We start from the raw sequence: 144,179 nt of genomic DNA on the forward strand, positions 1-144,179 counted from the left end.
CTTAACCCACTTGCCTCACTAAAAAAAAAAAAAAGAAATTTAAAAACCTCAAGGCAATAATGAATGTGGCAGAATTAAACAGAAAAACACAAACAAAAAAGACTCTCATCTCAACACTTGGTAGAGATGGGAGTTTTTGCATGTGTTCATTTTTGTTGACTTTTTCTCTTCCATTTTCACCCTGTTAAAATGATCATTTGTTTTCTGAGATGGCTCTCTGGGAGGAGATGGGGGAGGAATGCAGGTGAAGATTCTGGTGATAGAAAAAAAATTTCAATAATTTTTTTTTAAAAACAAAAAAAAAATAAAATAAAGGAAGCCAGGTAGAGCTGTAGTCAGAGTGGAGGTGGGAGACCTTTCTAGGCATAAGAGACAGCCAGAGAAAATGTTTGGAGCCGAGAAATGGAATGTTTTTTGTGGAACAGCCAGGAAGCCAGCGTCACTAAAATAAACAATATAGGTCAGGTCAGGAAGATATACCTTTCATCTGACACCTGCTTGCTGTTTGGACAAGTCAATTATGTTTCAAGGCAATACCCTCAAATTACAATTTATAAGAGAATTGCCCACCTGCATTGATGGAAAGATTTTACATATAAAAAAGTTTACCTAACTAATGAAATCACTTGGATGGAAAACAAACAAACCTACATCAATTGCTTGGGTTGAATGAGTATCCAGAAGGCTGTATGTTAAAAATTATATTATATTTTATATATATTTATATGTATATATGATTAATTCATTAATAACTTGTCATATGAAATTAATCCATAAACACTCACTAGATCCCATCCACCAACTCTTTGAGCCAGTATTCTATATCTCTCTTCTGTTTCTCAGGGAAACTCCTATCTATACTTGGTGTCTATATTTCTTCCCCTCTCCATCTTTTCTAAACCCTCTGCAATCAGTCTTCTGCACTCATCATTAAAATGAAACTGCTGTCTACAAACTTAGCATTGACCTCTTAATTTTGAGATCTACTGGCCACTTCTCAATTCTTAAACTTTTTGACCTTTTTGCAGCATTTGACACAGTTGACCACCCTGTCTTCCTGTATATTCTCTCTTTTCTAAGTTTTAATGTCATTTCTTTTATTTATTTATTTTTAGTTTTCAATATTCACTTCCATATGATTTTGAGTTCCAAATTTTTTCCCCATCTCTGCCCTCCCCCACCCCAAGAAGGCTCTACATATGCATTAATATTATTTGTTTTTACTTATTATTTATTATTTATTTTTATATTTTATATGCATTTTTTTATTTTCACATTAGTCATGTTGTGAAGAAGAATTAGAACCAATGAGAGAAACAAAGAGAAAGAAGAAACAAAAAAAAAAGAAAAAAGAGAGAGAGAACAAATAATATGCTTTGATCTGCATTCAGACTCCACAGTTCTTTTTCTGGATGGAGACAGCATTTTGCATCATGAGTCCTTTGGAGTTACTTGGATCCTTGCATTGCTAAGAAGAGATGAGTCTATCAAAGTTAGTTGATGTGCTATTAAAGTTAGCACATTATGGCTGTCACTGTGTACCGAGTCCTCCTGGTTCTGCTCACTTCACTCAGCATGAGTTCATGCAAGTCTTTCCAGGTTTTTCTGAAGTCCACCAACCCATTATTTCTTATAGCACCATAGTATTACATTACATTCATATACCACAAATTGTTCATCCATTCCCCAACTAATGGGCATCCCCTCAATTTCCAATTCTTTGCTATCACAAAAAGAGCTCCTATAAATATTTTTGTACATGTGGATCCTTTTCCCATTTGTATGATCTCTTTGGGATACAGATTTAACATCACATCTAGCTTCTGTTTCTCCTACTATCTCTCTGACCCCTCCTTATCAGTCTCCTTTTATCATTCATTATTTATTCTAAGCCCATTTACTGAGGTTATATCATAAGTCTCTGTCTTTGCGTCTGTCTATTCAGCTCAGGTTTTTCAGTAGGAATGTTTGAAGATCTGCCATTTCATTAACTATCCATCTTTTCCCCTGAAGGATTATTCTCAGTTTTGTTGGATAGGCTATTCTTTCTTGTAATCCTAGCTCCTTTTGCCTTCCAGAATATCATATTCCAAGCCCTCCAGTCCTTCTAAGTGGAAGTGGCTAAATCCTGTGGCAGCATAATGTTTGAAATGTTTATTCTTGACTGCTTATAATATTTTCTCCTTGACCTGGGAGCACTGGAATTTGGCTATAATATACCTGGGAGTTTTCATTTTGGGATCTCCTTCAGATGTGATCCATGGATTCTTTCAATTTCTATTTTACCCTCTGATTCTAAGACACTCAGGCACTTTTCCTTCATAATTTGATGAAATTTGACAATTAGGCTCTTTTTTCATCATGGCTTTCAAGTAGTCCAATAATTCTTAAATTCTCTCCTTAATCTATTTTGCATGTCAGTTGCTTTTCTGATGAGATAGTTAACATTTTCTTCTATTTTCTTTTCATTCCTTTGATGTTGATTGTTTCTTTATGTCTCATGGAGTCATTAGCTTCCATTTTCCCAATTCTAATTTTTAAAGAATCTCTAACTTTAATGAGGTTTTATACCTCTTTTCCCATTTGGCCAATTTTACTTTTTAAGATATTCTTTTCACAAGTAAATTTTTGTACCTCTTTTTCCATTTGGCCAATTTTACATTTTAAGGAGTTTTTCTCTTCAGCAGATATTTATGCCTCTTTTACCATTTGACCAATTCTGTTTTTGAAGGTTTTATTTTCTTCAGTATTTTTGTGCCTCTTTTACCAATCTATTGACTCTCTTTTCATAATTGTCTTGCATCGCACTCATTTCTTTTCCCAATTTTTCCTCTACCTCTCTTATTTGACTTTGAAAATCTTTTTTGAGAGTTTCCAAGAATTCATGTTGGGCTTGTGCCCAATTTACTTTTTTCCTTTGAAGCTTTATTTCTAGCTATTTTGACATAGTTTTCTTCTCAGTTTGGGTTTTAATCTTCCATGTCACCGTAATAACTTTTCTATAGTCATGTTCTTTTTTGTTTGTTTGTTTATTTTCCATCCTATTTCTTGACTTTTAACTTTATGCTGTAGAAGGACTCTGCTCCTGGAAAGGAGAAAACACTTTCTCAAGCCTCAGGTTTTTCATACTGCTATTTTCAGAATTAGTTCTGAGAATCTGTAAGTTTTTGGTGCTTCCAAGGTGGTCTTATCTAAGAAGAGGTGTGGTTACTGCTGTCCTGGCCTGTGGTCTGGTCTTTTTTCAGGAAAGGTCCTTGTTCCTCTGTAGCTGCAGGCATTAGTGTTTCTTTTGGTCATGGAACTGTGATCACTCCCCCTGTTTTCCTATAGGCACAAATGATAGTGCACTTTTCTGCCTTGGAACTGAGACCAAGGCCCTTGCCCCTTTCTGAGGGACCACAAACACTATTCTCCATTCTGGAACTGTGTTGAGAGGGCACCTGGTCCCACTACAAGTGCTAGTGAGCTAGTTCTCTGTTGGAGAAAACCTCTTCATGTTGGAACTGCAAGCCAGAACTGTGTATGGGCAATGCAAAAGGTCCTGAATGCAATGCAAGCAAGGGTGCCCTGTATTTTCTTTCTGATTAGTTTTCCAACACCATTACAATATGTGAGCTGAGAACTCCTGAAGCTTTTGCTGCTGCTGCTGCTGCAGCTGCCTCTAAAGCCTATTGCTTGGTGGGCCTTTGCTGCATTCCAGGTCCAACCACCACCCTGGTGAGAGATACTTTTCCTGCCAACTTCCTAAGTTGCCTTAGAGTGGAAATTTATTTTACACCAACTTTTTATTTACTCTTACACTCCAGATTTTAATTTGAGGTATTATTTTAAAGTTATTTTTTTGGGGGGGAATTTGGGAGAGTTCAGGTAAGTTCCTACCTCTACTTTGCCATCTTGGCTCTGCCCTGTGCTTATTAGTTGTTAATCACTGGGCTATTCTCTATTATCATCTTTAAAAAAAATATCTAGCCCTAGTCTCTGCCCCTACCTTTATTTTGACCCAGATGTTCCATAGATATTTAAAACTCAACATATCCAAAACAAAACTCATTATTTTCCCCAAGAAATCCATCTCTTTTTCCAAGTTCCCTGTTAGCAAAGCAGGTAACACTATCATTCTGCAACCCATATTTGTTATCTTTAATTTCTAGCATTCACTCACCCCAGATCAGTTGCCAAATATTATCATTTCAGTGTCTACATCATCTCTTGTAAATGTCCCTTTTTCTTCTCTCACATAGCCAGCACCCTGGTGCAGGCTCTCATCATCTCTTGCCTGAACTATTATGATAATTTCCTATTGGGTCTTTCCACCTGAGCTTCTCCATACTCCAATCCATCCTCCACAAAACTGCCAAAATGATGTAATCTATGGTGCTGTTATGTCTATATCATCCTCTTACACAATAAATAAACTCCAGTGGCTTTCTTTATGATCAAATATCAAGTCCTTGGAATTTAAATTTCTTTACAACATGGCTTCTTCCTACATTTCCACTATTTTTATGCATTTTTTCCTTCCGTGTACCTTGTAATACTGTTCCACTTGCTTCTCCACATACATGTTCCATGACCTGTATCCATGCTTTTACACTAATTGTCCCATATGCCTAGAATCCCATGCCTCCACTACCTCTTGGAATCCCTTACTTCCTTCTGTATTCAACTCAATCACTTTATTCTATATAAAATTTTACTTAATCACTCCAGCTACTAGTGCACTCTATCCAAAAACTATTTTGTATTAAGTTGTATAGATTATGTACATAATTACATACGCATATGTTGTTTTCCTCAATACAATCAATCAGTAAACATTTATAAACTACCAACTACATGTCAAACACTATACAAGGAAATATAAGTGATTAAACCTGTATCAACAGAATTATGTTTTAAAAGGAGATTGTATCTAACAAAAGATCTAGATAGGACAGAGTACTGCCATACTCAGTTAAAGTAGAACCATGACTCTTGGGGCAGGGTGGTGATTTGCATGCTAATCCACCTAATTCCTCATATTGGATTTATTAGACTCCAATTTCAAATATATAATAAAATTAATGTAATTTCTTGCAGCTCAACTATAAACCAATGGCAGGGCTTCCTGATCATGAATTGTGTGACCTGATTTAAATCAAATTCATTTAATATTTTTTATTTTGAAAAAAATATACATTTTTTAATTCAAATAGATGATGAGCAAAATGATATTATGGAGAAAAAAGAACTCCCATAAAAGTAATCTGATAATATGTTACCCTTATTTCATTTTGTTATCTTAGCCTATAGAATGGGTCTCATCTGATAGAGTATCTCTGAGGAGGGCTGTTTCATTTTTTTTGTCTTTTCATCCTCTTCATCTACCACAGTTCTTGGTATATAGAAGGTACTTAATAAATGCTTATTGATTTATTGTTTTTGACAAAATTATAAGGATCATAAGCTCTAGAGTTAAAAGGGACCCTAGAAGTATTCTGATGCTACTCCCTACTTTTATGGATAAGGAACATGAGACTTATATTTAGTACCTTTCTTAAAGTCACATAGGTTGAACTGGGGAATGAATCAAGGGTCTCTGCCTCCAAATCTAAAGTTCTTTCCACTGTACTATACTGCTTTTCCTACTGCCAATCAGACAGGAATTTTCCAAAGAGGAAGACCAGAAAAGAATCATGGAATTTGAGAATTGGAAGGATTCTTTGAAATTTTCTATTTTGAATTATAATTGATGACGATGATGATGATGATGCATTTATAAGACCTTTAATACTTTGCAAATTGCTCTATATACTTGATCCTCAGAGCAGCCACTCTATAATAGATCTAATGAGTGGTCATCCAATTGCTGCTTTAATACTTCCAGTGGTAGATAATTCACTGCCTTCCAAGTTAAGCCATTCCACTTAGAGAAAACTCTCACTTTTGATGTCTTTCTAGTTATGAAGGTGATTTTTATCTTTCTGTAAATTTTTACCTCTGTACCTTGAATTGCTCCTGTTTTTGCTCCCTTCTGACAAGCAAACAAGTCCAAACTCTCTTTCCCATGCCGATAATGCTTTAAATAATTAAAGAGAACTCTCATAACATATCTAAATTTTCCGATTGTCTTAGTTTCTTCTTCTAGAACTTAGCTCTGCTTGAATGCTATTTGATAGTCATCTCATTTCCTCCAAACCATAACCTTCATCTTCCCTATGTGCACTAAAGCCTCAAATTCAAAAGAAATGAGAATACTTTATAGAGCTAGACTTTTCATGAGGGTGATGATCATGACCCTGCCATTTCATAGGTAGGTGACACTAAAGTTTTTAACCAGCACAATAGGAGTTAATAATATTAGTTCTACCTATCTCATATTCTCATTTTTAGGAAAATATTCCAGAAACCTGATGATACTATAGAAATATGAGAAGTTATTGTATGAGTGTTATAATGACTATATGTGAGTACCTTTTATTTTTATATCATCTACCTTTCTCCAATACAGCCTTCCTCCTTCATCTTCCCAGAGAAGCAATCATCACAAAATGAATAAATTAAAACAAGACAAAAAAGTTTGACAAAACTAATTAACATATCAACCAAGTCTAATTTTGAATATAGCATTCCATATCCATAGATCTCACCTCAGCAAAGAAGGAAAAGTATATTTTCCTTTCTTTCTTGGGGTCAGGCTTAGCCATTATAATTTCATAGCACTTAGTTTCCTTCATTTTGCTGTTATTTTTCCTTACATTTATGTGTTGAAGCCATGGTATACATGTTTTCTTGCTTCTCCTTACTTTATTTTATACCAGTTCATGTTATGCTTCTCTGTATTTCTCACAATCATCATTTCTTAGAACACAACACTATTTGATATTGAAATTTATTTTTGCTCAAGAACCTTCATTTCATCAGTACGTACAGCTTCCATAGCTTATTATCACTTATTCAACTTACAGTCTTGTAGATTTAGGGATATAAGGCTGTATGAGAGGTCAAATTACTTGGCCAGAGTCAGAAAGGAAGCACGTGTATGAGAGGAAACTCAAACCCATCTTATACTGATTCTGAGGCCAGCTCTCTGTTAACAATTTCATCCTCCTCGAAATGTGAATTATTATCATTTATTTATAAATTTATCAATTATATATCAGCTTTAAGGTTGCTATCCATGTCTTACTATTAGAAGAAAAGATCCACAAGACATCAGGCTTAGGGTCAACAGGCATATCATAGACTATAAGGACCGGAAGGATTAATGAAGTCATTTAGTACAACCCCTTGATTTTACAAGTGAGACTGAGATGCAGAAATAAATGTACTTATATCCTTGTTCTGCAACTATTGTGTAAATGACCTCCCCACAATCATATAGAATGCTAGGTAATGTAATAGGTAGAGTGATGAACTTGATGTCAGAAAGAGTTGAATTTGAATCCTACCTCAAACATTTCCTTAGCTGTATGACTTTAAGAAAGTCACAACCTTTCTTAGTCTCAGTTTCTTCATTTGTAGAGTCAAATAATTTCATTCACCTCCCAGGGTTGTTGAGAGAACCACATGAAATAACATATATAAAACATAAATTCTAGTTATTATTATTATTGTCATCATTTTTATAGTGCGGAGTACCAATGAGAAACCAGGTGCCATGTTTCCCAGTTTATTTTCCTCTTCTATGCATCATTATATAGAAAAGAAGGAACATATGCAAATAAAGACATGAGTTTCAGTCAAAATATATAGAGAGGTTTTGAGAGTTTCTTCCCTGGGGCCATTCAAACAAGCCTCTCGGTTTAGGTCACCACCTCTAGAGTGGCTGCCAAGTTCTCTGCTTGAGTACAACTGCTCATCAGTGCCTCATGTGAAGAAAAGTCATTTCCCTCTCCTGCTTGTAAGGTAAATAAGAATTTAAAAAGTGATTCACTTGAAAAGGTCTACATATTTCTTCTCATTTCATGCCCTTGCTTGCTTCAAGCTTATTGCTCTGATATTTTTTTTTTTGAGACACAGAATACATGGCATATTTCAAAACACCAACTATTGGAGAAAAAATTGCTTTGGGCTTGTGGCACAAAATGTAGGCTTACATGAAAGCAAAATGGGATGAGAGCTTTTCAATCAATTTGATGAAAAATTTAAGTTAATTAAAAGAATACTCTATTTTTCCCTAGAAGGCGACACTGATCTTTATTATTAATGCACACCAGTGTTTCATAACTGTGCATAATAATGGCCTGTAACATTAGGCACAATTTCATCCAGAGCCTAATTTGTTACAAAATCTTTTCTGGTATTCTTCAAGCATGGCCTTTGCCACTGCCTCCCTCATGCTCTTGGGCTAATTCCCAATTCCTAAAGGATATCTTACTTTATGCTTTCACCTGAGAATTAATTTGCTAGATTGTTTTTAACTTTAAAGCTTTAAAAATCATCTAGAGAATTTTTAATTTACTTTCATTTCTTTTTTTTTATGCTTTATGTTCTATTAATAGAAATGGCACCAAGGCATTATATTCATACAGCCTCAATGTATGCTCTAAGAGCACATCTAACCTCTGTTAAGAAGGAGATTGAAGGATTAGATTTGCTTTGTGCAAATGATCCAGTTTATATGAAAAAATAATAGAAATAATATACAAGTCAGATAGGGGACATGGTAGATTGAGCTATGGAATCAGAATCAGAATTTGGAATCATAAAGATCTGAGTTTTAATCCTCTTTAAGGTACTGAGTAGCTATGTGATTCTGGGCAAGTCACTTTCCTCTCTCAGCCTCAGTTTCCACATCTATTAAGAGTAATATTTACCTCATGTGGAAATTGTGAAGATTAAATAAGATAACATGAAAAATACTTTATAAATCTTGAAGCACTATAAATGTTAGCTGCTAAATATAAATGTGTTATATATATATATATATATATAATATGTATGTATGTATGTTACATATATGTAGCCATCTGATTAATAATTCATAGAATATTAAATATAAAAGAACTTGCTTCAGGACAAGTTCTGTCTGAACACTATCAAAAAGATGACAATGATACGATAATATATGACTAATAGTATTTATTGAGTTCCTCTGACATATTTTGTTAGATGCCGTATGGTGGGAGACATGCAAATACAGTTCGATATATGACTACATCTTTCAAGGAACTTACATATTTCATTGGGAAATCAAGCCATATATTCATAAAAAAAAGAATAATACAAGAGTGTATGTGACAAAGGGACAATATGACTGGTATAACCTATTAAGTAGTATGAAGAAAGGCAGTATGGTTTAGTGTAAAGAACGCTGGACTGAAAATCAGGTTTGTCTTCTAATCCTATCTCTTTTACTAATGTCTTCCAAGACCATGGAGAAGTCATATCACCTCTCTATGACTTTTCCCATATGTAAAATGAGGGGGTAAGATTAGGTAAACTCAAGGGTTTTCCTACTGGTAGCATTCTGTAACATCATCACCATCACCATCACTATCATCATCATGGTAGTGCTTGTCAATTTTTTTTAAAATTTAAAGTATGAATTTCTACAAATCAGGGATAGGATTTAATTGATTGGTTTTAAGTTATGTTACATAATTTATGGTTGAGATGCTCTAATTATTGTTTTTTAAGTCAATCTATAAGAAATTTTAGTTTTTAATTTTGTTGTGCTTATGTTAAGAGTTGGAGTTTCATGGACCCATTATGCGTCCTCTAAGAGGTAGATGCTTTATTATTTCCATTTTACAGATGAGGTAACTGGGGAAGAAAGAGGTTAAATAACTTGCCATGATCACAGAGCTAGTAAGAGTCTGTGTTCCCTCCTATGAATTCCTTCTATGAAATACTCAACAAGTGTTAATCCAGCCTCTGCTTAGAAATGTCTAATGAAGAAAAACATCCTACCTCCTAAGGCAGCCTATTTAATATTTGAATAGCTCTGCATGTTTTATTACTTATTTTTTGTTTTGTTATTGATATATTTTCCTTTTTATATTTTTCATATACAATTATGTCCCTCCAATATCCAACATCCAGATTAATCACTTGTAATATTTTAAAAAGAAAACAAAAATAGTTAAGTAAAATCAACTAACACATGAAACAAATCTGTTACTAGATGCAATATTCTATACATATATTCTCCATCTTAGAAAGAATAGAGGTGCATTTTCTCAACTTTTAATTGATTTCTGTTGACCAATTTTGAATTGGGCAATGACTATTTGTTTTCTTATTTTTGTTAGTTTCCTATATAATATAGAGGTCAAACCATGATCATAAATAATTGATTAAAATGGACATAATAAATAAAAGATAAATATCTGTACTTTGCATCTGCTGCCCTGCTTGGTTTCAATTCAAGGAACAAGATGCCCCTTCAAGGGCAAGCTCATCATTTCTAAACTTAGTACTTCTTGTTGTTGTTCATTCTTTGCTTTCTAAGGTGATGGCTTGATTCACATGTGAATTGGATTCAAGTGTGGCAGAGTTACACAAAATCATCAGTTTCATTTTCTCTTCCAAAGTAAAGTCCATTGGCAGGACAAAAGTCAAGAAGACTGGCAATGGCCCAGGATACAGCAGATTACCTTGGCATTTTTGATGTCTGACCAGTCTCTAAATATTCCACAGCACTCACTTCAGCCACCTTCATAGCCATTAGAACAAATTATTCTCATCCACCCCTTCTGCCAGAGGAAGTCTTCATGTGTTTGGGGTAGACATCTCCGTAACTCACCAAGGTGTCTAAGGCCTGTCAGTTACCTTCAACCTGGGTTAGCCCATGTGCTAAGATGGTTTTATTGGGGTGTGGTTGCTATTGAGAATGAGTGTCAGGTGTACACTAAAGGTGGATGAGCAGTCCTGAAAGGGGCTCAGCACGCCTTCTCACCAGAAGTGCTAGTCCTCCCTGAACACCCCATACACTCACTGCTATGTTACTACTCAAGCCTTGATTTGACTCCACCTTCCTCAGCCTCCTCTTCCTTCTGTTAAGAAGGATGGAGGGCAGAGTACCAAACTCCTCTCAATGCCTTTCTCTACAGAGGGCAGAAAGTAGACTTTCAGATCATTTCACTTTATATCTGCTGCCTTGCCTGGTTTCAACTCCATAGGATAAGATGCCTGCTAATGTCCTTCAATGCCTGCTTTTCTACTTTCTTTCATGTGTTCTTTTCCCCTTTGAATTGCAAGCTCCTTGAGGGCAAAGACTGTCTTCCTTTTTATTAATTGTATCCCCAGCCTTTAGCAAAGCACCTGGGATAACATAGGCAGATAATAAATGTTCTTATTAGATTGGATTAAAAATCCTCCCTCCTTTCAATCCTTTTTTTCCCCAATGATTAAGAAAGTGCCTGCAACATGGGAGGAATTTAATTTTGTTCATACTAATTAGTTCAGTAATTTCCATTTTTATCCTCACTTAACTAAAATGTTTCAATGCAAATTTTTTTCAGCTCCTTACATTTAAATTATCTATTTTATTTTATTTGATAATTTCTATCAAGAATTCTTCTCAGTTGTAAAAAATAATATCTATTATCACTCTCAAATTTTTATCTTGTCATTAATTTTTAAATATTTAGATTGTGTACCAATTTTAAGGTACTTGTGATATATAGTTTAAGGTGTTGTGCTGAACCCAATTTTGACCAGAGTATTTCCCATTATTTTCTAAAAATCTATCAATTAATTATATTAACTGACGAAAGAGTAAATGCTATAGATTCAACAGAAATCACATAATAAAAATACTTTGGTAAGTGGTTTAAAAAAGAAACAAAACTCTTAAAGGAAATTAGAAATGAATTTAAATCATAATGTAGATCTATTAATGCAGAATAAAAAATAAGGAAAATTGAATAAAAATGGAGAATATCCCTCAATTAAATGAGAAAGAGAGAGACAAAGAGAGAGAGAGAGAGAGAGAGAGAGAGAGAGAGAGAGAGAGAGAGAGAGAGAGAGAGAGAGAGAGAGAGAGAGAGAGAGATTTGGAATAAAAATTATAGAGTGGAAGATTTGACAGATGAGAAGCAAAAGGCAACACTGTTAAAAGAACACCTGAATTCTATATAAACCAAAATGAATGACCTTATAAATGACTTAAAGATAGGTTACTGAGAGGTAAGTTAAGAGTCATATATCTTCCAGACTGAAACATGGCAATTTTTTTTTTAAAATGACTATAATACTACAGGGAATAATACAACCTAGCTTTCTCATAACTATATATAAACAATATAACATTAAAAACACCCTGAAACTATAGATTCTTTCTCCAGGTGGGCAGGGAGAGACTCAGGAAAACTGTAAACTCCAAAACAAAGTAATTACATATCACAATTTCCTTTAAAAAACTGATTTGAATAGCATAGTATTATTTCATATTCATGAGAGAACAGAGAAGAGAATGTAATTTAATCCTCCAAAAAGCAAAGGAGCTCAAAGTTCCATCCAAAAATAACATGTTCTCCTCAGCTGAGCTCATTCACCAATTTAAAAAATAGTCAGTAAACAAGAGAGACATTTGATGCATTCCCGAATTAAAATATATAAATAAATAAGAACTACCAGGGAGAACACCGATCAACTTCTAAATATATAAAAAATGTAAAAGAAAGGTAAATGTGAATCATTATTAAGAAAATAGTAATGAAATCAGTTTTCACATGGTTATTGGTTATTATTTTAAAGAGACTCGTCTCTGAGAAAAGAAGAGCAAAGAAATATCATCATGGAGAAAAAGGAGCTAAGTAACTAAGATTTAAGCAATACTTAAAGCATCATGGAAAGGGAAAATGGAAGGGCTGAATTAATGCTCTATGTACTAGCAACACTCCTAGTAAGCTAAAAGTTAATCGTATATTTCATGAAAGAGAATAACAAAGTAGGAACTTGTGTAACTGGGAATCGGTTAAGCAGAGTTGATGCAAAGCTTCCCAAGTTTGCTGTTGAAGAGTGAAGGAACAATCATCCTTTATCTCTCAATAGAAGCATAAGATTAGATGAAAGATAAGAGAAAAAAAAACCTTCACAGGAAGGGCCAAGGATGAAGGCATTAAGAAGGGGGTGTCTTCTCCCCCAAATGATGAAAGTAAAGGGTTCTACTAAAGAATTCTTCTATGGGAGAGGGAAGATAAGTATTTAACGAGAAATAATCCCTTAATATATTTTATCTGCACATTAGGATACCTACCACTTTCTCTGAGAAAACTTTGTGATTTTTGGAAGAACAGCTCATTTCAAAAGGGAAGATATGTATCACATAACTTATTAAAAAGAGAGGACAAGGTACTGATTGAGAGAAAGCACATGTCATGAACTGATTAAAACTCTAAGATTTGAGCATCAAGGAATATTTTAATGAAACCATAGAATTTGAATGTCAATCACCAAGCATTTATCATGCACCTGTTACATGCCAGGCACTGTGTCAAATGAGAATATACAAAGTCAAAAGCAAAATATTTCCTCTCCTCCAGGAGTTTGTATCATAATTAGGGAAACAACAGTAATTACAGAACAATTTTATATTTGTCTTTTTATCCCTAGAACTTAGCACAATGCACGGCATATAGTAACAAATTAATAAATGGTTACTGGCTCATTGTTGATTTGAGCCAGACAAGAATTCTATGGAAAGAATAGGTATGGATGTGTTGCAATCAGCATCACTGGAGGGAGCATCCAAATCAATGTTCCAACATATCCATCACAATATTTGTCTTTCTGTAAGTCATTTCCCCTTATCCTCAAGTTCCATGCCAATGAAGCGTTTCTTGTGACCATGAGCAACATCTTAACAAAGCTAACTGAAATTGTCGCTGTGTCTGACATTGTATACTCCATTATATCTTTGTCACCCTCTAGCTTTCTTGTTACGTCTCTGGGACTGAGTCAATACAATTCTGCAGTGTTCAACTGCCTTTTAGTTTCATTATCATTGATGCTATTGTGACCATCGTGCATATTGTTCTCCTTTTTTTTCAGCCTGATTCTTATTCTGTATCCCTTAATACAACTCATTCCACATTTCTTCGAATTCCTATTTTTATATTTTCTTAAGTTATAGTCATACTCTACCATATTCATAAACAATAGGGTCTAGTCATGCCCCAGTCAAATGGCACCTATAGTATTTCTTGGGGTTTTTTTTGTTTGTTTGCTATCACAATTCATGTTATAAAGTGTTATTCATATCATCATTATAACACTTATCATGTAGTCATATTCTAGTTACAAATTCTTGGAGTGTCAGTTTACTCATATATAAAATAGAAAACTGTAAGAATCAAATTAATTAATATAAAAATCTCTATAAATATTAGCTATTATTATTTTTAAAGCATTGTTAGAAAACAGTCTAAGACTCAGCTGTTTTTTTCAATACAACTTATTCTTAAATATGAACTGAACCACTGTCCAGCCACCACTTACTTATCCAACCAGATGTGAATAGGTGGCCTCAAGTATTCCTATATAAATAATACTTATTAGGGGATTAAATGACCACTTGTCAGTCACAGCTAAAGAACACTGGACCCTAAAGGTTGTCTGTTTGAAAGATCTGAAGGAAGGTCTTGGAGTCACTTTTGCAAAGATTCACCCATTTCTGAAGGTTCTCTTTCTGCCTACCTCCAGAGATTTGTGGGTTCTCCCCCTCTACAAATACACAGACCATAAGCAATGCAAAGTATTAAATTGTGTAGGATATAATAAATAAAGGATTCATTTTATCCCTTTCCGATAAATAGAAAACAGATGTGTCTGTGCTTGATGAAAAAAGAAGAGGGGAAGGTAAGCCATTGTGCAAGTTGAAATATGTGACATGGTGCTTCTGAAGCTGCCCACAAAGCTGAAGTATAAAGAAGGAAGAGCAAATTTTGCAGCCATGAATGAGAAAGTACAATATGTTAAAACAGAGGTCATCATTTTGTTATAAACTTAACATCACACCTGTGAATGGCCATTTGTCAACTCTTAAAATGGGGGGTGCTGGTGGTGGTGGAAATGATCATTTGTATCTGACAAGCATCTGAGCCTGATATGGTGGTTAATAATGAAAATGTATTTGATAAAAGAGCAGCAGAGACCTCCTTCAAAGTTTTGAATTTTAAATTATTTCAATGACATAGAGATATTCTTATATGATAGATAGAATTAATATGGATGTAGTTTGGGAAAGAGGAGTGAAGTTCCAGAAGGGGAATTCCAGCTCGAACAATGTGCCAAAGGAAAGAATATACACAGATACATATGCTTTGTATATACACAAGACATACATGTGTGCATATAGGTATACCATGAACACATGTATATGAGATTCCTATATGCACACATGTGTATATATGTATATAAACATGTGTATGTGTATATAGATATAGATAGATGTTAGTGGGTGGTATATGGGTAGAAAACAGGATAAGTAGACAAGATTGGCCAAAACAGAGTACAATGGTTAAAACCCTAGAAAGGGGGTTAAAAGTCAGCTCTACCATATATTAATTATGTGACTTCATGAAAGTTATATAATTTTATGAGATCTTCTACCAAAGGCTGGGGCCCCATCCTCCCCACCCTGCCCCTTTTTTTGATACTGGAGGAACTTTTTCTTATTTGGTGGATCTATACTACTGTCCAAGGTCATTCCAACACTGAAAAACTTCTAAATTTATGTTTCATTGATGTCCCCCATCAAAACAATGGACATAATAATACCTCACTTATAGGCTAAAATAATTGATTAGTAGTATAAAAATAGAAAAAAAACATGGAAAGATTTACATATTTTGATGCAGAGGAAACTAGGTTGAGCTAAGAAAAAATATCAAGTATATATCAACAATATAAATAAGAAAGATAATCATCACTAAACCATCAAAAGTTAATGTTTCAATATTACAAAGAACAACCATGCTTGCAAAGAAGAGAGATATAAAAGATACTCCTACCCTACTCTTTTGCAAAAATAGAAGATCCTGGGTAGGATACATTATATGTATTTCCATACTTTAAAATGTGTTGATTGATTTTGCCAACATTATCCTCTTCTTACTCTTTTTCTTTTCTCTTTAAAAATATAATATTTATTATATGTGATTGTTCTTTGGAAGGGGTGAGGAGGAGGAATACTGAAAGTTTCTTGATATCAAAAAGAAAAGAAAGTATTACTACTTTTTAAAAAAATTAATATTTTTAGCTGATAAGGAAGGCAACACACCAATGATCTTTGTGTGGCATTGACACAGTAGAGGTATCTGTCAGTTTTCTCTTATCTTGAGGAGCCTATTGTAGTCATAATATCAACCACTTTCCTTTTCCTATGCCTTCTGCTAACCTTAGTCACCTTCATCTTGTTTAGCAGAAGCCCTTTAGTATGAAAAAATTTCTCCAAGAGACCTGAGCAGCAATTGGGTGAAGAGCAGCTATGTGTGATATGTCTGGGCTGTGTTCCTAATCTAGCTGTCATTATTTTAAATGTGGAGTCTGTATGAGTGTGATTACTTATTGACCTAGATCAAGAATGGGAGAATCCTTGTCACTACCACCTTCAGCCTCCTCCTATTACCTTAAAAATTATAAACAGAAAAGTTCAAGAGGGTCAACCATCTCCAGGGGCTAATGTATCTGTCTATAGTATTGTTGTTGTTGTTGTTGTTGTGATGATGATGATGATGATGATAGCTAGTATTTCTACCATATGCCAGGCACCGTGTTAAGAGCTTTACAATTGTCATAGAGTCATGGGTTTCAAGTTGTAAGGGCCCTTAAAAGTTATTTAATCTAATCTCCCTCTCAATTTTTTACAGTTGAGGAAACTGAAGGAAGAAAAGCCCAAGGTTACAGTTAGTGTATGTCTGAGGAGAGATTTGAATGTAGGTTTTTGTGACTCCAGACCTAGCACTTTGTTCATTGCATGACCTAGCTGTCTCTGCACTCTTGGTCAATATCAGGAAGGAAATATCTTGTTAATTCTGCTTACTTCTCTGAGACTCTTTGTCCCAAATAAGTAATTAAAAAGAGTTGATGATCTGTTCAGAGAGGGATTTCGTCACAGAAGACTAAGTAGACTATTACCTAGGTTCTAACTAAATAACTTTATCACTTAGAAAAAAAAAAGTTTTCACAATGGGAAATTTGATTTTTTTACTAAATTAACTTTGTATGACCTTTTCATAGACTCTTAAGTTTCAAATAAACATTTAAAGAACAAAAGGCCCATCTTTCCTTGGGCATAACCTTTAACCCATTATTGTAACCAGCCTTCAAATGCCTCCCAAAATTGTACTGGCAGATGGGATAATACCATAACTTCTAACTCCTACTCTTCTTCTCTGTTCCCATCTTTCTTCTGCTACCCATATTTATCTACAAGTCATGTCAAGGTAATGAATCCTCCTGCTAAAGGCACATAAACCCTATATGCATATGTGATTAGTGTGTGTACATGTATGTATTATTATACATTTATTTGGTTACACTGCGAGTGGCACAAGGCCCAAGTTTTGGTAGCTGATGGATACTAACAGAAAATACAAACTTTCATCTTCCTGCTAGGAACACAGCCAGAGAGCCATACAAGCTGGGAAGCATGAACATCTTAGAAAGGTTGTGAGAAAAGAAACACAGGCATATAACTTAATTTAAAGGTCATATGTAGGTAATGGGAACTTTTTTTTCCAATTCACATATGCTGCCAGAAGGCTACTTTGTGTTCAGAATTTAAGATCACAGTCATAGAATCATGGGTTTCAAGTTGTAAGGGCCCATAAAAATCATCTCATCTAATCTTCCTCTCAACAGAGAAATCCCCTTTCTGAGCTTTGAACATTCCTAGTGGCAATGAGCCCACTACTTCTTGTATTCTCTCTTGAGATGAATGAACTTCAGATTGAAGAGGGTGTTAAAAAATAATAACTGGGCACTCATTTTCACTACATTACAAATTCTGCTAATTTGGAAGGAGTAAAAGGAATCTTACAAAAGAGAGAGAAAAGAGAAAGATATTGACTTCAGAAAGGCAGAAATGAATTAAGAAAACATGGTATCATGAAAAACAAAAATGAGGAAAGAGTTTAGCAGAGAGTATAACAGGGGTGGTCAGTAGTATCAAACACTACCCAAGAGTTAAAGGAGGAGCAGCTAGGTGGCGCAGTGCATAGAGCACCAGCTCTGAAGTCAGGAGGACCTGAGTTCAAATCTGGCCTCAGACTAAACACTTGACACTTACTAGCTATGTGACCCTGGTCAAGTCATTTAACCCCAATTGCCTAAAAAAAAAAAAGAGTTAAAGGAGTCCAAGGATTAAGAATTAACATTGGACCTGGGAAGTTTATTTTATCACAGGTACTTTATGTCTTAAGCAAAGGATCAAATGCCATGTAGTTCCACCATCAGCATTTGCAATGCGTCCTAGATGTCACTCAAGATACATTTCTAATCTATGTTTTATAGAAGTCTAAATATAATCCAGGGGGAGGGATGATAAGAGGTAGGAATATATGTGTGTGAGAGACAGGCAGACAGAGACAAAGATATTTTAACTCCAGTATGACTCCACATAGTTCACATTTTAGATGAAGACATCAGTCTACAAAACACAAAATATACAGTTGGACCACCCCTCAAACCGACTTTTTATACACACACATGATACCATATGTGGGTATACATATATGTATACATACATAAATGTCAAAGTCATGCTATGATTACCTAAATTAGTGAAGTTTCCTTCTAAGGACTGGCAAGAATACACAGAAGAACCATACAGAAAGATCTTAAAAGCACTGATAACCACAATGGCATGATTACCGATCTAGAGCCAAACATCCTAGAGAATGAAGTCAAGTGGGACTTAGGAAGCATTGCTAGCAATAAGGCTAGTGGAAGTAATGGGATCCTAGCTGAGTTATTTAAAATGCAAGCAGATGATGTTGTTAAAGTGTTGCACTCAATATGCTAGCAAATTGGGAAAACTGAATAGTCTCCACTGGATTGGAAAAGATCAGTTTGCCTACCAATCTTAAAGAAGGACAATGCCAAAGAATGTTCAAATTACCAAATAATTCTGCTCATTTCACATGCCAACAAGGTTATACTTAAGATTCTGAAAACTAGGCTTCAGCGATATGTGAATCAAGAATTATCAGAAGTAGGGACAGCTAGGTGGCGCAGTGAATAGAGCTCTGGCCTTGGAGTCAGGAGGACTTGAGTTCAAATCCAACCTCGGATACTTAACACTTACTAGTTGTGTGACCCTGGGCAAGTCACTTTACCCTGATCACCTCACCAAAAAGCAAAAGTAAATAAATAAAATAAAATTACCAGAAGTACAAGCTGGTCTTTGAAGAGGCAGAAGAACCAGAGACCAAATTGTCAGCATTCGTTGGAAAATGGAGACAGCAAAAGAGTTCTGAAAAAAAAAAAAATCTACTGCTTCATTGACTACTCTAAAGCCTTTGTGTAGATCACAGCAAAATGTGTCAAGGCCTCAAAGTGATGCCAGATCATCTTATTTCTCCACTGAGAAACCTGTATGAGAGTCAAGAAACAACAGTGGGACCTAAACATGGAATAACTGATTGGTTTGATTGGAAAAATATGACAAGGCTGTATATTTTCACCTTTTTTGTTTAAGTTATATGCAGAATACACCACTCAAAATGCCAGACTGGATGAATCAAAAGATGGAATTCAGGTGTCTGAGAAAAATATCAACAGTCTCAGATATATAGATGATACCACTCTGATGGCATAAAGTGAAGAAGAATTAAGAAGCCTCTTGATGAGGGTAAAAGAGGAGAGCATAAAAGCTTGCTTGAAGCTTAACATAAAAACAATCTAAGATGTTGTCAATTGGTCCCATCTCTTGCTGGCAAACAGAGAGAGAAGAAATGAAAGCAGTGTCAGATTTTCTATTGGGCTCAAATATATTGAGTAGAGAGCAACTGCAGCCACAAAATTAAAAGATGGTTGCTCCTTGGAAGAAAGGTTATGGAAAATCTGGACAGCATATGAAAAAGCCAAGACATCACTTTGCTGACGAAAGTCTATATAGTCAAAGCTATGGTTTTATCTAGTAGCAATATATGGCTGTGAGAGTTGGACTATGAGGAAAGCTGAGCACCACAGAATTGATGCTTTCAAAATGTAGTGCTGGAGAAGACTTTTGAGAGTCCGTTGGACAGAAAGGAGATCAAATCAGTCAATGCTTAAGGAAATTAACTCAGACTATTCACTGGAAGGTCGAATACTGAAGCTTAAGCTTAAGTACTTTGGCTACCTAATGAGAAGACAAGACTCATTTGAAAAGACCCTAACGTTGTGAAAGATTAAAGGCAAGAGGAAAAGGAGTTGGCAGAGGATGAGATGAATAAATAGTGTCATGGAAGCAATGAACATGAGCTTGGACAGACTTTGGGAGATAGTGAAGGACAGAAGGGCCTGGCATGCTATGGTCCATGGGGTAATGAAGAGTCAGACATGACTGAATAATTGAACAACAACAAAAAGTGACTACAACTCTAGAATGAAGCCTGTTACAACAGGGAATAGTAAAAATTTACTGTCAATCTACAAGAATGTCTTTAGGTGGTCACTGTATCCTGAAATGCTTCTGATGCAGAATGCTGATGTGTCTCTGAAAGGCTGTTAAAATATTCCAAAGAAATATTGAAATTTTTAGCTTTTTACTTTCTTATCATCTATACTCTACCAAAGATATCTCCAGGCTGTGTAGATACCCATTGTGTCTTGAAAAAAACTATGGAAGATCAGCCAAAATAGAGAACATTGTGGAATCCTCACAGTAGTAAGCCAAAACCATCTCCCAAACTGAAGAAAATTAGCCAGCAGAAGCAAGGAACCTCCCTTATTTCTGATGTTAAACACATAATAATATGAAAACCACTTCCTCAGTATTGGAAGAAAAAAATTAAATGGAATTAGCTTCTCAATATTAAACCATTAGTGGTTATAATTTATTTCAGAAAGTTGAAAGTATTAGAGGTGGGCAGGCACTTCTCCTGATAATTTGTTATGTTCTGGTCCCAGTTAATGACCTTTTACATATGGACTTAAGTATACTCAGTAGGTACAATATATCTAAAATGTCACAGTGGATTGAGCCTAATTGATATCATTAGAGCCCTAGTCCTTTTGCGCTTGGCCTCTGAGATGGTGTTACTAAGAAAACTGCTTTTGATTTATTTTGCTTTTTGTCTTTTCATTTTGCCTTTCTTTTCTTTTCCCCAGGTTTTGCTCAAAGGCCAAACTTTTGAAGGTTTGAAGGTTAGGAACTCATGATCCAACTCCAGGGCTGGAATATCCCAGCTTGCAAATCTGTTTCTAAAGGCAACACTTCTGAAGAAACTCATTTGGCATATCTATTGGTCAGTGAGTGAGGCTCAAATAAGGGACTCCTTCTGAATAGAACACAGTAAAACATTTCAGTCAGTTTTCAGATGTTTCCTATTTCTGTTTCAATACAGACGAAAAAAAAAAAGTATCTTCTTGCCCCAGCTGCAACCAAATACTTGAGGCTCCTAAGCGAACTTATATAACTTTTCTCTGATTAGCTTCAATTCCTGTGTCCCCTTGGCTTTGTTCTAAGTTTTTCTTCTCTGGTCTAACGAGCATAACACACAGTAACAAAACTCACAATAAAATTAGTATAGGTGATCAATAGAATTCAAGAGAAATCTTAAAGTTTGGCTTTGCGACCTAGCTAAAACAATCTAACAAATATATAGACTACAGTAAGTAAGCTTATGTGTTTTAGATTGTTTTCAAATTTCTCCATCTGTCAAGAGAAAAAAATCTAAAATCCATCAGCCTGAGATTGTGAATTTCTGATGATTCTGGCAGTAACTAGAGTCTGAATGTGCCATCTAATAGTATGGATTTGATAGTCTTTTGTATATTCCTTCTTATCAAATTAATTCACTGAAAACAACTAAACACAACATTCCTGGATTTTTTTCAAATATTCTTATATGTGTGAGTGAGGAAAGGAAAAGAAAGAACTCTCATAGCGTTGAATTATCAAATCATCTGTTTTGGCGAAGTGTGTGTGTGTGTGTGTGTGCGCGTGTGTGCGCTTGTGTGCATGCATGTGTATGTGTGTGTGTGTGTGTGTGTGTGTGTGTGTGTGTGTGTGTGTGAGAGAGAGAGAGAGAGAGAGAGAGAACGCTATAAGGTGCTGAAAATCTGACCTGTAATGAACTCTGGCATCATGTTATTCTGTTTATTGACAAAAAGAATGAAAATAATAATAGCTAATATTTTGTAGCACCTCAAGGTTTGCAAAGTGCTTTAAATATATTATTTTCTCCTCAAAATAATCTTTTGTGTTAAGTATAATTATCATCCCCATTTTACAGATGAGAGGCCCAGAGTGATGTCGTGACATGTCCAAGGTCACATAGCTAATAAATATAGAAGGCAAAGTTTGAACCCATTTTCTTGAATCCAAGCTCCAAATCATATTCAAAACATCATCTACATGCTTAGTTTCAGTGAGTCTCCATGAGTCAACTCAATGCATAGTAAAACCTATCTTCATTCATGCATTTATTCACTCACTCAGTCATTCAGTCATTCACTGGTACCTTTCTTTGTAGTATTACATGTTTATAATGGTGGAGCAGAAACATGAAAAAATATTTTGTTTGTGTTTTGCTTCGAGTTTTTGTGTTTATTTATGTATGGAGAAGGGCAAGGGGGTGGAGGGCAGAATGCTTAATTGCTGGGTCATGTATGATATTTTAATGATTGAATAATAAAGAAAACTTTCTTTTTAATTTAGATCCTGGAAAGACAATTAAATGCAATTCAGTTACATATCAATCAGTTGACTACTATTTATTGAATATCTACCATATCCCTGGAATTATCTGGTGGTATTTTGGATAAATTTGGCATTTTCAGAAAAAAAAATCCTTTCATATGAAACAACTCACAACTAATTTATTTCTTAATATCCTTACCATTGCTGAAACAGGGCTCTACTTTTACTAGGCAACAGCAATAGATGAAAATTAATGGGTTTCAGCATATGGGTTGAGGTTAAAAAATAATGTGGCGTTCCACAAGACACGTATTTAAATCAACCATTATTTTGTAGTAGTCACATTTCATACAAAGCTAAAATTCTCAAAATTATAGCAGTTCTTTTCTCACCTTTCAGACTACTCTACACATTACTACAAAGGAAAAATTACTCTTTTTAAGATCCCATTATTACCAGCAACTGACTCATCCTTTGCAACTTTTATCTCATGCAAAGAGATATAGAATTCTAATGATTTTATAACCTCTGTGGGAGATAATAAAATTCACAGGAAAATAAGATATAGGAATTTCTGCAGAATTAGAATTTTTAAGATAGAAATGATGGTAGAAATGACTAGAATCAAATTTTTCATTTTACAGATGAGGTAACTGAGAGAGAGATCACTTGACAGTGCTAGGAAACTTGAGCGTCGGTCTTGGTTTTAACTCTGACTTACTATGTGATTCTGAGTAAATCTCTTAACCTACATAGTTTTCAATTTCCATGATTTTAAAATAAGGGGATTGGTCTCCAAGGTTCCTTTTAATCCAATTTAATTCGAAAAACATTTGTTATGCTGCCACTATGTGCAAAGTACTGTGCTGGGATGAGGATACGAAGAAAAAAAAAAGTCCCTCCTTTGAGGAGTTACTACTTTCTTGCATTAATACAACATGTAAACATAAGTACATCCATAGTTATTTGAATAGAGGGAGAGAACACTAACAACATGTGGAATCATGAAGAAATTCCTAAGGAGAGAATGTATGAGGAGAAGCATGGACAAAGCCAGAGGTGCTAATAAGTCTCAAGAAGGAGGGAATGTATTTCTGTTGGGAATGGCATGGAGGGAGGATAGGCAACTTAATGATTCAAAGAAACCATGATCAAAGTTCTTTCCATTGAACCACACTATAGTTCCATCAAAACTGAAAACACAGAAATTTAGTTATATATATATACATATATTTATGTACATATGCATACACATATATACATATATACATGCATGCACACAAACAAGTATTATGTATGTGTGTGGTATGTAGTCATATATATATATGTATATATATATATATATATATATATATATATATATATATGCACATCACACACGTGGGTATACATTTATATATGGCTATATATACATATGCATATATTATATGCACACACATAGACCCCAATTTAAGAAATCCTTCTTTAGAAGATCATAAATTTAGAGCTAGAAGGGATCTCAGAGGTTTCCAACTACCTCCTTTTAAAGGTAAGAAAATTGAGGCCAAAGTGACTTGCCCAAGGTCTCAGGATTTGTAAATGTAAAAATTTAAATGTAAAAGCAGGGATTTGGTCCTCTGACTCCAGGGTGAATACCTTTTCCACTGTAATAGACTGTCTCTTTGGCATGCCACAACCAAGAAGCACAACTCAGAAGTAAAGGAATGAACTGGGTTGTAAACTAACAATTTTTTAAAGGAAAGAAAAAACAAAACATTCCTTGTTTGACCTTTTGTTTTCTTTTAAGCTTCTCTTTCATTTCCGTCCAAGCTTGGCTCACAGCACCAGCCGTCCCATCTCAGAAGACAGTATCGGTGCCTTTAGGAGACTGGGAATTTTGTAGAGCAGTACTAAAGGAGAAGTCCCAAAGAAGTATGGTTCCTTTTGCTTGAAGGATGGTGGGGGGAACAAATCACAGACTCAGTAAAAGATCTCAAGGAGAGGAGATTTCCCACTTTCAAATACCATGATGCCATTTCCTTCATTCTTCAGAATGCTTATACCTGATTACTAGATTACCTATGCCTTCCCTTCTTTTTCCAGCTCCATCAAAATATTAGATCTCTTTCTTACTCAGGAAAATAACACTGGGCCATTAGCAGCCATAATCAGTTAGTGCATTTTTATGCTCAGGGAGCATTCTTGTATAGACTCCTCCCTTGGGCTCAGATCACATCACTATAAATTTCCTCCAGAGCCCCTTGTTTCTTTGTTACTTTGCTTCATCCTTTTGGCCTTTCCCTCTCATATTCTTTCTCATTCCACAGACTCCTTCCTCTCTTTCTTTCCCATTCCTCTTATGGCATATGCACCTTGACCCAAACCCTGCACATATGTGAGATACAAAAAGTTCACCAACCATGATCAACAGTAAATAAATCCCCTCACCCGTATTAAGTTACAACAGTTTTATTTCCACCACCACCTCCTTCCATTTCTCCCTTTCCCCTCAAGGTGAAAAGAATATGAACTTGACATTTGTCCAGTGAAAGCAGATGAATGGGTTAGGTCAATATTGGATGTAACCCTAGCACTGCTTCTTGGAGAGGACCTGGAGGAAAGAACTAAAAGTGCTTCAAGGTTTCAGAGTTGGGAATGTAGGGGACACATTAGTCATCAGCTTAAAGAATCAATGTTTAGGACTAATCAAATGAAAACCAGGTTTTCACGTCACTCCCTACTCAGAACCTATACATACTTTTCTTTCCCTCCCCCTCCTCTTTTACTTCCTCTTTTCCTTGCTCCTCTCCTCCAAAAGAAGGCAATATTTCTTCTTCGTCTTCTTTTACAGCTTGTCCTGTCAAGGTTTTCTTCAGAATGATGTCAGGGCCCTTTCCCTTCTGTGTTTGGAACCATTTTAATCAAGATAAAGTCTCCGTGGGATACTTGTCAAGGTCACCTAAAGCCACTGTTGTACTACCAGTACAACAAAAAGACCCAGCCTTCATGAAGAAGTTTTGAGTTGAAAAGAATGTCTCTATTCACTATATTTTTCAAACTTAAAAGGGGAGAATGTTAAAAGACCTGCTCTCACACTCAGAAGCATCAAACTTTACATATTTTGTTTCACCATAACCCGAGAAGACCAAACTATTCCTGGAGAAATCCTTTCATTCAATTTCAAGAGAAACATCCTGGAATTGATTAAGGACCTGACCCAATCATAAAGCAGGTGCCTAACATTTTCAGGAGATTTTTTTTCCACTTGAGGTTATCTTCTATAGATAGGTACTATGGTTTAGTATTTATAAATTACAGATTAAAACTGATTTCAAAAGTAATAATTAAAATAAACCTCATGGCAGTAAATACTCTATAACCTTCTGGTTAAACTTTCAGATGGATTATACACACACACATAATACATACATACATATTTGTATACCTCTGTGTGTGTGTGTGTATATGTATATATGTATGTACACATATACATAATTCATGCCTAACTACTCTGAGGCAGTGTGGTAGAGTGGATGTATTGGGCTTGAAAGTGGAATCAAATATGTATAGATAGGTTAGATAGACAGATAGATGGATAGATATGTGATAGCGTGAATTTGTATGTATATGTATACACACACAAATATATATATACACATACACACATATAAATATATATGTATATGGGGCAGCTAGGTGGCATAGCAGGTAGCATGCCAGTTCTGGAGTCAGGGACTCATCTCCCTGAGTTAAAATCTGGCCTGGAGTCAGGGACTCATCTCCCTGAGTTAAAATCTGGCCTCAGATACTTACTAGTTGTGTGACTCTGGGCAAGTCACTTAACCCTGTTTGCCCAGTTTCTCATCTACAAAATGAGCCAGAGAAGGAAATGGCAAAACACTCTAGTATCTTTGCAAAGAAAACCCCCATGGGGTCACAAAGAGTAAGACACAACTGGTATGAATGAACTTCAACAACAACAAAATATATGCATATATTAACAAGAAATTATTTTCTCTCCTTTCTACTTCTTCCACCCCTACATAGTCAAGCAAAACAAGGATCAACATTGGTAATGTCCAAAAATGTCTTACTCTGCATCTTGAATCTATTGCTTTTCTGGAAAGGAGTAGCAGTGTTCAACATCTATTATCTAAAATTGTGCTATCCTTTCATTATATAGATGAGGAAACTGATAGCTCCAGAGGTTAAGTGAGTTGACCAAGGTCACAAAAGCACAGTGTGTTGCAAATAAGATTTGAACCACAGATAAGATTTGACTCCAAAGTCAATGTTGTTTCTACTATACAGGAATTCAAACAAGGAGTCTGATAAACATGCACTGCTTTTAAAAATACAGACACTCTCCAGTGTGGAAATACATGTTACATACTGGTGGCAGGGAAGTCATATCCTTGAGAGGATGGTTGTTTATAAAGTTACCTCCTAAGGGCAGCCTATCTCTCAATGAATCATAATTTTTGTTGGAACTCTTTTTTTCAGCCCTTCAGTACCTGGCTTGAGAAAGGTTATGCTAAAGGTGCTATTGGGAGTGGTGAGGATTCATAGGGGGCAATGATATAAAGCAATATCTTCTTCTCTAATTTATTTTGATATTTGTATCATAGCCACTATTTCTCAAAACATGAAAAGAATGATCAAATATAAAATTAGGTCTCTTTTTGGCTGGAGTCATAGATCTGGACCTGTGATTTCATTAGAGTAAGGAGCACCCAGTGAGTAAATGCTCTCTGACAATAAAGGTCAACAGCTGCTTTTCCACTTAAAAGTCCTAAAGTATTGACTGGAGCATCCAAAGGGGTAGGTTAGAATTGGAATAACCATACTGAAAATGGAAATGCCAAAAGAAATCAGGCACAGAAAGATGATACTATTGTAGATGCCAAAGGAATTCTGTGAATTTTTGATGACTAAGAACCTCTGGTGACTATACATCTTGAAATGTTATTTTTACCATATAGTATATTTGTATTATTATATCACAAAATATAGAATTTTGTTTCCAATATTTAAGCTCTAATTGAATGTTCCCATTCCACTTAAAATTACAATGAAAAATTCACTACATTAAAATGAATTCCCATTGATATGGTTGAGGGCTACACGGTTGTATAGAATATAAACTTTGAAAGCAAGGTCTGCTTAATTTCTGTCTTTTTACCCCCCACTATCATATTCAGTGCCTGGCATATAGTAAGCTCTTAATAAATAATTATTGATTAAAACAAAATATTTCAAAATTGTTCAAAGAAATTGTGAACATGTGGGTTAAAATCTTACTTTAGACATTTACTTTGTGAACCTGGGCAAGTCACTTACTCTCTTTGAGACTCCATTTTCTCATCTGTAAAATGGGAATAATAACATCTGTATACCTTATTTTACAAGACTATTGTGAGAGCCAAATGAGATCATGTATGTGAAGTACTTTACATCCTATAATCAGTTTTCATAGCTTTGGGGAGGAGCCATGGCTTAGAGTATGGAATGCTGGATGTGGAATCAGGAAGAACTGGGTTCAGTTTCTACCACAAACACTTAAAAGCTGTGTAGCTAAGAGAAATTATCTTAATGTCTCTGAGCTTTAGTTTCCTCGTTTATAAAATTGATATAATGATAGCACCTCCTAAATAGCTCATCCCAAAAATATCTGTAAGGGTGTGATACAATAATATAGGAAAATCACTGTAAACCTTTAAAAAAAACCTTAAATAGTCAGACATGGTAGCCCTCTCATCTAATGCCTGATATTGGGAGGCTGAGGCTCAGATGGACAGTTCTGAGTTTTAGTTGGGCTCAGCCAATCACATGATCATACTAAGTGTTGTACCATTATGATGAACTTCAAGGAGGGTTGGAGGAAGGAAGCTGCCTTAAGGAAGGTTAAGCATTTATATAGCTCCTACTACATACCAAACACTGTGCTTAGGTTTTGTTTTTTTTTTTAAACAAGTATTTTCTCATTTAATCCTCACAACAATCCTGCAAGACAGGTACTATTATTTTGCACATTGTATAACTGAGGAAACTAAGGCAAACAGAGGTTAAATGACTTACTTAGGATCACAAAACTAGTAAGTGTCTTCCTGATTCCAGGTCCAGTGCTTTATCCAGTGAGTCAGTAACAGCCTCTGAGGAGAATAGAAATTGCCCAGATTGGAAACCCATCAGGTTAAATCTCCCACACAAATCAGTATTGGGATCAGGCTCTTGAGTGGTAGCTGCACTTCCAGCCTGGGTGACATAAGAAGATACGATCTCAAAAAGGACAAAGAAAAGCGTTATGTAGACATGAATTATGATGATTAATTCCCCTGTTTTCAAATGCAAAAACTCCTTGATCTGGTATCTAGAAATCTTGTAGAAGAAGATTAATTTGCATTTCTGCTTCCTTCTCCAAGCATATAGGAGCACCTTTTCCCCCCATCATTTTATCTCCTCCACCTCAAATAAAGTTTGATTAGAATATAGAATGAATGCCCTTTCAAAAAATGCAATGGCCAAAAAAAAAAAATAAGAAAGAAAAGAAAAGCAAAAAAAAGAAAGAAAAAGAAAAGTAAAAGAAAAAGGAAAGGAAAGAAAAAAAAGCAACAGTCTTTCAAGGAACCTGATTCCTTCTTGCCAACTCAGCTGTAAATCCCAGTTACCTTTCTCCTGCTTTGCTAAAATTCCATTTATTCAAATGTATTTATAAAGCAAACAGCAAAACCACCCACCGTCAGATGCTCCCGCATATGCATGCATAGACACTCTCAACAGCCCATGCAGCACTGACAGGATGCACAGCTGTTATATTTTATGCTATCTGAAGCTCAATAATTAGCGCCTGTTAAAGAAAAATAAAAATAATAAAAGGTGCCGCACTATCTTGCAACAAATTGCTGGATTCAGAATGTCCAATTTATCAGGACCTGCTGCAAAAAGGAAGATTCCTGTTGTAATTTCATACAATGTTGCTGTCACTACTGTACTTGTCAGCGCTTTGATATCAACAAAAGGCTTTTAGTGTTTCTAACAGGGAGTGACTTTTTACCTATTGTCTCTAAAGATAGATACAATAGAGTCTTTGACTTTCACCTTAATTTAATAATTTACTTTTTAGGGTTTTTTCTATTTAATTATTGTTTAAAATGCCAATACTTAAATCTTCCCCTTAGCACTAAGCCACCAGCCTCTCTTTCCATGTAGATGTTCACTCCAAGACCCCTAAAGCACTTTAGAGGCATCAATTCTCTAATGAGATCTCAGTGAAACAGATATTGCTTGCCTGTTTTTCAGATGAAGGAAATATGGCACAAAGCAGTTGATGTCTCCAAATAGATGACAATTTAAACCCAAGCTTCATTCTCTAGTTTCTGCTCCATACCAGCAACCCTGGTCCACCCTGTGGTTTTGTAAAGCTAAAAAATGTATTTGAAATAATAAACTATTAGCAGCCTCTAAGCCAGATTCTGTAGTTTTAACTTTGGGGAATTTGAACTGACAGCAATGGGAATTCTTCATACCCAAGAGTCAATTATGGTTATGAATCAGGCCCTGGGTAGGTGCACTGAGTGAAAATTCAAAAATACTTTGACACTTGAGATATGAATGGGCCAGAAAAGGTCAAGGTTCTGCTGAACCAGTGTAGCCAACCTCCCAGAGTCCAACCAATACTATATCCCTTTAGAAGCATCATTTTAAACTCTCTCAGTTTTCCTCATAATTTCAAAATAAGGACCACAATGCTTCTGTCACTAAGTACATGGTTGATTAGCTAGCTAATGGACCATATTCCCATTTTATTTAATCCAAATAAAATATATGATAGCTTTAGTTTTACTAGTCCAACTCTTGAGAATGCTAAATGGTGACTTTTTTTTCCTTCCAAATAAATCCATTTTTATGTTCCTCTTCTGTTTTCCCATAATGCACAGAGACTACATTTAGCCTGCAGCCCCTGACAAAATAGAAGACCTTCCAAATGAGTAGTGGAAATTCCATTTTCCCCCCAATGATTCTTATGTTGATAATCACTAGAACATCTTATACTCAATTCAAGGATGACTTACTTTCATGAAGAAATAAATGGTATTTCCGTCTTCACCTGGCAACAACCTGCCATCTCAATTTTACCTAGATTCTCTCTGGAAGTCAGCCCCCTGCAGCCAGCAGTCTTCATTATCTCTAGTTACACAAATTTCCTATGCTTCTCAAAAATTAACATTGGACATTGTCATGTATACTGTAGTTTTGAGTAGGTGAATGGCTTCATCATGCACTTATGCCTTTTTAGAACTCAACACAGGGCTGAGGAACCTGTAGCCCTGAGGCCACATGTAGCCCTCTAGATCCTCAAGTGCAGCCCTTTGACTGAATCCAAACTTCACAGAACAAATCCCCTTCATAAAAGATTTATTCTATAAAGGGCCACACCCTAGGGCCTAGAAGGCCACATGTGGCCTTGAGGCCACAGTTGTCCCTCCCTGACTAACATATATGGCCAGTCATGTCATCCCATAGTAATAGGGTTTATGTGTGGTTGATGAGGTTATTTTTGCAGATAAGGAAGTCTTTCATTGGACTTCCAAGAATTCCTAATTCTGTCTCTACACACATAGTAATATGGCTATTTCAATGACCTGAAAAAAAAAAAGATGGATGTCAAGTAAACATTTTGATTGTTTTGTTTTGTTTTCTTCTTACCTGTCTGACTTGATTGTTTGGGTCATTTCCCTCTTCAGCTACATAGGGGAATCAGATGCCATTGAAAATTTCCATTACTTTAACTTTGCATGAGATAAAATAGCATAGTAAGTAGAGTACTGGACTTCAAATCAAGAAGGCCTAGGTTCAAATACCACCTCAGAAAAATCTGGGGACTTCTGCTTCTGGGAGCCAAGATGGCAGAGTGAAAAGGTAGTCATTCTCACTCTCCGCTATCAACCTCTGAAAACCCAGAAAATATCACCCCAGAAAAAAAAAACCCTGGAACACTGCTGAACTAGAAAAAGAGCAGCAGTGCAGCAGCCCAGCAAATGGGTCTCCTAGTGCCTCAGCAAAAATAAGGGAGGCAGATAAGTACCCTGCAGCATTCATCTGAAAGGAGGTGAAGAAAACAACCTAAAGACTTCCTAAAGCCTTGCTGATTCCAACCCAACACCAGGTGAGCTGTCAGAGCCCTGCAGCCTCCAATTGTGAAGAAATCCTGAAGCCCAGCAGGCAAACACCAACACCTGGACCTCCAGTGCCTCAGTGAGGGCGGGGAACCGGTGGAAACCAGCTCAGAAAACCACCAGGTGCCTCAGCACTCACCAAAGGAATCTCCCAGTGCATTAGCAGAAAAGGGAGACAACACTGCAGGGGCCCCAGGCAGATAAACACCCTGCAGCACCCATCTAAAAGGAGCTGAAGAAAGCTAAAGGAAAGGAAAAGCAGGCAACCTAGAATTGCCTGAAAGTTCCAGCCTTGCTGATTCTAGCCCAACACGAGGTAAGTTGCCAGAAACCTATAGCCTCCAATTGCCAGCATAAGAGGTCCCAGCACACAAAGCCAGTGACCAAGACCTAGGCTCCCAACACAAGAAGCTTGGGTCAGTACCCTCTGTTCCCCAGCAGGAGAGCTCAATCTCTTTAAAGGCCAGGGAATAAAGAAACACCATGAGTAAAAAGAAACGTACCATAGATTCATATTATGAGAAGAGTGAAGATCAAGACAGAAATTCTGAAGAGGACAACATTGTCAACAAACCCACATCTGCAACAACAAAAGGGAATATGAACTGGTCTGAAGCCCAAAAAGCCTTCTTAGAAGAGCTCAAGAAGGATTTTAATAGTCAAATGAGAGAGGTAGAAGAGTCCTTCAAAAATACAATTGGCCATTGGAAAAAAATACACCGAAGAAAACAAGTGCCTAAAAAACACAATTGGCCAATTGAAGGACAAAAACTAACAGAAGAGTACACTGCAGAAAACAATTCCATAAAAAACACAATTGGCCAGTAGAAGAAGGAAGTACAAAAACTAACAGAAGAAAACAATCTGTTAAAAACTAGAATTGGACAAATGGAAACTAATGTCTCTATGAGAGAGCAAGAATCAGTCAAACAGAAACAAAAAAATGAAAAAATAGATGAAAATGTAAAATGCCTCAGCAGTAAAACAACCCACCTGGAAAACCGACTCAGGAGAGACAATTTAAAAATTATCGGACTACATGAAAATCATGAGGAAAAAAAGAGCCTGGACAGTATCTTTCAGGAAATCATAAAGGAAAACTGCCCTGAAGTCTTAGAACAAGAAGGGAAAATAACCATAGAAAGAATCCACCAATCATCACCTGAAAGAGATCCCAAATTGACAACGCCAAGGAATATAATAGCAAAATTCCAAAATTACCAGATGAAAGAGAAGGTGCTGCAAGCAGCCAGAAAGAAACAATTTAAATATCATGGAACCACAGTCAGGATTACACAGGACTTTGCAGCATCTACATTAAAAGACCAGGGCATGGAACATGATATTCCATAAGGCAAAGGAGCTTGGAATGCAGCCAAGGATCAATTACCCAGCAAAAATGAGCATCATTTTTCAAGGGAGGAGTGGATATTCAAAAAATAGGAGACTTCCAAACTTTCCTGATAAAAAGACCAGAGCTCAACAAAAAATTTGATCTTCAAGTACAGGACTCAAGAAGGACTTAAAAAGGTAAATGGGACAGAAGATACAATATGTTGTTAATAAGAGGGGGGCTGTTTAAACCCCTGCAAGGGAATATGACACTTGCAACCCTTGAGAACTGTATTGTTATTACACATGTTAAAGGAGTATACATAAAGAGGGTGGATATTAGTTGACTTTGATGTAATAAAAAAAAAATCTAATCAAGTGGGTTAAATGGATCCAAATAAGTGGATCAATCTGATCTTAGAAAATGTACTGAGAAAGGAGGAGGCAGACAAGGGTAAATTACATTACAGGAAAAGACACAAAATCCTATTACAGCAGAGGGAAAGAAGGGAGGGGGGAGCATTGTTTGAACCTTACTCTCATCAGATTTGGCTCAAGAAGGGCATAACATAATCAGTTAGGTATAGAAATCTAACTTGCCCTATAGGCAGTAGGAGGGAAAAGGGGAAAGAAAAGGGAGGGGGAAAGAAGGGAGGGAAGAAGCAGTAAGAGTAAAGGGGAAGAAAAGGGAAAGGGATAATAAAAGGGGGAGGGACTGAAGGAGGCAGTGGTCAAAAGCAAAACACTAGTGAAGGGGGAAAGGAAAAAGGAGAAAGAAAAGCACAAATGGGGGAAAAGGATGGAGAAAAAGACACAGATAGTAATCATAACTGTGAATGTGAATGGGATGAACTCTCCCATAAAACAGAAACGGATTGCAGAATGGATTAAAAACCATAATCCTACAATATGTTGTTTACAGGAAACACATTTGAAAAAGAGTGACACATACAGGGTAAAGGTAAAAGGCTGGAGCAGAATATATTATGCTCAGCTGAAGTAAAAAAAGCAGGGGTAGCAATCCTGATCTCAGACAAAGCAAAAGCAAAAATAGATCTAATCAAAAGAGATAAGGAAGGAAACTACATCCTGCTAAAAGGCACCATAGACAATGAAGTAATATCATTACTAAACATATATGCACCAAATGGTATAGCATCCAAATTCTTACAGGAGAAGTTCAGGGAGTTACAGGAAGAAATAGACAGCAAAACTATACTAGGGGACCTGAACCTCCCCTCTCTGCACTAGATAATCTAACCACAAAATAAACAAGAAAGAAGTTAGGGAGGTGAATAGAACATTAGAAAAGTTAGGTATGATAGACCTCTGGAGAAAACTGAATGGGGATAGAAAGGAATATACTTTTTTCTCAGCAGTACATGGCACATACAAAAAATTGACCATGTACTAGGGCATAAAAACCTCACAATCCAATGCAGAAGGCAGAAATATTAAATGCATCCTTTTCAGATCATGATGCAATAAAAATTATATGTAATAAAGGGCCATGGAAAGATAGACTAAAAAATAATTGGAAACTAAATAATCTAATCCTAAAAAATGATTGGGTCAAACAACAAATCATAGAAACAATCAATAATTTCATTCAAGAGAATGACAATAATGAGACAACATACCAAAACTTATGGGATGCAGCAAAGCAGTTCTTAGGGGAAGTTTTATATCTCTAAATGCTTACATAAATAAAATAGAAAAAGAGGAGATTAATGAATTGGGCATACAACTAAAAAAACTAGAAAAAGAACAAATTAAAAATCCTCAACTAAACACCAAATTAGAAATATTGAAAACCAAAGGAAAAATTAATAAAATTGAAATTAAGAAAACTATTGAACTAATAAATAAAACTAAGAGCTGGTTTTATGAAAAAACAATAAAATAGATAAACCTTTGGTTAATTTAATTAAAAAAAAAAGAAGAAAACCAAATTACTAGTATCAAGAATGAAAAGGGAAGCTACCACCAAGGAAGAGGAAATTAAAACAATAATTAGGAATTATTTTGCCCAACTATATGCCAACAAATTTGACAATCTTAGTGAAATGGATACATATTTACAAAAATATAAATTGCCCAGATTAACTGAAGAGGAAGTAAAATACTTAAATAACCCCATCTCAGAAAAAGAAATTGAACAAGCCATTGATGAACTCCCTAGGAAAAAATCTCCAGGGCCAGATGGATTTACATGCGAATTCTATCAAACATTTAAAGAACAATTAATTCCAATACTATATAGACTATTTGGGAAAATAGGTGAAGAAGGAGTCTTACCAAATTCTTTTTATGATACAAATATGGTGTTGATACCTAAACCAGGAAGAGTCAAAATAGAGAAAGAAAATTATAGACCAATTTCTCTAATGAATATAGATGCAAAAATTTTAAACAAAATACTAGCAAATAGATTGCAGCAACTTATCACAAGAATAATACACTATGACCAGGTAGGATTTATACCAGGAATGCAGGGTTGGTTCAATATTAGGAAAACTATCAGCATATTGAGCATATCAACACCAAAACCAACAGAAACCACATGATCATCTCAATAGATGCAGAAAAAGCTTTTGATAAAATACAACACCCATTCCTATTAAAAACACTAGAAAGCATAGGTATAAATGGAGTCTTCCTTAAAATAATAAATAGCATTATCTAAAACCTTCAGCAAGCATTATATGTAATGGGGACAGGCTAGAAGCATTTCCAATAAGATCGGGGGTGAAACAAGGATGTCCATTATCACCACTGTTATTCAATATTGTACTGGAAACCTTAGCTTTAGCAATAAGAGAAGAAAAGAAATTGAAGGCATTAGAATAGGCAAAGAAGAAACAAAGCTATCACTCTTTGCAGATGACATGATGATATACTTAGAGAATCCTAGAGAATCAAGTAAAAAACTACTTGAAATAATAAACAACTTTAGCAAAGTTGCAGGCTATAAAATAAACCCACATAAATCATCAGCATTTCTATATATTACCAACAAAGCCCAACAGCAAGAGATAGAAAGAGAAATCCCATTTAAACTTACTGTAGACATTATAAAATATTTAGGAGTCTACCTCCCAAAACAAACCCAGGAACTCTATGAACACAATTACAAAACACTTTTCACACAAATAAAATCAGATCTAAATAATTGGAAAAACATCAGTTGCTCATGGGTAGGCCGAGCTAATATAATAAAAATGACAATCCTACCTAAGCTAATTTACTTATTCAGTGCCATACCAATCAAACTACCAAAAAATTATTTTATAGAGTTAGAAAAAATAATAACAAGATTCATTTGGAAAAACAAAAGGTCCAGAATATCAAAGGAACTAATGAAAAGAAATGCAGGGGAAGGTGACCTAGAAATTTCAGATCTTAAATTGTATTATAAAGCAGCAATCATCAAAACTGCTCAATACCGGCTAAGTGGAATAGGTTAAATATGCAAGACACAGTAGTAAGTGACTATAGTAATCTACTATTTTATAAACCCAAAGACCCCAGCTTCTGGGACAAGAACCCACTCTTTGAAAAAAACTGCTGGGAAAACTGGAAAAGAGTATGGCAGAAACTAGGCATAGACCCAAATCTCACACCATATACCAAAATAAAGTCAAAATGGGTTCATGACTTAGATATAAAGGCTGATACCATAAGTAAACTGGGAGAACAAGGAATAGTTTACCTATCAGATCTATGGAGAACAGAAGAATTCATGACCAAACAGGAGATAGAGAACATTATGAAAAGCAAAATGGATAATTTTGATTACATTAAATTGAAAAGATTTTGCACAAACAAAGCCAATGCAACTAAGATTAGAAGGAAGGTAGAAAATTGGGAAAGAATTTTTACAACCAGTCTCTCTGATAAAGGCCTCATTTCTAAAATTATAGAGAATTAAGACAAATTTATAAGAACACAAGCCATTCCCCAATTGATAAATGGTCAAAGGATATGAACAGACAGTTCTCAGATGAAGAAATTAAAGCCATCTATAGTCATATGAAAAAATGCTCTAAATCGTTATTGATTAGAGAAATGCAAATCAAAACAACTCTGAGGTACCACATCACACCTATCAGATTGGCCAACATGACAAAACAGGAAAATGATAAATGTTGGAGAAGATGTGGGAAAATTGGAACACTAATACATTGTTGGTGGAGTTGTGAAATGATCCAACTATTCTGGAGAACAATTTGGAACTATGCCCAAAGGGCTACAAAAATGTGCATACCCTTTGATCCAGCAATAGCACTTCCAGGGCTATATCCCAAAGAGATCAAACAAACGGGAAAAGGACCCATATGTACAAAAATATTCATAGCACCTCTTTTTGTAGGCAAAGAATTGGAAATTGAGAGGATGCCCATCAATTGGGGAATGGCTGAGCAAGGTGTGATATATGAATGTAACGGAATACTACTGTGCTATAAGAAATGATGAACAGGCTGACTTCAGAAAAACCTGGAAAGACTTATATGGTCTGATGCTGAGTGAAGTGAGCAGAACCAAGAGTACTTTGCACACATAACAGCCACGTTGTGCAATGACTAATATTGTTAAACTGAACCTTCTCAATATTACAAGGATCTAAGACATCTCCAGAGGCCTTGGGGTGGAAAATGCTGTCCACATCCAAAGAAAGAACTATGGAAGTTGAATCACTATCACTTATTTTTACCTTCTGTTGAGTTTTGTTTCATCTTTCTGATGGTTCCTCCTATTGGTTTTAATTTTTACTTACAACTTCACTAATGTGAAAAAATGTTTAATAGGAATGTAAATGTAAAACCTATAGCAGATTGTGTACCGTCTTGGGGAGGGTGGAGGGGAGGAAGGGGGAGAAAATCTTTCAACTCTAAGGCATGTGGAAGTGATTGTTGATAAATAAAAACAAATTAATAAAATTTTTTAAAAAAGAAAAATCTGGGACAGTTCTTTATGAGATGCTTGAAAATAAGCACTTTTTGGGACATCTAGGTGGCTCAGTGGATAGAGCACTGGCCCTTGAGTCAGGAGGACCTGAGTTCAAATCCATCCTCATACCAAACACTTGACACTTACTAGCTGTGTGACCCTGAGAAAGTCACTTAATACCAATTGCCTAGAAAAAAAAATTGGGACTCTTTTTGAGGGGGAGAAGGACTCTTTCTTTGAATTCTCAACCCAGCACAGCGCCTGGCATATAGGAGACGCATAACAATGCTTATTGACCTGACTGAGCTTGTTGAAGTGACTGAGCTGGGGGACTTAAACAGTTGGAGAGCTTAATAGAAGTATGATGGTGGAGTAGTGGGAACCCCATAGACCTGCCATTAAACCTGGAGTCTAGACCGAGCTCTGCTATTAAGGAGTCACATAACCTTGGGTAAATCACTTTTCCATTGTGTTCTGATTTCCTATACTATTACCCTACACTTAAAATGAAAGAATTAATTGAACTGATTAAAATGAAGGAGATGATTTATCTGCTCCTTCTATCATTAGGATTCTATGGTTCAGTTGAGCACATAGTATTTACTTTACTTCTTTATCATGTGTAATAAATGAATGAATGAATAAATAGATACATTAACTATTTGTAAAACACTATGCTAAGTGCTGGATATCCAATACAAAAATAACATGATCTATTCTAATAAGGTGAGAATAAATCTAGAAGAGGCTTTAACTGCAAGGCAAGTAGTGAGGCCCAGTGATTCTTAGGTTGTAATAGTGAAGCATATATTATTGCATCTTCTTTAATATTGCTTCCATTGATAAAATAATTTCTATGTCTGATGTTGAACCATTTGGTAGCATAAAGGACTTTGATGAAAAAAAACCTCTTTTCAGGGCGGGAAGTCTTTAATAACTGTGGCTGCTGAGGAGGTAAGGGTTGTGGTACCTACAGATGCCTTTGCCATGACATGTCTTCACAAGGGTTAGTTTTCTCTATAATGTCTGCAGGGGCAGGCTTAGAAGCATTGCCAGTGGTTAAAGAATCCCTTGCTCTTGGATGCAGGATCCTAGGTTGTCTTATCTGGGGTCTGGGAACTTTCAAATATGTATTTTCTTCCTCAGAATTTCTTCCTTTCTTCCTCAAGGAATATCTTTCTTGTTTGTATTTATTTATTGCATTTATATTGTATTTATCCTCACTGTTTAGTATAGGACCTGGTACACAATAAGTTTGTAATATTTTTTTTTCATTCATGTAAGGTCACATGCTACCTATTATCTACTATTTGGAGTCCTTGTACTTCAATTCAGATGGCTGTCTGTGAGACACTTCCTTATCTCTCTGAAGCATTTACCATCATTGTTTTCCTTCTTCATTATGGGATATTCTCTCTTTTCTGGGTATTTGTGATATTATCCTATTTTGATTATTTTCTTTTTGATGCATTTGTTCCTTCTCAGTTATAGGACTAAGAGTTGGTAGGATTCTTGAAGATCATCTAGTCTTTTTATAAAAGTTACTATACAGGGAGTGGAGCCAAGATGGCAGAGTAAAAGCAGTGACATGCTTGAGCTCTCCCCCAAACCCCTCCAAATACCTGTAAAAATGGCTGTAAGCAAATTCTAAAGCTGCAGAACCAACAAAAAGATAGAGTGAAACAAATTTTCAGCCCAAGACAAGCTGGATGATTGATCAGAAAGGTATATCATGCTGGGCTGGGAGGTGAGCGCAGGGCCTGGGCATGCAGGCTGCAGCGAACCTGGAGTAGGCTTCAGAGGACTGAATCTCAGGCAGCTGTGGTGGTTTCCAGACTCCTTAATCCACAAATGCCAAAGACAACTTAGAAGGTCAGTGGGAGAAGTTTGTTTCTGTGGCACTGAGAGAGGAACACAGGGTCTCAGATCCAGTTCCGTGTAAGTGTGGCCGGGAGGTGGGTGGGGCTCCTCAGCTTCAGGTGCACAGACTGAGGGGGAATCCAGTGGCTGATCAGAAAGGGATTGCGGGGATCTCTTTGCCAGTGCTGAGGCAGGAATCTCTTGCTTTACCTGGGCTTGGATCTGGGTTACAGTTCTGGATGGCGGTACTGTGGTGAGAAGAAGCGCTAACGTGGTGGAGCTTGTAGTAGTTGTGAAGAGAAAACCCACAATTACAGGACAGAAAGGAGCACTTGTGGTCACTAATACACCGGAGCACAGGCTAGGAAAAGAGTAAACACCTTGCCCCTTATCATACCACTTTGCAAGAACTGAAAATTTACAGGTCCCTACAAGTATCTCTGAAAATAGCTGTGCAAACCCCCAAAACTTGGGACAGTACATTCTCCACATTGGAAGCAGACTCTTACCTTAACAAAGAGTTTAAAACTCAAGTAATTGGCCGGGATTATGAGCAAGCAGCACAAAAAGAGTCAGACTATATTATCTTACTTTGGTGATGAAGAAGATCAAAACATATAACCAGAAGAAGACAAGAAAGTTGAAGCTCCTACATCCAAAGCCTCCAAGAAAAATATGAATCAGTCCCAGGCCTTGGAAGAGCTCAAAAGGGATTTTGAGAAGCAAGTAAGAGAAGCAGAGGAAAAACTGGGAAGAGAAATGAGAGTGATGCAAGAAAATCACGAAAAACAAGTCAACAGCTTGCTAAAGGAGACCCAAAAAAATCCTGAAGAAAATAACACCTTAAAAAAATAGCCTAACCTAAATAGCAAAAGAGATTCAAAAAGCCCATGAGGAGAAGAATGCCCTAAAAAGAAAAATTGGCCAAATGGAAAAGGAAGCCCAAAAGATTACTGAAGAAAATACTTCCTTAAAAATTAGAATAGAGCAATTGAAAGCTAGTGACTTTATGAGAAATCAAGACACTGTAAAACAAATCCAAAAGAATGAAAAATTAGAAAATAATGTGAAATATCTCATTGGGAAAACAACTGACCTGGAAAATAGATCCAGGAGAGAGAATTTAAAAATTATTGGACTATCTGAAAGCCATGATCAAAAAAAGAGCCTAGACATCATCTTTCAAGAAATTATCAAAGAAAATTGCCCTAATATATTAGAATCAGAGGGCAAAATAGAAATTGAAAGAATCCACAGATCTCCTCCTGAAAGAGATCCCCAAAGGAAAACTTCTAGGAATATTGTAGCCCAAATTTCAGAGTTCCCAGGTCAAGGAGCAAATATTACAAGCTGCCAGAAAGAAACAATTCAAGTACTGTGGAAACACAATCAGGATAACACAAGATTTAGCAGCTTCTATATTAAAGGACAGCAGGGCATGGAATATAATATTCCAGAGGGAAAAGGAGATAGGATTACAACCAAGAATCACCTACCCAGCAAAACTGAGTATAATCCTTCATAGGAAAAATACTCATTCAGTGAAATAGAGGACTTTCAAGCATTCTGGATGAAAAGACCAGAACTGAATTAGAAAATTTGATTTTCAAACACAAGACTTAAGTGGAACACAGAAGAGGTAAACAGGAAAGAGAAAGCATAAGAGACTTCTTAAGGTTGAACTGTTTACATTACTGCATGGAAAGATGATATTTATAATTCGTGAGAACTTTGTCTGTATTAGGGTAGTTGGAGAAAAATATTATATATATGTATAGATAGCTAGATAGCTAGATAGATAGCTAGATAGCTAGCTAGATAGATAGATAGATAGATAGATAGATAGATAGATAGATAGATAGATAGATAGATAGATAGACAGAGGGCATAGGGTGAGTTGAAGATTAAGGGGTTATATCTGCAGAATAAAATTAAGGGATGAGAGAGGATTATACTCAGAGAAGAAGAAAGGGAGAGGTAGAATGGGGTAAATTATCTCACAAAAAAAAAGAAAAGGCTCTTACAGTAGAGGGGAAATGGGAGAAGGTGAGAGGGAATGAGTGAATCTTATTCTCATATGATTTGGCTTATGGAGGGAATAACATACACATTCAATTGGATGTGGAAATGTGTCTTACCCTACAGGAAAATAGGGGGAGAAGGGGACAAGAGAGCAGGGGGAATGATAGAGAGGAGGGAAGACTGGAAAAAGGGGTAATAAGAAGCAAATACTTCTGAGGAGGGACAGGGTCGAAAGAATAGAATAAATGGGAGGGCAGTATAGGATTAAGGAAAATAGAGTTAGTTTTTCACAACATGTCTACTATGGAAGTGTTTTGCATAACTGCACATAACTTATATTGAGTTGCTTGCCTTTTCAATGAGGGTGGGTGGGGTGGGAGGAAGGGAGAAAATCTGAAACCTAAAATTTTAAAAAACATATGTTCAAAAAAATGTTTTCACATGTAACTGGGAAATAAGAAATACAGGAAATGGGGTACAGAAGTCTATCCCTCCCTATGGGAAAATAGAAGGGAAAGGGGATAAGAGAAGGTGGGGAGAGATAGAAGAGAGGGCAGACTAGGGGAAGGGATATTCAGAATGCATGCCATCTTGGGGTGGGGGGAGGGGTGAGATGGGGTGAAATTTTAGAACTCAAAATCTTGTGGAAGTAAATGTTAAAAACTAAACATAAATAAATTTATACTAAAAAAAGAAAGATAATCAGAATGCAAATGCTCAGGTGGGGTGAAGGAAGAATAGCTCTTGTGGATAGACTGGAACGATGCTGGTGCCCTTGATAATTATAGGTAAGTTCAGAAGAAAGGAAGATTTTTTAAGAGAAAGGCATAATCCTTGAGAGCAGGGATTGTCTTGGTTTATGTATTTGAGCCCTCCAGCACTTATCAGACATCTTGAAAAATAGTAAGTGTTCAGTAAATGCTTTTTCATTTATCTATCAAAAAAATAAATAAATAAAATAAAAAAGTTACTATACAAATACCAAGATCAACTGCCTTTATTTTAACATAATTGATTTCTATGATTAATATAGGCCTTTCTCTGAGGGTGAGGGTATGGAGAAGGGAGAGATTTGCTCCTAGTAATTAATTACAACAGTGCAGGAAGGAAAGAAGGAGGGAAGGAAAGGAGAAAGGAAGGAAGAAAGGAATCATTGAATGATTACTATGTACCAGGCATTGTGCTAAGCACAGGGGGATACAGTACAATAAAAAGAAAAATAGTTCTTGCTCTCAGGTAGTTTATAACATACAACAAGATGCTGAAAAACAGGGGGTTGGAAGAGCACAAAGATGCCTGTTTTGATATCCACAAACCAGGGACTAGGCTGGGAGGCAAATGAAAGCCGGCTTATAACCTTCCACAAAATGAAGGTTTAAGAATGAATTCACAAATGGAAGAATGTGAGCCTTGTAAAGGTATATTCCAAGTTGAGTCAGCCACAGAAATGGATAGATGTTCCAGAGGTAGGAGGTGCCAGATGTGAGAGAAGTTCCAGGAGAGAAAAAAAATTTGTCATTAATAATTTTAATAGAATTAAATTACATTATTTCTTATTGTAAAGAAGTCAATATATTTCTTAGCAAATATGTCGACCTAGTCATTTTGGCATTTAAAAAAAATTGGCATATTCTGAACATTTAAATATTCTTCCTAGGAGTATGAAATGACCTATTTTCAAAGTCACATTAAAATAAATACATGAGGAGTGCTCTCTTTGGGGAATAATAATAATACAATAAAAAATCTCTATATTTGTATAGAAGCTAATCTTCCCACAGAGGTATACCTATTAAACACAGCTCAGTGTAATAAAGAAAATAGAGTGATATTTGTTTGGGCCATACAAAAATTATTTCCATTTAAGAAAAGCAAGGAAGTTAGGATGGTGCTATTTCTTACTATGGTCTGGAAGAATGGTCCAAAAACACTTTCCAAGGAATCTTTTTTCAGTTTAAAACAAACTATTAAAGGGAAAGGCAGAGCAAAACATAAAAAGAGAACCACTCATTTAAGTGATGTGTATGTGAACTCTAAAGTGAATAACTTTATAGTCATAAAGTGGCTATTTAAATTCCATCACTTCTCAACAATCCTAATATAGTTTAGACCACAGAAATTGATTGTTCTGTCCCTCAGGCCCTACCCCCCACACGGTATACTTTCACCATGGTCTATCCAGAACCTTTACTTGGGATTATGCCAGGGCATAATCCAGGTATTTTAAACTAATGGAGTTCCAGAAATACTAAGGGGACGAATAAAAGTGCAGGTATCTTGGAAAAGTCAATGGCTTTATAGTTGACTTCTGGGCATCTTCAAATGGGGCAGCACTATTAAGTGCTCTACATTTGTTACATCCTTAAATTCAAGTCAATCAATCAGTCAAAAAACTTTATTAAATGTTTACTATGTGCCAAGCACTGGGGATAAAAATAAAGGGTGGAAGAAAGTCTCTGCTCTCAAGCAGCAGAAACAACTCATAAATATGTAAGATACATGGAACTAACATAGAAGGGAGGTAACCTTATCTTACAGACTTTGACATCTGGAGAGAACAGGGCTGGAAAAGTATGTCTACATTAGGGGAATTTGAGCTGAGCCTTGAAGGAAGCCAGGGATGCAAAGAAACAGAGTTGAGGAGGGAGGGTCTTCTATGTTTGTGGAACAATGAGCATACAGGCACCAAGACAGCGTCATCTGTGAAAAACAGCAAATACTTCAGTTTGGCTAAATGCTAGAATGTGTGCACAGTAAAGTAAAAGAATTCTGGGAAGGCAGCTAGGGGCCAGACTGTTAAGACTTTTTGATGCCAAACAAAGGTATTTATATTGGATCATGGAGGTAATAAGGAACCACTGTAGTTTACTGAGTAGGAAGGTGACATGATCTGACCTGTGTTTTAGGAAAATTACTTTGGAAGCTGTATGGAAGATAAAATTCAGTGCAGAATCTTGAAGCAGGGAGAGCAATAAGGAACCTATTGTCCAAGAAGGAGATGGTGAGGGCCTAAACTAATGATATAGCTGTTTGCTTGAAGAGAAGAGGATGTGTATAAGAGCTGTTATGAATGTAGAAATGAGAAGATTTTGCAATAGATTGGATAGGTGGGGTGAGTGAGAGTGAAAGGTGGAGGATAACACCAAGGTTTCAAACTAGGTTCATAGGAGGATGGTAATACTTTCAAAATAATGAGGCAGTTCAAAAAAATAAGTTACGCTTTGGTCATGTTGAGTTTGACATCAAGTTTGCAATGTCAAATGGATTTTATTTTAATGGAGTCAGGAGAATAAGCAGGGATATACATATCTATATGTGTGTGTGTGTGTGTGTATATGTGTGTGTATATATGTATATATGTATACACATACATATATATATACACACACACATACAAATATGTGTATGTATGTATATATGTATGTGTGCATATATGTATATGTGTATATAGATAGATAGATTGAGCTTCATAGAGATGCTAATTGAATCAGTTGGAGTTAATAAGTTCACCAAGAGATATAGTATAGATATAAAAGAAAATAGCACCCAGGGCAGAGCCTGAGTAGACATCCTCAAGTAAAGGAGACTGGGGTAAAGTCAGATAAGTAAAAGAAGAACCATGAGAGCAATGTCATTAAAAACCCAGAAAGAAAAAAAATATGTATACACTCAGATAGAGAAGATGATCAGAAATCTCAAATACCTGAAAGATTAAGGAGATGAAAAGACCAGTAGATCTAGCAACTAAGCTATCTTTGATAACTTTGGAGAAGTCAGTATGAGTTGACTAATGAGATTGGGAGCAAAATTACAGAGGGTTTAGAAAAGAGTGGGAAGAAAGGAAATAGAGACAGTGAATATAGATGGTTTAATGAAAACATCATTTTAAAAGAATATGTTACATATAAGGGTTTAGGGAAGCAAAGATAAATATAACACAGACCTTGCTCTCAGCAAGAATACAATCTAGAGGTGAAGGAAAAATCTGTGTGCAAATGACAGATTCAGATGGATAGTTATTAAATGAAAAAGAGAGATCCAAGAGGAATATGATAAATTTGAGAAAAGAGAGGAGCAGTAAGAGAATGCTTCAAGGAAGGGGTGGCACTTGAGTGAGGCCTTGAAGAAAGAAAGTGAACTCAACTGAAAGAGAAAGGTAGGAATCCATTCTTGATATAAGCAAATCATAGGAAAAAGTGTGGAAATGAGCAAGGGCAAAAAAAAAGTAAAAAATGAAAAGTCATCCTATCTGATATCAGGGACCAAAAAAACACATGAAGGGGAATAATGGAATGTAAGGGTAGAAAAGTAGTTTGGAGGACCCTGAATGTCAAGATCAGGATTTTATGTAATATCCATTAGGTGATGGAGAGCTCCTTAATGTTTTGAAGCAGAGCATCATGTAATAAGAAAAGTACATTAGGAAGATTATTGAGGCAACACTGTAAAGAATGTAATATAATGCAGTAAGGCTTTAATGAAAGAAGGAAGACCAATTACAAAACCATTATATTTGTCTAGGAGAGAAAAAAATGAGCAATAAAAATAAGATGGTTACAGAAGAAATGAAAAATGAGGTGATAAATATAAGAAATTTTGCCCAAGTTAAGTCTATGGGAAGTGGAAACTAATTGAATGTGGAGATAGGGAGAGGAAAAATTCAAAGATGATCCCAAAGTTCTGTACTTGTCTGACTGGGATAATAGTTGTACCATCAACCCAAATAAAAGATTTAGAGAGAAACTCAAGTTTTTGTGGAAATGATGTGTTCCATTTTGTGCAAGTGAGCTTGAAGTGCTAATGAAGCACCCAAAAGCATGCTGAAAAGATATTTAGCAGGGAGCAGGATACATGGGAAAGAAGCTCTGAGTAGGAATTGGGGATGAGAATATAGTTTGGGGAATTTTCTACATAAAAGTAATATTTCAGGTAACACATTGAATTGGATAATCAATGAAAATGTGCATGGGAGAGAGGAGATGAAATGAAGGAGGAAGAGTTGAGGAGAATAGAGATAACTAGAAGAAAGGAGAGGGTGAAAGGAGGGGAAGGAGGAGAGAGATAGGAAGGAAAGATGACAGGACAGAAGAGGAGAGGAGAGAAGTGGATAGGGGAACAAAGAACTTTAGGGAACACATTTAAGAGAAGTAATTAAGAGTTAGTTTAAAAAGACATAGAAATGGAGGTCAGAGAGGCAGAAGAATGGGCCCGAAAGGTTGTTTTTTCTCACAGAAGCCAGTGGAAAAGTGACTATAACTAATAAGATGATATACAATTTAAAATATTGCAGAGAAGTCAAAGATATTGAAAAAAAAGACATTATGTTTAGGGATAAAGAGGTCATTATCACCATCACAGTAACAGAGACAAAAGCCATCTTGGAAGGTCCTGGGGAGTGAGTTCTTGTTAAGAAAGTAGAAATGGCAAATACAGCCTAGTGTTTCTAGAATTTTGCCCTGAAGGTGAGGAGAAAGGTCAGATGAAAGCCTGAATGGATAGCAGGGTCAAGTAAAGTGTTATCCACATAGAGACCTTGCCATGTTTGCAGGTGATAAGAAACAACTAGCAATGGGAGAAAAATTAAATACAAATGAGAGAAATAGTAGATGGGATGGAACACATGAGTTAGCTTTGGTAAACAGATGGGCAACTTCTTTCTCTACCTCTAACTCTAACTCTAACTCTAACTGACAATCTAAGATTGAAAATAAGAAGAGGAGGGTGGGTGAGGATATTGAAAGGCCCAAAGGAGTAGAGAAGGTAAGTTAATCATTTACATCAGATGGACTGAATTTTCTTTTTTTTAAAATTATTTTTATTAATTTATTTTGATTTACTAACAATCACTTCCATAAGCTTTTGAATTTTAAAATTTTCTCCCTTCCCTACCTACCTTCCTCCCCAAGATGGCACACAATCTGACATAGGCAATACAGATACATTCCTATTGAACATTTTTTTCACATTAGTGATGTTATAAGGAAGAATTAGAACCAATAGTAGGAACCACCAGAAAGAGGAAACAAAACGTAACAGAAGAAAAAAATCGCAAACAATACGCTTTGATCTCCACTCAAACTCCACAGTTCTTTCTTTGGATGTGGATAGCATTTTCCATCATAAGACCTTTGGAGATGTTTTAGATCCTTGCATTGCTGAGAAGGGATAAGTCTGTCAATGTTAATCATCAAGCAACATGGCTGTTACTGTGTAAAATGTTCTCCTGGTTCTGCTCACTTCACTCAGCATTTGGACTAAATTTTCTTAGGAAGTGAGAGTAAGAAGGAAGGGGATGGAGATGAACATAAGTGGAAGAAGTAGAGTTGGGGGCTTGAGAGGACAAAAGAAGGTTTGGAGTAGACATAACTAGACATAACAAAACACTGTAACAAATATAAAATTCTCTGGGGAAAGTTGGAATAAGGAATCTAAAATACATCTTCAATGATCATTAAAATCTGAATTTCTAGGACTAGATGTCACAATGAGAAATTTAAAAATCCATATGAAAATAATTGAAGTGCACAATAAAGTTCCTTCAATATCTTTCAGGAAAATTCAGATTTAATAGAGGGAATTGATATTTAATTTTCTATTTGAAAATAAAAGAGAAAATTTGGCCCAGTGAGTAAAATATAGACAGGAAAAACTGTGTTCAAATTAGCCTTTGACAATTGCTAGCTGTGTGATTTCAGTGAATCATTGAAATTTTATGTATCTTAGGCATCTCTTTAGGACTTATCAACTCAGTCATGGACCAGCAAATGGAGGAAATACCCTGTATTATAAAGATCACAAATCCTTTGAATATTCTCACATTAAAAATGAAAGTGATTAAAAAAGAAATACTGATGGAGGAGCAAGATGGTAAGAAAACTGGTCCCATTTCATCACATACTACAATGTTTGGAGAGTTGTTGTTCAGTTGGTTTCAAGTCATGTCCAATACTTTGTGAATCCTATTTCGGGTCTTCTTGGCAAAGGTAGTGGAGTAGTTTGCTGTTTCCTTCTCCAGCTCATTTTACAAAGGAAGAACTAAGAGGTAAGTGACTTGTCCGGAAGGACAATGTCTCAGGCCAGATTCAAACTCAGGAAGATGAGTCTTCCTGACTCTAGGTCTAGCTCACTATCCACTGTGCCACCTAGCTGCCCCATTTGGAGAGTACTATGAGATTACTTTCATGCTGAAAGTTTTTAGATTTAATTCTTGTACTCAATATCACATTTAGCTACCATGACTATGTTCAAGTTCATAAAGTAATGGAATGTTATGGCTGAAAAGTCCCTAAATGTTTTCTAGTTGTAATCCTTCATTTTATTTTATATTATCTAATTTTATTGATACCTTTTATTTCAAAATACATCCATGTCTAAGTATATGCTTCTTATTCCCCTATGTAAAGAACATCCCGTATAACAAAGATTAAAAAGAAATAAAAAAGTAAGTCAGCAAATCTAGCCAACTTATTGAACATATTTGACAGTATTTTAAAATATAATCCCACAGTTTCTCATCCTTTCATTGAATGGAAAAAGTAACATTTTCTCAATTCTTCTGAGGCACCCTGGTGCATAGTAGTTGTTTAAAAAAAGCTTATTGACTAGTTCGAGGCCATCGTAACTTGCCCAAGATCACACAGTTAATTATTGGCAGAAATGACCCAAAATCCAGGCTGACTGACTCCCATTCCATACTAATACATTGCCCCTTCCTCCACACTAATTGGTCAATGATTATTTTGAAAGAGCAGATACAAACCTACTTCCAAAAAAATATTTGTGAATAAAGAAAAAAAAAATCATCTTGGCCAGTTATATTCATGGCTCCCCCTTTTGCTGATTAAATAGCTTAAGAACAAGTTGAAAACAGGCTGTCAGAATTCAGCAAGACACCAGAACCACAAAGTCACTCTATTGACTTGCTGACATTATTGCAAAGGGAACTTTCAATGACCCCCCTAGCCTGATGTCATCAATAGTAAAGACCCATGTAGCATGAAAGAGATAACATTGTGTAAGCATTTCTTTAAGTGAAAATGTCATTTACGCTCGATAAGCTTTGAGCTATCACAGGGGAAAATGGGGGGAAATTGGAGGAAAAAATGGGGGGAAAATGTGGTTTCTGCCTATTTTGTCCCATAGGCAGAAGTGCCAGGACAAATCATCAGGTCTTGGGACAAATTTTCTGGTTACAATAGATGAAGCATCTCATAGACTGTTTTGACGGATTGTTATCATGAATAGTCCTGAGTGTGATGAATATGCCTGTCCCATCGATGACAGAGTGGAAAAGGAGCTGCTAAAATTCAGTGGATGTGAATCCATTAGAATCTGTTAGGGGTGCACATTAGTAAAGATTTCATACAAAACAGTGAGATAGGTTTCAGTGGAAAAAGTACTAGGAGCAGACATGTCAATAGTCTAGCTGAGATCTTACAGATCAAAGTTCTTTTGTGGAATAGAACTAAACAGGGGTGGTTTCTAATTCAAATTAGCATGACTAACAGTTAACAGATCTTATCTTCTTATCCCCTTGACACCAAGGATACACATATGTGTGATTACATGTGAGGGTGCCTTGACTACACTAGTTTCTGAATATGTGTACATATAGGTATGTGTATATATAGGTATGTGTATATGTATAGATAGATAGATAGAAATAGATATTGATATAGAGATATATGCAGGTTATATACATATACACAGCTGTGGGGGGGAGGGGAAGTTTCTTGTAAAAAGCAATCACAAATAGTAAATATAAAAGGGTGAAAATTTTTATTTTAAATTTTGTGAGCTGCCAGGTTTTAAAAAAAGAGAGAGGGTCATTCTCTGGTCTATTAACAGATGTGTCTAACATTTGGATACTAGAGCCAGGTTTTTATATGACACAAAATGAAAATATATTCTTTTATGACAGTAAATCTCTCATCACCATTAAAATCTAATAAAACTGCTAGATGAGAAAGAGAGAGCACTTGAAAAGTTGTGTGAATCTATCATATATCTTAAGAGTTAGTATCTGAGAACTGTGTTCTTGGTTAAGCCAACATTAGAAGACTTTGTAGGGGGTGAAGTGTTCTTCTCGACCATCTTTAAAGCAGCAGAAATAGCAATGCTTATTTTTTTAAGTCAAAGAAAAGTCTCCTTATCTCTAGTCTATCAGGAGATAGTGACAATAGAATCTTTGTTCCTTTGCTACTAGACAGTACAGTTTGCTATTTATCAGACACTATCCCTGGCAGGTAGGCTAAAAGAAGGTCAAGCAATCCTTTTCAATGCTCTCTCCAAAAATTTCAATACTCTTTCAAAGGGATTTGCCTCCAGGTTCTTGGAAAGATTGGTAGCCAAGACTTTTTTTTTTAATAGAGGAAAAAGACATGGATTTGCAGTCAGGAGATTCATACTCGAAATCTGGTTTCAACACTAGAACATATGTCACTACAATGCAAATCATTACCTCTCTGAGTCTCAATTTCCTTATCTGTAGAATAAAGTCAATATCAATGATAACAGCAGGAGTCGTTGTTGTAGTTGTAGTAGTAGTAGAAGAAGTAGTAGTAGTAGCAGCAGCAGCTGCAGTAGTAACAATAATGATAGCTACCATTGACATAGTTCCTTAAAGTCTGCAAAGTACTTTACACATTTTTCCTGAAGAGAAATGTTATATACATTAATATTATTATAAAGACCTACCTGCTTTTGCTTTCCACTTATCATTATTATTATCAATTCATTTGCATATAAATCTGCTTCTGCTAATCCTTATTATTACATCCATTATATGTATATATATAAAGCCTGCTTAAATAGTGATTTATATATACGTATATAATGCTCATATAATATATGTGTATGTGTATCTTATGTATATATGTGGATTAATAACAATGATGATAAGAAGTAAAAGTAGAAGTAGAAGGAAGAGGGTCATTATGATCATATTAACTGAGCTGATTTAGTTTGCTAAGTTCTTTATGTAGCCTCTGTGAAACATGGCATCAGCACTCCTGAATCTACTCTGGTTCTAAGTTAATCAAATGGATGGATTCTTCTACCCATAGCCTTATTATGTGGTTTTCTTTGCATTATACTTTCCACTGGCTATGATTGCAGTGAATGTAAATCGGTTCCTCAATGGATTATAAAATGATTATTATCCATCACCATTAACATATAATAATTACTCACCTTAATATGTTTCACAGTTTATAATTTTTTTTTTTGGTTAGGCATTGGGGTTAAGTGACTCTCTGAGGGTCACACAGCTAGTAAGTATTATGTGTCTGAGGCCAGATTTGAACTCAGGTCCTCCTGAATCCAGGGCCAGTAGTCTATCTACTGCATCACCTAGCTACTGCTAAATTATTTTCTTTACAATAACCCTATGAGGTAGAGAGTACAAGTAGTATTTTTTTCTTTCTTTTTTTTTTCAGAGTAGAAATTTGATACTCAGAAAAGTAAGCTGGCCCCATTTGTTGTATGAGGGATAACTGGGACACCAGCTCAGGTCTTTTAACGCTTAACCCTAGTGTTCCTTTCACCTACATCAAGCTGACTCTCAAAGCACTCTGTGTCTCTCTGTGTATCTCTCTCTCCATCTGTCTTTCTCTGTCTTTTGCTTTCTCATGCAGCTCACCAACCTCCTTGCACAGTCTTTAATGTTATTCCTAGAAAGCTAATTTCAATATAAGAAGATTCCCCAAAGACAATTATCATATATGAGGTATTAATTTCTCCCCAGCTGGATAATATTTGAACATATAACTCCTACTTCTCATTCTTCTGTTCCCATTGCATGAAGTTCATTTGCACAATAGTATTTGTACAAGTCTGAATAATCTATTCAATGCATGCATTTGTATAGTTGTCTCTGCTTTTTGTCGGTACAAAGTGCTTAAGGGTAGCTCTGTAGTTTAGGGCTTAGAGAAGGAAGGAAGGAAAGAAGAAAACAGAAGAAGGAAGGAAGGAAGGAAGGAAGGAAGGAAGGAAGGAAGGAAGGAAGGAAGGAAGGAAGGAAGGAAGGAAAGAAGAAAGGAAGGAAGGAAGGAAGGAAGGAAGGAAGGAAGAAAGGAAGGAAGGAAGGAAGGAAGGAAGGAAGGAAGGAAGGAAGGAAGGAAGGAAGGAAGGAAGGAAGGAAGGAAGGAAGAAAAAGGGAGGGACAGAGGAAGAAAGAAATAAACAAAGAAAGAAGAAGGAAAGAAAGAAAAAAGAAGGAAGGAAGGAAGGAAACAAGGAAGGAAGGAAAGGAGTAAGGGAGACTGATTATGTGGATAATGATATTAAAGAGAGTTGTTATCTAATGGCCTCAATTTTTTTTTCAGTAAAGGGGAAAGCAAGGTTATCAGCTGAGAAGAAAGTGAATGTTGGCTTCAGCAAATTGCAGGAGAAAGTCGGTGTTCATTTTGGGGAGTGCTCAGAGTACTAGCAAAATATGAATAATATTTTTAAAAAGATTGATAAGTAATGGACAGACAAGGTTCTAAATTAGATGAAATCTATAGTGTGTAAAAGGAGCACAGTTTCATTTCTATCCCCAACATTTCTAAATCCTGGAAGCAGGAATTGGGGGAAAAAAAACCTATTTTAAGGGTGAGCTAAGAATTAAAATTTAAGTTTCAAGTTTAATCAGGAAGGAAGTTTAAGGTGCTGATCCATTGAAAAGTTCACTTTTTACTTGATTATAGTGACAACATAGATATATTCTGTACACCTGTCAGTGACTATATGCACCTGGTAGAACAGAAAATAACACAGTTATGATTCACAATGTGACATAAGTGAGAGAACCAGCATTTTTGATATTACAATAAGTTCCATTTAAATTGCAGCATATTAAACCAATGGATCACAAAATCTTATCAGCAAGGCATCTTAGCAATTTTTTAATTTAGTGGTTTGTGAAATCTTTGGGGGCTCATGACGATAGTCCAAAGTACCTTATAATGGCACATTAAACAGTTAATAATTCTAACAAATATGATGAGTAATATTATAAATTACTCTAGGAATGCACAACACATTTTTAGTTTGTGTTGAAAGGGATTCACAAAAGAAAATTAAAAAACAAAGTTGGAAACCACTGTTCTCCTTCAATCTTCTCATTTTACAAATAAGGAAATGAGGCCTAGATGGGTAAATTTGCACACCAAGTTAATGACAGAGCACAGACTAGAACCAAGAACTTATGACTGCTAGTTCTAGTATTTGATTGAATTTTGTATATTAAAGTGATATTATTTGTCTTAGACAGTAAGCTGGAAAGGTCTCTCTTTTCCTTTCAGCAAACAATACAAATACATGTGATAGTTGATAGGTTGTAAAGATCCTACAGCTCTCTGGAGGTTGAACACTTTATAACACATTACAAACAAGGAATTATGAAGAAGTTGTGGAAAGTATTTCATCAAAAATATGCATGACCAAAACAGAATCTGGACTAGCCAATTGAAAAAAGGAAGGGATGCCTGATGAACAGGTTTGTGAAATCCACTGGATCAAAAGAAGGTGAGGAAGGTCCTCTGTATATTGGGTTTATCCCAGATGATCAACTTACAGGAGGATATGGACAGTTCACACAATACAGGCACCCATGGATGGCTTCCAATCTACAAATCAATAATATAAAAGATACAGTTGGGTGTTTTTATATTAGTGGGCTTAGATACAAGTCCTTAATATTTTTGTTAGGTAAAATAAACTCTATCCTTCTCTTAAACTGAATGTTTTGCATGGAAGTCAAGGATCCATTTAGGGACATAAGAGACAAATTCTGATGGTTCCAAGAGAACCTATGCATGGTAACACGAACCAAAAATATATATGAGGACTGCCCTGACCCAAAAATCAGTCCAAAAGTACTTATAAAGCACTTTTTTATGTGCCAAGCTCAGGGCTAAGTTCTAAGGATTCAAAGAAAGGCAAAAACATGGTGAGTGACCTCAAGGATTTCACATTCTGATAGAGGAGAGAAATTAAACTAGAGAAATACAAGATAAATAGAACAGATGGAAGATAATGTTTCCTGATTCCATGGTTGTTAGTGTTCTCTCCATCAAATTAATTACCTTATACTTATTTGTCTGTTTATAAGTGATATCCACTTAGTATAGGGTTTATAAATAAGGTTCCTGAATTTTTCAACAGTTTGATCATTGTGTTTTTATACAATTAGTTATGTTTGTCAGCCTATATATTTTATGAATTTAAAAGCTATTCTGAGATGGGGCCCATAGGTGTTACCAGGCGGCCCAAGGGGTCCATGACAACAAAAAGGTTAAGAGCCTCTGTTCAGATAGAACATAAGCTCCTTGAGAACAAGGACTGTTTTGTTTGTATTCAGTACCTCACAGGCCTTGAATATAGTAGGTCCTTAAATTTTTATTGATTAAATTATATTAATAAATGTTTTTGGAAGAGTATGAAAATTCTCTGGCAAAAGAAGTAAAAAAAATGTTAAGTGTGTTTTCCTACAATTTTCCCACATACATTGGCAATGTAAGAATAACATGCTGGCAAATCCAGAATTAGAATGCAAAAGTCTCTTGAAAGCAGACATTATTGATCTGTAACTCTTATGGTATTTGAAAATAGCTATAATTAGTTAATAGTCTTTTTATCAAAGTTAAAGCAAATTTTAAATGCCACATCATGATTCCTCTTTTTCATGAATTCAAGCAAAGTAGGTTTCTCAATTGAAACACTAATTGTAATATTTCCAAAGACAAGCTGGGGAAGGAATGTTTATAATAAACAATGCATTGCATCTTTTCTAGGCCTGTGGCATGTAATTTGTGAAATTCCTCAAAGCTTTGTTCTGTTCAAAGAATGGAGATCTCTAACCTCTGTGAAGATCAGATCATCTCTCACTTTGAAATAATTTTGTTTGTTGTTTCATTCCTGTTGTTATTCAGTAACAAGAATTTACAGGGGAGGGGAAATCATTGGTTTTAATTAACACTGAGACCAATAAAACCTAACAAAATGGATATGAATAATCCCTGAAGGAGCAGCAAGGGTAAGGTGCATGCCAAAAGCAAGAGAAATACAGAGAGAGAGAGAGAGAGAGAGAGAGAGAGAGAGAGAGAGAGAGAGAGAGAGAGAGAGAGAAGAAACAAAGGGAAAAAAGAGTGTTTTGAAAGATTTTTTTAAAAATTGTTCCTTATGTTTAGGGGGTAAAAACAAACTGAAAACATCTGTCGCATTTGTGAGTTTCAGACAGCCTCATTCAAGCAAGAACGTAGAAGTACTTAGTTCATAATTCAGACAATCTTATGACTATTTATGATCACACATGAGCAAACTATGACCAAAACGTTTATGATCTATCCATAACGTACATAGACACACATGTGTGTATATATATATATATATATATATATACATGCCTGTATGTGTGTGAACATGTGTAGCCATGTAGAAAAGCTGACAGAGAAAGAGCCTTGAACTTAAGGAGACCTGAGTTCAAAACCTGCCCTCTGATACAAACTGTCTGCATGATCTTACACAAATCATTTAAACCTTAATGTACCAAATGCCTTTCTAAAACTATAGATTATGGAAGAGCTACAGATATGTAGTGGTATAAGAGATTTCTTACACTCATGAAATCATAAGTACAGACAACAATAAAAGCATATCAATAAGTATGAACACATGCGAACATATATTCTAATCTGGACCTACGATTTCACAAGTATAATGGAGATGCTCATGGAACTACCATTATGGAAACTCCTCCCAGTGTTATGAATCAATCACACAGCTCTCCCTCTCATTCTTTCTCCCAAGATTCCAAGAAAAACTCATACTTAGGCATTGAGGTAGTTAAGTGGATATAAGCCTGAGCCTTCACCTGACTTAGAATCTGGCCTCAGACACTTAACTAGCAATTTGACTCTGGGCAAGTCACTTAACCACTGTCTGTCTTAGTTCCCTCAGCTGTAAAAAAAGGATAATTATAGTGCCCACTTACAGGATTGTTGTGAAGATCAAATGAAGTAATATTTGAATAGTACTTAACATAGTTATGACTGTTGCATAATAGGAGCTTAATAAATATTTGTTTTTTTCCCTGCCTTTATGATGAAGTTGAGATGCTAATTTTATTGGCCAAAAGTTTTACATTAAAATGTGTCTCCTTGACATTATTGTCCTTGTTGTGAAGAGATTGAAAATCTCACAGACAACCCCAGAGTTTTATGGTTTTTGTTTCATGCAAAAAAACAAAACAAAACAAAACAAAGCAAAACAAAACAAAACAAAAAACCCTTTGTCTATTCTTTCTGAGCCAGTTTGGGTTCTGGTCATGAGAATCTTTCCAGGACACAAACTGTTATTGGATGGGTTAAAATTCCAACTTCAATAATGAATATCATGATAATAAGGTGTGTTTTCATAGACTAAAGAATTTTACCAAAGGCATATCCAGTTAAAATGAAGAGAAAAGTACTATTACTTTTATGTCATTTAGACCCCCTATCAGTCATAGAGGCCTAGCCTATAATGGAACTTCAAATTCTGATTATGAAAATTAATTTTACTGGTCTGTATTTTTTTTTCCATATACTGTTTTATTTGTCCTACTTAACCCCTCAGTTCGATGAGGAAAGAATGTATAATTTGTAAGTGATGAATCACAGTAGGGACAACATTTGACTTTTATTACATAGGTGAACCTCAAAGGATTTCAGAATCAATATTTGTGAGCATACTTTGGCCTTTCCTTGCGAACATGACATCATGTCCAGATTTCTATAGACCAATGACAAAATAGAGAGATTGAAATCAAATCATTTAAAAAGATAATAATATGTAAAAATCTAATTCCCCACACAACGAAGTTTCTGAAATGAAATCCAAGAAAAAATTTACATTTCCCCCTGCCTTGAGAGAGGGGAAAAGAAGCACATGTGTTATAGATTTTTTACAATGTAAGCAAATGTATGGATATTTTGAACTTGAGAAAGCATTATTCAGTTAGACTAATCTGTCGAATGTTATAAATGCTGTGGCTGAAACCTAGATTTCAGTTGAATGGAAATCAAAAATGTTGCCTCTCAGCCATCAATAATTATTTAATATTAATTTTTAAGTGTCCAGGAATACTCAAAATTATTTGGTTTATCTTAATTCAAGATATATTCATTAATGATTTCATTTGTAAATTGTTTATTAATTGATTAATGAAAAGTTTCCTGTCTTTAGGAGCTTTTAATCTAAAATCAATTGGTAGGTTCACATAGAGTATAAAAAAAGGAGTAAATGGGCAGAAATTTTTTTTAATCTTACACATGAGTTTTTAGAACTCACAAGAGGGGTACATATAATTAGGCAAGAGATATGTGAATTGTCTAGGAAAAGTTTAATATTCACATTGAGTGAGACTAGGACAACCAGTGACCTTCTTTCCCAGTAACCAGTTAGAAGGTTTCATGCAAAGTTGGATGTTTGAAACTATCAAAATGATACGAAAGAGCTGGCTTGAAAGGATAGAAGAGAGGGAGGAAAACAAAAGAAGGCTTTGCAGGTAAGTATATACTCACCTTAACATTCATGATCAAGCACCCTAGGATCATGTAGTTAGAAACAGAAAAGTCCTCAGAGGCTATCTAACCCAACTCTTTCATTTTCAAAGGAAAAGAGTGAGGCACAAGATCACACAGGTAGTAACAATAAGAGGCAGGTTTTGAGCTCACATACCCTAATTCCAAAGTCAGTAAACTTTTCACTATAAAACATAGCAAAGGTACACACACACACACACACACATATATATAATATATATATATATATATATATATATATATGTGTGTGTGTGTGTGTGTGTGTGTGTGTGTATAATTAAATATACTGCAGAGATTTAGAAGCATTCGTTGAATTTCAGAAGGATGGTAATGTGGATATCTCCATTTTAAGGAGAAAAGGAGGGGAGGAAAGCCTACAAACTGGATAATTTTCCCTTCATCAAATATCTTTCACATAATGCTTACTTCCAGTGGTTTATGATGAGGTCAGGAACATATTAAAAAGAAAAAAGAAAAATATCTTCATATCCAGTCATTTTTATATAGTTACAGAAATTACTTGCATACTCTCTGGAAATTATGTTGGTTTTTAGATCAATTTCTGAGCTATTGTTTTCTTCGGAACATTTTTACAAATAGAGTTAAGATTTGACCCTGGGCAAGTCACTTAGCCATGTTTACCTCAATTTCCTTATCTGTAAAATGAGTTAGAGAAGGAAATGGCAAAACACTCCACTATCTTTGACAAGAAAACCTCAAATGGGGTCACAAAGACTCAGATATGATGGAACAATAACAAAGAGTTAAAATATTTTACTCGATCATCACAAGAAGTACAAAGTTCTACCTCTGCAACTTAGTGTATACATAAGCTGCATCTACTCAATAGATGGTTGTCCTTCCTATTGTTTCCCACTGTACTGACAGTAGTCCATTAATACTCATATGATGCTTTTGAAAGCTTAATGTTAATTATTCAACTGGTCGAAGTGCCAGCTTAATGTGTGAAGCAAGAATTTGCTATCTGTTTAGGCAGCTAAGAAAGATATCCAAGCCAGTACTGTAGACCAAGGCCCATGTGTCATCACTGTTCACTTGCTTTCCAAAGGCAGATACTGACCTGCAGCACATAAAGCTTACTCTTAATGATATGCTAGCATAGAAATGACATCCAATTTTCAACATAAACACTCTAACAGTAGCCACTGTCATTAAAGATAGCGTGCCAGGAGAGTAGCAACACAATGTAGCTCTACTAGAGTGGACAAGGGCCTTTGACCCAGAGTAGTCTGGCTGTGTTCTCATTGTCTCCCTCTCCCTCTTCCACACTGCTCTCTCTGGGGATTGAGACCAATTCACAGAGTGGTACTGGCTTTAGAGGGGGAAAAAATCAATGACCTGTTCTCTGGGTCAGAGATGAAATGTTGTGATGACAGCCAGCACAGTAGGAAACATAAAGGAAAATGAAATAAAAGGGATGTAAGGTAGAAGGATGGGGGTGGGGGCAGGGATAATTACGTTTGCAGAAAGTGTGTTCAATAAGCAGATTACTAGGGAAGAGTAGAGTCTAGCTTTTTCATAAATATGAAATTGGGGTTGTGTTGGAAAAAATTAAGACGCCAGACTCTTTCTTTGAATAACTAAGCTATAATAATTCAGGTTGTTTTCATTTTTACTGCTATCTGCCATATATCAATTACTTAATTTCATTTTAAAACAGTTGGCTATAGTTGAAGTTCTGCATTGTATTCAGGGTGATAGTGATCTATGCAACAGAGGTAGTTGATTTTTTTTTATTAAGTTAAGCATTTGCTTCTAAAAAAGAGCCAAGACAGGCTGTTCATATTTTTGAGTGAAAGTACATCTGGCTTACCCCAAGCTTTGGGAACTTGGCCACTCCCCTTTAGTCATTATAGAAAGAGACCTGCCAAGATGAGAAATTACACCAGGAGGGGTTGAATATTAGGATTAATTGTCTTGAACCAGTGCAGTGGAGCAGGTATGTAAGGCATATTGAGGTGGAGATAATGAGGGCCAATGAATAGTTTTATTGTCTTTTTTTTTCCCTACAGAAAAGTATTTAAGAAATTATTTCAAGTCTTTCAGCAGTCAAATTGAAAACATTTTCTGACATGCAAACATGAAAGATAAAAAATATGGGGTTTCTGTGCTGCTTTATTTTTTTTCTTAGGATTTGAGTTAGAGGAAAAGGGATATTTAGGCAATTTGCAATTCCTGTGGTCTTATTGTAGTCTGTCATCCTATTTGTTTTTCACCTAATGGGACTGGTCTGAACTTTGATATTAAGCTGACCTTTGACCAATCCTGTTACATATTTTGATTTGTTTAAATTTTTCTTAAAATAGATTTCAGAAATTATTTATGGCAAAATGTAATCAATGTTGTTGATACTCAGAACAAGAAAGGAGGCTAGCATTTTTTTTGTCTCTAAAAACCCTTAATGGAAGAAAATAATATTCAACTCAGAATCACTGATGAAAAACACTGATATAATATATACATAATTATTTTATAACTATTCTCTCAATATTGTTCAGACCTTATTTTTATTTCAAATATGCAAAATGTTTCAGATTTCTGCCTTTATTTTATGTGCAATGTCTGTGACTTGTCTGGCTATGTCAGATCCTTTCTCCCTTTTTAAATTACTTTTGTTGACCTATATATTTATTTACTTGTGTCCACTTTGTATCCTCACAATAATATGGAGATTTCTTTAAAGCACAGACATAGTCATTTTTTTTTTTTTCTGGACCCTCCCCACTTAGCAAAGAGCTTTGTATATAAAAACCAATTAATGCTTACTGAATTGAATTAAATGATCTCCATAAATACTAACTCTCAGGATATTTTGCCAATTTAATTGTTTATAAGATTCTCTTGTTTATACTTTCTTTTTGTTCACAGTTTTTTTTCCTTTAAATTATGCCATAATTCCATAGCACAATAAATGTGCCACCATTTTTTATTTTAACAAATTTCTATTTTAGAAAAATTGTGTGCTTTTCTAGAAAGAGTAAATAATCAATCTTTATTAGTCATGGATTCTGTATTTGTGGATTTGCCTTCTCGCCAAAGTTTATTTGTAACTCCAAAACCAATACATGTAGAACTTTCAAGGTCATTCATGGATGTATGTGTAGCAGAGGAAAATTTAAGTCACCAGAGTGGATATTTCCCAGCTGAGGTCAAACAATACACCACTCCACCTTCTTGTTTCAACTCTTATGTTCTTAATAAGTGTTCTTTTCATGATCTGTTTAGTGCCATATTTTTTCACATTTTTGTGCTTTTCATTGGTGATTTCACTATTTAAAATGGCCCTCAAGTATAGTGCTGAAGTGCTATCTAGTGTCCCTAAAAGCAAAAAGGCTGTGATGTACCTTACAGAGAAAATATATGTGTTAGATAAGCTTCATTGAGACATGAATACTGTGGGCCATGAGTTCAAAGTTAATAAATCAATAATATATGATATCCAGAAAAAAGAAAAGGAAGTTTGCGTATCTATTAGTGAAGTCACTTTGGAGAGTGTTAAATAAATGTGACCAAAGGCTTACAGGAACCTAACGCTCTATTTCTCCATAAGCAAAGGTTCAGAATTTGCTAATTTAGTATTTGTGTCGACTCTACAGAACACAATTACCCTGAATGGCAAGAATCAACTGTATCTAGCTGCAATACCTCACCTCTATAGTCATCTCATCACTTCACACCATTACTTCTGAAAAAATGTAGCCTTTTAGTTTATTCTCACTGCTTTTCTATATATGTTTTTTCCACCATAAGAATATAAACTCCTTGAGGTCAAGAATATCACCAATGCTTAGTAAGCATTTAACACCCTTTCTTTTGCTTTTCTTTCATTATTTCTTCCTTCCTTCCATATATACTTAGTACAAAATATTTTAAATTTATAGATTACAATGTCCCCCTTAAAATGGCACAATGTCAAAAGGATACAATTTTCTTTAACCTAAATCAATTCAGGGGGTTGCATGTACTGTTATAGTTGCTATTATAAGGTCATGATCCATTCCCTACGAACTGTTTAAAAGGCCCATCAACATACTTCTTACATTTTAGAAATGCTATCTATAGGGGCAGCTAGGTGGTACTGTGGATAGAGCACCAGCCCTGAAGTCAGAAGGACCTGAGTTCAAATCTGGCCTCAGACCAAACACTTGACATTTACTAGCTGTGTGACCCTGGGCAAGTCACTTAACCCCAATTGTCTAAAAAAAAATGCTATCTATTTGTAGTTGTCACTATTTTGGTGGTCTGGGATAAAAGTATCTTGGAATAATTATTTGAATGAAATTAATTTCCAGGTATGTATTTGTCATTCTGGATCACTATGAATATGAGTCTTAATTATAAAAGTTGACTGAGATAACAATCATCTTAGAATGGTTAATAAATATGTCTCTGCCTATGTTCCAGTAACCAGAAATGTTTGATTTCCCTAGTTATTCTCATTCAAATGAGGTTTTTTTTCATTGAGTCAAATCTCATAATGAATGTTCCAAAAAAACTTTAAATAAATGTTTCTTTATTCTTCATTTTTTTATTCTTTATTTTTATAAAATAACAAAACAACTAGAAAAATAACATAATTTCTCTTTGTCACAAATTCTTCTTTTCTATGTGCCTGGAGTGTTAGAGCTAGAAAAAAAAACAACTGAGAAAATATATGAGTCAGATGAGACAGGCCATTTGGAGGGCACTAAAAGGACTACCATTCTCTCTCTTCTCCATGCCTCCTCCTGCCATTCTCTAAAATTTTCAGCTAAAGAAGTACTTGAAAATCCTATGTTGATTCATTCCTTTGTGTTGGAAAATTAAATTTCCTTCTTAAACTGAAAATGTTATATGGGAATAATTATACATTTTCATTGTCACTTATTCATATCTTAGCTAATAAATCAATCAACATGTATTCGTTAAGTTCTTACTATCTAAACATTGCTAAACATGAAAGATGTCAAGAAAGGAAAAAGCAATCCCTTCCCTCAAAAAACTTATATTCTCGTGGGGAATACAACATGTATGTATGCACATGCATACACACATGCATGTATACATATATGTATATACACACATGTATGTATATACATATATGTATGTATATACACATGTGCAACATATATTTATACAAGATACATACAGAGTGGATAGAAGAAAACCTTAAAGGAGATGACTTTATCATTCAAGAAGATCAGGAAAGACCTTCACTAAGAGGAAATATTTGAACTGAATATTGAAGGAAGCCAAGGATTCTAAATGAAAGAGATGAGAGCACTTCATGTATGGTGAACAGTAAATATAAAGGCACATCCATGGGAAATGGAGTGTTGTGGGTGATAACCAGCAAGTGGTCAGTATGGGATGTATGGAGTGGGAATATAGTGTAAGAAGACTGTGAAGGTTCAAAAGAATCTGATTGTGATGAACTATAAATGCCAAATAGGTAATTTTATAATTGATGTTAGGGTTAAGAAGTGAGTTTGTGGTTTTGTAGCCATGGGATTGGTATTGGTGGAGGTGGGAGGTATTATTAGGTACTTAGGTGCTAAATACTGGGGTAGTAGGCGCAGGAGAGTGGACATGAAAGATCTTTTGAAAAAGTTTGGTTTCAGAGGAGGTAGGTGTGTGCTAACTATTAATGAATGAATCAAGGCACAGTATCAGTCATTAAAGAGAGGACCCCTCAGGGAGCAGGTGATTAAACAATTAATGGTCATCCCTGGAGGTCCCTCCTCGTGACAGGTGATATTGTTGTGTTCAGTAAACCCATGAAGCCTGCAGAGGGTGCTAGATGTTCCTAAGGGCAAGGAGATGGCATGTAAGTTTTTACTGGATACAGGAAGGTAAGAAAACTCTTTGATTGTGGGGTTATGGAAGATGTCCTGCCCTGGATCATTGTTGTGGAAACTTCAGGATATAAGAGAGCCCTAGGTAATGAAACTATACCTTCTAGGCCTTGGAGGGCAGAAGGGTGACAAAATGGGATGTAGAAAGACGCCAAAGATACACTTCATAATTGGCTCTTTCCAACAGTTTCTAAAACTGCTCCCGTAAGGCCCTCAAAGAAGAAATGATGCCTTTAGCTACGATGAACTCATTGACAAAATTCATTTAGAAATGGTTTGCTATGTGGACTAACCTGGAAACAATTCATGAGCACCACTGGGCATTCATGTCATCATCAACTAATAGATTGTCAGAAGGCAATTATAACTTTGAATATACTGTGGAGTTCTTTCAAAGCTTTTGATTCTATGGGAGAAAATGTCGGGAGAACACTACTCATTATTTGTTCATACCCTGAAGCACTGACTCATGTACCTTCAATGAAGATAACTGTTCTTTAAATAGGCAATGTGGACTCCATCAGTCCTTGACAGAGAGTAGGATTCCCTGATTAATTTATATCAATGCAGGTGTCCTTGTCAAAGAGTAAGAACAAGCTTTCATTGGCTTCCCCGAAGGTGGCTAACCTTGCCAATCAAAGTAGTATGTGATCACATTAGTCTGGGAATTGTGGAAAGTTGTCATCTACAGGAAACCTACTGCCTATAATGTCTTTTTTTCTTCTGTGTTTTGAATATTTTGTTGTTGCTTCAATTTATTTGAGCCAACATATTTATAGCTTTAAAGTTTAGTATGTGGGTAGTTAAGGTTTGGAAAACAGTGCCACCATAAAAGGACTTTGATCTTTTTTTTTTTAAGAAAAAAGGTAATATTTAATTTTAGGTTGGTTATTTCTCTTTAGTTAAAATGCTAATATATGTCCCTATTTTACTTCACCTCTGAGCATTCATGATTTCACTAGTGGGTGGATTCCTTTTACTCATATAGATTATACCATCTCTTCTGAGGTGATCATATTGCTTTGCCACATGTCATAAATTGCATCAGCTAACGACCAGCATTCAAGAGATGTGTCTCTCTGAATTTCATTAGAATGATTCTCAAAAAATAGATATGTAGTCTGTCCCTGATAAGTTACATGAACTGCCACTTTTTTTAATCTTTCAAAAGGATATACTATTACTTTTGATCATAGGATCATTATAACATACAAGGCAGGCTTCGTGGCACAATGAATAAAGAACTAGGCCTATAGTCAGGGAGACCTAAATTTCAATCTTTCCTCAGACACTTACTAGCTGGGTGAACCTGAGAAAGTCCCTCAATTCTGTTTGCCTCAGTTTCCACATCTGTAAAATGAGCTGGAGAAGGAAATGGCAAACCACTCCACTCCAGTATCTTTGCCAAGAAAACCCCAAATGAGGGAATGAGGGGTCATGAACAGTTGGATATGACCAAATAGCTCTGTGTGTATGTGTGTGTGTGTGTGTATAAAATCATGCTTTCTTTAAAGGTCCCATAAAAATTTCTGTAAATCTACACATGACCTCAAGGCCAACGCTGAATATTTGATTATTCTTATTCATTTTCTTCCTATTTAATGGAGGGGGAGGATGTTATGAATGAATGGATGAAATATGAAATAAAACTGAATAAAAGCTATGCAGTCACTACACTGGCTGATCATAACAATCACATTTATTTTTGGCTAGGCAATGGGGTTAAGTGACTTGCCAAAGGTCACACAGCTAGTAAGTGTCGAATGTCTGAGACCGTATTTGAACTCAGGTTCTATCCACTGAACCACCTAGCTGCCCCAATAATCACATTTTTATTTTACAAGGAAACTGATTGACTCTGTAGTATCATCTATGACTACAAATATGACCAAAAATCTAAGTCATTAGGTGGAATGTAGTCAGAGAATCAGCATGGCAATATGAAGAGAGTGCAGAACTCAAAATAAGAAAAAAAAAAGTTGGATTTAAATTGCACTTTTGACACTTACTAGTTGTGTATTCATGGGAAGGTCACTTTATGCAAATTAGCCTCAGCTTTCAGGTCTGTAAAATGTGATAATAATAACTGTATCACATTGCATAAAAACATTGGAGAAGTAAAAGGATAAAATGTGCGTAAAGTGTACATAAAAGTCTGTTATTATTATTTGTAGTAAACAATAATATAGGTTTTAAACCATTACTAGGAAATCATGAATATACTGGCAAAGATGTTTTAAATGGTTATTTACTATGCATAATTATCAGAGATGGTGGATGAACAGGCTTAAGTAGATCAATATTGAGCTCAAGTCATCTTAGAATTTCTGAGTTTGAGTTGGAACATTCAGATGGAGATGACTAAGAAGAAATTAATGGTGTGGGAGAAGAAATTTAAGAGAAAGTTTAGAGATAAGACATAGAGATTTGAGAGTCATCTACATAGAGATTATGATTAAAGCCACTGGGTTGAGGGAAGAGAAGGGGAGAGGGGAGGAAAAGAAAAAGGAAAGGAGTGAAAGAGAGGAAAATAAAAGGAGAAAAGAAAAGAAAGAGGAAAGACAGGAAAAAGCAATGAAAAAGAAAGGGAAAGCAAAGAAAAGAGAAAGAAAATGAGTATGTTTAGCCTAGATAAAAAAAAGAAGAGAAATATAAAAACTGTCTTAAACTATTTGAAGGTTTGCCATGTGGAAGGATTAGATAATTTTGAGATGATTAGACTGATTTAATTTTACCCCAGAATGCAGAAATAGGCCAAAGAGTAGGAGTTACAAAGAAGCTTAGTGGACAAGACATGGATGATATTACAGTGATGGTAAGGACTACTCCCACCACTACCACCACTACTACTATTAATAATAATAGATTTTACATAGACAGGTAAAGTTTATATTTAATGTGTATTTAGAATTTTAATGTGTTGTTTCATCTGAACTTAATAACTCTGTGAGGTAGGAAATACAAATATTATTACCTCCCCACATTTTGCAATAGGTAACTACACTGGATATATATAAAGAATTAAGTCACTAGGTTCCCCCTTCCACATGCATTACAAAGTCTGTGAATGTATTTTTCCCTCTAATACATTTTTAAAGTATGCTAGTTAAGTGAATCACTTCAATTTTGAAAATTTAATTAAGGAGGTTTGAGGTGTTTCAGGAATTGAAACTACTAGTATAGTGTCTTCAAACAGGGAAATTTTAAGCAACTTGGCATTAACAAGGGATGTTCCTTGTGTTTGGATTTTCAAATATTTTATAGGATGTCTTCTGTGGCATTGGCAAATACCTTAATTATAATCAGACATATTTAAGAATTTAATTATATCTCCTTGTTAAACATTTTTTCTAGTATTAACAGTATGCCAAGAGGAACAAAGTATAGTAAAAGTACATTATAACATTGGTTTCAGGGAACAGGTGTAATGCTTTCTGTTACAAGGATTTTATTATATGTAGTTTCATGTGTTTTTTCAGTGAAAATGTTTTAACCTGCGAGCTATCCAATCCATATAATGATGAGGTATTCTATAATGGTACTACACCTTACTAGTAAGCATTTTATTTCTTATCTATTTGGGGGATAAATAGATTAATCATGAACTGGGGAATTTGTGCATTTTAATACTCATTATGCTGTTTCAGCAAACTCTATGGTTCCTTAAGCTTAATGATGCATATATTTATTTCTGAAGCAATTTTGTTTCTTGAATGTTTAAGGAAAGGTAATTATATTTATCAACTCAGATTGACCTTAGGACACTAGAATAATTGATTGTAGCAGGTAAAAATTGAGTTATTGGAAAACATGACCCTATACTATATTTTCTGTATCAATAACCCCACCCCACCTCCCTCATCCTTCCCACAACTGCCAGCATTAATGCAAAGCTAAATTTGAAATGAACTTTAGGGGAGCTGAGGAGTGAATATACTGCTTCTCTAGAGTAGGGATTTCAACCAGGATTCAGTAAATAGGTTCCAGAAGTCCATGATCTTGCATAAAAATTTATAGATAGATAGATAGATAGATAGATAGATAGATAGATAGACACATACACACACATATACACACACATACACACATATATACACATGGGTATGCCTGTATATGTATGTGTATATATATACATATATATATATGTATGTATATATCCATCTATATTATATGTATATTATGCATATTTATATGTATACATATGCTTATATGTATATATATACCTTTATTTTCACTTATTTCTAACTGAAAATTTGCAATTCCTTTAATTATTTTACAAGGATGCATAGGCTTCACCAGACTGACCACCAAAAGAATCCAGGACCCACAAAAGTTTAAGATCTCTTCTAGTAGCGTTAGCTTTGAGTACTTCAAACAATAATAGTATGTATCATTGACTAATCCTTGGGGGAATAAATCATAATCTGAACCTCCAGGCCTATGTAAGCACATCCAGTAAGGTACCAATATTCCTCTCTCACATCTCCTCCCTTCTCTTTGCTCACATGGACACAAGTCCACATGAGGCTCTCATCATCTCTCATCTGGACTTTTGCAGTAGCCTCCTAATTGGTTTCCTCTCTCCAAACCAGTCTCCACATAGCTGTCAAACATATTCCTAAAGCACAGGCCTGACTATGTCACTAGCCTGCTCAAGAAGGTTCAGCAGCTTCCTTTTGCCTTTGTAATAAACACTGACTTCTCTGGTTGGCTTTTAAGTCCCTTCACAATCTACCTCTAGCCTTCTTCCAGACTATATTTCACTGTACTGTACTCACTACCATACTCCCCATGTATCAGTCAAACAGGCCTACTTCTTGTTCCCCATGTATATTATTCTAGCATCTGTCTCTGGGGCTTTGAATAGGCCTGGAATACTTCTCCTCTTCATCTCTGACTCTAAGAATCTCTAGCTCCATTGAAAGCTAAGTTCAAGAGCAATCTCTTAAGTAAGATGTTTAATCATCTCCCTTGTTGTTTGTATTCTCTATCCTACCCCTCCCAATAATTGACATATATTTATCTCTATACATAGCCTGTCTCCTCCTCACCACAAGAAGAAGGCAATTTTCTGGATAACATGGACTGTTTCAGTTTAGTCTTTGCAAAAATGCCTTACACAGAACAGGTGCCTAATAAATACTGGTAAAATTGAATTGACTTCAGTGTCTTTGTTCCAAAGGCTACTTCATATATAACTGAATGGCAGCAGAACTAAATAGCTAAATGGCTCATGAGGACTGTCTTCTATGTGACAAGGAAGAGTATTTCTACTTGGTTTCTCTTCTTCTTATAAAGTCATATAACTTGGCTGAAGTAAAATTAATAGAATAGAATGAATATTTGGGCCATTTCTGCATATGTCAACCCCTCATTCTCTGATTGATTTCATCATCTGCTGAAGAAAGAATAGTATAATAACAGATTATTATTGGCTGTGGTTATGAGGAATTATTCACTGAAATGCTCACATAGCTTTTGTGAGATGCCCAGAAAAACATTAAGCAAAACAATGTTTTCTTATCCTACTATCAATTGAAGAATGACATGGAAACTCTGCCTAGTCCACAAGTTCAACAGTTGCATTGATCACAGCATCATGTCATCCTTCTTCATTCAGCAAATCAAATCCAACTAGGTAATTGTAATGGAAAAAAGATACTCAGCTATGGTGCTAGTAGGAGTCCACAATCGTTTCTTATCATTTGTTCCCTTCTCCTTCTCAAGGCATAGACTGCAGGAATCTTAAATAGGCAGCATGTAGTGTAAATAAAATCAGAGAGGCGGTGTTTAGAGAACAGGTTCTAGAGAACAGCCTTCCAGGTCAAAAAAAAAACCCAACAACTTGGATTCAAGTCCCGCTACTGAAGCATACTGGCTGTGGGACCCTAGGCAAGTTTCCTAACCTCTTAGTGCCCCAGGCAACTAGAATGCTAAGTTAGAGAACAGTTATTGATCTGCTTTGATCAAGCATCCTCACTGGGAATTCCCTGCATCAATGAAAATTACAAGAGCAATTTTTTATTGTTTTGTTTTTAAAGGAGAAAAAACCATATAAATATATTTCAATCTGGCTATTGGACTTAATCTCTAAGGTTCTGCATAGCTCTGATAGCCTGCATATTAGGACTCCCTTCTAGCTTAAAATTCTATTTTTCAATATGCTTCTAACTGCACACATCAGAACAAAACAGCAATAATTAGCACATTTTGTGTAAAAAGGGGCTAAATTGGTCCAAAATTATTTAATGGTTTCCAATTCATTTTGTTTCTTAATGAATTCTTAAGTATTACCAAAGAGAAGTCCTTTTAGTGCTTGTTCTTGTGTCATTTTCTCATTAATTGTTTCTATGTGAGTGAATGCTCCAAAGTTAATGAAAATGGTTTATCCTCTTATATCAGTGGTGCCAAAGTCTAATAGAAATGGGGCAACTAAATTGTACATAAGGATTTTTGTCTTATTTTTAAATTTTAATGTTACCTACATTTTATTATAGTTTTATTTATTTTGTTAAATAATTCCCAGATACATTTTAATCTAGTTCAGGCCATACTCAGGAGTGTTTGCAGAGAAGCATGTTCTATACCACTCAAATGTAACTTACACCTTGAATCTACTGAGAATACCCATTTTGTAAATGTTTCAAAGGTAAATCAGCTCATTCTAGAATTATTATGTCATAAATCCTGAATTAGTGTGGTCATAATGTTTGAATACCTAGAGGGTATAACGTCCATTAACAGCCTAATGTTGCTCTGTGATCAACAACTTGGGAGAATTAGCAATTACGATGACATCTCAAACTTGTTGCTCCTGTGTTTGTCTGTCCTCATGTACAGGTTCTTAGTGCATCTGGAGGATATTTAACAAAGCACAACAATCAGCCTCTATGACCAAAGAGTAAACACAAGCTTCATTAATCACTTGGCCAGTATTAGTAAACATTATCTGATACACTGACAGTCTATAATGAAGACAGCAGCCATCCATTAAATAAACAAACTATTGAGGTAAGAACCAAAATATCAACACATGGATATTTTACTAATTTGGTTGCTTGTGGATATCCATTACATAAATTTTATGGACATTAATTATGGTATATACAGAATATTTCTGATAAATATAGATCACCTTCATCATAGTCTGAGACTAATTTCGTGTTTGCTTATTTTTTCCTCAGTCATCATCCAGACTTTCTTTTGCAGACAAATTAACAAAAGTAGAGATGGCTTACAATTATTTTGCCAAGACCACTAAGTTCTTGTGTTCTAAAACTGCCTTTAAAATAAATTGTTCTCAATTCCCAAGAAATACTACAACACAGCATTAGATCTGTTCTCAGTATGAGTTGTACATTGACAACAATAACAACAAACCTTGAACATGACCTTATCTTCCCTGTGTCAATATACATCCTAAATCATCAGTGAGATTCAGTCTATACCATAGAGGGTAAAGCATTAAATCTGAAACAGGTCCCACTTCTAATACTTATAAACTGTGGGACTCTGGCTATCCCCAGAGCCTGTGTTGGGTTTAACCAATGTTTATTGAATAGAATGGAAAGTAGATTACCTTGTTAACCTCAAGACAGATAATCAGAAACTATTTGCTAGAAATTCTCCTTTGCTTAGAGAATGAATGAATGAAAGAATGGATGAATGGATGAGTGAATGCAAAAACCAAATGTTTGCTTGCTCTAAGCATTGTGCAAAGCTCTGTAGTTAAACAAGTTGGGGGGAAAAAAGCAAGGTTAGCATAGCTCTGGAGCAGGTGGTGAGAAGCAAGGTGGGGCAGTGCTGTGGTCTAGAAAGTTAGAAGAGTGGTGAGTGGAGCCCTACAGTAATGCACTGACTCATTAATTCATTCTTTCCAGGAAAGATAATATTTACTTGATTATTAATCCCAGAGCTAGAGGTGGAAAGCTGGGAGAGGGGATTTAACAAGGGGATGATAATTAAAAGAGATAATTTAGGGTGTCAATATAAAGAATTGATTCCTTCATGTCAAAGAAGAAAAAAAAGTTATTATTTCTCTACGCGTAGGATATATGCAATACTTCAAAGGCCTAGGACAGGTGTTCTTAACTCAGTCTATAAACTTCATATCTATATCTATGTCTATATTTATATATTGTATTTCAACACGTTTTCCTTTGTAATCCTGTGCATTTTATTATATGCATGAGAAAGGATTCATAGGCTTCACTAGCATGTTCAAAGGATTCATCTCTCTCTCTCTCTTCTCTCTCCTCTCTCTCTCTCTCTCTCTTCTCTCTCTCCCTCTCTCTCTCCTTTCTCTCACTCTCCCATTCTCTCTCTCTCTCTCTCTCTCTCTCTCTCTCTCTCTCACACACACACACACACACACACACACACACACACACACACACACACACACATGCACACACACACACACACTCACATGATTAAGAATCCCTTTAAGAAGTAGATTCTATAACCTTAGGAACAACCCTATAACCATTTGAAGATATTGTAGATGGAATCAAGAAAATGGCATATATTTTTGGTGATGATATTAGCTAACCTCTGGAGTTCTTAATGCTTATGAACTATGGCAGAAAAATTACTTGTTCCCCTCTGGTGTATCTTTCTTTGACAATTTACATGGAGTAACCTCTTAGCTTTAGGAATCCTTCCAAATTTCTTCTTCAGGCACTAAGTTCTGTGAAGCATTCAAAATTAGCCCATGATGGGAGCTATTTTAGACTCTTATGATATGCCCTAGGTTTATGTTCAACATTATTTTATACCTTTAAAAAACACTGAGCATAAAAATGTTTAATTGGCCAGAAGTCTCTCCAGAGGCATAGCATTTTGTTAACTCAAAGAGACATCAGAAACATTACCCAGAGACAAATCTGACCTGACAAATACTAACATTTTGTAAAACTAGAAGCTCAGACCATAAAAGGAGATCATCTTGCATTTTCCTTTAGGATGTACATTAATTACAGTTATTTCATGAGTTTCCATTTTGTAATTCTGTGGGTCCAAAGTTTTTCCTGCCATCACCATTGAATTAACCAATATTGAAAAAATGTATACAGACAGGGCTAAAGACAGCTGAGCAGCCTGTCACTGGGTAACCTACACCAGGACAGAGAGCTTTCCTCTCCTTTTTATTTTATCTTGTAGATGCCCTGAAATCTGAAGATGTCTTTAATGCCTGCTGCATGTGAGGGATACTGTGAGAAAGGTGATCAAGAGGACTCTTCTAGTTTGGGTGCCCTTTGTCTCTAAGGAAGGTGATCCACAGCATCTGGAGATGATGGAACGCATGATTAACATTACCACAGAGAATGATTAATATCTTCTTAAAGCACCTACTTCCAGATTATCCATCATTTCATTAGAGTGAAAAAAGTTCTCTGTGAAAAGGGGCTGGCCCTCTGAACCATGAATAACTAACCCACCCCTTGACATGTTTACTAATTGAGTAGCAGAGTAGGCTTAATACTTTAATATATTTATACTGAGGGAATTAAGATTTTTTTTAAGCACTCAGGGTGAATTTGGGGACCATAGTGAAATAACAAAGCACTTTTGTTTGGCAATTAAAGGTCATTTTATGATTAATACTAAACTTAACCCTTGTTCTTGACAGAAAGCATTAATTTTTTTGTCATAAACCATTGACCAGATTTCTTATGAGGGATTTTGCAATGCAATATTGGTTAATTTGCACTGTAGATGTGACATTTAAAAGATTCCTCATTAACCAAGGCCTTTGCAAGCATCTGGCTTTAGTATGGGTCCTAAGTCCATGAATTTATTTAGTGTTTTACTTAAGTAGAGATTGTACATTCAATAAAATAAAATGGGCGGGGGGAGAGGGCAGGTCAGCTTTTCTGCATTCCCTTAATATAGTCTATAATAATAAATCAGTCTCCCTAATATTTCTCTGTTGAATATAAATAAGACACTGGAATATTGCCTTGAGTTGTATAGGATTAAGACTAAAATGAAGAACACATTTATATTGTCTACCTGGAAAATTAAGAAAAGAATCTAAAAAATTGTGATCCAGATTTCAAGCATTAGCCAAATAATTGATATCAAAGCAATAAAGAGAACTAACTTAGTATTTTCTCTGTTCTGTCAAGTTGTACAGAGGCAAATTTAAATCGAATATAAGGAAGACATCCTAACAATTAAAGTTATGCAACAGTGGAATGGGCTAATCTCAGAAGGCAATAGATTCTCCTTAACTAGAAATCTTTAGGAAAAACTCATGATTCCTCCTGGGTACATTATGGAGTAGATCCTTGTTAATACAGTGGATAAATTAAATGGCCACTGAAGTTCCTTCCACTCTCAGACTCGAAGTAATTTGTGTTTTTCCCATTCACTTTGATGATAGAAGGCTTTCCTATTTTTTTTTTAGGCAGTTGGGGTTAAGTGACTTGCCCAGGGTCACACAGCTAGTAAGTGTCAAGTGTTTGATCTGAGGCCAGGTTTGAACTCAGGTACTCCTGACTTCAGGGCCGGTGCTGTATCCACTGCACAACCTAGCTGCCCCAAGGCTTTTCTACTTTTACCAAAGTCAATCTACTCAACAGCAAAAGGACAAGTCATCTCAGTGAAAAAAATGAAATAGTAAACTTAATGAATGGTAGCGTCATGATCAAGGATCATGTGTTCTGTTCAAGCTTTTACCTTGCAAACAGCAGTGCCAGTAGCTGATGGCTATGACCGTGGTTGAAGCAACAGAGGAAAAAGTGCTGTTTCACGGCACTAGTCATTGAACTTCTATGTGATTCAATTGTTCCATATGATAAGTCTGACTGAGTGATCTATAAGATGCATTCGAGAATTCTGTGACTCTGGATGAAGAGTTGAGAAAAGCATAGAGTTATTTTACTATTTTAATGCACATTTTAAAAAAATGAGACCCTTTTTTGCTTGGGATGATTGAATTATCTAATTTTTTATTTAGTAAACTGATCAGAGTTTACAGAAAGTTAGATAGGTCTTTAGTTCCTTTTGCCCATATAGAAGTGACTGGCACAACAGGTCTACTGCTGTCGTTGTTGCAGCCGCTGCTGCTGCTGCTGTTTAGAGGGATTACTTACGCCTAAATTTCACATAAATATTTAATTGAATAAGTGCTGGACTCAAGCTCATAGGACCCTTGTTCCAATTCCACCTTTGCTATTTACTGCTTGTATCACCTTGGACAAGTTATGTTTCCTCTCTATTCCTTATTTCATCGACTATCAATGGGACAGTTAAACGAAATAAACTCTAAAGTACCCTCCAAAAAGAAATTTCTGAGAAGCGTGTATGTATGTTTATTTGTAATCGATCCCACAAACTCAGAACCTACTAAATAGACTATGCTCCATTTTTAGGAGTGCTAGTAAACGGAAAATAAAAGAAAAAACTCTTTTCATGGATTTAATTCGAAAATGAAGCATATTCAGGTTCAGTACCTTCCAGTTTCAGTACCTACCGAAATCAATTTTATGCAGCCAAGTACAAGTGACCCACTAAAACAAAGAATGGAAATCACAACTTCTTAAAACAACTTGGCTTCTTTCAAGAATCCTCTTAAAAGCCTCCTTTTGTAAGAGGCCTTCCCCAGCCCCCCCAGCTTCTAGAATCTTCCTTATGGCTACTTTTCCTCTCCTGTGTATGTATCTTGCATGTACCTATTACTTTCATGTTATTTCCCCAATTAGAATGAGATAAGGAATGTTGTATTTTTTTTTTTGTCTTTCTTGGCACCTCCAGTACTTACTACAGCTCCTGGCACAAATGAAATAATTAATAAATGCTTGCTGTCGAATAACTTTGTTATCCAATATGACACATGCGTAGCCAGAGAGAGAGAAAGTGAAGTTAAGTACTAATTTATTTTCCTCCTGTAAGAATCATGGACTTAGGATTCATGTGATTCATTCATGTGAAAGGTAATCATGGGTACTTCAAGAAACCTAAAGACTGAAGAAAGATTCAGTCATATTCCCTGTACTATATATGACAGGAAAGTGAATAAATGTGGTAGAGATAAACATTGGTATTAATTGTATTGTTAATAAAAAAAATTCAGGGACTGTGTGTCTTATTACTGTCATAGCCCCCACACAGTCTAACAGAATATTTTACACATAGTATGTTCTCAATAAAGAGATTTTGAATTAATGATGCTCATTATAGCCCATTTAACAGAAAATACAAGACAACACATTGCTTGGTACATAGGAAGCCCTTAAGTGCTTTTGATGCCCTTTCTAAACCTTGCATCTGTAGTCACTATGGGTGTTTTGCCAATAGCAGCAATGCTAATAGTTTTCCGACAGACAATAGGTCTCCACACATAAATCTCTTAATTCTAATGTTTCTGTAAGACCAGAAGACAAAAGATTTTTATCCTTTTGATTTGCAGAATTAAGATGAAAAAAGAAGGCTGAATTAGGTAATTTTTTTTGTTTGCTCACATTTGTCAAACACCTAGCTGTCTTAATGTTTCACATGTCAGTGTTATGTAGAAGGCATTCAGATTAGTTTTCTTTTGATATTTCTTACCAAAATTATCACTCTACCCATTTTCAAGTGCAGTCCACTAGGCTAGTGTGGTTAGTTTTCCACCAGCCACAGTAAGATTGTGTCAATTAATTGATGGTTTTGATGTGCTTTAGATTAATTTCTTCTACTCACTCATTTGTAGTTTTCTAATGCAACTTCCCATTTTTCAACATTTTAATGGAAATTATTCAAAGAGATGCATCAGTGCAGGTGATTCATCTACTTTCTTATTCTGTGATTCTCATTCATGTTCCTCTAACTTCTTCTCTGGTTGGATGATCAGTCCAAATAGTAGAGGCCTTCATTGGTATAAGTGCAGCATTCAGAGTATCTACTTATTTATTATCTATCAATTTTGACTCATGATCATTCATCTCCATTTTCAATTATTCTCACCTTAGGTTCCCTAATACCTCCTCTTACAGATTCACAAGTAGAAATGATTGCATTTGGTGCAAATTCAGTGCAGAAAAAAAAATAGCAATCTGAAAAAGAGAGTCTGAAAACGGATGCAATTGAACTAAAAATGGAGATGATCCATCCCTTGAAAAGGGACACTATGATGAAGATAGTGAAGAAGATGGTTATACTAATAATCACAATCATAACAAGAAAATCACATTTTTATAATGCTTCTCAGTTTGTAAAGCACTTTAAGTACATTATTTCATCTAATCCTCACAATAACCCTGTAAACTTGGTGCTGTTTTTATCCCCACTTTAGAAATAACAAAATTGAAACTAAAAGAAAACAAGTGTTTTTCCCAGGTTTACATACCTAATATCTGAGGCAAGTTTCCAAATCAGGTCTCCTTAATCCAAATCCAGTACTCCTTCCACTGATTTCCTCAGCTGATAATGAGACCTTAAGGATGGTAGTCTTAGGACAGTCCTACAATATGGTAACAGAGGAGCTAAGGTGAGAAGGGGGACTAGTGATCAGCATGGGGAGGAAATACACAACCTCCCTTCACCAAGGAAGCTTATCTGCCTAGATGTCAATATCCTGTGCTCCAACCCTGTTTAGCACATGCCCTATTTTATATTTCATTCAATAATACAAATATTGAATATGTGCTTCAAGGATATAATGAGCAGCACTTATTTTTTTTGACAAATAGATTAAATTTTACTTAAGCACTACTATGTCCCAGGCAGTATGCTAAGTACTAGGGAATAAAATTGATGCAAAGAGAAAAGTGGTCCCTGCCCTCAAGGCGCTTACAGGAAGTTCTAGCTTTCCCTAAATTCACATTGGGCAAATTTGACTTTCTGAAAGATATGTGCATTTAAAAAAAACCTATGTTAACTTTAGTGTACGGTATTGCGATTTCTCTCTGCTCCTGCCCCTCATTCAGCTCACAGCCTCCCATAACTCCTCTCCCTCCCCCAAAAAATACAAGCAAAAGCAGAAAAAATGGACTCATGCAGAGATCGCCACCTTCACCCACTGGATGTGGGCTTGACTTGAGACCTCCAGTGCCAGAGAGGGGATCTTTGCCCTGCTCCACCAACCAGTATATTTTGTGTCTATGTCCTTCCTGCCTCTGTTGCCAGACCACAAGCTTTGCTTGTCCTCTCCTGTCTGTGTCCATGTCTGGCCTCCCTGTGTCTCCCTCCACTTCCTGTTCTCCTAAGTGGCTGGTCCTGGCCCTGTGTATTCCTCCTGCTGCTGCTCTCATTTCTGTGGTCTAGGCCCCCATGTGTCCTTGAACTATGTGCAGACCCTCTCCCTTCACTGGCCAGCAATTTCCTTCCCTCCTTTCCCTACATCTGTGGGCAAATTTGCATTATGTAAAATTGCTCCATGTAGAGGTGTGGAGAATGATCTATTTAAGTAAAGCAAGAACTAACTGTACATTTTTTTACATTTAATATATTTTATTTATTTTGTTTAATGTTCCCCAATATCATTAACATCTTTTAAAGTTTTGAGTTCCAAATTCTCTCCTTTCTCCCTCCTGTTCCCTACCCCTTGCAATATATGTGAAGCCATGCAAAACATGTCTATATTAGCCATTTTGGAAAGGAAAACACACACAGGAAAAAATAAAACCAAGTAAAATAGAGAGAGTGAAAAAGATATGTCTCAATCTACATTCAGAATTCATCACTTTCTCTATCTGGAGGAGGATAGCATTTTTTCATCATGAATCCTTTGCAATATTTTAGATCCTTGTCTTCATCAGAGTAGCCAAGTCTTTCACAGTTGATCATCCTTACAATAATGCTGTTACTGTGTACCATGTTCTCCTGGTTCTGCTCACTTTGCTTTGCATCCATTCATGTAAGTCATCTCAATTTTTTTTTCTGAAAGCATCCTGCTCATCATTTTTTTTTTTTGTGAGGCAATTGGAGTTAAGTGACTTGCTCAGAGTTACGCAGCTAGTAAGTGTTGTGTGTCTGAGGCTGGATTTGAACTCAGGTCCTCCTGACTCCAGGGCCACAGGGCTGGTGCTCTAACCACTGTGAAACCTAGCAGTTCCTCATCATTTCTTATAGCACAATAATATCCCATTACAATCATATACCACAACTTGTTCAACCACTCCCCAATTAATGAGCATATCCTCAATGTCCAATTCTTAAGAGCATTTATTTCTGGTATTAATAGCAGAAATGGAAACAAAATGGGTGTCCATCAATTAGAAAATGGCCAAATAAATTGTGATATATGAATATGATGAGATATTATTGTTATTGTACTGCAAGCAACAGCTATCTAGATGACTTCAGAGAACCTTGAGTAATGTACAGGTGAAAATAAGCTGAATCAAGACAAAACACATGAATACTACAGTGATATAGCACTAAAAGAGACCAAACCTCAGATTGATAGAATGGTAAATCAACCCCAGAAGAATGATGATGATGAAATATACTACCCTCCATCTTGGTAGAAAGGTTGTGGACTTACTCTGTGTAGTTAGGCACTTGCTATAGATTTGTTTTGCCTAACTACCCTTCTTCATTACTAGGAATACATTTAGGGTGGAATGATGAGATATAAAAAGCAACCATAAAACAATAATTAAAACTAAAGACCTAGGTAATGATGGGGGAAGTGATAAGGGAAATTATTGTATTGGATATGGTTTTTACCAAGAGGAAAGAACAGTGGCTGAAGGAGAAATGATGGGAAATCTAGGGACAAATAACTACTTCATCATTGATGATAGATAATGAAAAGGCCACTAAAGTATGAAAGGCACCCTAGATTTTGAATGAGCAGGTTTCACAGAGTTCAGAAAAAGGACAGGATATTTTTTTTTAGGTTGGGTCAGTCTGAGAGTTATGTTAAAGGCCTAAGAATAAAATTCTGAAGAGACTAAGAAAAATAATTCTGATGAAAATGAAAAAAAAAGTCATAATCTAAAAAGTTCAATGCCAATCCAAGGGGACTTGAGGGCTGACCTAGAACTTTCAAAGACATTATAGAAGATGGAAGGAGGTGAAAATAATTAAGAAAAAACATAAATGTATGTAAGGGTAGTGTGAAGAGCGTTGAAACTCATAATCAGTTAAAATTGGAAAGGAATTTCAAGGACAACAAAAATGAATTTAGGGCTACACTGCAGGGGCCATTAGGAGATAGTATAAAAGAAGCATTGGGTCCATAGAGCTTGACTGGACTAGACAATGGTAATGAATAATTGAGTGAAGGAAGACCTAGTCAGCTTCTAGTTTGTCTCCCAAGGAGAATAATCTTTAGATTGAAATGAGTAGAACAAAAAAGAGCTATTCTGGGCAGCTAGGTGGCACAGTAGATAGAGTACTGGCCCTGAAGTCAGGAGGACCTGAGTTCAAATCTGGCCTCAGACCAAACACTTAACACCTAGCGGCTGTGTGACCCTGGGAAAGTCACTTAACCCCAAGTGCCTGAAAATTTAAAAAAAATTCAAGAAAAGGGATATTCAATACCCCAAATAAGTGGGAAGATAAACGAGAGCACATAGCTGCCATTATGAATTGAAACTCACCAGGCCCAAGTGTGTATGATTGCTAATCCTCTGTCCCTGAGAGAAAGTGGGTAACAGGGGAAGTGCTATAGGACTGGAAAAGAGCAAATGTTCCAATTTTCCAAAACGGAGAAAAAGTAGCATATGCTAATTGCAGGTAAATGAATTTTACTCTGATTCCTGACAGAATTCTAGAATGTCTTATTTAAGGGATGTTGAGTAAGTATTTAGAAAAAGAAGCAGTAATTGCAAAGCATCAGCATGGCTTCATTAAGAAAAGATCTTGCCAGACTAACCTCATTTCCTTTTCTAACATGGTCACTGTATTGGTATATCAGGGAAATGTTGCAGATGTGGTTTACCTAGATTTTTACCAAAAAATATTCAACAAAGTTCCTCATGCTATAAAAACAGATCTGGGGTTTTAGAGAAATGAAAATTCAGTAAGCTTCAGCAGTGTGATACCACATTCAAAAAAAACCTTGTGATCTTGGCCCACAAATTGGGACACATAACTCCTAGAATAAATGCAGAATGAATGAGACTGTCTTTTGCCTCTTTTATATCTCAATCACTTAGCAAAGTACCTGGCACATACTAGGTGCTTAATAAATATTGATTGATTGATTGATTACATTTAAAGCATGTGTTTAGTTCTAAGTACCACACTTTAGAAAGGACTCTAATTAGCTGAAGAGGGCCATCAGCATGGTGAAAGGCCTAAAGATCATTCCAACTAAGAACCAGTTTAAGGAACTTGGGAATATCCAGGTTGTAAAGAGGAAGTACAGATGGGGGAATACAAAAAGAATTAATATTTATTTATTTATTTATTTTTGTTCATCTTCAAAAGGCAAAGGTAGGAGTAATTCTAGGAACCTATGGAGAGACAGATTTTAGCCGGATGCAAGGTAAACCTTCTTCATGAAGACAGCTCACCACAAATGGAATAGACTTCTGTTGAGTAGGTAGTTGTGGGTTTCCTCTCGTTAGAGATTTTCACATGAAGCCTAAGTGATCACTTATAGAATACATAGTTGAGGAAAGTCTGGCTCAGGTATAATTTGAACCAGATGACCTCTGAAGTTTCTTTCAACTCTGAGATTCTGTGAAGTGTCTATAAGATTTGATGTTGAATTCATCTGTTTTGACAAAACTTGGATTTTTTTAAAGTCAAGCAAACTCTGTAGAAACCTATTTTTCATAGCATAAAATTAAACAACAAAATCCATGAATCCAGAAGTTTTGCATTATATGGGTATCCTTTCTGTAATCTTTCCCCCAGACCTTCTGGTCCTATTGATTTGAGATGGCTCTTTACTGGCATTTATGGATATTGAAGTGTCTTCACTCCTGGAGGGTGACTGGCTTGGTGAACACAATGTGACAGTAGCACTTGCTCTAGGGCAGAATGCTCCCCTACCTTCTGCCAGTTAAAACTGAGCTATTATAACATACTGGTTTTCAAAGCCTAGTATCTAAAAATTCAATTTTGCTTTTTTTAAACTATGGGCATTCAGTGTATGCGATGGTGTTATAATGATGTGGGGTAGAAGGTATTTGGACAGAAATTTTGTGTAGATCAATACCCCCATATTTTGTTCAAGTTAAAAGACTAAGGCATGGTAATGCATGTCCCTGAGGCAGGATTCTAATCCGTGACTTTCTGGCACTGTCTGTACCTCCATCCCTTATCCTCATATCGCCTCTCCACCTCAATGCAACAAGAGTTCAAACAAACAAACATAGATTGATGGGTATGCCAATAGTCCTCCCTCTCCCAACAAGGAAATGAGCTCAGGCAGTAGCCAAATAAAAAGAATATTAGCTAACCTTTATATAGTGCTTTAAGGTTTGCAAAGGCCTTCCGTATACAGATTATCTCATTTGATCTTCATGAGAAGCCTGTGATGTAGGCGCTGTTCTTATTCCCCCTTTACTGATGAGGAAACAGAGAAGTGAAGTGACTTGCCATGGGTTACACAGCTAGGCAAGATTCAAACTCAGCTCTTTTTGACTCCACATCCAAAGTCTATTTGCTACACCACCTTTCTTTTTCCTAACCACCATGAAAGAAAGGATAGGAATCACAACTTTCTAAAGCAACTTCTTTCCTCAATTTAGTTTACGTCTTATAAGAGACAGTGAATTCAAGCAACCCCCCTCCCCTTTTTTTCCCCTTCTTCTGAAGATCATGCACTCCAGGCTCCATTGCACATGCATGAAAGTACTATAAACATTACTCAAACAGCAGCTTAAAGAGACCTTTTGCCAGCTTCATCCTACTTCTCCCCTTGTCAGGGCTCAGCACTCCCACTCAGTTGACTACTTGTCCTACTCTTTGCCCTCTCTGCTCTGCTGCAATCGTCCTGGATTTTCCCTCTATGCAACTGCTGTCCAGACCAGCTGCACCCACTACATCTTCACCAGTGGACCGAGGAGGGTATTAATCATATTTTTGAGGAGGACACTCTGCTATTTATCTCTCTGACACCTCCAGCATTCAGGAGCCCAGCACCATGCACAGCCCATTGACTAGTAAGATTACACATTACCGTGCTCCATTGCCTCTCCCTGCCCTCTTCATTGAGTGGCTGTTCAACAGTGGAGTTGTGTTTGTTCAATCAGACATAATTTATACCTTTTTTGTTCTTTCTGGAGAGTGCTTGTTAATTTTTAGTTGAAGTGCAACATTTTAGGGTTTAATTCCAGGTTAAATGCATCGGAAACCAAAGATGCTAAAATATGCTCACCCCTACAAAAACAGCTGGAATACAGAGGTTTTGAATAGCAGCTAGATTTTACTAAACACTCATTTAAAGCTCATTTTAAAGCTTCCTTTCATTATAAATTGAGTACAGTTGTACATTTGTATTCATACTTTATCTCCTCATTGTAAAGTTAGTTGAGAAAAAACAGTCCATTCCCAGTTCTGCCTCAACATAGTCCATTTCTTCTTTCAACTATAATATCTCATCCCAATTGATTCTAGCTTATTGACACATATAATGTATAGCTTTATTTGCATCTTATCCTCTCACTTCTTAAACCGTTTATCTTTTTTTTTTTGTTTTTAATTCAGAGAGGAAGCATGAAGGGAGGGGAGCTGTTTAAGTAGTTGCATGAATGGAAATATGCAAATAGCATTAATAAGTCAACTAATTACTGATTAGCTAATTGGAAAATTCAATAATAAACTGTTTGGATGTTAGAGGGACAAATGCCATTGCCTTTGCAAGGCAAAGTGGCTTGCTTCTTTGTTTGGGGCTGCATTGTTCTACTGAAACACATTTCCATTTCTAACATTAATAATTGGCACCAAATCGGCCTGTCTGTATTGAAGGGACAAGCTAAAGAATATAAAGCAATATTCAGACCAGAATGTTGTGGTGTTTCAAAGGTGGATTTTATTTATTGCTCAGTCTATGGTGGCTTAGTACTTTTTTCAAGATTCTATGGATTCCCATGTCCACATTAGCACAAATATGTTTGCTTCCTGCTAATATTATTCCTGTGTTTTACATACTAGATATACAAGAACAGAAATTCTATGCCGTGGAGAGCAGTGTTACCTGTTCAGCCCTGATAAGTTAGTGATTGCAGACTATAAGAGTAAATGCATTTTTAGTAATTCATTTAACTAAAAAGGCCATTTCCCACAACTGTGAATGAGTCTTCACACAAAAGTCACCAGGCAGTAAGGAGAATGTGGCAGACAGAGCTCTCTGAATACCTAAGGGGGGAGAAGAAAAAAAGCAGGCCATGTTGTATATTCTCCATTTCCTGTTTACTTGGGCTACCCCTCTTTATAGTCTTCTCCTTCCTGCAGAGGGCTTGTTACCAAGCAATTTCATACCTGGTTGTATCATTTGGTCTTCCCAAAATTTTTTGAGGTAAGGGAGGTAAGGATTATTATCTTGATTTTGCAAATAGGGCATGATAATAAGAGATAGAAGATTTTCTTAAGACTTTTAGAATAATTCTAGTCCATGTGACTACCTTAATTTCCTTTACGATGTCATTACAATCTTGTCAATTAAATCACACTTAGAAATCTTCCAGCATCTATCACTGGACTCTCCTTTACTGACAATGATCAAATCTAGAAGGCAAAATGGAGTGAAGTATGTGAAAACATTTTGTGAGTTATTGAAGAAATAAACTCAAGGTATTATTATTGTTATTAGAGCAAGGTGTGGTAGTTAGGGTATTGGAGTTAGGGTAAAAAGTCCTCTTTTCCAGGTCTTCCTCAGAAGCTTAACAGATGTGTGGCATTGGACAAGCCACTTAACATCTTGAAGGCTCAGCCAACTCTCTAAGACCATCAATTATAGAGGGATTGAAATATATGTAGTTAGAAAAAGACCTCACAGTTGACTGTCTTGCCCAAGAGGACTTTTCCACTCTGTTGTCCATGAGGTGTTAAGAAAGCAACAAAACTTGACAAAAGAAAGGTTAATCTGAGTAAGAATTCTCTGAGGTAAATTTAGAGACAAGTTGACTCTCCAAGATGTCTGGCATAAAAAGAGAATTAAAAACTTATACTGGGAAGACTCCCTAGATCTCTCACTTACTAATCTACTAATCTCATGACAAGTTACCTCACTTGTATGAGTCTCAGTTTTACTCATGTATAAAACAAGGTGAATAATATTTGTCTGAGCTTTCTCACAGATTTGTTATTTGGTCCAAATGGGAAAATGTGTGTGAAAACAATTTGTAAACCCTAAAATGCTGTAAGTCTAAGCACTACAGATAAGTGAAAATGAAGACTAAGGGGTATATCCCCAATGCACAGCTTTGGTATGGGGTAGTAGTGCCCTAAGAAGGGGAAATGGAAGCCAAAAAGGGAAATGGCAAGAATTCTGTCAGAAAATTGGATGGTTCTGTGAAGACCAACATTACTAGGCATTGTATAACACTTCCCTTTTTAAAGAAATCCTTTTACAACCACCCTAATGCTTGCCATTTGAAAAAAGTGACTCAAAATATATTTCTGCCTAGAAAATATATCTAATTAAGAAGATGGCTTTTTAAACATGAATGGTCTTTTAAATGTATTTCACTATATCTCAGACATTGGTGAATTGAGAAAGGAAGAAGAAATAGTTACAGTCAATCCTCATCTTTTGCAGAAGTAACATTCCTTTTTTTCCCCCATTTTTAAACTTTTAGACAAATGCTAAAACTTAAATATATAACAAGAAAAGAAAAAGAAACATTATAAACGTAAATGTAAAATAAGAAAAAAATAAAAAAACTCATGTGTACAGTAGAATATAGGAGAGGATTCAAACTATATGGTGATACCTTTTCTTTTCTAGAAAGCCTATATATGAAATACTGTTCATTATATTGAAAGCTGTCCATCTTTTCTTTGCTTCCTTGTAAGTTTTCTTTTGTTCTCTGCTGCACACTTTTTACTTTGTTCTTTTTTTTCCCCTCCCTTCCTCCTTCCCACTACCCAAAGGCTACAGTTAAGTAATGGATATATTTGTATATAGATATTGATACACACACACACACACACACACACACACACACACACACATACACATATCTATACATGCATCTATAAATACACACTTACACACATATACATATACATAAATATATATTATATTTACATGTATATTATATATACACATACTTTCCTTAAGAGGTTCCACTCCTAATCTTTGTTTTTATGTTTGTGCATATCCCTTTATTTTCCCTATCTCTCCTAACTTCTCTACTTTACTTCTACCTGCTACCTTACTCTCCTATTACTTAACCTACCCCCATTTCAGCAATCCCTCCCTTATCCTCCCATGCCCCTAAATCTATACCCCTTCTACATTCCCCTTTTAACTTATTCCCACACCCTCCCCTCTAAAGATCCCTCCTTTATCCTCTCCCCTCAGGAGTAATATTCCTAAAAAAATGGCATGAAAGTAAAAAATGTGAATGTTGATATATTGAACTTATGGGAATAGGGGGTTAGGTTCCCTCAACTACCAAAAACTATAATCTTTTCTTTAGAAATTACTAAAAATACACTTTTCTGTATACAATCTTTATAATAAAACATTAATTCTGATAATATACACTTTTCCTAATGTAGTAACCATGAAATAATCCATAAAACGCAGTATACAAAATAAAATTGGTAACATGCAAAACATGTTTTCACTAGGAATTCCTTAAAATTCGGTTGCTTTTTGTGCTAACATCTTAATGATACAATTGGTTTCAAATAATATTTATTTTTCATAAAATGTGAAATCTATAGTATTATTGATACTGTAGAGCAAATAAAATTTAAAACAGAAACATTTTTAAACCTGAATCTTACCTTTCATTGTGTCAGATGGCAGTGTGAGGGCATTGTACGATATACTGCACTGCTATAAACCTCTCTACCTTGTCCACCTTTTGAAAACCAAAGAAGAAATTATTGGGACTTCAGTCACTGCTGAGAGAAGACATTGAGATTGGTGAGGTCTTGACGTCACCTTTAACACTCTGTCCTTCACAGCTGCTGGATGGCATTGGAGATCATGAAAGTTGTACCAGCTTGAAATAATCCATCAGTGATGTCTACTTCATGGGCAGTTTGAGCTCCTTAAGTGTCTCAGAGTATGCGAGCACAGTACAGGGGAATTGATATTTAACCTTGAGGCTACAAGAGATGATGAGATCCACAAACAATGAAAATATGCAAGGAATGAACTGGGAGCTATCGAATAAAAATAATGCAACATGGAGCTCTTTACAATGTAAGGTAAAAGAAATCAGTGAAATGCCTAGCAGGATACCGGCCAATTCACAGACTCCACATTGAGCCTCACATTTTTTTAGGTGCAGGGTTGCCAATGCAAAAGCGAAAATGACATTACTAACAAAATCACATTATATGAATGCTTGAAGTTGAGGAAAGCTAAACACATGAAGATTTAGGATTGTATATTTCACATGAAATAAAAGGAAAAAAGCAAATATCTACTTAAAGATCTCTTTTATCTCTCTTGGAGGAGGTGAGGGAAACAATATTTATTATTAAAATTTTGCCTGAGTAAACCAGAAATAACTATTGCTGTTAGGGGTTTGCAGAGTTTGGCTCACTGTTAATAATGATAGTGTTATACACAAACACATACATCCATATGAGCCATATATAATAAAGAAATTTTCTCTCATTCATTATATATCTATTAAATTTGTGGTATTCCATATGTGATAAGCCTTTAGTCTATTGAGGAAAAATGGCATAAATGCCTACAATACTAAGTCACACATGCATAGCATTTTTCTCACAATAACCCTGTGAAGTAGCTAGCTAATTTATTATTATTCCCATTTAATCAGTGAGGAAATTGAGACACATAGAGATAAGCAATTTAGGATCATAGAAATTAATAACCATAAGAGACATTAAAGGTTAACTAATGAGATCTCTTGATTTTGTTGATGAGAAAACTGAGACCAAAAAAAATTAATAACTTACCCATGGTCACATGGGAAGTAAAATAAATTTACAACTCAAACCAAGGATTCCTGATTCCCAATCTAGTATTCTTTCCCACTACACTATACTGCCTCTTTTGTTCATGGTAATAAAGTTTTAGAAAGTTCTGAAGTCAAAATTTGAATCCAATCTTCCAACTCCAAATCCAGGGTACTTTACCCTATACTAAGTTGCCCAAGACTTGTGATTTCACAATATTCTTCTCCCTCAGATTACTTTCATTTGTGGGGTTATTACCATACTGTCTATTTGGATTTATAACTTAAGAATTCAATTTCTATCCAGGACTTGACTGGGAAATAAAAGCATTTTACTTCTTTCTCTTTATTCGACTTGGCACATGTACTACTTTGAGCAAGTAACATACCTTTTTGTATTTAATTTCCTTATCTGTAAAGTGAAGAGGCTAAGATGGATGATCTCTAAGGTGTCTTATGTCTGAATCTCTGAGACCAGTTCAACCCCGTTTCTGACCCTATATACCTCTAAGAATTTTCCCATGTCCTTTAATCTGTAAAACAGCAGTGGTAATATGTGTCATTCCATTTATATCCATCATTTATCTCTGCATTGCCCTTTGGGTCACCCACAATTTTGCTTGGAGATTGTCAAATGGGGAAACACAAATAATACAGAATTAGCATAAAATATAATAGTTCTGTAGTCACTGTGTCAAGTATGAAGTCACTGCAAGATTGCACAAAAAAAATAATGCTTGGGGTACTATTTGATTTCTTTCACTTTGAGAGAAGAAGGTCACAAAGTTCAGGACCAAAAAAATGTATAAATCTACCCTTGTCTTTGTACTTTCTGGTACTGTCCAAAAGCAGCTGCTAAACCATTGAAGAGCACAGCCATAACTGTCATAAATTCTATGTTCTTAGATTTCTTTTCAGGAATTATGCTGTGGCCAAGTTCCACTCTGAAGACCCACTGAAAACAAAATGAATTGTCATACAATTGAGACCCCAGAATGCGGAGAGGAACCATTTGTTTCAAAAATGGCATTTTGTACAATGTACCTGATGGGGAAGAAGGTAGAACATTTGAATCTAGTCTACAAAATAGAAAGCTGGAGTGTCTCGATCTCATCCACCATGAATGCAATCATCTCTCTAATTATCTTGACAAAACTGATTGTGCATTTAAACTCAATGTAAGGAACATCAGCTGACTATAAAAAACAAATCATCTAAACAGGTCTTCACAAATGAGACATCCATGGCTACTACAGCAGAAAAAGAGACAAGAGAGAAAATTTATTTATTACAGAAAGAATGTATCAGAAGGGAAACCATTTAGACATCATTTTCAACCCCAAACGATGACCTCTGGTTTGTGAGAGCCAATAGGAAATTGATAATTGATAACCTAGCTTAATAGCTAGAGCCTATTATGTCATAACATTCTAATTAGATTTAATTCAACTAGTATTTACTAAGTGCCTGCAATGGGCCACAACAGAAATGTGAATAATTCTGTTCTCAATGAGTTTGATTCCTAAGAAGGAGGAAGAATGTGTACACAAATTAAAAAAAATACAAAACATATAGAAATTTAACACAAAGTAATTTCTAGGATGTAGGTATCAAGGCAGGTATCACATTTGTTGTTGTTCAGTCATTCTGACTCTTTATGACCCCATTTTGAGGTTTTCTTCGCAAAGATACTGGAGTGGTTTGCCATTTCCTTCTCCAGATCATTTTGCAGATGAAGAACCAAGGCAATACAAATAAGTAACTTGCCCAGGGTCACATACCTAATAAATATCTGAGGCCAAATTTGTACCCATAAAGAGAAGTCTTCGTGACTTCCTGCCCAGTAGTCTATCTACTGTACCAACTAGTTGCCCCAGGAATTATAAAGGAGGTAGAAATTGAACTAAACCTTGAGCTGGGGTTAGGTGTATTGGGAAGCAAAGGTAAGAAAGGAGGGGAAGGAGTATGTGGAACAACCAGTGCAAAGTCATGGAAGTATGGATATAAGATCATAGAATTTATAGTTGGGAGAGTTCTTAAGAAACAAAATCTAATCACCCTCATTTTACAAATGAGAAAATGAAGACCTGAATAGATTAGATGACTTGATAAAATGTAATCTGAATTTCACTTTTATAACCTCTGATTCCTTAATCTAGTGCTTTTTCTGCTATGCTGCATTTGGAACAAATGAATGGTTTGTGTTTTTTTATAAGATGCATACTATGTCACATGAAAATGACATGGATATACCTTTAGGTCTATATCTACATATAGACAGATAGACATACAATCTCATATAGTCTTTAAAGTTTGCAGAGAATATACGCCATCCTATTTGATCTTCACAACAGCCATCTGAAGTAGTTGCTGTTATTGTCAGAATCGCAGAAACTGAAGAAAATGGAGGGTAAGTAACTGCCTAGTGTCACACTGATAGTAATTATCTGAAGCCACATTTGAACTCAAGTCTTCCTGACTCCAGGCACCTTAGCCATTGTGCCAAATGCCTCATATGAAGAAAAAAAGGCAATAGGTTCTGCACTGCTCAATCTTTTCCAAATAGTGCAGGTAGACCGTCAAGTTAAGTTTTAGTTACTTCTTCCTAATATGATTCAAGTCCTTCTCAGACACACAGAATAACTGTGAAAAAATCAGTTAACCTCTGTGTGCCTCAGTTTCCTCATCAGTAGCTAACTCCCAGTGTTGACATTAGGATAAAATGAGATAAAAATTCCTAAGGTGTTTCAAGATTCTTCAAGTGCTTTATAAATGCTATAAATGCTAACAGTTGTTTATAAGTTGAATTAAGTCTTAGGACATATACATGTGATGATATCAGTAGGAAAAGTTCTTTTATTATAGCATATTTTTAATCTTGCAATGCATCAGAAATATATTGACAGTAAGCACTGAAAATGTAGAATTCCAAAAGACAAAACTTACTCAACCCCCTACCATAATACCTTTGCTAGTATTAGATCCAAAAAAAGGCTTAAAATTTCCTTTACTGACCTCAAGAGACTACTCTATGTCTGCCTCTGTGGTAATAAATTCTATCAGGGTTTCCTTGCTTAGAAAATACTGTTTCTGAGTTTGGTGCAGTTGGACTCACTCAGAACTAATCCAAAAATAAAAAACTATACCAGCAATGCCAATATTTGAGATGTATGATTGACATTTACTCTAATTGTCAAAATAAGCTAGGCTTTTCTATCTTAAGTTATCCTATAAAAGAATTGACATGAATTCTAGGAATACCCTTTAAATTTGGCTCATGATTTCAGGGCCAAAATGTTTTTTCCAATAACCATTATTTGAAAAATATTTGATTCCAAATACAAAACTCACAAGCAGTATTTCAGTAACACAAATTCTAGCAGAAAATAGTGATTGCCATATTTCTCTATAGGTTTTCTATATGCACTCCCACCCCCATGAATAATCCAAATGTGACATACATTTAAAATAATGTTATTTTAAGATTTGATAGCACTATTCAAACAGTGAGAAACCTTGAATCTCTTTAGCTGCAGGTAATACAGACATTTTCCTTCATGGTGTTGGCAGGTACTGTATATATTAGCACATTTTGACATCTTTCTTGTGCAGCTTTATGAGTCAATCAAGTTGCATGAAACACTAATCAAAAATTATTCTTATCTGTTAATGGTGGGGGTGGAGATAAAATGTAAGTACTAACATATATTCCGTTTTCTGGAAAATCTCATTTTCAAATGTGGATGCACAATATCCATTACCTTTAAGAGACAAATTAGTTTTGGGTAAATTTTGGTCTTAATGCCAGTTATTGTTAAATTTATTTTATTAACAGCAGCAATGACAACTGTAACAACAATAACAAGATCCATGATGTTTGTGATTCCCTTCAATGTGTGCCAAACAAAATAAGAAAGGCTTTTGGCTCCACTGTCATTATATTTAGGGGCTATAATACATAGCAGGCAACAAATGATGGCTAAAAATTGCTTATATTTATAATCAGAAATCCAATTGTGTCTAAAATTAGATTATTCAAACAAAAACAAAGATTTTATTGGCTACTTGACCACCTACCATAGAATTGTGAACATAGAAATGGTGGCTACTATAGTGTTGGGAACACAGACATTTGATTTACCGCAGAATTTTACACAAAGTAGGCACTACAGAATTCTGTTACCTGGTTGATTATCCTAGTGGTAATCCTACCTACCTAAAGCAAAAGTTTCTCTTTTTTGTTAGAATGTTTAGGAAGAGAGTTTCTCATGATCACCTTTAAAATGACAATAGAGTTTGGTCAAGGTGGGTAACCTGCAAACAAAATGATATGGCAGATGAGAAGAAAATGACAGCAATGTTTGAAGGACACATGAAATTCATGCTAGATTAAAGCAATTTTACTTCAAGATAGTTATTTAAGGGTCATAGGTCTCTCAGAAGGACATAGCTCAAAGAACCTAAATACCATAATGTATGAGATAATAAAACTGTTAAGATACTCTTTATCAATTGCAGGATAAAATTTAAATCATCTTCATTTAAAATCCTTCATAATTTAGCCCCTGCATGCCTACTTTTTAAAAAAATTACATTAAATATTTCCCAATTACATGTAGAGCAATTTTAACAATCATTCTCAATTGTGAATTCCAAATTATTTTTCTCTTCTGCCCTCCCTTCTTCAGAAGTCAAGAAATTTTATATTAATTATACATGTGAAGTCATGCAAAACACATTTCCACATTAGCCATGCTGCAAAAAAGAACAGACAAAATGAAACAAACCCCAAAATGTAAAAAAAGTATACTTCAATCTGCATTTAGAATTCATGAATTCTCCCTGAAGGTGAATAGATTTTTCATCAAGTGTCCTTTGGAATTTTCCTCAAAGGAAAAAAGAAATTTGAATAGGGCACAAGTTCACAAAAATTCTTGGAAGAGCTCAAAAAGGATTCAAAAAATGCAATAATAGTGGTACAGATGAAATCAGATGAAGAAGTGAGAGCAAGGGGGGAAATATGAAAACATAAGAGATTGACAAGAGGCAAAAAACTGAAAAAACTAACATCTTAAAAACAGAACTAGAAAAATGGAAAAAGAGGTGCAAAATCTAACTGAAGATAATTCCTTAGATATAAATATAACAAATAAAAATAAAATACTTCCTTAAAAATTAGAATTGGGAAAGTGGAAGCTAAGTACTGTATGAGACATCAAGTAATAATAAAACAAAATTTAAAAAATGAAAAAAGTAGAAAAAAATGTGAAATATCTCATTGAAAAGACAAATAACCTGGGAAATAGATTAAGGGGACATAATTTAAGAAACATTGAACTACCAGAAAGCCATGATCAAAAAAAGAGCTAGGCATCATATTTACAGAAATTTTCAAGGAAAATTGCCCTAGAACCATAGGATAGAATAGAAATTGAAAGAATTTATCCATCACCTTCCAAAAGAGAACCCCAAATGAAAACTCTCAGAAATATTATAGTCAAATTCCAGAGCCCCCAGGTGAAAGAGAAAATGCTTTAAGTAGCCAGAAAGAAGTAATTCAAATATTGTGGTCCCACAGTCTGGATCACAAAATTTTAGCAGTTTACACAATAAAGGATCAGAAGGCTTGCAAGATGATATTCAAGAAGGTAAAGGAGCTAGGATTACAACCAAGAATAACTTACCCAGCAAAATTGAGTATAATCCTTTATTGGAAAAAAAATTGGATATTTAATGAAAAAGACAGCTTTCAAACATTCCTGAAGAAAAGATCAAAGTTGAAGAGAAACTTTGAGTTTCAGATATTAGATTCAAGAGAAGCATGAACAGGTAAACACAAAATTGAAACGATAAGGGATTCAATAAGATTAAATTATTTACACTCCTACATGGAAAGATGCTACTTGTAACTCCTAAGAACTGTATCACTATTACGGCGGTTAGAGGGAGCATACATAGACAGAAGGGCATGGGTGTGAGTTTACTATGGTGGGATTATTTCAAAAAATGAAATTAAGGGGTGAGAAAGAGGGATGCACAATCCAATTTAAAAATAATAAATGTAATAAGTTACATATGAACTCCCTAGGTGGAGAGAAATGCTTAAGTCACATGGATTCACAGGGGAATTCTATCATACTTTCTTTTTTTTATTAATTTATTTTGATTTATCAACAATCACTTCCATATGCTTTTGAGTTTTAAACTTTTCTCCCCCTTCCTCCTCACCACCCTCCCCAAGATGGTGCACAATCTGATATAGGCTATACATATACATTCCTATTAAACATATTTTTCACATTAGTGATGTTGTAAGTAAGAATTAGAAGCAATAAGAGGAACCACCAGAAAGAAGAAACAAAACTCAACAGAAGGAAAAACTATAGGAAATAGTATGCTTTGATCTGCATTCAAACTCCATAGTTCTTTCTTTGGAAGTGGATAGCATTTTCCATCATGAAGCCTTTGGAGATATCTTAGATCCTTGTATTGCTGGAAAAGGTTAAGTTTATCAATATTAGTCATCACACAACATGGCTGTTATTGTGTACAACATTCTCTTGGTTCTGTTCACTTCACTTAGCATCAGACCATACAAATCTTCCAGGTTTTGCTGAAATCAGCCTGTTTATCATTTCTTATAGAAAAATAGTATTCCATTACATTCATATATCACAACTTGTTCAGCCATTCCTCAGTTGATGGGCATGCTCTCATTTTCCAATTCTTTGCCACCACAAAAAGAGCTGCTATAAATATTTTTGTACATGTGAGTCCTTTTCTCATTTGCATGACCTCTTTGGGATATAGCCCTAGAAGTGCTATTGCTGGGCCAAAAAACATTTTTATAGCCCTTTGGGCATAGTTTCAAATTGTTCTCCAAAATGGTTGGATCATTTCACAACTGCACCAACAATGCATTAGTATTCCAACTTTCCCACTTCCTCTCCAACATTTATCCTTTTCTTGTTTTGTCATGTTGGCCAGTCTGATAGGTGTGATGTGGTACCTCACAGTTGTTTTGATTTGTATTTATCTGATCAATAGTGATTTAGAGCATTTTTTCATATAACTATAGATGGCTTTAATTTCTTCATCTGAGAACTTCCTGTTCATAACCTTTTACTATTTATCAATTGATGGGAATGTCTTGTATTCTTATAAATTTGACTTGATTCTCTATATATCTTAGAAATTAGACCCTTATCAGAGAGACTGGTTGTAAAAATTCTTTCCTAATTTTCTACCTTCTTTCTAAATCTTAGTTGCATTGGCTTTGTTTCTGCAAAAACTTTTCAATTTGATGTAATCAAAGTTATCCATTTTGTTTTTGTAATGTTCTCTATCTCCTGCTTGGTCATGAATTCTTCTGTTCTCCATAAATCTGATAGGTAAACTCTTGCAATCCCAGTTTGCTTATGGTGTCAGCCTTTATGTCTAAATCATGATCCCATTTTGACTTTATTTTAGTATATGGTGTGAGATTCTGATCAATGCCTAGTTTCTACCATACTCTTTTCCAGTTTTCCCAATAGTTTTTGTCAAAGAGTGGGTTCTTATCCCAGAAGCTGGGGTTTGGGGGTTTATCAAGTAGCAGATTACTATAGTCATTGACTACTGTGTCTTGCATGCTTAACCTGTTCCACTGATCCACTCTATTTCCACCCCTATATTTCTTAGCCAGTACTGCAGTTTTGATGATTGCTGCTTTATAATACAATTTAAGATCTGGAATGGCTTGGCCACCTTCCCCTGCATTTCTTTTCATTAGTTCCCTTGATATTCTGGAGCTTTTGTTCTTCTAAATGAATATTGTTATTATTTTTTCTAACTCTATAAAATAATTTTTGGTAGTTTGATTGGTATGGCACTGAATAAGTAAATTAGCTTAGGTAGAATTGTCATTTTTCTTATATTAGCTTGGCCTACCCATGAGCAACTGATGTTTTCTCCAATTACTTAGATCTGACTTTGTGTGAATAGTGTTTTGTAATTGTGTTCATGTAATTCCTGTGTTTATTTCGGGAGGTAGACTCCTAAGTAATGTCTACAGTAAGTTTAAATGGAATTTCTCTTTCTATCTCTTGCTGTTGGGCTCTGTTAGTAACACATAGAAATGCTGATGATTTATGAATTTATGAATTTTCTAAGTATATCATCTGCAAAGAGCAATAGCTTTGTTTCTTCTTTGCCTACTCTAATACCTTCAACTTCTTTTTCTTCTCTTATTGCTGAAGCTAATGTTTCCAGTATGATATTGAACAACAGTCATGATAATGGACATCCTTGTTTCACCCTCAATCTTATTGGAAATGCTTCTAGCTTGTCCGCATTACATATGATCTTGCTCAAGGTTTTAGGTAGATGCTATTTATTATTTTAAGGAAGACTCCATTTATTTTTATGCTCTCTAGTGTTTTTAATAGGAATGAGTATTGTATTTTGTCAAAAGCTCTTACTGCATCTGTTGAGATGATCATGCAGTTTCTGTTAGTTTTGGTGTTGATATGAACAATTATGCTGATATTTTTCCTAATATTGAACCAGCCCTGTATTCCTGGTATAAATCCTACCTGGTCATAGTGTACTGTTTTTGTGATAACTTGCTGTAATCTATTTTCTAATATTTTATTTAAAATTTTTGCATCTATATTCATTAGAGAAATTGGTCTATAATTTTCTTTCTCTGTCCTGGTTTAGGTATCAGCACTGTATTTGTATCATAAAAAGAATTTGGTAAGACTCCTTCTTCACCTATTTTCCCAAATAGTCTATATAGTATTGGGATTAATTGTTCTTTAAATGGCCCTAGAGATTTTTTCCTAGGGAGTTCATCAATGGCTTGTTTAATTTCTTTTTCTGAGATGGTATCTTTTAAGTATTTTACTTCATCTTCTCTTAATATGGGCAAGTTATATTTTTGTAAATATGCATCCATTTTGTAAGACTGTCAAATTTGTTGGCATATAATTGGGCAAAATAGTTCCTATTTATTGTTTTAATTTCCTCTTCCTTGGTGGTAGCTTCTCCCTTTTCATTCTTGATACTAGCAATTTGATTTTCTTCTTTCTTTTTTTTAATTAAATTAACCAAAAATTTATCTATTTATTGCTTTTTTTTCCATAAAACCAGCTCTTTGATTTATTTATTTATTATTTCAATAGTTTTCTTAATTTCAATTTTATTAATTTTTCCTTTGGTTTTCAATATTTCTAATTTGGTGTTTAATTGAGGATTTTCAACTTGTTCTTTTTCTAGTTTTTTTAGTTGTACACCCAGGTCATTGATCTCCTCTTTTTCTATTTTATTTATGTAAGCATTTAGAGATATAAAACTTCCCCTAAAAACTGCTTTCACTGCATCCCATAAGTTTTGGTATGTTGTCTCATTATTGTCATTTTCTGGAATGAAATTATTGATTGTTTCCAGGATTTGTTGCTTGACCCAATCATTTTTTAGGATTAGATTATTTAGTTTCCAATTATTTTTTAGTCTATCTTTCCATGGCCATTTATTACATATAATTTTTATTGCATCATGATCTGAAAAAGATTAATTTAATATTTCTGTCTTTCTGCATTGGATTGTGAGGTTTTTATGTCCTAGTACATGGTCAATTTTTGTGTAGGTTCCATGTACCACTGAGAACAAAGTATATTCCTTTCTTTCCCCATTCAGTTTTCTCCAGAGGTCTATCATACTTAACTTTTCTAATTTTTTTTCACCTCCTTAGCTTCTTTTTTGTTTATTTTGTAGTTAGATTTATCTAGTTCTGAAAGGGGGAGGTTGAGGTCCCCCTGTAGTAAAGTTTTGCTGTCTATTTCTTCCTGTAACCCTCTGAACTTCTCCTCTAAGAATTTAAACGCTATACCATTTGATGCATATATGTTTAGCAATTATATTACTTCATTGTCTATGGTGCCTTTTAGCAGGATGTAGTTTCTTTCCTTATCTCTTTTGATAAGATCTATTTTTGCTTTTGCTTAGTCTGAGATCAGGATTGCTACCCTGCTTTTTTTAAATTCAGCTGAAGCACAGTATATTCTACTCCAGCCTTTTACCTTTACCTTGTGGGTGTCACTCTTTTTCAAATGTGTTTCCTGTAAACAACATATTGTAGGATTATGTTTTTTTAATCCATTCTGCTATCCACTTCTGTTTTATGGGAGAGCTCATTACATTCACATTCACAGTCATTTTTACTATGTCTTTCTCTCCATTCTTCCCTCCCCACCCCATTTATGCTCTTTCTTTTTCCTTTCTCCTTTTCCCCTCCCACTAGTGTTTTGCTTCTGACCACCACCTCCGTCAGTCCCTCCTCCCTTCTATTAGCCCTTTCCCTTTTCTTCCCCTTTATCCTTACTGTTTTTTCCCTCCCTTCTATCCCCCCTTCCTTTTCTTTCCCCTCTTCCCTCCCACTGCCTATAGGGCAAGTTAGATTTCTATACCTAACTGATTATGTTATTCCCTTCTTGAGCCAAATCTGATGAGACTAAGGTTCAAACAATGCTCATTCCCCTCCCTTCTTTCCCTCTGCTGTCTCCTTTTCCCCCTGGGCAAGAGGGTCCTTTCTCATTAATCCCTCAACCTACATGGGCTACTGGAGTGCTGTTCCCAGTCTTTATTCTGGTTCAGCTGTTTCAGGGTTTTTCCTGGTGCGATATTTTCTGGACTTTCACAGGTTGATAGGGGAGGTTGAGAGCAACTACCTTTTTGCTCTGCCATCTTGGCTCCTGGAAGTGGAAGTGTCCTCTATCACACTTTCAATAATAACTAATTTCAATATTACACAAATCTCTTCAATGATACAAATATTTACTAAATATTTGAATTAGGAAGAGTCAAAAAAGAAAAAGATAATGATGTAATCCCTAATGAACAACAATGTAAAATTTTAAATAAAATACAAACCAAAATGTCATAGCAATGTACCAGAAAGATTAAAAAATATGGCCGAATTGGATCTATGCCATAAATGTAGGATCGCTTTAATATTAGAAAAAATCATATTAATAGTTCATATCGACAACAATAAGAACAAAATCATGATTATATCAATAATGTTTGACAAAACACAATACTTATATTAGAAAAAATTAAAATTGATTGACATTTCCTTAATATGGAGAATATCTAAAACAAAAGGACAGCATTATATGTAATAAGGATAAACCAATGTCTTTTTTAAGAAGAAGCAGAGATATCTATTATTGCTTCTATTTGATACAGTACCTATCTGATACTAATAATACAAGGAAAAATGAATGGAAGAGGCAAGGCAAAGAGGAAATAAGTTTATTTCTCTTTGAAGATTATATAAATACTAGATATGAAATAAAAATTAATTGAAACTACAATTTCATCAAAGTTGCACAATATAAAATAATTACACAGATATATAAATTAAACACACACTCATTTCTGTATATTATCAGTAAAATTCATTGGGAAGGAAGGTAACAGGCATTTATTAAGTACCTACTATGGGTACAACACTGTGCTAAATACTCTACAGATATTATATCATTTGATCCTCACAATACCTCTGAGGTGGGTGTTATTGTCATCCCCATTTTTCAGCTAATGAAACTGAGACAGTAGTTAAGTAACTTTCCCAGGGTAACATAACTGGTAAGTGTCTATGGCTGGATTTGATCTAAGATTTTCCTGATTCAAGGCCATGAACTCTATCCAATAAGAAGAAGAAATAGAAAAATTCCATGTAAAATAATGAAATAAAGTAGAAAATACTTGGGAGTCTACTTACTAAAATACACATAAGAATGGTATGAATTCAACTTTAAAAAGTTTGTGGAAATAAATATACTCCTAAATATTTGGAGAAATATTAGGTGCTCATAGGTAAGTACAGTCAATATAATAAAAATGACAATCCTACCTAAATTAATATAATTATTAAGTCTCATACCCATCAAAGTCCCAAAGGATTACTTTATGGGAAAAAATTCCTCCTGAAGAACAGAAGTTCAAGAATATTATGGGAAATATTGAAGAAAGTAGGAAGAAAGAGGGTGAAGCTAGTATTATCAGATGTCAAGCTCTACCACGAAGTAGAAAAGATCAAAACAATCTATTACTGGTTAAAATAGAGAAGGGTTGATCAGTGGAATAGATTAGGTACACACCATTCAAAAACAAAAACAAAACACAAAGTACCCAAAGCCAAAACAAAACAAAGTAAACAACAACAACAACAACAACAACAACAAAAACCCTACTAACCCAGAGTTTAATAAAGCTAAAACCTTGGCTACTGGGGTAATTCCTTGCTATTTAACTTATCCTACCTTCACCCAAAAAAATGCTATGAAAATTGAATAGCAGTGCCGCAGGAAAAAAAAGGTTTAGAGCATCAACTTATGACATATGTAATGATAACGCTCTAAGTTAGATATCACTCGTATCCCAGGATCAGCAAAACTTCCAAGTGTGGTCTGAACCAGATTAAAATGTAATTTTGAAATGTTTAACCAAATAAACAATAAAATGTAATGCAAATTTGTCATCTTCTAAGTAAACATGCAGCCCACAAGGATGAATTTTCTTTTTGAGTTTGACACCACTACTCTAACACGTACATAGCCAAGATATAAAAGCATCCATTCTAAACAAAGTAGAAGGACAAGGAATAAATTACCTTTCACATCTATGATTAGGGGAAGAGATAAAACAAAGAACAGAGAGGATTTAAAAAAATGGAGAACGACAAAAATGAAATGTGTAATTTTAATTATGTAAAATTTAAAAGGTTTTGCACAAACAAAAGCAATACAGCTATGATTAGAGGGAAAATAGTAAATTAAGAAAAATTGCAGCATGGATCTGTGATAAAAATCTCATTTCCAAAATATGCTAGATTACTCAGATTTATGAGAAAAAGATCCATTCACAACTTGTGAAATGGTTAAAGAATCTAAACACAGTTTTCAGGGAAAAGATGCAAGCTACCAAGAGACACATAAAAATCTTCCTATCATTATAGAAATGCAAATTAAAAGAAATTTAACATCTAACCTCACACACATTAAATTAACAGGAGGGGCCCCAAGGAAACAGGCACATTAATGCATTCTTGGAATTGTAAATTCATCCAACCTTTCTGGAAAGTAGTTTGGAACCATGATCCAAAAGTTAGTAAATTGTGTGTATACTTTGACCTATTGACTCTACTACTAAGGAAATATTCCAAAAACTTAAACAAAGAAAGGAAAAGGCACTATATGTATAAAAATATTTATAGCAGTTTTTTTTTGTAATGGCAAAGAATTTGACACTAAGGGGTTAACTATCATTTGGGAAAGGCTAAACAAGTTATGGTCTTTGAGTACAGTGGAATACTATTATGCCATAACAAATGATGAAGGGGACATTTTCAAAGAAGTCTGGTGAAACTTGTACAAACTGATGCAAAGTGAAGTGAGAAGAAGCAGGATAATAATTTATATTATAAAATCAATATTGTTAAAAAGAAACAGTTTTGAAAGACCTTGGAATTCTGATCAATATAATCATCAATCATGATTCCAGTGGATTAATGAGAAAAAAATGATATCCTCTTTTTTGACAGAAAGGTAATAGAAAAAATATGAAAAAATACTTGTTTTCATGGACAATATGGGAAAGCGTCTGGGTATTCATATAAGACATTCCACCCTACTAGGAAGGTTAGATGATACAAAAAGTATATAAATACTTGGTAATTGGAAAGAATTAAAAGAAACTATGATGTAATTAAAATATCAAGATACTAAATTATTAGCATTTATATATAGTACTGGGGGGGGTGTACAGAAAAGAAAGTAATAGAAATCCATTAAAATAACTACAAAATGCATGAAATTTCTAGAAATGTTATGTAAATCATAAATGTAATTATTAATTCTTCTTTAGAATTAAAGGAAGACTTATTTAACTACAAGATAACATTAATCTCACTCAATCATGTTCAGTAAAAAGGATATGTGTCCTAGAAAGCCCCACACTAACCCCCAATTTTTGTGTATGCCTCTGTTGAAGAAAAGTTCTAATAAGGTCCCTGTTGAACATTGTTCTCAAAGAGTCATCTATTGTCTGTCCCTATACTCTGCCTATCTCATTGAGGTAGTGCTAATCAGTTGGAAAAGGATAAGCAGATTTTTGGATTTCCCAATTCTAAACTAGCTTTAAAGGGCTTGATAGCTCATTCCTTTCTCATTTTGTATCTAGTTAAATAATCAATAACATGGCACCTTGGCATAATGAGCTTGGCTCTTTAGCAAAGGAGATATACATACTTGAATATTCAATGCAACATTTAGTCAGCATAGAGTAGTTGATCAAATAAATGGGAGATATTGAGAAAATGATGCTTATTACTCTTATTATGGACCCTGGAAGGTAGAAGCTGCTTTGAAATCAGCCATTCTAGGAAATGTACAGTTCAGTTTTCTTTTGATCAAGACAAAGGATGATAACAATGCAATATAGTATAAAACTTAGTCTTAAACAGACACTTTCAGCAGGACTAGTCATCAAATAATGACAGAATTTCTACATGAACACTGAAACTGAGATTAATAGCTCAACTCAGGCCAGGGAGTTTGGATTCAGTTATGGTTGGACATGCTTGAGAGTGTTGTGTTCTTCTAGGTGTTGGCTGTTTGGTTGCTGATTGGTACTTCTGACTGCCTCTGTCATAAGCTAGCCCATAATGAAGGAGGATGAGGATATGATGGCCGCCATCAGAAAGGAGAGTCTTTACTCTATATTGCTAGTATTAGCTCCTTCTGTCTCCAACCTTAATGTCAACTCCTCATCCTGCCACAACTTCCTAAAAAAGCCTCTACTCCTGAAAGTTGTGGGATAGAAAAAGGGCAGATGAAGAGAAATATTATGTTTAAATAATAAGAGAAATAGGGGTCAGCTAGGTGGCACAGTGGATAGAGCACCAGCCCTGAAGTCAGGAGGACCTGAGTTCAAATCTGGCTTCAGACCAAACACTTGACACTTACTAGCTGTGTGACCCTGGGCAAGTCACTTAACCCCAATTGCCTAAAATAAATAAATAAACAAACAAACAAATAAAGAAATAAATGAACAAACAAACAAATGAATGAATGAATGAATGAATGAATAAATAAAGACAATAAGAGAAACAGCCATTCCTCATGGTTTGACAATCCCAATATCATAAAAATTGTATCACTCAAATGCTTTCACAGATTAAGTGATGTACCAATCAAATTACCAAGGGTATACTTTATAGAGCCTGATAAAGGAAAAATAAAATTCATTTGGGGTAATGGAAGGTAAGGTCTCACCTTGTATTGCCTGAAATTGGGCCTTCACATCACTTCCTAGCCATCTCCACATCATATTGCCTCTACTCCAGCCATCTTCCACATCTTCTCCAATAACATCTTGGACTCTTCCTCCAGAATACTCACTCTGATATAAGAGCCTTGCTCTTGTCATTTTTAGGCCATCATTCTCTAATGATGCTGTAAGAAGGTAAACTCCACTCCTTCCTAACTCCTTTCATATTTTATCTTCCATAATTAGATTTTTTTTTTACTCCTTGAGAGTCAAAAATACCTTGTTTGCTTTTATTTGTATCCTCAGTACTTAATGTAGTATTTGGCACATAGTTATTAATAAATGGCCACTCATTAACTCATCCACTTACTTACATATTCACTCACTCTATCATCTCCAGGGAAATGATTAAGAAAAAAAGTATAAATTAAGAAGGTATAATAATACCTGACCACAATTCATGAAGAATAATCAAAACTCTTTGGGATTGGTTTAAAAAAAAAGAGGAAAGTAGATCAGCAGAATTAATGAAATAAATAAGGAACAGAAGAATCAGAAGCAACAGATAATAGTAGGTCAATACGTGACAAACCCTGGAACTTAAATTAATGGTACAAATTAATGGATTTGTTTTTTGACAAAAATTCTGGAAAAATTGGAAAGAAATATGGCAAAGGCAATGGTTAGAGTCTAAATCTTAGGCCAATATGTTGTACTATATAGCAATATAAATTCAAAATGGACATACAAGTAGAATATAAGAAATCATATCATTAAAAAAATTACATTACAGGAAAAAAACAAAAGAGACACCTTTCACAATTATAAATAGAAGAAATATTCTTTAGTAAACATGGAGTAGTTAAAGAGTATCCAGAGAGGATGAAGGAATTGTGAAGGGCCTTGAATTGATACCAGATAGTGATTTGAAGAAATTGGAGGTGTTGATCCTAGGGAATAGAAGATTCATGTGGAAAAAAAATAGTAATATTCTAGTGCTTGAAAAACTATCCTGAAAGAAGGATTGTATTTGGCTTTGATGGGCCCTACAGCCTAGAATCAGCAACAATGGGTTGATGTTTCAAAAAGTCATATTTAGGATTAAAGCTGTTCTAACAATTTGAATTATTCAAATGTGGAAGGTAAATAACCTGAGGAAGTAGTATATAAGTTATATTCTTATTGGATATTATCAAGAGGAAGAAGAAGAGGGACAAACATCTACAGTGAATATTATAATGGAGGATTCTTTTCGGTTATTTGTCAGACTAGGTGGCAGCTGAGTTTCTTTCTAGCTATGAAATTCTGTGACTGAGTTCATAAAAGAAACAAACACATTGGATCCACAAATCTTTTTTTATTTTTTTTGGCTAGGCAATGGGGTTAAGTGACTTGCCCAGGGTCACACAGCTAGTAAGTGTTATGTGTCTGAGGTCACATTTGAACTCAGGTCCTCCTGACTTCAGGGCTGGTGTTCTATCCACTGTGCCACCTAGCTGGCCCCTGAATCCACAAAATCTTGAAAAGCTTTTGTACAAGCATAATCAATGAAGACAGAAAATAACAATTGTTGAATGATGAAAGTGTGTGTCAAGTGTGAAAATTAGGAAATGTAGAGTATTTCCAGAAATATGTAATACCAAGAGCCATTTCCCAGTAGATTAGTGACCAAAAGATAAAAAGAAATAATTTTCAAAAGAATTGTGAGATATAAATGACCACTCGAAAATAGACTCCAAATTCCTTAGGGTAAGAGAATAAGACAGGAAAATTAAAGCAACTCTGAGGTTTCACTTCATTCTGTAAATTGGAAAAGATTCCAGAAAACAGTTACAGGAATGGCAGTGGTAAGATAAATACACCAATACACTTTTGGTAGATCGAAGAATTATTTCAGCCCTTCTAGATATCAACTCAGAATTATGCTAAGAAATATTACTAATTGACCCAGTGACCTCATTAATTCCCAAGGAGGTCAAATAGAGAAGGAAAAAAAGGAAATATCTGTAGATATTAAAATAGCAAAGTTGTACTTTTTGTGGTAGAAAAAAGTGAGATGGGGAACAGTTAAAAAATAGTGATGTGTGTGTGTGTATGCATGGACTGATAAGGAGTGAAATAAAGGATCAAAAAGAACAATAAACATAAGTAATAAAATAGTTTAAACACAAATATCAATAAAAGGAAACCAAACTCTTAGTCTTAGAAAAACTAATAAAGATCTCAAGCCAGTTCAGTTAGATGTGCATGGTGGTTAGCGTGCCAAGTCTAGAGTCAGGAAGGCCTTAGTTCAGATCTGGCCTCAGACACTTACTAGCTCTGTGACCCAGGGCAAGTTATGTAACCCTAGTTTGCCTCAGTTTCCTTCTGTAAAGTGGGGATGATAATAGCATCTATTTCTTAGAATTGTTGTGAAGATCGAATGAGAAAACAATTATCAAGCACTCAGCACAGTGCCTGGAATACAGTAAGTGCTACATAAATGCTAGCTATCATCACCATTATAATTATTTTGCAAAAGAGATAATAAAATATGCATTCCCTCCTCATTGTAGACAGGTGGGCACTATTAAAGCTCAACTTACATAATCAGTTGTGATCACTTTATTCAATGTTTTTGCTTCATCCTCTCTTCTTTTATCTGAGAGATCCTAATGTGTGTGTGTGTGTGTGTGTGTGTGTGTGTGTGTGTGTGTGTGTAAAGGGGTTATTGTTCTTTCACAAAATGACTCTGATTTAATTCAAAAAAGATTAATATATATATATATACTTATATATATGCACACACATGTGTATACATATGCATACATATATGTGTCTATATTTATATATGTCTCTCTGTGTGTATATATACACATACATACACATATATATGCCTTGAAGGAATTAAATTATCTTTGGGAAATGATATAGTGCTTTTAATGACTCCAATCTTCTCCCCGAAACAAAGGCCCATCTTTTTTAACATCAATATCATTGTAATGATATTATATAGCTATGAGAATGGAATACCAGTTTATGACGATGTAACCTTTCTGCAACCCAAAGGTACATGGGAGGCATAAGCTGGATACAGCAGAGGTGTCAAACATGAAGCCCATGGACCTTGCTGTGGTCCAACACTCCCAAGTGTAGACTGAACCAGATTAACGGGGCCAACAAGACTCCTTATGTACAGTTCAGCGGCCCATATTCCTGTTTGAGTTTGACTACACTGGGCTACAGTATATTAACAAGGAGAAAATGAACATAAGCATCATAAAAGAAGTTATCACTGTGAGATACGTGGAAAAGGAAGATAGCCAGTCATTCAGAGAGAGCTAGGAATAACCAATGGTCAGCCTATTTGCTTCACTAATTACAATGTCAAGAAACCTAGAAGAGGCCCTGAGTCTCGGGTGAAATTATAGAGAATTTATAAGAGAACAGGGGCAAGACTCTCACAAGAGAAAGCACAAATTCCATCATAACTCATACCACAGAGGCAAGTTTCCACATTGATGATATTCCCAAACAATCTGGCATGTCAACAGCAAAAATAGTAGAGTATAAAGCATCATAGCTTCATTAATAGAGAGCAGCTAGCCTCGAAATCAGGAAGGTTTGGGTTAAAATCCTGGCTCTGACACATACTAGCTGTATGATCATGTGTAAAGACAAGTTATCTAACCTTTTCAATTCCTAAACAACCATCAAATGTTCTAACCTACAGATGAGTTGCTAACACATCAAAACTCCACTTTCTACATGGATTGCTTTCATGAAACCCTCTGTGTGTGTGTCTTTCTGTCTCTGTCTGTCTGTCTTTCTCTCTGTATGTATATGTATATGTATATAAGTTTTATATACTTATTCATGTGAATAGTCAAATGTAAGCTACTTGAGGAAGAAACAGTTTCATTTTTTTCTCACTCCCAGTGCTCAACCCAATACCCAACACATAGGAGACACAATAAAAGTTTGTTGATTGATAAATGGAGAGAGTTTCTAGACAGAGAAGTAATCATACTAATGAAATCATAGGCTCAGCTTTAAAAAAAAAAGTACAGTAAAGTCCTCTTACTCAAAATCCTTTTGCTTTATAATATCTAGTGAAGCTGGATTTAAACATTCTTTAATGTGCAGAAAGATTAAACGTAAGACACATACGACTATGATGAATATGCCTCAATACCTTCAAAATTTATAATTGTGTTGCCTGTGCATACTCCCCACATAGTCACATATGGGAACTCTTCAGCATTCTAGTATCAGAAATATGCTATGACCAAAATATTTCTCACCCTGAGGCGTAGCTTGTGAAGTGAATCTCTGGACCCAACTAATCTAGGCCTCAGACAAGAGATGTCCATTCTCAAATTCTATCTGTCTTGTTCCCTTCTAATTATGGAACCTATTAGTCAACTTTTGAAACCCAAACTCATATTTATTATCCAATGAAGCTTCAGAGAAAGAAATTTGAGAGGAAGAATAATACATAGATGTATGTATATGTTCTGAATATAGGCATACATAGTAGAATATACATATATGCTGAATATATTTATATATGTTTATATATATGTATAGATGTATATGATTCAATAGCATATTAATAATCACATCGTTACTTCCACTTCTTCTAAAAATTGCTGAATATCAGGAATTGAACACCTATTCTCGACATGTAGTACCACAATCTTTGTAATATTCCCCATTCTTTCTGACTATTATGTTACTACTGAATTCAATTATTCTCTTATCACTGCATATTTTCACAGTGTGTGTATGCAGTCACACATTGACTGTACACTAATGTATGTCGGCATACATATATAGTGTGTGTACACATATATATTTAATACAGTATGTTATGTGTTGTTTAATCCCACCATCATTCAAAGTCTTGCCAAATAGCACTGTAGGCATAGTGCCAGATCTTTTCACATCCTCGCTAAAGTCACTTGGAACATATCTGAACGTGGCAAAACACATTTGCCAAGTTATGTGCGTAAAAACATCCTTTGATCTTTCAGACTCATAAATATGTAATAAAGTACATGATTGCCCTACTGATCTGTCCTACATCAATCTTACGTCCTCCTTTTATTGGTTCATCAAAATAAGATATGATCAAGGTACAAAAGAGTTAAAGAAGCTATTTATTTTAATGTTTCCTTGGAGAGCTCGCTTGTTATTGTGAGTACAAATTATATATATAATATTTCACGAACGATGTTGAAGCATTAAAAATCACCCTTGCACTTGAAGTTAACACATAACTCTGGCACTCAGCCATTTCTTTATTTCTCCTTTTCCTTCATTATGGAATGCTGAAAGATACGGTATCATTTTTCCAGGATCAAACTTTGGATTTTCCCCTTTAAAAAATGTACTGAACTCATATTATAATCCAGTTTTGAAATATTCAGGAAATAACACTTTGAAATAGCTTTAGTACATGCTGTATTTAGTTTGGTTAAAGACTCTTATCCAAAAGTAGGGATTCTCCAAATTTGTACTGAGGTTAGAACAAGTTTTATAAGGAGGATGACAGAGAAGGGAGAGTACAGGAAGAAAGTGGCCCATCACAGCTACCATTAAAAGAAAAAAACATATACTTAAAATACTTATCACCAGCTGACATCATTGCTCAGATTATTTTTTTAAACAACAAACTGTAAACATGGTTACATCACATAATAAGTTCTTTACCTCAATAAATGTTAAATATAGTTAGAAAGCAGAAAAATTATGCAAGCCATAAATTGAGTGAATGACGCAGTGGGTAGTAAAATCTACATTTTGTTTCACAAGGGACAAATAAGATGGAGTTAAGTGTTTCAGCCGTTAGTCCTCCTTGCTGATGGAAGAATGCTCATTTCACCACGATACTGAAGCTGTAGAACAAAAGGACAATCTGAGTTCTTTTTGATGTATTTAGGACATCTGAAAGGGACTGGCTTATGTCAACGGACACATTTTAACAAGTGGTGGATTATATGCTTTCTACATAGTAGCATAAAATGTACCAGATTTTAAAGTGTGCTAGCAATAAACCAAAGGACTTTCTGTAATGTGTAGCAATCATTCAGTCAGGGGAGTAAGGGGGAAAAAACTTTAACATAGTTCAATGAAATTCAATAATGTGGGAATATACTACATGGATTTAATCTTGTTATCAGGTATGCTACCAGTCCACAATATGGATTGGAAGAAGGAGGAGGATTTTTTTCCACCTTAAATCTCGCTATTGCTGCAAATCTATTTGCTCAGGTACGGTGATAAAGAGAGATATTTTAGTCTAGGGCAATTCTAAAACCATGGACATTTTGTGTTTACTATGCTCATCATCATTTATTTGCCTATTGGTAATGGAAAAGACCTAATCATTACCTAAGACAATAGTAAATGGAATTGCTTCAGTTTATTAGCTTAATACAGATCTGTGGTTGATTGTAATTGTTAATGTGACCTACCATAAGCGAAATGAAACCAATCCTCCCATTTGCTCCAAGGAATGGGCATGCTTCAAATATGCAATGGTGAAAAGCCTCTTTCCCCTGGTGTATTCTCTCCTTTGTCTATGTCTAAGTCAAGGGGAAGGAAGCCAACCACTCATGGGTAGCCAATCAAGTGAAGGTCTGACAGCCAGGTTGAGGTCTAATCCCTGCCTTCATGTTTTCTGTGTATAAGGAACTGCTCTGAACAGAGAAGCCAGCAAACCAGCCCTACATCCTTGACTAGCATAATTTCCAGCCGGCCCATACTCTATTCCATCGCTTATGAGCTTTGCCAGAAGCTATGCTGAGTGAAGAAAGGCTTCTTTGAAGGATTTCTGTGTTGATTTCTTTGCTTCATATTCCTTACTACAGAACAGTGCTGGACAAAGTCCCAGAACTGAATAGTGCTGGCCCTCTACAAGTTTATGCTCTCCAACTACAACTCAGCCCTGGCTATTCCTCACAATTCTACTATTCATCTTTCATCACACCCTTGGCTCCTTCACTACCACAGTGGCTGTTTCAAACCTTTTTATTCTTTAAGCCTCGAATTCTTCCCCTCTCTTCCTCCCATCATTTGTAACTGATGACCTCAGCACTTACTTAACTGAGAATATCAAGGTCATCCTTTTTAAGCACATTATTTTCTTCCTTTGAATATATATTTCACTTCATCAGTGGACAATGTTGGATTTAAACTCAGAGGACCTGGCTTTAATTCCCAGCTAGGAATTTACTACTTTTGTGACCTCAAGCAAATTTCCAGATCTTGATTCCCTCATTTGTAAAATGACAGGGTTAGACTAGTGACTCTAAATCTATTATTTATTATCTTCTTTTCCTATACTCTCAAAGGAACCACTGTCCATTGTCATTAGCAAAACTAATTCCATCACAGTCATACTGGGTCTTTATGGCTTCTTAATGGATCTTTCTCCCACACTGGTCTACATTTCTCCTACCTGCCTTCAAGCATACAGGTCTCTATAGAGACACAGGAAAAAAGATTTACTTCCTGCCTCTTACAATTTCTAACTTTCTTCTTTATTCATAGACAAATTCCCTAAATATGTCCCCTCCTTTGTTCATGCTTTCATTCATTTTATTAAATCTACAAATATTAACTTAATCTTCTTATATGTAAAGCGATATGACAGGTGCTATGTGGGATACAGAGATGAATTCAAAGACATGTAAATAACATGCTGAATGTTATTTGGTTGTGATTATAATAGAATGCTATTGTGCTGTAAGAAATGATGAAGGGTAAAGTTTCAGAGAAATCAGGGAAGACATTTATGAACTGATGAAGAGTGAATTAATCGGAACCAAAGGAATAATTCATGTAATATCAACAAATGGTAATGACAAATAATTTTAAAAGGGTTAATTGCTCTGATTAATGCAATAACCAAAAAGGATTCCAGAGGTATCATGATGAAGCATGTTCCTGACTTAAGAGGTAGAATTAGAACTGTTTCTGAACATTGACAATGTGTGAATCAGTTATGCCTATATATAGGTATTATAATGGTCTTATTTTTCTTTTTATCTCAGTGGTTGAAGAAAGAGAATATGAATTTCACATGTTTATATGTATATATAGACCACTATATGTTATACATGCACACATGCACACATATATTTCTATGAATTAAATGTTAATTATAATTAAAAAACCAAAGATGAATACAATATGATCCCTACATTCTGGGAATTGACCTCTTCACAAAAAATTATAATAAAATGTACAATTAAGAAGTGTAAGTTGCATGGTTACGGGATATGTGAGAAAACTTCCTAACAATCAGAGACGTTTTTTAAAATTGTATTTATTTATTTTTAGTTTTCAACATTCACTTCCACAATATCTTGAGTTCTAAATTTTCTCCCAATCTCACTCCTCCCCCCAACCAAAGTGGCATGCATTCTGAATACCCCTTCTTCTGATCTGTCTTCCCTTCTATCTCTGCCCCCCTTCTCTTATCTCCTTCCCTATACCCCATTGCCTGTGTATCTTATTTCCCAGTTGCATGTGAAAACTTTTTTTTTGACATTTGTTTTTAAAACTTTGGGTTCCAAATTTTTTTCCTTCCTCCCTCTTCACCTACCCTCATTGAGAAGGCAAGCAATTTGATACAGGTTATACATGTGTAGTCTATAAAACACTTCCATAGTTGTCACGCTGTGGAAAATTAACTGTATTTCCCTTCATCCTATCCCACCCCCTATTTATTCTATTCTCTCTTTTAACCCTGTCACTCCTCAAAAGTGTTTGCTTCTGATTAACCCCTGCCCCAATCTGCTCTCCCCTCTATCATCCTCCTGCTCTCTTGTCCCCTTTCTCTTCCCCTATTTTCCTGTAGGGTAAGATAGATTTCCATACCCAATTGACTGTGTATGTTATTCCCTCCTTAAGCCAAATCCAATGACAATAAGATTCACTCATTCCCTCTCACCTTCCCCCACTTCCCTTCCACTGTAAGAGACTTTTCTTCTCTGTTTTATGTGAGATAATTTACCCCATTCTACTTCTCCCTTTCTCATTCTTCCAGTATAATCCTCTCTCACCCCTTAATTTTATTCTCCAGGTTATCACCAATTCATCTTCAACTCATCCAGTGTCCTCTATTTATCTATCTATCTATCTATCTATCTATCTATCTATCTATCTATCTATACATACATACATATAATGTTTTCCCTCCAACTACCTTAACAGTGACAATGGTCTCATAAGTTACAAATATCATCTTTCCATGTTGGAATGTAAACAGCTCAACTTTAATAAGTCCCTTATGATTTCTCTTTCCTGTTTATCTCTTCATATTTCTCTTGAATCTTATATTTGAAAGTCAAATTTTCTGGTCAGTTCTGGTCTTTTCATCAAGAATGCTTGAAAGTCCTCTATTTCATTGAATATCCATTTTTCCCCTAAAGAATTATACTTAGTTTTGCTGGGTAGGTGATTCTTGGCTGTAATCCCATCTCCTTTGCCCTCCAGAATATTCAAAGCCCTGTGGTCCCTTAACGTAGAAGCTGCTAAATCCTGTGTTATCCTGATTGTGCTTCTACAATACTTGGATTGTTTCTTTCTGGCTCCTTGAAATATTTTCTCCTTGACCTGAGAACTCTGGAATTTGGCTACAATATTCCTAGAAGTTTTCCTCTGGGGATCTCTTTCAGGAGATAATTCATGGATTCTTTCCATTTCCCTGTTACCCTCTTGTTCTAGAATATCAGGGCAGTTTTCCTTGATAATTTCTTGAAAGATGATGTCTAGGCTCTTTTTTTTTTAATCATGGTTTTCAGATAGTCCAATAATTTTTAAGTTATCTCTCTTGGATCTATTTTCCAGGCCAGCTGTTTTTCCAATGAGATATTTCACATTGTCTTTGGTTTTTTTCATTCTTTTGGTTTTGTTTTTTATGTCTTGATTTTTCATAAAGTCACTAGTTTCCAATTGCTCCATTCTAATTTTTAAGGAAGTATTTTCTTCAGTGAGCTTTTGGATTTCCTTTTCCATTTGGCCAATTCTGCTTTTTAAGGCATTCTTCTCCTCATTGGCTTTTTGGACCTCTTTTGCCATTTGGGTTAAGCTATTTTTTAAGGTATTATTTTCTTCAGTATTTTTTGGGGTCTCCTTTAGCAAGCCGTTCACTAGTTTTTCATGATTTTCTTGTATCACTCTCATTTCTCTTCCCAGTTTTTCCTCTACTTCTCTTACTTGCTTCTCAAAATCCTCCATTAGCTCTCCATGACCTGGGACTGATTCCTATTTTTCTTGGAGGCTTTGGGTGTAGGAGCTTTGACTTTGTTGTCTTCTTCTGGTTGTATGTTTTGATCTTCTTTGTTACCAAAGAAAGATTCTATGGTCTGACTTTTTGTGCCTTTGTTTGCTCATGATCCCAGTGAATTACTTGAGTTATAAACTCTTTGTAAGGTAGGGGTCTGCTTCCAATATGGAGAATGTGCTATCCCAAGCTTCAGGGGTTTGTACAGTTGCTTTCAGAGATACTTCTAGGGACCTGTAAATTTTCAGTTCTTCCCAGGTGCTATGGTCAAGGGTGAGGTGTTTACTCCTTTCCTGGCCTTTGTTCTGGTCTATGAGTGACTAAAAGTACCCTTTTCTGTCTTGGAACTGAGAGGAGGATTCCCTCTTCACTGCCACTACAAGCTCCACGAAGCCATCAGTCTTCCTCGTCCCAGATCACCACCCTGAACTGTGACCCAGATCCAAACATGGGCAAAGTGAAAGAATTCTGCCTCAGCACCAGAAAAAGATCCCTGCAATCTTCCTCTGATCGGCCACTCAATTTCCCCTTAGTCTGTGGGCCAGAAGCTCCAGAAGCAGCCACTGCCCCAGGCTGCAGCCAAGGCTGAGGCTAGGACCATGCTTCTCTCTCACTGCAGTCACAGACTTACCCTACTGACCTTCTAAGTTGTCTTTAGTGGTTGTGGGTTGAGAAATCTGAAAACCACCTCAGCTGCCCATCATTCAGGCCTGCTCCAGGTTCACTGAGGCCTATTTTGCCTGCGTGCCCATGCCAAACTGTGTTCCTCTCCCAACCCAGTGCAATAGATCTTTCTAATCACCCATCCAGATTGTCTTAGGCTGGAAATTTGTTTCACTCTGTCTTTTTGTGGGTTCTGCTGCTCTAGAATTTGTTTAGAGCCATTTTTTACAGGCATTTGGAGGGGTTTGGGGGAGCACTCAAGCAAGCCACTGCTTTCATTCTGCCATCTTCAATTAGGTCTCTTAAAAGGGTGATTGACTGTCCTTAGAAGTAATAGATTCCTCTTCACTAGAGACGTTCAAAAATGTCGAGATGACCATTTCCTGACCATATGTTGCCCTCTATCATGCACTGTTGCACCTTTTGAAACATGGCTCCAGAAACCTTGACCTGGATTACCCAAACTATTCAGCTTTTGGAACTCCCACACTGGAGGTATGACGTTATGATTGGTGAAAACCTTTTACATCTAGCCATTTTTAGACCTCACCATACTTCATCCGGCCTAACTTCTTGCCATTTGCCCTGTGACTGAGCACAAACACTTCTCATCCCTTTCATCCCCAGGTTCTATATCTTGCGCAACTCAACACTAGCATTGCTTTTGGAAAGAACACGCCATTCGATTGTCTTTTAGATCCCCCTCATCACTCTCATAACTTCCCAGACCAAAATACTCTTTCCTCGCTACTACTACTTTATCTTTGATCTCACATCATGCTAGGGTTTTCCTTAAGGTCAAGATGTCTTGCAGAAATCAACTGTTGAATCTTTCATTTCCATAGTGAGTGACTTTTCCTGTACAATTTAAAACCATATTTCCTTTGAAATCTTTTCAAACTTAAACTTAATCTCCCCTAATATGGTGTACCTGTCAGATTATGTTGTGGTGTTCCTTTCTTCCATCATAAACTCAAATTGGAATGGTCACTATTCTTTAAGGTTGTTAGCATTTCCATCGCAACCAGTCCTTCCTTTTTAGTAGGAATCAAATCCAAAATTGAAGTTCTTCTCTTTGTTTCCACAAAATTATATTTTCCCATTCTTAAATAAAAAAGAAAGTTTTCTTAATTACTTGATGGCAATATTGCCATCATTTCTTCTTCCTACATCTCATGAAAAATCCTTCTTTATAAGAGAGAAAAAAAAACTGAGACATAATTGATTGTCAGCAAATCCAAAATTTTATATCTATAGTCCCTCATATATTCTTATCTCACCCTCATACCACGAGGAAGGACATTTAATCATCAGGCCTCTTGAACAAATATTAACCATACTATTTAATTTTTAAATATCATTTTCATTTACATTATTCTAATCATCATGAATAATCAGTCAATAATTCTCAAGCATTTGTTAAGTGCTTATCATGTGCCAGTACTATCTCTTCAAGTTAATGTGCTACCTCTCTTTTCCTTTCTGAGTGAAATTCCTTGAAGAAGAGAAGTTTACTTTCACTAATTCCATTTTCTCTCCTCTTACCATTCAATGTTATATAATCTACCTTTCAACATCATCACTTCACTGAAATTACTTTGTACTCCTTTCTAAAATACATTTAATTCAATATATTAACTATTTCATGATTAATGTAAAAAATTTAACATTCTTTTTCTTTAATTTTGCTATAAATTCTCTCCCTCCTCATGTGCCTACCCCACTTTAAAAAAACAAGCAATATAATGTCAGTTATGCATGTGAAGTGATACAAAATATATTTCTATGTTAACTGCACTGCAAAACACATACAAAAAAAAGCCAAGAAAAATAAAGTTTAAAAAGTATGCCTCAATCTACACTTAGAGTTCATCAGTTCTCTATATGGAGGTGGAGAACATTTTTCATCCTGAGTCCTTTGAAACTGTCTTGGATCATTGTCTTGATCAGATTAGCTATGTTGTGCAGTTAATCATCCTCATAATATTGTTGTTATGTATAGAATGCTATCCAGGTTTTGTTCACTTCACTTTGCATCAGTTCAGTCTTTCCAGTTTTTTTTTTTCTGAAATCATCCCATTCATCATTTCTTATAGCACAATCATTTCCCATCGCAATCATATGGCACAGCTTGTTCTGCTATTCCCCAAATAATGGGAATCCCTTTAATTTTCACTTTTTGCACCACAAAAAGAAGTGCTATGAATATTTTTGTATATATAGGTCCTTTTCTATTTTTTTTTTATCTCTTTGGGATATAGAGACAGTAATACTATTGCTAGGACAAATGGTATGCATAGTGTTACAGTTCTTTGGATGTAGTTCCAAATTGTTCTCCACAGTGGTTGTACCAGTTCACAAATCTACCAACAGTGCATCAATGTCCCAATTTTTCCACATTACATCCAGCATCTGTCATTTTCCTTTTGTGTCATGTTAGCCAACCTGATAAATGTGAGGTGATATCTCAGAATGGTTTTAATTTCCATTTCTCTAATTAGTAGTGATTTAGAGAATTTTTTTCATGCAATTATTGATAGCTTTTTTTTTCTTCTGAAAACTTCCTGCTTATATCCTCAGACCATTTATCAATTGGGAAATGGTCCATTGATCCACCACTCTATTTTTTAGCCAGTTCCAGATTGTTTTCATGATTACCACTTTGTAATATAATTTGAAATCTGGTACTGCTAGGTTATCTTTACATTATTTCTTCAATTAATTTGATATTCTTGAGCTTTTATTCTTTCAGATGAATTTTGTTATTATTTTTCTTGCTCTATGAAACAATTGTTTGGTAGTTTGATTGGTATGGTACTGGATAAGAACATTAACTTAGGTAGAATTGTTATTTGTATTATGTTGAGCTGGCCTACCAATGAGCAAGTCATATTTCAGCCATGGTTTAGATCTGTCTGTATTTGTGTGAATGTTGTACTGAAATTGTGTTCATATAGTCCCTGGATTTGTCTTGGCAGGTAGATGCCCAAGATTTTTTATATTGTCTGCAGGTTTTTTTTCCTTAATAGTATCTTATTTTTTTTCAATTACAGATAAAGATTGTTTTCAATATTTATTTTTGTAGGATTTTGAGTTCCAAATTTTTCTCCCTCCCTCCCTTCCTTCCCCTTCCTCCCAAAGACAGCAAGCATTTTGATATAGGTTATACATGTACAATCATGTTTAGCTTATTTTCACATTAGTCATATTGTAAAAGAGGAGTCAGGATAACAGGGGAAAAAAAACACAAGAAAGAAAAAAATGAAAATAATACACTTTGATCTGCATTCAGGCTTCATAGTTCTTTCTTTGGATATGATGGCATTTTCCATCATGAATATTTTGGAATTGTCTTGGATCATCATATTGTGAAGAAGAGCTAAGTCTGTCATTGTTGATCATCACAAATGTTGTTGTTACTGTGTACAATGTTCTCCTTGTTCTGCTCACTTCACTCAGCATCAGTTGATGTAAGTCTTTTCCAGTTTTTCTGAAATCTCCCTGCTCATTATTTCTTATAGCACAATAGTATTCCATTATATTCATATACCACAACTTGTTCAGCCATTCCCCAATTGATTGGCATACACTCAATTTCCAATTCTTTGCCACCACAAAAAAGCTGCTATAAATATTTTTGTACATGTGAATCCTTTCCCTTTTCTATAATCTCTTTGGGATACAGACCTAATAGTGGTATTGCTGGATCAAAAGGTATGTACAGCTTTATACCCTTTGGGCATAGTTCCAAATTGCTCTCCAGAATGGATAGATCAGTTCACAACTCTACCAATTATGCATTAATGTCTCAATTTGCCCACATCTTCTCCAACATTTGTGATTTTCCTTTTCTGGCCTCTTTCTACCATCCTGGCTCTGTCTCCTGCAGTTTTTTTTTTCTAATGGAATTTCACTTTCTATCTTTTGCTGCTGGACTTTGTTGGTAATTTATAGACATGCTGATAATCTGTGTGGATTCATTTTATAATCTGAAATGTTGCTAAAGTCATTAATTATTTCAAGTAGATTTTTAGTTTATTCTCTAGAGTTCTCTTAAGTGTACTATCATATGATTCACAGAGTGAAAATTTTGTTTCTTCACTACTTATTTTTATTCCTTCAATTTCTTTTTTTATCTTATTACTATATTATCTTATTACTATATCTAGCATTTTGAGTACAATATTGAATAATAATGGTGATATGGATATTTTTGATTCACCCCTGATATAATCCTTTAATGTAATGTCTGATAAATCTTATGTGATACTGACTATAGGTCCATTGTATTTACATGGCTTCTTTCATGTTTTTTGAAGTATTTTCTCTTTAATCTGGAAGTTCTGGAATGTATCTAAAATATAATTGTGAATCTTCCTTTTGAGATATCTTACAGGTGGTGATTGGTAGATTCTTCCCATTTTAATTTTACCCTCTTTTTTCTAAAATAGCAGGACAATTTTTCCTTTATAATTTCTTGCAATATGATATCTAGGCTCTTCCTCTGATCATGGCTTTCAGGTCATAATAGTAATTCTTAAATTATCTATCCTCTGGTCTGTTTTCCAGGTCAGTCATTTTTCAAATGAGATATTTCACATTTTCTTCCTTTTATCCATTCTTTTGACTATGTTGTATTATTTCATGATATCTCATGGAGTCATTAGCTTTCACTTGCCCAATTTAAACATTTTAGGAATTTTTTTAGTGAACTTTTGTACCTCTTTTTTTTTCCATTTGGCCGATTCTGATTTTTAAGGAGTTATGTGCTCCTCTCTACCCATGAATGTTGACCCACAAGTGTGTACAGGCAATGGGATTTCCAAATAGTTTCCATCCTTTGCTAGCACAGGGGCTCCCTGTAATCTCTTTCTAACTGGTTTCCAAGTCCCCTTACCATCTCTGACTTGAGATCTCCTGAAGCTGCTGCTGTTTCTGTCATCATCCATCCAACCACGGGTGTTACATCAACATGGGCTCCAGGCCAGACTCCAGCTCTAGGCCACAGATCTCTCTTTCCAAATTCATAAGTTGTCTCAGACTAGAAGAATGTATCACCTTGACCTTTTTTTTTTGTCTCTGCCACTCCAGATTTCTATCTGAAGCATTATTTCAAGTTATTTGAATGGGAACATTGGGAAAGGTCAGCTGAGTACTCCCTCTGCTTCACCATCTTTGCTCTCCCTTTAGAAGTCCCACTCTCTTCTCTATTACTAATTATTTATTTATCAAATCAGATGATGCATTTTCATTCCTCATGCTTCTCAAAGTATCTGCTGTATTTCATCCTGATGAGCACCCTCTATTTCTGCATACTTTCTTCTCTCCAGTTTTTTCATAACGTTATTCTCTCCTAGTTTGCCTCCTACCAGTCTGACCATTTCTTATCATCTTCTCTGCTGATTCATCATCCACATCATATTTTTCTCTTAGTGACCTCATTGTTTCCCCTGTGATTAGCCATCATATCTGTGCAGATGACTTCCAGATCTACACAGAGTTGCAAAAATCTAGATACATTTTTAAGCTATAAAAAGAAGAAACGAAGCAGTCTTTATTAATCACATCATATGTGCCAACTACTTTGCTAAGACCGTCAGAGTTATCCAACTTAATCCTCTAAACAACCCAGGAAAGGAGGTGCTATCACCCCCCATTTTACAACTGAGAAATTAAGGCTTACAGAGGGTAATGATTTACCCAGGGTCTCACATCTAGTAAATGCCTGACAGATGATTTGAACTCAGGTTTTCCTGACTATAAGCCCAGAGCTCTACTAATTGTACCACCTAGATGGTTAATTGGTTCAATTACTCCAAAAAATTGGGATACCTTGTGAATACGGGTCTAGTCTCTTCACCCAAGTTCAATTTCACATTCCCACTTGACTATTAGATATTTCAAAATGCTGCCAAAGTAATTTCCTTAGGAATAGTTTTAATCATGTGATTCCCCTATTCACCCAACTCTGGTGGATTCCTGTTGCCTCTAGAATGAATTATAATATCTGGCTCTAACCAAGCTGGACCCAGCCTATCTTTCTAGCCTTATTGTACATTATTCCCCTGCCCAAACTGTGTAATCCAGCCAACCTGGCCTTCTCTCTCTTCCTCATTTATGATATTCCATATCTTGGTGCCTTTGTCCTGGCCATTCCCTACATCTAGAATGCACTCCCTTTTCCCCTAACCCTCACAAAGTCCCTGTCTTCTTTAAGATGGAACTCTATTCTTTCTTTTCTGTATGAATCTTTTACTGTTTGTCCCAAATGCTAAGTGCCTACCCTTTGAAATGAATTACTATTTAATTATCATGTATGTATATGTTCTGTTTTTTTCATCTTTTCAAAACATTATTCATCCATGTGGTTTGTTACACTTATACTAACCTAACCCCAGATAATCCCTCTAGTCTCTCCTTCTCAGCACACACACAATTTACCTTTGAGTAAGTGTACTGTAGTGCAATGAATAATATACTGGACCCAAAGGAAGAAGAGACCTGGGTTTTAATTGCCCTTCCCTTCATATACTGTTCATTCACATTCCCTTACTAACTGTGTGACCATGGACAAGTCCCTTAACCTATTTGTGCCTCAGTTTTCTCATCCACAAAATAGGAATAATGCAGAAAATATTGAGTTCACAGGTTTGGTATAATGTTTAAGTAATATAATGTATGATAAAGGACTTTAAAACCATTTAGGTGTCATATAAATGTTAGCTGTATTCATCATTGTGACTTTATTTTCCTGTACAATTCTTTATTTCTTGAATTCTAGGTCAAATTTCAATACTCCCTTTTACTGCTGAAGCCTTCACACCTTTTTGCTCACCATTCCCTCTGGTCTAACAGTGTAGGATGTATTAAGGGGTAGATGTGTCTAGATAAATTTCTACAAAGGGGAGACTTTAAGAAGCTAATACCACACAGAAATTAGTGTGGAAATCAGTGCATGGATCAGGTGATGAGAGCATGGTGCCTAGTACAAGGATATGAGGAATCAAAGAAACATTGTTACACTTTTTTTTCCCATTTGTTTGTTTTCTGTGGGGATTACACTGCAGGTAGTTAAATCTCTATTCTCACTGTTTTCTCCACTTATGTAACATATTGCTTGTTTTGAGGTGATAGTAGATGGAGCAAATTTCGATGCAGTCTCTCACTATCACATTGCCATAAATCCTCAAGTATGGTTGAGGTTATTGTCATTTTTAATGGTAAAAATCCAAATGAATGAAGGAATATTCCCATAGTGCATAGATGTTTCTGTTCTCTCATAAATACGCAATTGTCATACTTTTATGTAGAGGCTGTCAGGTAGTACAGTGGATAGAGTGCACTTGAAATCTTGACTTCAAATCTAGCCTCACACACTTAGTAGCTGTGTCACCCTGGGCAAGTTACTTTACCTCTATTTACCTCAGTTTCCTCAACTGTAAATTGGAGATAATAAAAGCATCCACCTCACAGGAGCTTTTTTTTTTGTGAGGACAAAATGAAATAATATTTAGAAAGTGCTTAGCACAGTGCCTGTCACATAATAGGTGTTATATAAATGTGTGTGTATTTTATAGAAAGTGAAGGAATAAAAGTAAATAACATCTTACACAAATTATTTTGAAACTCATAGGATCATAAATTTACACTTAGAAATGTAACCCTTTCATTTTACAGATGAGGAAACTGAGGCACAAAGATGTGACCACAATCACACAAAAGCATATTTTCCAGGCTGAATAATGTGCAAGAATTTGAACCTACATCTTAGTGACTTAAAATTCACCACTCAATATATTATGTCATGTTATCTGTCCAGGAAGATGATCTCACCATTACTAGATCTTAGAAATTATATGAAAGAGGATATTAGAATCTAGAGGGAACAAGGAAAGTCCCAGATAGAAGGTAATACTTGGACTGAGTCATACACACACACACACACACACACACACACACACACACACACACACACACACACATATACCCTTGCACATACATATATTTTTATCATTCTGTTGTTTCCATCATGTCTGACTCTTCATTAGCCTTTTTTGGGTTTTCTTGGCAAAGATACTAGAGTGGTTTGCCATTTCCTTCTCTAGGTCATTTTACAGATCAGAAAACTAAGGCAAACAGGGTTGAGTGACTTACCCAAGGTTACACAGCTAGTTAAGTGTCTGAGGCCAGATTTAAATCTAAGTTTAAATATAAAATTTAAAAAAAATCAGAAAGATGAGCTTTCCCAACTTAGGGCCAAGTGCTCTAGCCACTGTGCCACCTAGTTGCCCATACATGCATACAAAAATACATATATATACATGGGTACATATTCATATATGTGTGTATAGTATATTGTGTAGGTATATGTTTCTTCCTTTAGGTGAATTCTTTCCAAATTATAAATAATGAAAACTAATTCCTCTATTCAGAGTCACGAATAAAATTGTGTTCCATATCTCAGGAGTAAATGACAGCTCTCTTTCCTTCAGAAAAGGAAGAATTAGGTAAAGTAATATAAGCCAGTTATATAGAAATAATCAGAAATTGCACAGATGTACAAGATTAACAGATTTTGTTGGTGAATTTCTTGACATATTCACTACCTTTTAAGAAAATGTTTGACTCATTGCCAGTGGATTTTCTTTCTTAGCAAAAAAAAAATCATTTTTATTCTAGTAGGATATACCAAATAAGTACGTGAGGAAATCTACATTTTTGTTGCCATTTTTGTTTGTTCAGTTTTTTTTTAGATGAAAGCTCAAAATAGGTCTACCGACTCTTTATAGAAATAGAATCCCATAAAATTCATACTTACAGTTAATAAAGAATTTAACTTGGAGTTAGAAAGAACTAGGTTTGAAGGCTACCACAGACAGTAGCTCTTGATTCATGGCAAGTCATTTGATTTTTCTGAGCCTTAGTTTCCTCATCTATTAAATGGGTATATTAATAGCACCTAGCTCATAGAGTTGTTCTGAGAGTCAAATAGGAAAATATGCTTTAGGCATTTTCTAATACTTAAAGCATTTTACCAATGCCTGCTGTTTATAGATATACATTGCACGTGCAGGCAAACCCCAAGTTAAGTAGGCAGCTTTCAGCCATCAAAATTCACCAACCTTTGGGCAGAACACCCTTAGGTAAAGGAAGAGGAGAGGAGGTGGGGGGGGTGTTGCTGGATAGATTTCTCTCTCAAAGATCAAGCTTTAAACCCAATTCATCTGGAGCTCATAGACAACAAAAGGTCCTTGCTTAATGGTTATTATTTGGGCCCTTTTGGCTCAGAGTGAATGTAAATAGTAACTATTTCTCTTTTGGCCAGCAACCTTGAGGGTCTTTCCCTCCTATTTGTTTTTTTTTTTTTTAGTTAAAGGGGCCATCCATAGACTCACTCCCCTCCCTTCTCCTCTTACCTTACTTGAGGGTGTTATACCCTAAGGAAGGTGAATTTTGATGGCTCAAAGCTGCCTACATATATACATAAGGTCCATAGAAATACACTGGGTTTGGAGTTCAAATCCTAGCTCCACATTATTACCTGTGTGACAGTGAGCAAATTACGGTACCTCAATTTAACTTCTCATTTGACTTCTCAATTTGACTTCTCATTTATAAAATGAGAAAATTAGACAAGATAGCCTCAGAGGTCCATTTCAGATCCAAATCTAGGAGCCCTTGTGCATATTCATGTGTGTATTTGAAGGAGAAATACTGAGACACACACACACACACACACACACAGATATAGGCAGAGAGACAGAGACAGAGAGAATTCTCCCTTTACCTAGCAGGGTTTGATCACTTAAATTATTCTGCCAAAGCCAATTTGAATTATGATTGATTTATAATATAGTAGCAAGACAGTATTTACTAAGCATTTACTGTGTACCAATCCTTGTGCTAAGGATGAGGAACACATACAGAAATAAGTAATACAGTCCCTACCATCACAAAATTTATATTCTAATAGGAAAGAAAATACATAAAAGGGGAGCTGGAAAGGTTGGGGAGGATTCTCTTTATGCTGGATCAAAGTAACTAGTGAGAAAGAGAAGAGTCCAATAAGTTACCTGAGGCTTGAGGGAGGTGAAGCATGGTTAGGAGAACTTCCTAAAATGGTGGTCTTAGGAGAAAATTATCCATCAGAAAACTGAGCCTCAGGGTAGCAGTTTCTTCTGGGTGGGAAAGCAACTGGTGGTTTTTAATGAAATTAGCCAGAATTTATTTATTTATTTATTTATTATCAATTGTTGTTATCAATAACAATACTAACTCACAGGACCTGGAGTCAGAAAAACCTGAGTTCAAATTCTGCCTCAGACACTTAATAGCTGTGTGACCTCGCCAAGTCACTTAATCTCTCTTTGTCTCAGATTCTACATCTGTAAAATATGGGTAAATAATTGGGCCTACCTTCCTGGGTTGTTGTGAGAATCAAATAAGATAATAATTGTAAAGTGCTTGGTTACAGTGCCTGAGACATAGTTAACCTTATATAAACATTAACTATTATTACTATCCTCATCAATATCATCCTCCTCCTCATTATTATTATGTATATTGTCATTAATTAGTATTTATGTAGTGCTTTAAGGTTTGCAAAGCACTTTACCTACATTAACTCATTTGATCCTAACAACAACTGGGTTAGGTAAATATTATTATCCTCCATTTTACAGATGAGGAAACTGAGACAAGAGAGCTTAAGTGACTTTCAACCAGCTATTACATTTCCAAGGCAGGATTCATACCCAAGTCTTACTGATTCCAAGTGCTAACTGCTATCTATTTTGTCACTCAGTTGCTTCATTTATGCATGGCATCTAGACGACAGATCACATTTGTTGTTCAGTTGTTTCTGATTCTGCATAAGCCCACTTTGGGATTTTCTTGGCAAAGATCCTGGAGTGGTTTGCCATTTCCTTCTCCAGCTTATTTTACAGATGAGGAAACTGAGGCAAACAGGGTTAAATGACTTACCCTGGGTCACGCAGCTTGCGTCTAAGACTGGATTTGACAGGAATATGAATCGTCCCAACTCCACGTCAAGCAATATCCATTGAGCCACCTAGCTACCAATAGAGAGAGATAAATGCATACATACATATATAGTTATGTAGGCATGTATATGAATAAATGTATATAGGGTTGTATGTGTATATGTATATATATATGTATATGTGTACATATATATAATGTGTGTGTGTGTATCCCAAATCTCTTCACATTCATGTCTAACTCTTGCAGAAAGTTTCCTTTTATCTATTTTCCTCTCATTTCCCTTACTAATGACTAAGTTATTCTCTTCATAATATCTTTTTCAGTATATAGAACAATGAAAATGCTTGGAGTTTTGCATATCAAATTATTCTCCGTTTTGTGCAATGCCTTTACTTTCATAGGATGAAAAGGAACTTCACAGGTGACAAAATAAAATATAGTGTCTGGCACATAGGAAGCACTATATAAATCTTAGTTATTATTATTATTTATATAAAGCTTTAAAGTTTGTAAGATATATATATATATATGTATCTATATCTATATCTATCTATCTATCTATCTATCTATCTATCTATCTATCTAAAACCTTAAAGTTTTATATAAATGCTTAGTAATAATAACAACAACAGGTATTAGCTAGGTTGATATTTGGAGTCAGGAAGACCTTAGTACAAATACTGACTCAAATACTTAATATCCATGTGACCCTGGGCAAGTCAATTAACCTATATCTGCTTCAGTTTCCTCAGCTATAAAATGTGGATGATAATAGCACTTACTTCACAAAGCTGCTGTGAAGATTAAATTAGGTAATATTTGTAAAGCACATAGCACAGTGTCTAGCACAGAGTAGACAATAAATACTTATAAATATATCATAGAAAGTCAATCCTCAACATTCGTTTTGTGACTTTAAGCATTCCCATGACTTTATTAGTAACTTCATTTTCACTTTTGGGTTGGCAACCATTCTCATTTGTGACTATGCTCAGTAAAGGGGAAAAAAATGAGAGGTGATGTACAAGTCTGTGGAAGCACTTCATTGATCTTATTCATACTACCATTGTAAAAAGTTCCTTATGCATCCATTACATATTTTCATTATTTGTTTTTGAAACTCAAGTTTTGTGTTGCAACTATGCTTCCTTATGCCAAGACCTTCATTGGTCTTGCCTGCCCTACTGTTATAAAGAGCTCCCTAAGCATTCTTTGCATATTTTCATTGCCTTTAAAACTCAAGATTTTTAATGCTATTGTGCCCTCAAAACATAGTGTAAATCCTTCGGGCTCTAAGCCCATGCATGGAAAGTCAGTGACGTGGCTTAGTGAAAAAATAAAGGTGTAAGATAAACTTTATGCCAGGTCTGCAGTCACTGTTGACCAGCTGGCTAGAGACACCAATCTCATCATTGATTACAGCCTCAAGGTTAAAAGTCAGTTTGCCTCTGCTATGTTCTCATACTCTATGTTCCTATACCCTTAAGGGTCTCAAAGTGCACACAAAGCAGACTTTACTGACAGATTATTTCAAGCTGGTACATCCTTCACAATCTCCAGTGACATCCACCAGCTGTGAAGGACAGAGCATTGGAGGTGATGTCAAGACCTCTCTAGTCTTGTTGTCTTCCAAAAGCAGTGACTAAAGTTCCAGTAACTTCTCCCTTGGTTTTCAGAGGGCAGACAAGGTGGAAAGGTTTACAGCCATCTAGTATACACTACAATGTCCTCACACTTCCATCTGATGCAGTAGAAGGTAAGATTCAGGTTTGAAATATTTTAGTTTTAAGAATGTTATTTGCTGAAAACATTTATAGTACTATAGGTTTTGTGTATTATGAAAAGTAAATATTGTCTGAAATCAACGTGTTTTTTTTAATTAAGATGGTAGCACAACAACTCTGAGGTACCATCTCACACCAATCAGATGGCTAATATGACAAAAAAAGAAAATGATAAATGTTGGAGAAGATGTGGAAAAATGGGAATACTAATGCATTGTTGGTAGAGTTGTGAAATAATCTAACCATTCTGGAGAGTAATTTGGAGCTATGCCCAAAGAGTTATAAAGCTGTGCATTCCCTTTGATCAAGCAATTCCAGCCTAACATGAGGTAAGCTGCCAAAACCCTACAGCCTCCAATTGCCAACATAAGAGGCCCCAGCACACAAAGCCAGTGACCAAGACCTGCACTCCCAACACAAGAAGCTTGGGTCAGTGCCCTCTGTTCCCCAGCAGGAGAGATCAATGTCTTTAAAGGCCAGGGAATAAAGAAACTATGAGTAAAAAGAACTGTACCATAGATTCATATTACGGGAAGAGTGGAGATCAAGACAGAAATTCTGAAGAGGACAACATTGTCAACAAACACACATCTGCAACATCAGAAGGGAATATAAACTGGTCTGAAGCCCAAAAAGCCTTCTTAGAAGAGCTCAAGAAGGATTTTAAAAGTCTAATGAGAGAGGTAGAAGAGTCCTTAAAAAAAAAACAGTTGGCCAATTAGAAAAAAAGTACGCTGAAGAAAACGAGTCCCTAAAAAACACAATTGGCAAACTGGGAGAAAAAGTACACTAAAGAAAACAAATCCCTGAAAAATACAGGCTAATTGAAGAAGGAAGTGCAAAAACTAACAGAAGAGAACAATCTGTTAAAAACTAGAATTGGACAAATGGAAACTAAAGACTCTATGAGAGAGCAAGAATCAGTCAAACAGAAAGAAAAAAATGAAAAAATAGATGAAAACATAAAATACCTCATTGGTAAATCAATCCTGGAGAGACAATTTAAAAATCACTGGACTACCTGAAAATCATGATAAAAAAAGAGCCTGGACAGTATCTTTCAGGAAATCATAAAGGAAAACTGCCCTGAAGTCCTAGAACCAGAAGGTAAAATAACCATAGAAAGAATCACCGCTCACCACCTGAAAGAGATCCCAAATTGACAATGCCAAGGAATATAATAGCAAAATTCCAAAATTACCAGATGAAAGAGAAGGTGCTGCAAGCAGCCAGAAAGAAACAATTTAAATATCATGGAACCACAGTCAGGATTACACAGGACCTTGCAGCTTCTACATTAAAAGACCGCAGGGTGTGGAACATGATATTCCTAAGGCAAAGGAGCTTGGATTGCAGCCAAGGATCAACTACCCTGCAAAAATGAGCATGATTTTTCAAGGGAGGAGATGGATATTCAACAAAATAGGGGACTTCCAAACCTTCCTGATAAAAAGACCAGAGCTCAACAAAAAATTTGATCTTCAAGTACAAGATTCAAGAAAGACATAAAAAGGTAAATGGGACAGAAAGATACAAAATGTTGTTAATAAGGTGGACTGTTTACATCCCTACAAGGGAAGATGACACTTGCAACTCTTGAGAACTGTATTGTTATTACACCATGTTAAAGGAGTATACATAAAGGGGGTGGATATTAGTTGACTTTGATGTAATGATAAAAAAAAATCTAATCAAGTGGGTTAAATGGATCCAAGTAAGTGGATTAGTCTGATCTTAGAAAATGTACTGAGAAAGGAGGAGGCAGACAAGGGTAAATTACATTACAGGAAAAGACAGAAAATCCTATTACAGCAGAGGGAAAGAAGGGAGGGTGAGCATTGTTTGAACCTTACTCTCATCAGATTTGGCTCAAGAAGGGAATAACATAATCAGTTAGGTATAGAAATCTAACTTGCCCTATAGGCAGTAGGAGGGAAAAGGGGAAAGAAAAGGGAGGAGGGATAGAAGGGAGGGAAGAAGCAATAAGGGCAAAGGAGAAGAAAAGGGAAAGGGATAATAAAAGGGAGGAGAGACTGAAGGAGGCAGAGGTCAAAAGCAAAACACTAGTGAGGGGTGGAAGGAGAAAGAAAAGCATGAACAGGGGGAAAAAAAGGATGGAGAAAAAAACACAGATAGTAATCATAACTGTGAAAGTTGAATCTCTATCTTTTTTTTCTCTTCTGTTGAGTTTTGTTTCCTCTTTCTGATGGTTCCTCCTATTGGTTTTAATTTTTACTTACAACTTCACTAATGTGAAAACCTGTTTAATAGGAATGTAAATGTATAGCCTATATTGGATTGTGTTTCATCTTGGGGAGTGTGGTGGGGAAGAAGGGGGAGAAAAATTTTAAAATCAAAAGCATATGGAAGTGATTGTTGATAAATCAAAATAAATTAATAAAATTTAAAAAAATAAAAATAAAAATAAAAACTTAACTCATTAGATACTTATTCCCAAGCCAACCCCTCTTCCAAATGTCTTTATTTCTAACAAGGAAAATACAATCTTACCATTCTTCCCAATTTAAAACTTAGAGTTATCCTTGATTCTCCACTCTCCTTATCCTGCATATCATATCAGTTGCCGGATCTTGCCATTTATCTTTCCAGAATATCTCTTCCATCTTAACACAACTCTCTACTCACATAATCACCACTCATTTCAGATCACCACATCATCCATTATCTACATTATTACAATTGCTTCCAAATTTGTCTTGCACCAAGTCTCTTCCTAAACTAACTTGCATTCTACACAGCTACCATTGTTATTTTCCTCAAGCATAGTTCTGACCATATTATTCCTTTTTTTCAATAAACTAGCTTCCACCTTTTTCCTCTAGGATATTATATAAACTCCTATGTTTGGATTTTAAAACCCATTATACCCCGACACTATTTTTTCCCAATATTATTTTACATTACTCTCTGCATACTCAATTGTCAAGACAAACTTGTAGTCTCCCTGGTCCCTAGGCATTGTACTTCATCTCCCATCTCCATGACTGGAACGCAATCCCTCCAAACTTCAAAATCTCTCACTTCCTTCGTGAGGGGACTAAAAAGCTATCATCTGTAAGAAACTTTTCCTTACCCCCCAAATGCTAGTGAACTCTATATTGTACTTAGCTATGTGATATTTATTTCATATTTTGTTTTTATTTATTCACTCTTTATGTATTTGAAGATGTACATGTCATCCTTCCTGAAAGAATGTACACTCTTCAAGAGTAGAGGTTTTTTTTTAATTCCTTGTATGTGTGTCCCTATTGACTATATAGTATCTGGCACACAGTAAGTGTTTAAGCAATGTTTCTTGATCAAATAATTAATTGATTGATTCTTTGATTACACAGATCAAAAATTGTCTATAACTCAGTAGGAAGTCCTAGGAAGACTCTGGAGACAGAGAGATTGAGGTATTTACCCAAAATCATGCTCTTCCTGACAGGAAATCTATCCATTATGCCACACCGTATGTATATAAACATGGATAACAATATTTTTATTTTATCTCTTTTAATGACTACATATTTCTGTTGTGGTTTTTTTTTTGTTAAAAGATATTGCTGATATAGCCATGTCACACCAAAAGAGAATGATTAATTTTTTTTCAGAATGTTGTGTAAATTTATGTGAATTTATCACATGTGTGAGATATAAAGGAAACTATTAAAAAGAGAAGTTAGTGACAAATACTAAATTGCTAAACAAGTAATATTAGAAGGCTTATTTATGATTGAAAGAAACTGACACACTTGAAATAATTTAGGAACTTTCTTGGGTATTGAAAATACAGATGAAGAAATCTCTGAACTATACTATGCCAAATATCTGGTGCTAAAGAATATGTATTATTTTAACCTAAATTAGCCAGTTGACTTGGCATTTATGTTGATATAACCAAAGCTTGTGGGTTCTCTTCCTTGTTCTGTCATGAATCATAAAACCAGACAGCACTGTTATAAAGATTAGTAACTAAGGGGTAATTAATTGTAAATCTTTTCCAAATATGAACTAAACCAGATGCATTTTTTAAGTCTGTTTATCAAGTGTCTTCATCAACAAATTGGGTTCATCTCCAGTTGTAATGATCTATATCTTGCCATAGGACCCAGATGGCTGTGGAGGAGAAAGTGAGGCTGGTGACTTTGCACAGCCCTCCCTCACTTAAATCCAATTCACTTGCAGTCATGGTATCATCTTCCTGATGTCATGGTCCTCTTCAAGAAGGGAGGACAAACAAAAACCTGTGAGTAGTATGAGCTGCTCCACTGCCCAAAACCCGACTGGTCAGTTCCAGTTAGGTAACACAGTTTCCTCCTTTCCTCTCCTCTCCTCTCCTGGACACATAGGGTATAAACTCTTACCTGAGGGTGCTCTGCCCAAAGTAATGTAAATTTTGATGCTGAAATCTAACTAAATATCTTGGGGTTTAAGGGATAGATTTCTTTCTAAAGGAGCATGCCTTAAGCCCAAATCACTCTGGCTCTCATTAATAGGCCAACAATAGATACAAGCCTAAGCACCACCTGGTAATTCTTTGAGCCCTGATGGCTCAGAGTGAATGGAAACAGCAATTATTTCTGTTTTGGCAGGAAAACCTGAGGGACTTCCCCTTGCAGGTTGATTTTTTTTTTTGACTAGGTAAAAGAGGCCATTCTTCCCTTCATTTCTTGTCTAACCTTAATCGCTGAATGGACATTGCCTCAATCAAACTGAGACCTGGGAAAGACCATAGCTTAAAAAAAGGTCAGGTCTCCCAGGGCATCTGGGGCCATCTCCAGTCATACTGATCTATATCTTGCCACTGGGCCCAGATGGCTCTGGAGGAGAAAGTGATGCTGGTGGCTTTACACAGCCCTCCCTCACTTAAATCCAATTCACTTGCAAGTCATGGCATCACCTTCCTGATGTCATGGTCCTCTTCTAGAATGAAGGAAAAACAAGGTTCATGAACACTAGTTTGCATATACCCGAAAGGACTCAATATATATGTTACTGAAAGTTAGCCACACATATGTTAAGCAATATCATGTAAATATCTACTTTAAAAGTTGCTGATAAGATTTATTAAGGAATATTGGGATTAAGATATTACCCATTATTTCTAAAAAATTTGTAAGGGAAAAAAAGGATCATGAGTTCCTGATGATTGGATGGCACCTGTAGAGGGGATTTTTATTTTTTAATCTCTTATTAATCTCAATCCAAAGAAGTTTAAGAAATCAATAATTATTGGGGACTATAGATCAAGGTGAATTGGCCACCAGAAGAAAGTTCATACAAATTTCAGAGAGCCATTTGACTTGGCCCTTGAAGTTTTAAGATTACCTCAGATAGGTCCAGCCTTCTTTGAAACTGACAGAGGTGAAGTTTGAGTCAGGGCATATGGGGTCAGCTAAGCTTGGGGAATGGTGCCCAGTTCCAGATACTCTAGACAGCTGGAGGTGGAGGTTTAGAACCTGTACATAGGCATAGGGAAAGAAATGAAGGGCAAGTTGTGGCTTGAAGGCAGATAGGAGGGTGAGGTTGGGGGAAAGGTCATGACAGAAGAGATGTAGGAAAGGAGTTAAGCAAGAAAAATGTAAGTGGGAGACAAGACAGGAGATAAAGAATAGATGAGGAACCACAACCAAAAGTAGACTCCCCATTGACAACAAGAACCTTCTCTAGAATGCAGAAACAGATATCTCAATCAGTGGGTGGATATGTGTGCTGGAGTGGTGGCTGCAGGCTTGGGAGTGAGTGTATTAGAGTAGGTAGGGGTTTGGGGCATGTTACCAGAGGCTATCAAAAGTTTTATGGATGAGGTTGAGGCTCTCTTGTTTAATGGAAAGATCACTGGATTAGACAGTGGTCAGAAGGATAGGGTTCAAGTCATGGCTTTGCAAATAATTCATTGTGTGACCTTAGGCAAATGATTTCCCTTTCCAGGTCTCAGTCTCCCTGTGTATAGAATGAAGAAGTTGGACTATTTGATTTCTCAGACCTTTGTGGCTTGAAAATCCTATGATATCTAACATTCATCTCAATTTTGGCACTCTTTGGCTCTACGATTCTTATCAGTTCCTCCATTGTAAATTAAGTGATTTCAGCTCTTCAGGTCCTCCATCTTTAAAAACAAATGAGATAGTAGGCTCTTCACAAATGTCATATAGAATCTGGATATTTTTTTTTAAATGAACTTGCTAGATAGTACATAGCTCTGAATATTCTCTAAGGGGCAGCTGGCAATTGTATTTTCCAAACGGAAAGGGGAATATTTCAGAAAAGATCATAAGGGATCCACTATCCAAAATTGACCCATGTCAAAGCAATCCATTTAAGCATATTTGAACTTCTCCAAAGTTCCATTTTGAATTTTGAGCAGATGCTTATATACATTTTTTTTTGTTTGAACAGGTTTTCTCATCCTAAAATTCCACCAGAATTAGAAATCAATCTGTCTCCATTCCCAATGTATTCACTTTTTTACGGATCTGTTTTTAAATTTGGTTGCCAGAAAAAAAATTAAGAATCAATAACAAAAAAAAAATCTTTCCCCCTCTTACATGCCCAGTTCCTATTAAAGTTAGGAAGAGATACATGTGGCAGTGTTCAGGCATGTAGTAAGTTTCAAAAATCAGCCTGAAGGGGAAAAAATGTGACTGTAGAGTCATGCCTAATTTAGTGATCAAAAGATTCTCTAACCTCAGTTCTGAGTCGAATTAGTATTTATGGTTCACAGTTATGTAGTGCTAATAGTTTCTAAAACATCATCCCCACAACTACCATGTGATATTGGTAGTGCCCATTTTACAGATGCATGTAGAAACTAACATTCAGTGAAACAGAATATAATCATTTATGACCTTAGATCTAACATAAATCAATACTAGGACTAGAACCCAGATTTTTTGATCCCCCTTTGGATCCTTTCTTCTATTTTTCCAAATCCACCTGGGGACCCAAGATATTTGTATACATTTTAGTTCACTTAGAGATTCATTCTGCATAGATTTTATGAGTTATTTGTTAAGTAATGTAACTGAAATAGTTGTATTTATTCAGGGTAGATACTGAATAGAAAGGAAGGAGTTTTCAACCTGAAAATTAAACACTCAGCTCCTAGAAATATAGAAAGATCTATTCAAGCCCCACAAAATCAAGATTAACATATTGTAGCTTGTTGATATTTCAGAGTCCTGGACCCCTCAAAATAACAAAAAAAAAGAAAAGATTACTTTTTTTTTCTTTTTAAGAATCAAGCCACTTAAAAATATCCCATGGGACAGCTTTGGATCACATTGGTTGACTTAGAGGATTTGTTTCCAGAGGTTTACAAGATATTTCTACCAGAATCGTCTTAAATGAAAGGGCCTAAGAATTAAGCAAATCCAAAGGCAAGATGAGACATCTTCCACTGCTGTGCATCTGTGACTCTCTTTCATGTCAAAGAGGAATTGTACTCACACATTAAATCATCTGAACCACAGACTCTATTGGCCATGTCTCAGTAATTCCCCTTTGAGTGTCAGATTTAGTGGAAGGCCCCCAGAGTTCTATGTTAAATATTACATCACAAGATTTAGATATGACAATGTCATAAGACTATCTACATTTCACTATATATCATTGTTCTTGAATACTCTTTGTGCAGAGCACATGTTTGAAAGATTATAGTCCGGAATGAAGTCTTCTTTATCTGCTCTTTTCTCACAATGAGTCTCAAAAAAAAAATGTTTTTGTTAGAATGGGACATTAAAAAGTTATAGACTTGACTTTGGAGATCCACATGTAGTTCAGAAAACCTGGGGTGCAGCTTTAATTGAAGGAGACAATGTTGTCAGTACATGTGATCTTAGAGTTATAAAGCCCAGCAGTGTAGGACTCATCATCTTGATTTTATCTGACACTTGACTGAAAGCATTTTACACTAATTTGCTTTGTGCTTGTCTAGTAAATCTAAAAAGAAAGAGGGAGAGGGTGATAGGTGGCCATTAAGATGAATAAACAGCCTCTGGCAAATGGATGACTTTTACAGACTTGTTGCAGTTGTCTAGGTTGTAGTAAAGGGTGTGTGAGGGGGATAGAGGAAGAGAGGGAGAGACGGAGGTAAGTAGACCACAGTTTCCTGAATCAGCATGGGGTTGTCAATAGTTCTCTATGAACACAACTGTTTTCTACAGCCCAGACATTCATGTGTACCTTCAGACAGGCCACAGGGGTCTAAGCCTAGGCAAGAACCTCCACAGAAGATCTGCTCCCCATGTGATTCATATTCAGAGAGTGATCTTGGCCTAAAAAGCAATTATTCTATCACATAAACACTGGTTAGGTAGATTTCAATCTGTCAGTGATTGATTTCCTAGGATAAGACTTTTAAAACATATTCTTCTACATAAAGTACAACAGCTTTAGAGTGTTTTCAGATTTCAACTTATGGTTCAATTTATGGTTCAAAAAAATGAGCTTGTTGTCGTCTTTGTCTGACTTTTCTGATAGCAGGCAGGAAATAGCTGTGTAAAGGCAAGAGGGGGTAAATAGCTCGCTCTGTGGTCTGTAATTGGTTCTTTTTTTTTGTTACTGTGAAGAATAGGAAAGAAGGCAGAAGAGTCTTGAAGACAGTTTAATAAGGAACACATGGGCATTTGGAAAGTGAACACAGCTGGATCCTAAAACATATTCTATCCCATCACATAGATTCAGACTTCATTCCAATGTTATTATTGTTATGGTTACTGTTATTATTATTATTATGTTTGGATTATGGTACCAAAGCATGGCCATTACCTAGAGACAAGGGCTAAAACTGTACTTAATCAGAAAGCCAATCCTTTTTCCAAAAGGAAACAAGGAGATTCATTCAGATGCTACAGCATAAGCAACTATATGATGGAACCATAGTTTCTCAGCATTGTCACTGTTTTTACAAATTGACTCTTCTTAATTTGATTTTCTAAATAAACATCAATTCAAGAAAGGTGACTTATTTTGCTACATGGTGAGAGTAAATTAAACCGTAACTGAGAATTGCCAACATTTAACCGCCACTGCAATGACTGATGATTAAATAATACTTTAGGTTTTGCAAAGTGCTTTATGCTTTTGATCTTTACAACATGGTGAGGTAGGTGCTATTATCAACCCATTTTACAGAGAATGAAACTAAAGCCTGTAAGATTAAATGACTTGAATAGAGTCAAATAGCTAGTATGTATTCCAAGCAGAATTCAAACCCTGCTATGCTTTCTAAACCCAATAGCCACTACGCCATTCTAGGCAACTGCTGATTGTGATTAAAAGAAGTGTTGAAGGATTGATTCCCTTATCCAAACATTGCTACCTTTTCACAGGGCCTGAAATTTCCATATTATTCCCTCCTTAGGATTTAGACATTGAAGTTCACCCTAAAGGACAGGTATTCTCTGGCAGAAGTATTCAGCTATTAACCACCTAGACTCTCACAGAAACATAGAGCTGGAAGGGACCCTAGTGACAAATCCAGATGAAACCTGTCTTTTAACTGCAGAGATGGTTTGGTTGTTGTTGTTGTTGTTGTTGTTTTTCCCCTCCTGTATTTTGCTGTCTCTCGTGTCAGTTCAATCTATTTTTCCAATTAGCAAGAAAACATAGAACTACATATAGATCTAACATAGACCTGAACAAGTTGGACAGAGGACAAGTAAGCTTTGATTTAGGTAAGGAGAACATGGGGTAACAGGAATAATAGATTTAGAATTGGGTGGAATCTCAGATATGATTTATTCCAGTCCTTTCATTTTGCAAATGAAGAAGCTGAATTCAACAGTGGTATAGCAATTGGCCCAAATTTATATCAGTTAAAAGACAGAATTAGGCCTTAAGCCCAGTCAATTCATTTGACTTTAAATGTAATACTTTCTCTGCTATATCACACATGCTCAGAGTCTAGCTGGGATGCTAGAAAAGCCAGCCTAAGAGAGTCAGGGGGCAATGTGGTAGCACTGACCATGGCATAAGGGAGGAATCATCAAGGAAAGGAAGAAAAATAGAAACTAAAAAGAAGCTTTGGCTGCTTCAAAGTTTTTGGTTTTTGTTGTAGTTTTTGTACTAAAAAATGACCTGTCCCTTATATTCTGATTTGGGGCTGGTCTCTCTCAACCTGTTCATAATTCTGCCCCCAGTGCTAGCTGTGCCATCTTCAGTCATCCTGATCTACACCTTGCCACTGAGACCCAGATAGCTCCAGAGTAGAAAGTGAGGCTGATGAATTTGCGCAGCCTGCCCTCACTTAAATCCAATTCTCTTGCAAGTCATGGCATATCTTCCTGATGTCATAGTCCTCTTCCAAGAATGAATGACAAACCACAACCCCAGTGCTATAAGACATATCACATTATTTCAGTATTCCTCTGTGCTTATATGGTATTTTTAAGTGTCCACAATTAAAGTCAAAATTATATCACTGAAATATCAGAGTTGGAAAAAAAAATTCTGAGATCACTTACATGAGAAATTCCTTGACAAGTGACTATTCAAATTCTACTTGAAAGCAGTCCATGGGGATTTCACCAATCTTTGAGGTTCCTCTTCTGTTTTTGAAAAGTTCTAATTTTTCATTTCTTTATATGGAAGACAAATATATGGTCTGGGAACTTTTACTTATTGATCCTGGATGTTTTTCTGTGGGCCCACACAAAATTCAGTTAATTTCAAAATATCAGGCATCTACTATGTATATAGTATTGTGGTAGACACCAGGAAAATGCATAAAAATGAAAGTCTTTCCCTTGAAGAAAGTTGTATTCCATTGGACATACCTAATCTCTCTTCCATATGATAATTATCTTCAGATATTTGAAGACAGTTATCTTGTCTCTAGAACATTTTCTCTTTTCAAAGCTAAACAGTCTTAGTTGTCTTTTGTTTGTTTTGTAAATGTCTTGTTTGGTACAATTACAAGCATTTACTAGTAGCTCCTCTAGACATTCTCCAGCTTCTGCCCTTCTTAAAATGTAGTACTCAGAACTGAACTCAATATCCCAGGTGTGGTCTAAGTAGGGTATTAGAGGGTGGTAATCAACTGTCCCTCTCTTCTTTCTAAATGCTATACTTCTATGAATGAAGCTGATAATTATATTAGCTCTTTTTTTGCCCAACATTGTCACACTTTCATTCATTTTGTAGTCTATTAATATCATTTTTTTAAAAAATATGAATGTCTTCATTCTGTACTCATGCAGTTGACTGTTTTCCCATTTCGTTTCATTACATTTGCAATTCAAAATGCCTCAAAGAATGATATTTTCCCATTATTTTAGAATGTGCATAAGTAGAGATCCATGAAGAAAGAGGCAGTTTGGAACAGTTGAAAGAGCACTAATTTAGGAGTTAGAGGGCATGGCTTCAAATCTGGCCTCTGATATTATCTATGTAACTTTGAAAAGTTACAATCTCCCCGGGCTGTGTTCCCTCATTGTGAAAAGGCATGCATTGGACTAAATGGCCTGTGAGGTCCATTTCTGTTCTAGATCTTTGGTTCTAGGTTATTGGGGTCATAAAAATTAATAAAATGAAATACAGTGACAATAACTGTGACATACCATCTGTGAATGCCACAGAACTGATTTTACACATTTTAAGATTATATCTTATATCAGCAAAGTCAGGTTATAAGTAAGTCACTTTAAGTGATAACTAATTAAATGAAAGTTTTAATTTTACAAATTTGACTTTACCCTCTGGATTTGTTGGGATGGTGGCAGGGATGCGAAAGTACTTAAAATCTCTAACTATCCATCTGTTTACTAGAAACAAAAACATCTTTTCATTTGGAAGATAGAAGTTGCATGTGGGCCTTATGTATCCCTTGTTTTTATATGAAATTGCCTCAGGTGTTTTGGTTTAAGTTGGTTGATTATAGAGAGCTGAAGACAGCCTGTAAGAACAGAGTGTGGAAGAAATTCAGTGTTATCTGTTCCCACTTATTAAGCAAGGATACTGAACCTTTTAAGTCAAATGTTTGTACCAAGAAAGAACAAACAAGAGTGAATTTCATCCTTTGAACACAGTAGCAGAGTTGCAAAGCTCTACATGAAAGTATCTTCCTCTCTCTTGTCCAAGAAAGTCAGAAAATGGGGCTGATATGGCTAATGTTACTAATAAGTGGGGCCCAGCATCAAGAGGGTGCAAAAGAACTTCAAAAGCTGTAGTGGGCATGGTTGTTGGACTGGTTGCACTGAAATTCAAGCTCCAACTTTCATTCTCTTCCCTTTGAAGAGTTATAACTGGGGGGAAAAATCAAGCATTTTTGACATGAACTGTGCCATGAAAAATTATTAGAGGCCTAGATGAAAAGGAAGGTGACCTAATTGTGCTGGTTTTTAAAAGTCTACAAAACAAGGAGAGTACCACTCTCCCTATTGATCCTGAAAAGAGTTCTTCAGGGACTAGTGCTCTCAGTGATAAAGTACGTCTCCAGACTCCAAAGTGGAGAGAATGGTGGTAGTGACAAGCTTCCTGCTTTAAAGGAATATTCATCAGACAACCATGGAAGTTTATGCTCCAGAGTGGGAAAGATTTTCACTGAGAAAAAAAAAACACAACAGTTTGCTGCCAATTAAAAGATAAAATGCTAAATTGTTTGATCAAAGAATTAACACCTAAGAAGGAACCTTATCTATCTAATCTACTCCCCTTCTTTTACTGAGAAGGACACTGAGGCCAAGAGAAAGTAACTAACTTACTCAAGCTGACACAGATAGAACTAATGGCTGAACAAGAATTTGAACCCAGATGTTCTAACTCTAGTTTTAGTACTGCAGAAAGCTACTGTATTAAGCATTGGGGTTTTTTTTCGCTTTGTACCCACATTTTAAGAATTTCATGCATAAATTTCATTGTTTTTCAATGAAATTCATATATCAGCACCACTCAAGTCTAACCCTGGTGCTTCATCATGATGTTAAGTAGACCATGGGTTCATACCCTATAAAGTACAGTGCCTCAGATTACAGGTCCAAAAGCATGTACTGTATTCTGATTAATGAAAAACCTAGTTAAATTCTCAGAGGTTAAAATCCAGAAAGTAGATCATTAAGTACTCGATGTTTTCCAGAGGGAAAGGAGTACCTACACTGAAAGATGTCACAGATTTTTTAACGTATTGGTGTAGCCAGCCCTTGTCCATGAAATTTATTCAATATCAATAAAGTATCTTTCAAGTGATTTTAAAATCAAAACAACAACAAATTTGATTATGATTTTAAAAAAATTAATCTTCATTATAATGCTTTCTATCAACATGCTATTTTAAACAAATGACTGCATGGAAAGCTTGGCTTCATGGCATTGTGTCTTATTCTGTCCAAGTCCTGTCCCTAAATGAGAAGTATTTTAATACGCATTATTCTTTGTTGTATGACTATCAAAAAGTGAAAACTAAAATGATAAGAACATATTGACGTCAGTATTAAAAAGATGTTGGCATTAAAATTGGTTGGCCTCTTAATCAATTTTATATTTTTCCCACTTTAAAATCATGTAAACTAAGACTAAGCCTAAAAATAGAAAGCCTAAAAATGTTTTGCAAGTGAAATCAAATCAAAACAAAAAGCACCAAAAAGTGAGAAGCAAAAATTAAGAGGTGTCCAGCACACTAAGGATGTATCCAGAGGTTGGTGATTTGTACGATGATGACAGACATAGAATTTTTGCTATATGAGGATAGGTTGATGTATTTGAAAATTTCTAGTGTGGAGAAGATAAGATTCATGGGAAATATTCTAAGGATTTCTCATAGGAAAGGAATTAAACTTTTTCTTTCGATTTGTCTCCAGAGGATATAACTAAGAAGAAAGAATGGAAGCTTCTTATTTATTTATTTATTTTCTTTTTTTTTTTTAAATTTATGGAATGAAACAAGCATTTCTACAGCATGGTATAATACAAATCTGATTGCACATGAAACTGTAAGTCTATTGTGTACAACTTACTAGAAAGAATGGAAGTTTCAAAGAGAGAAGTATAACTTGATATCCCAACAATTAAAACCATCCCAAAATGTGGAATGGGCTGTGTAGAGACTTAGTGTGTATCCCATGACAGGAAGTTTTCTAGGAAAGGCTAGATGATGACTGTAACATAGGGAATAGGATTATTTTTCAAGTATAAGGTTGAACTAGGTCACCTCTGAAATTTCTTCTAATTTTGAAATTCTAGGATAATAATCCTCTTTTTTCTTTTAAAAATTTAAAGGTCAGTCATTTTAAGATACCAAAAATATTGTTGTTTTCCTTTTTTTGTTTTTCATATGAATATGGACTCAGAAAACATTTGCCCCAAACAAATCTTCCTTATCAGTATAAGTATTCAGGCTTGACTGTTATGGAAATGATGTGAGGTATTGGTTGTGTGGTTACATTAAATGACTTATGAGATCCCTTCTAACTGTCTGTTTCTATGATTATTTTGAAAGGCAGCAGGATGTAATAGATGTCCACAGAGACCATCAGCAAAATCTGGGTCCAAGTATATGAGCTCCTATAAACTAATTGTGAAACTGGATAAGTCATGTAATGCTCAGTATTGTAGGAATATTTTTTCTTAATTATTTTTGCATATTTTATTATTTACTTACAACTGCATTTTTAAATTCTATACATCAAAAATATTGAGCATATACAAAGAATACTATAAGATGAGAATTGTATGTGAAAAACTTTGACTATTTCTCCCATACCACTTGTTTTTAAAAAATATGTAATAAATTCAACCCATTATTTTGAAATCTGTCTTGCTTATTTCTGTTTCCTTCTGAACTTCTTTCTGTTTATATCTATACACTTTTTTAAAAAAATAGCAATTTATTTTTCTCTAGTTATATATAAAGACAATTTTAACATGACCTAGAACCAGGGTTCTAGGGCAGAGAGTAACATTTCTGGTCTGTCACAAGGTAACAGGGGCCCTGGTCATAGTTCCAAAGCAGACAGGAGCAAAAGCACTTGTAATGGCAGGAGAGCAGGGTGTATGGTCATAATTCTGGCACCAAGAGGAGCTCTAGTACTAGTGGCTTCACGGAAGCAGGGGTCCTTCCTGGGTAAAGACTAGAGCACAGACAAGGAGAGCAGTGATCACAACTCTCCTCACATCACTCCACCTTGGAAGCATTGAAAACTTACAGACCGTCATAACTAGCTCTGATAATAGCAGCATGAAATAACCTTGAGTTTGGAACAGCGCCTTCCAACCCTAGGTGAGCAGAGCCCAACTTTAACATAAATTTCAAAGTCAAGAAATAAGCTGGAAAAAATGAGCAAAGAGCAAAAAATAAATAAACAATGACTTGATCATAAAAAGCTACTACAATGGCAGGGAAGATCAAGGCAAAAACTCACAAGGCAACATGAAAACAGCTACAACCAAAAACTGAAAGAGAAATGCCAATTGGAAACAAGCCCAACAAGAATTCTTGGAAGAGTTTAAAGAAAGAGAGCAGAGTTGTAGAGGAAAAGTCAGAAAAAAATAAATGAGAGTGGTGTAAGAAAATGATGAAAGAGAATGAACAGCTTGGTAAAAGAAGAAAAAAAATAAGATACTAGCACCTTAAAAGTCAGAATTGGACTAATGATCAAAGAGGCAACAAATTTACCAAAAAAAAACCCCCTCTTTAAAAAGTTATATTGGCCAAATGGAGGGGGAAAGCTCACTGAAGATAATAATTACTTAAAAATTAGAATTGGGCAAATGCAAGCTAATGACTCCATGAAACATTAAAAAACAATAAAAGAAAGTCATAAGGATGGGCAGGGGGAAGTAGAAGAAAGTGTGAAATATCTCATTGAAAAAATAACTGATCTCAAAAATAGATCCAGGACAGATTATTTCAGAATTATTGGACTACCAGAAAGTCATGATCAAAAAACCCAAAAATGAATTAGATATCATATTTCAAGAAACATCAAGGAAAAATGTCCTGATATCTTCTATCCAGAGTGTAAAATAGAAATTGAAAGAATCCACTGACAACCTCTTGAAAGATATCCCAAAATGAAAACTCCCAGGAATATTATAATCAAATTCTAGAGTTCCCAGATGAAGGAGAAAATATTGCAAATAGCCAGAAAGAAACAATTTAAATATAGTGGAGTCACAGTGAGGCTTACACAGGATTTCGCAGTTTCTACATTAAAGAATCAAGAGGCTTGGAATATGATATTCCAAATGCAGAGGAGATAGGTTTACAACCAAGAATAAACTACCCAGCAAAACTGAGTGTAATCTTTCAGTGGAAAAAATGGATATTTAATGCAATAGAGAACTTCCAAGCATTTCTGATGAAAAGACCACAGCTGAATAAAAATTAGACTTTCAAATGCAAAACTCAAGAGAAGCATAAAAAGATAAACATCAAAGGGAAATCATAAGGGACCTAATATGTTTTAACTGTTTACATTCCTATATGGAAATATTAGACTTGTAACTCCTGAGTACTTTATTATTATTACGACAGTCAGAAGGATAACATAGACAGAAGGCATGAGTGTAAATCGAATATGTTGGGATGATTTAAAACAAAAAAATGAGAAACAGGGTTGCATTAGGAGAAGGGGGAAGAGAGAGTTAGAATGAAGACATTTTTCTCACATAAAAGA

Source organism: Phascolarctos cinereus, unplaced genomic scaffold, assembly GCF_003287225.1.
Source record: "Phascolarctos cinereus isolate Bilbo 61053 unplaced genomic scaffold, phaCin_HiC Scaffold_3;HRSCAF=262, whole genome shotgun sequence".
NCBI classification, from domain to species: Eukaryota; Metazoa; Chordata; class Mammalia; order Diprotodontia; family Phascolarctidae; genus Phascolarctos; species Phascolarctos cinereus.